The following is a 144,179-nucleotide window of genomic DNA, read 5'->3' on the forward strand; positions in this document are numbered from 1 at the left end:
GACGTAGTAGCCCTCCATTTTTATTTACTCTACATATTATATTTGACTGAAGTCAAACTTTGTAAAGTTTGACCAAGTTTAGGCCAAACACAATAAATCATAATTATTGAGAGAGGGCAAACTATACATACTCTCAAACCTTTCCGATAATTCAAATTAAATTTTTTATTTGTACACACTCTCATACGTTTCCGATAATTTTGCGCATGTGTGGTTGTTCACTTGACGGAGGGTAGTGTACCGCACGTGAAGGACAGGAAGTGCGACCAGGACGCGTGGATCGTTAGTTCATCGTAAGTAGTTTTCTTCACTGGTACGTTAAATAAAGAGTTTCGTTTCGTACTTACACAATTTAAAATGATTGTTATGGAGAGAAAAAGAAAACCACTCCACTATATATTAGTAGCATACACGAGTACTATATAAGTACTATATAAGCTAGAGCCTCTGCGCTTGTTCGCTCGGGTTTGCACTCTCCACACTCTCGCCGCACTACAGTTATATATACACGCTGGCAGCTCAGCGTTCCTTTGCTAGGGTTTGCTATATTAACAGTCTCTCACCCTCTTCACCAGATCTAACAAGACTGCATTGGCCTCTGTCTCTCTCTCCTCCCTCACAGCTGGTGAAGGAGCCGTCCGGATCCCGTCGCACCGGGAACGGGAGGAGGTGCAGCGTTCACTCTACCGCCTTCGGCGAGGGAGGCAATCCCCTGCTGGCTGCGTTGTTCTCTTTCACCCAGCGCCTGTGAGGGAGGGCCACCGACCCCTTCTTCCTCAATGCCTTACGTAGTGTGGGCAGATCCGGCCTCCCGCCACACGCCTAGCCACATCCCGATGACCCTAAGGTATAACTTTCTTTGAAACTGTCATTGCTCTAGCTGCATGCGGACCTGTTTCGATTCTGTAGTCGAATCTAGGTCTTGGTTCAAAGAGGAAAGAATGGTGCGGTGGTGTGGAGCATGAATCTAGGACATGGTTCAATGAGGAAAGGAGGGAGGGAAAGTAGTATAGACCGGCTATCCAGCCGCTTTGTTGGTCGAAAAGGGAAAAGGGGGTAACCCAGTACACACATCTATAAGGAACCGATATCTTTGTTGAAAAAGGAAAGAAACTGGGGGGGTCGGGTAGTTTGTGCAGGACTAGATTTGCTGCCCTCACATAGCAAAAAGGTTCAAAGAGAACAAATATGGGACCAACGCAGATATGCTGCTTGGCAACATACTCTGCATCACCCATTTAACGTGTGGACGCACATGGTGCTGGCATGTCCCATGTCCCATACAACTATTTTGCTGTTATTAATCTAAGAATGCCGCTGGAAAATTGAAGCAATGCCACTATTAAAAGTAAATTACATTTTCAACGAATGTTGTTTTAAGAGAATGTCTCTGTTAATATGAGTCAATGCAACCATTTTAGAAATGCTATTGTCCTACTTTGTTTTCCATCAAGATAAGTTAGATGCTTATTTTTGTCGCCGTATGTTTCATCCTCCTTTATTGGCCAGTAATTGTTTCCTTTTTTGCCTCAGTTAAAACAGGGATATCTATTCAACTTTTTGCTATAGCGAACTTAAATGTCACACCGACGACTTTGCTTGATTGCAGTGCAACTGCACAAAATGAGATTGGATTTTCTATTCGTGTTGGTAGATTCGTACGTGATCTTGTCTGCGTCATGAAAAGTTGGTACCTTCCTTCATCCACATGATCGTGCGGTGTGCTTTGAGATGTTGTGCTACTTGTATTGGTACTGTTTTAAATAAATGTTGAATTGAAGCTATTGAATTGCTATCTTTTCCCATTAAGTAGTGAACAAAAATTGGACCAACCCAGACATGATGCTTGTTGCTTTGTTACAACAAACTCTGCATCACCCCCTTTATAAGTAGATGGAAGCACATGGTGTTGTTGCACCCACTCTCCCCTGGAACTGTTTATGCTTTTTGTTAATCTAATGCCGCTGGTAAGATTAAGCAATGTCACTCTCAGAATTAACTACTGAATCTTAGTTCAAAACTGCAACACTTGTTATAGGGATCAGCGGGAGTACCATTTCTGTTAGGGATCGGCCGGAGTACATGTTTAAGAAATGTATTGTTGAGATAATGTCTCTGTTATTATATATCAGTTACAGTGTTTTACAAATGGTACTATACTGCTTTGTAGTTCTTTCTACATGTTTAACCAAGGTATTGGTAAGATAATGTCTCTGTTAATATGAATCAGTCGCGTTGTCTTAGGAATGGTACTTTTCTACTTTGTCGTTCCTTATACATGTTGAAACAAGGCATTGTTAAGATAATGTCTGAGTTAATATGAATGAATCACACTGATTGAGAATTGCTACTCTCCTGCTTTGTTTCCCATTAAGATAAGGTAGATCAGTAGATGTTTTTCTTCTCGGAGTATAAGTCATCAACCGTTATTTCTTAGTAATTGTTTCCCTTATACCTATTGTCGCATAGGAAAAAAGGTTTAAAGAGAACAAATATGGGACCAACACAGATATGATGCTTGGCAACATACTCTGCATCACCCATTTATACGTGTGGAGGCACATGGTGCTGGCATGTCCCATGTTCCATACAACTATTTTGCTGTTGTAAATCTAAGAATGCCGCTGGAAAATTGAAGCAACGCCACTGTTAAAAGTAAATTAAATTTTAACAAATTTTATTTTAAGAGAATTTCTCTGTTAATATGAATCAATGCAACCGTTTTAGAAATGCTACTGTCCTATACTTTGTTTTCCATCAAGATAAGGTAGATGCTTCTTTTTGTGGCTGCATGTTTCATCCTCCTTTATTGGCCAGTAATTAATTCCTTTTTTGCCTCTGTTAAAACAGGGATATCTATTCAACTTGTTGCTATTGCGACATTTTGCCTCGCTACGCGAAACACTTTTGTTTTAAGAGTGTTTTCTGCAGTTCAACTTGAATGTCACACCGGCGACTTTGCTTAATTTTGGTGGAACTGCACAAAAGGAGATCAGATTTCCATATATGTGTTGAGATTTCTTTCAAGTCCTCCTCGCAGATTGTTTCAAATCTTGGTCAAGAAAGGTCAGTACCGACTTTCATCCACATGATGCTATATTGTGCTTTGAGATGTTGTGCTACTTGTATTGGTACTGTTTTGGATAAATGTTCAATTGAAGCTATTGAACTGTTGTCTTTTACCATTAAGTGAGCAAAAATTGATCCAACCCAGACATGATGCTTGTTTCTTTGTTACAACAAAACTCTGCATCACCCCCTTTATAATTAGATGGAAGCACATGGTGTTGTTGCGCCCACTCTCCCCTGGAACTGTTTATGCTTTTTGTTAATCTAATGCCGCTGGTAAAATTATGCAATGCCACTCTCGGAATTAACTACTGAATCTTAGTTCAAAACTGCAACACTTGTTAGGGATTGGCCGGAGTACCATTTCTGTTAGGGATCGGCCGGAGTACATGTTTAAGAAATGTATTGTTGAGATAATGTCTCTGTTATTATATATCAGTTACAGTGTTTTACAACTGGTACTATCCTGCTCTGTAGTTCTTTCTACATGTTTAACCAAGGTATTGTTAAGATAATGTCTCTGTTAATATGAATCAGTCGCATTGTTTTAGGAATGGTACTTTTCTGCTTTGTCGTTGTTTATACATGTTGAAACAAGGCATTGTTAAGATAATGTCTCAGTTAATATGAATGAATCACACTGATTGAGAATTGCTACTCTCCTGCTTTGTTTCCCATTAAGATAAGGTAGATCAGTAGATGTTTTTCTTCTGGGAGTATAAGTCATCAACCGTTATTTCTTAGTAATTGTTTCCCTTATACCTATTGTTGCATACAGGGATATCAAAAAAATTGCTCGGTTTTATTTTGACTTTGATTTTAGTTGAACTGCACAAAAGGAGCCAATGTGTCTAAGGCAAACTGCTGCATTAGTGGGTCCATTTGGTCTTACCACTTTGCAGAAAGAAGTAGTCAATGTTGCGCTACATTACAAAAGGAATGATCGAGAAGCTTTACAAAGTATTAGTACTCGCTTTTGACATGACTAGTCTGCAGAGAGCATGGGCAACTCAACAACACGTGGAGTGAAAAATTCACTCCACAAGGAAAGGTATGAACAAGTCAGTTGCCGACGCATCTGTAACAAACGAGGTCAGTATCGGCCTTCATCCACATGATTGTGCTTTGTTATGTTGTGCTACTTATATTGTTGTATTGTTTTGAATAAATGTTTAATTCAAGCTATTGTATTGCTATCTTTTCCTGTTAAGATATGAAGATGATTATAGTTGTAAGCATATGTTTAATCAACTAGTACTACTATTATATTCATCACGCTTTTTCTGTATTTATGCAGACAGGGATGCTCAGCTTGATTGTAGTGGAACTGCACAAAAAGATACGCTGGTTAATCCGGCTCCATGTGCCATTTCAATGTGCAAACTGATGACAAACCATGCCCGTCTGAATGGAGCTACCAACGTCTTCAAGGCAGAATAGTACCTTTAAGAAGGGTAAGAAGAAAGACAAAAAGAGAGATGGCTGCTTTACTTGTGGTTCGGAGGAACACTAGGCAAACAAGTGCCCAAACAAGTACAAGAAGCCAGGACAGGACTCCAAGTTTGTCGATGTCACTCTAAGCAACAATGATGGGGCATCTGGGTATGGTAATCTGTTTACCGTACTTTCAGTTTGTTAGTCCACCGATTGGTGGGTTGACACCGGGGCCAATATTCATGTGTGTGCTGATGTGTCTTTGTTTTCTTGCAGCATATAAATACATAATGCACAGGGATGCTCAGCTTGATTTTAGTGGAACTGCACAAAATGTTCAGATGGTTCGTGTCCTCCATAATACTTCATCATGCACAACACATCGAATGGTTCTCTATTTCATTCGTCGTCACCTTGAGCCACCGGACTATCAGATGACAAACCCTGCCCGTTCCACAATCATAGGCATTACATATTTTGAATGGGAAAATCTTGTCAAAGTTTAATCATTGATGTTAGCAAGAAGACATTAGTTTAATATATTGGAATTGGAAAACCTTATCAAATTTTGCTCATTGATGTTAGACAGAAGGCATGCATTTGATATTTTTGAGTGGGACGCCCTTTGTTGTGAGCAACATCGATCGTTTTTTCCCATTCCTGTCTTCAGTTCAGAAGTAAATATTTACTCTGCTGAGATGCATAGTCACATGAATGTTGACTTGCGTAAGGTATTTTAAGAGTTTGTTCTGAATGTTGTCTATGTAATGCCAGGCCTTGTGAGTTTGATTGCAAAGTTGAGCTTGGAATGTTGTGGCATGCGGCATCACGAGCTGTTCACTATGCCTCCTGAGAATAATGCTTCATATTGTTTTGCATGTCGATCTAATGCTTGTGATTTGCATCTTAAGAAGATCATCCTCTTCTGTTGTTTTTGTGCTTAAGAAGTTCAGTGTCTTATGTTTCATTCATAGCCTATACGACAACTCGGGTAGGTTAGAGGTGAAACCATATGATCTTCCGACCAACTCATCATCTTAGGCCGTGATTGGATTGTTGTTTTCCAACCAAAACCGCTTGTAAAACTGACGCTTATAAATAAAAGCAGATGGTCTTGGGCGAAGCGCTTGGTTGGTCGATTTTGACTAGTAAAATATACACTGGTCTCTCAAATTACAGGCGTAACTCGCCGGTTTTTGTTACAGACCTCGGGACCTCGGTTTCATTACGCCTGTATTTTACGCGTTGTTTCCGATGACGAGTAAATTACACTTGTATCTTAATACAGGTGTGAAACAATCCAGAGGGCCCGTGATGTCCGATGATCCTGGCTTCCTGAATGAGCAGCAGGCGCTGTATAACACCATCCGTAGGGCCTGCGAGGCCGTCTCCATCGTCCTTCGAGTTGTTGCACTCGCCATGGCGCCGAGCATTGTCAACATGGTCAATGAACATGAGGAATCAGGAGATGACTTTATTTGGATAGGATGATAGTAGGGGCCCACTAGGGCCATAGCCGTACATACGCAGGTTCCTCCTTATTATATACAACAATAATTTTTTGGCTTCCTCCTGGTTTCCTGACATCACAGTCCCACACCATCGTCAACCTATATAGTCAATAAACGAGAGAATTGCACAAGGAGCGGCCGACAGTTGGGACACAGCAGCTCGAGCAGTATTTGTTTTTTTAGGTGTAAGCGGAGTTTTTCTTGAGCGATGTTTTTGTTGTTGTTCAGAGGAGCAGAGTATCAACTGGGCGGGCTGTGGCCCATCTAGCCCAGGCTATTATTTTATGTCGACCAAATATCCAGTCCAGATATCATATTTTCAAGGTGAAAATGGCTAGCCCAGCTATACTTTTTTTGCGGAATACCCAACCCAGGTCAACTTGTTATTCTCCGCCCCGCTGGGCTGTAAATCTTTCCTATGAAGACATTAGGCCTAACAAGAAAATGGGCTTTAAGACATAATAATAAACGGGATGTAATTATAAAAACTGGGCTGTAAATATACAAAAATGCACCAAACAGGTAATTAGTTTCAAAAATATTATTGTTTGAATTTGAAAATTTTAATTTCATTACTTATTGTGCGAGGGTATTTTTACCTAATACAAATTCATTTTGAAATTATATTTAATCTGACTCGAAATTTCAGGATAAATTTTTTTTGGATCCCAACCAAATGTGGTATTTTTGGTTGAATTCTATTTTGAGAGGTTTGTTGAAATTATTAATCGTTGTCCTGGCTAGAAAATGGGTTGTGATTTTAACAGACTGTAAATGGGTTGTAGTAAATTCCATTAGAATTCAAAAATGGGTTGTACACTATTACAAATCGCAAATGGGCTATATGTTCTCTACCATAGATGTGATGCCCACTTGTGGGCCTACTATTTTTTGAGAATTATAGTCAGTGACGCGTACGGAAGGCTTGTGGGCCTACTAAGGCGTACGGAAGGCTTTGTAAATTTATAGTCAAGACATGATTCTAGTAGCAATGGTCGTTGGATGTCCATCCAATGGCTGTAGTGCTTCTTCAATCTCGGATATTCTTGCTTCAGCCGCCCAAACCACCGCCGGCGGTACCGCCTGTTACCGCCTCTCGTGGTCGGCTGTGCTGCCGCGCAGGCTTCACCGGCCCACTCTACTCCCAAACACCGTCCAGGCCATTCCTCTTCTCACCAACACCTCCTGTTCTTCACCGGCGATGGCAGCTTCACACCACAGCCGAACCAATGAACCCTCGTACTCCCCTCAGCGTGGGCATCCACTGTTCTGTCTTCGCCGGCTCCGGGTCGTTCCCTTCGTAATACTCGCCATCGTTCACTGTGTTGCTTCTCTCGGTGCAGCGTGGTCAACTTTGTCAACAAACGGCAGCCATCGGATGAAGCATGTACGTGGATTGGCTGACAGTAGGGACCCACATGGCCCATGGCCGCACGCAGCAAGTGCCCCCGTATTATGCGAAAACAAATAATTTCTCCCCCTGACAGGTTTGACCCACTAGCTACATCTTCGCACGCAAGGAGGTGCTTCCTTCATTACGCGGAAATAAAAAGTTTCCTCTCCCTGACAGTTGGGACCCACCAGCTTTATTATGATCCTTTTCACGAAAATATAGATTGTACCGAAGATGCTAAATTGTTTTCTTTTTATTCTAACTCGAAAAAGAAGAAATTAAAAAACCAGAAAACATCTTCGCACGCAAGGAAGTGCCACCTTATTACGTGAAAAAAATTGATTCCCTCTGCTAGCTGGGACCCACCAGATTTGGAGGCTGACTTGTGGGCCTACTAAGTTAACGCGTACGCAGGGCTTTGTCAACTTAGTCAATAAATAATTCTAGCTGCACTCACCATTGGATGTTAATCCAACGGCCAAGCTGCATCTTCAACCTCTGGTCTTGTTGCTCTAGTCGCCCAAACCTGCGCCCGCCGTACCGCCTGCTCCAGCCTCCCGTGGTCGGCTGTGCTGCCGTGCAGGCCTCACCACCTGACCATACTACTACTGGTCAGGCCTTCCCTCTACTCACCCACACCCCCTATTATTCTCCGGAGATGGCAGCCTCAAACCGCAGCCGAAGCAGTCAACCCTCGTACTCCCCTCCGCGTGGGCATCCACTGCTGCGTATTCCCTGGCTCCGAGTCGTTCCCTTCCTAGGTCGCGCCGTCATCCACCACCTTGGTGCTCTCGGGCGGTACGGCATCGTCAACGCGGTCAACGAACGATAGCCATCAGAAGAGGACTGTAAGTGGAGAGGCTGACAGTTGGGTCTATGGCCACGTGCAAGAAAGTGCCTCCTTATTACGCACAAAATAATGATTCCTCCACCTGACACCTCGAACCCATCGGAAGGGCCACTGCATTTCGTGAAAAAAACATTCCCCCTGATAGCTGGGACCCACTGGCTTTATCTTCACACGGAAGGAACTGCCTTCTTACCCCCTGACAGCTGGGACCCACCAGCTTGAAGCGAAGGTAGCGTTATTTGTCCGGCCGTGAACGTGTACGTACATAGCAGTCGATCGGTGTCTCTACAGTGATGTCCGTGGCCGAGTAAGGAGCGGCACGTGTTGAAGTAGAGGAGCCAACGTAGCACGTCACGCAGTCCCGTCTATATCGTGTACACGTACGTGGCCACGCTGCAAGATAGTAAATACGGCTACGTACGTACATACGGGCAGGATGTCTAGCGCGTACAACGACTAATCCCGTTCATCGGAAGCCAAACGGCTGGGTCGGAACGGAGAAACTGCGTCATGTTCATGGGGAGGCAACGGAATGCGCGGTGTTCATCGGGAGGCAACTGGATACGTCGTGTTCATCGGGAGCCAACCAGCTTGGAGGGAAGAGCCGAAACAAGGTCTGGCGTACCGCAAGACTGAGGAAACGGCCCTTCTGTTCGACCGTGTACGGTCGAAACAGGGTCTTGTTCATCGGGAAGGGTCTGGCATACCGCAAAACGGAGGAAACGTACTTGTGTTCGACCGCGTACGGTCGAAACGGGGACCTGTTGATCGGGAGGGGTGTGGCTTACCACAAAACGGAGGAAATGGACTAGTGTTGGAGCGCCTATAGTCGAAACGGGGTCTTGTTGATCGGTAGGGGTGTGGCGTACCGCAAAACGGGACTCCACGGGCAACTGTTCATCCACCATCAACTTCCTCCAGCATCCACCTGCTACTGTTCATCCACCGTCGACTTCCTCCAGCCTCCACCATCTACTGTTCATCCATGGGGTTTGATACGTCTCCAACGTATCTATAATTTATGAAGTATTCATGCCATGTTTACAATAGTTTTATATGATTTTGGGTATGATTTGATTAGAACTAACCCGGACTGACGCTGTTTTCAGCAGAACTACCGTGGTGTTGTTTTTGTGCAGAAATAAAGTTCTCGGAATGCGCTAAAAATCAACGGAGATTTTTTCTGGAAAATATGAAAAATACTGGAACAAAAATCTACCGAAGGGGAGTCCCGTGGGCCCCACGAGGGTGGGGGCGCGCCCCTGTGCCTCGTGGACTTCCCATGGGGCCCCCTGACTTGTTCTCGATGCCAACCTCTCCTATAAATGCCCAAACCTCCAGAAAATAACCTAGATCGGAAGTTCCGCCGTCGCAAGCCTCTGTAGCCACGAGAAATCAATCTAGGCCCTCTCTGGCACCCTGCCGGAGGGGGCCATCATCGCCAGAGTGCCATCGGGAGGGGAATCATTGCCACGGTGATCGTCTTCATCAACATCACCATCATCATCACCATCCTCGTCTCTTTTACGCGGTCCACTCTCCCGCACCCTGCTGTAATTCCTAATTGAACATGGTGCTTTATGCCACATATTATGATCCAATGATGTGTTGCCATCCTATGATGTTTTGAGTAGATATTCTTTGTCTTTGGGTTGATTGATGATCTAGATTGGTATGAGTTGTATGTTTTATTTTGGTGCTGTCCTATTGTGCCCTCCATGTCACGCAAGCGTGAGGGATTCCCGCTATAGGGTGTTGCAATACGTTCATGATTCGCTTATAGTGGGTTGCTTGAGTGACAGAAGCATAAACCCGAGTAAGGGGTTGTTGCGTATGGGATAAAGGGGACTTGATGCTTTAAATGCTATGGTTGGGTTTTACCTTAATGATCTTTAGTTGTTTCGGATGCTTGCTAGAGTTCCAATCATAAGTGCATATGATCCAAGAAGATAAAGTATGTTAGCTTATGCCTCTCCCTCATATGAAATTGCAATGACGACTACCGGTCTTGTTAACAATTGCCTAGGATAATTCCGCACACCGACCCATCATTATTCCACACTCGCTATTTATAATATTTAGTAATATATTCTAACTTTATGATAACAGCACCTACTTTTATATTTTATCTCTCTGATACCATGGAAAGTTATCCTCTTCATACCCACAACGTAGTTTTATTTCTCGTTTCTAGTTCGAAGCAAACGTTCGGTGTACGTAGAGTCGTATCAGTGGCAGATATGACATGAGAGAATATTGATCTTACCTTTAGCTCCTTGTGGGTTCGACACTACATACTTATCACTTCCACCATTGGGAATTGCTACGATGATTCCTTGCACTTGGGGATTATCAAGCTCTTTTCTGGCGCCGTTGCCGGGGAGCAATAGCGTGGGCTTTGTATTTTCGTGTAGGCTTGTTTGCTTTCTCACTAAGTAGATTTTGTTTTTACTTTTTGTTTCTGTTTAGTTGTGGGTGAAACATACAAAAAAATAAAAGAATGAAAATACAAAAAAAATTACTTGCCTCTCATGTCTAAAAAGTTTTTCAATAAGAGAAGTGATTGGAAGGTTATGCATTGGAGAAGTGAGGGTCGACCTTGAACACTTGTGTTCATGCTCATCGAAACAATGTAAAACATTTCATGGAATATTCTCTAGAAATAATTATCCCCTTGTATATATCCATTGTATTATAAAAATAATGTGCCAAGCTTCGGTTTTAAGATGATTAGATTGCTTGTTTACTATGTGCAGTACAAAAACAGAAACTTTGGCTATAGCGCGTGAATTTACATTTTTTACTGGAAAGTCAAATTGGTCTGAAACTTTTTGCAGATTAATTCTGTACAAATTTTTTAAATTATCATATTTTTTACAATTTTTTGGAGTTACATAAGTTTACTAAACTTCCAGATTACTACAGACTGTCCTGTTTTTGACAGATTCTGTTTTCTATGTGTTGTTCGCTTATTTTGATGAATCTATGGGTAGTATCGGGGGGTATTAAACATGGTGAAGTTGGAATACGGTAGATATAGTTCTAATATGAAATTTTAATAAGTTTTCAATAGTACTTAAAGGTAGTGATTTGCTTTATTATACTAACGGATCTCACAAAGTTTTTGTTAAAGTCTTGTGTGGATGAAGTGTTCGAAGATCGAGGGGCTATCAATATGAGAAGAATAAAGAGAGGCAAGAGTTCAAGCTTGGGGATGCCCAAGGCACCCCAAGTAAATATTTCAAGGATACTCAAGCATCTAAGCTTGGGGATGCCCCGGTTGGCATCCCATCTTTCCTCTTCAACAATTATCGGTATACCTTGGTTTTTGTTTTGTTCACATGATTTGTGTCCTTTGTGTTTTTGTTTTTCCTTTAAGAACCATGCTAGTATGAGATAGCCCTTCATTGTTTTATAGAATACTTCATGTGCTTCACTTATATCTTTTAAGTATGATCTTATAGAATTTCTCTTTGTGCTTCACTTAAATCTTTTGAGTATGGTTTTATAGAATGCTTCGTGTGCTTCACTTATATATTTTGAGCTTGGATATTGGTTAGTCTATATTAATTGTAGAATGCTCCATGAACTTCACTTGTATCTTTTGGAGTATGAATAATACTATAATCTAAAGTGGGGTTGGAAGAGTGTCAACTTTAGGAATTGGTGATCCCACTATTTTGGAGGGTGTTGAATCTTAGTGTGATATTTATGAAAGTGGATTTGGAAGAGTGTCAACTTTAGTTAGTAATAATTCCACTATTTCGGAAGAGGTTCCAATTGATTATGAGAACAAAATTCTATCTATGATGATTATTGTGATGGCATGTATGCTATAAAGAATAATGTTAACCATGAAACTTGTCATCATGATTTTAATTTTCAATTGGATTATGCCTCACATGACCGTTATTCTGTTGAGTTTGCTCCCATTATTCCGAATGAGAAGAATTTTGCATATGTAGAGAGTAGAAAATTTTCTATGCTTATAAATCATGAAAAGAATGCTTTATGTGATGGTTATATTGTTGAATTCATTCATGATGCTACTGAAAATTATTACGAGGGAGGAATATAATACCAAGTTTCCTCTCTATGTGCTTAAAGTTTTTGTAGCGACCAGACCTCAAACAGTCTGATCTCTGTGCATAAGTGTCATCCCTGGATCGGTAATGCTGACACACACAGTACTTGAAGGATTTATAACAGAGTAGCAATCACACACTTATTACATCGAATGTCTCAAAAGAGAACTTATTACAATAAATATGGCTTAAGGCCATCTAAAACGATAACAGCGGAAGGCTTGGAAGATAAAGTGAGTCCATCAACTCCAACGGCATCACTGAGTGAAAGACCACGACCTAAGGCTCCTTACTCGTCGTCTGAAAAGTCTGCAACATGATACGTTGCAGCCCGAAAACGGCTCAGCACATGGAATATGCTGGCAAAGTAACACAAGAGAGTAATGAACAGAATAATGCTATCACTACATGCATATATGGCTGGTGGAGGTTGTATGGTTAATATGTTTTGCGAAAAGCCAATTTTTCCCTACTGCAAAGGAATATACTTTATTTAACTACAAAGTTTGTTGAAAACATTGAGAAGGTAAACCCCCTCTCAATCCCAATTAAAAGTAATCATTAACAACCCATCAAATTAATTAAGTAGTGATGAGATCAACATGATAATCCAAGAACCAGATACTCAAGATGTCCATAACCGGGGACACGGCTAACCATGATTAGTTTGTACACTCTGTAGAGGTTTGCGCACTTTTCCCACAAGACTCGATCTCCTCCATTGGATTTCTCGCACTACATGGTGTTTGAGAAACGGATGACCAAGACACAGTCTTTCAGAAGCGTTAGCACCTTACGATGGGTAGAAAGTACCACCTACATCCCCTACATCTGCTAGTCTACCACTATAAGAGTTCACACGACTTAATCAACTATGCTAGAGCCCATAATAGCTTGTGGCTGCACACGGAAGTTTCTAGTATGAATAATCTCATGATCCCTTTGAGCCTGGGTGGCGGTCCATAGGAGAATCACACGGTACCCCGGGATTTCCAAAAATACAGGCAATCACTGGATACCCAGGTGCCTCAATCCACCCAGATGTGTATTTAAGTTGCCACCTTAGGTTTAACCATTAATTAACAATCTCACATCTGTCATGAATACACTCAAACCCAATCCACGTCTACGAGCATAGCATAGCAATATAAGCATAACGTAGAAGTAACTCCCAGGGTTTGATAATAAACAGGTGAATAGGTACTACCTCAACTACTTCCCAACCCACAATTTAATTCAGATCCTAACCATGCAATTGTTTGAGGATTGATCTAATGCAATAAAACTGGGTATTAAAGAGATATGATCAAAGTTTTACTTGCCTTGCTAATGATCCGCGAAACCTAGAGACTCGTAGTAGCACGCTTCGCACTCCGGGTACTCTATCGCAAACAAACAAGCATACAATAAGCAATCAAGCAAGAGCATGGGTAAAACTCAAATAAGAGATCTAACCAGAAAGTTCAACTTAAGAACTCCGGTTTGCAAAAAGAATCAAATCAAACGAAGCAACAAAACTCAAACGGCGAAAGAAACAAGCTTCGTTTACTAATCTGGACTAAAGTCAAATTTTACAGTAGCAAAAACTTGTTTAAGTTGGCTAAACAGAAAGAGGGTTTCGAGACGAAACTCTAGGCGCTTGAATCGCCTGATTCTGATAAACGAGCGAAAACTTATACTAGAACGAAAATCGGATCAGAAATCGCGATCGAAAATAATCGCGGAAAATCTGAGAAAAAGAAAAACTGACGAACAGGCTAACGAACGAAAACCAACACTGGTGATGTAACCAAGCGTCTCTTCAACTCCTGAAAACTGGCCTCACATTCCTCAGTCCAATTGAACTTGGTGTCCTTCTTCAACAACTCCGTCATGGGCTTTGCAATCTTTGAGAAATTCTCAATGAACCTCCGGTAATATCCTGTGAGTCCAAGAAAACTCTGAATCTCTCCAACTGACGTGGGTGACTCCCAATTTGTCACAGTGACAACTCTGGTGGGGTCCACTGCTATTCCTTCTCCGGATATAACATGTCCAAGGAATCCAACTTCCTTCAACCAAAACTCGCACTTGTTGAACTTGGCGTATAACTGATGTTCTCTGAGCTTACCAAGTACCAAACGCAAATGCTCTTTATGTTCCTCTTTGTTCTTAGAGTAGACCAGAATGTCATCAATGAACACCACAACGAACTTATCCAAAAACTCCATAAACACTTTGTTCATCATGTTCATAAAATAGGCAGGTGCGTTAGTCGGACCAAATGACATAACGGTATACTCATACAGCCCGTACCTCGTTGTAAAAGCTGTCTTCGGTATGTCCTACTCTCGAATCTTCAGCTGGTGATATCCTGATCGCAAATCAATCTTGGAAAACACCTTTGCTCCTTGCAGCTGGTCAAACAAATCATTGATCATCGGCAGTGGGTACTTGTTCTTGATCGTCACTTCATTCAATCCACGATAATCAACAACCATCCTTAATGATCCATCCTTCTTCTCCACTAGAAGTACTGGTGATCCCCAAGGTGACAAACTTGGGCGAATATAGCCCTTATCCAGTAACTCCTTAATCTGCTTCTTAATTTCCTCCAAATCTTTTGCGGGCATTCTGTACGGTCTCTTAGATATTGGCCCTGTTCCTGGCAAAAGCTCAATTAAAAATTCAATGTCTCTATCCGGTGGCATGCCTGGCAATTCTTCTGGAAATACATCCGGAAAATCCTTCACCACTGTTACTTCCTCCTGTACAAATCCTGATAAGGAATTTACTTGAGTCCTATTCGGCACATGCCGGGATACATACTTGATCCTTCTTCCTTCTGGGGTGGTAAGCAAAATTGACTTACTGGCGCAGTCAATGTTCCCTCCATACTTCGATAACCAATCCATGCCTAATATCACATCCAATCCTTGTGACTCCAATACTATTAGGTCTGAGGGGAACAAGTAGTTACCAATCCTTAATGGTAACCGATCACACCATAGGCTAGCCATATACTCTGCTCCTGGCGAGGTAACTAACATGGATGACCTAAGGGCTTGGGTTAGCAGTTTAAACTTATCCACGGATCCCCTTGATATGTATGAATGTGATGCACCAGTATCAAAAAGTACGACTGCAGTAAATGACTTAACCAAAAACTTACCAATTACTGCATCTGGCTGGGCTTCAACCTCCTCCACGTTAACGTGGTTCACTTGTCCCCTGGTGAAAGGGTTGGGATTCTTCCCAGAGCTTCCATTGCCGTTTCCATTCTTAGCTTCAGGACACTCATTGGCATAATGTACGGTCTTCTGGCATTTGTAGCAAGTCACGTGTCTTAGATCCTTCTTCGCGGGTGTTGCCGGGTTGGAACGGTTCTGTCCGCTACTTCCTCCATTACCGTTACCATTCTTGGGGCCACTATGATTGTGCGAACTTCCTCCATTATGAGTGTGGCCTCCATGGTTATGAACAAGTCCTCCTGAATTCGAGGTGTAACGGGGTCTCTGCTGGGCTCCAGAATTGTACTTCCCTTGTACATACTTCCTTTTGCGGCTGTCAATCTGCCGCTGCTTCCCTTCAAGCATGAGAGCTCTATCTACCAACTCCTGATAATTATTGAAATTTGCCACCATCAACTGCATGCTCAGCTCATCATTCAGTCCTTCCAAAAACTTCTCCTTCTTAGCTGCATCCGTAGCGACGTCATCTGGGGCATAACGTGCCAACTTACTAAACTCATCCACATATTGGCCAACAGTGCACCCTCCTTGGCGTAAGTTGCGAAACTCACGCTTCTTCATGGCCATAGCTCCTACTGAAACATGGGCAGTGCGAAAAGCCTGCTGGAACTGGTCCCATGTCACAGTGTCAATAGGGTAAGTGACTATGAAATTCTCCCACCAAGATGTTGCAGGTCCATCAAGCTGATGTGCGGAAAAATGCACTCTCTCCGCATCTGTGCATCCTGTAGTGGTCAACTCCCTTTCAATCTTGCGAAGCCAATCATCTGCAACAATCGGCTCAGTGCTACTGGAGAACACCGGCGGATTCAGCCTAAGAAAGCGGGCTAAGTGGTCAACTGGTGGGGGTGGTGGGTTGTTGTTGTTGTTGTTGTTCCCCTGGTTCTGATTCTGAACTAGTATCTGCATCAATGCATTCTGCTGCTGGATCAACTGAGTGAGCTCCGGTGGGAAAGCAAATCCATTGTCCCGTCTCGGAGGCATCTGTTGGGTTTAGAAAAGATGAGAAAACAGAATAGAATGAGGTCTAGAGGGAAAACACTACCCATATGCACATGAGACAAACACAAACATATCACTCAATCAAATCAAACAAGGGCATACAATCGGTCTAGAACTATCGTTACAAAAGTGTTTGGACTATGCTATATACATGGTGGAATACTACTACTGATTTGGTGGTCTACTAGAAAAATTGCTCGGTCGAAGACTCCATGATATCTGCTCTAGCTTCATCAACATAATCATCATCGCTATCGTCGGGGTCCGAGTCAGTGTCGTCAATGATGATGTAGTTCTCCAAGCAAGTGGAGCTGTCATCTTCTCCTCCTGGCGCAGGGTCTCCCATGAAAACTCCTAGCTTCTTTGTCAGGTCGCCATTCTTCTCCACTAGTTCGACGATTTCCTCCATATAATCCTCGCGTGTAGCCTTGAGTTCTTCCTCCAGTTCTATGATCCTTGTCATTGCTTTCTTCAAATCCGCCATGCCTGCGCACATCTGGTTCTCCTGGCATCGAATGTGCTGGTTTAACTCCTGGATGAAAGAGGCAATCGATCTATCCTTCCTGGTGCTGATCATCTCCCATTGCTCATCTCGGCGCCCACAAATCTGGTAGATTGTATCCTTGAGATCATTGTGGTAAACTTCTCCAATGCGTCCCATGGTGATGTGAGCTGCCATACTCTTTCCTAGACTCCAGGTTGGGGCATCGAAGGAAAACTCCATGGGCTCAGTGACTGGCGTGAATGTTCTTCCTGGAACTTGAACTTGAATCATCCAGCGCTCCTCCTCTGCTAAAGTGGCGTTGTAAGTCCCGGTGAAGCTTGGTATTCCGATGTTCAAGTACCTAGTGACTTCCTTCAAGTGGCGTCCAAATGGGGTGTCTTCATCCGGTTGCATGAACTTGATCCTTGCATCCGCCATCCTAAAGAGTAGAAAATGGAGAGGAGTTAGAAATGAGAAGAGAGTAGTGATCTAGGGCTTTAGCTTAGTGGTCGTGTCCTACAGTCAGCGTGTGCTCTGATACCATCTTTGGAGCGACCAGACCTCAAACAGGCTGATCTCTGTGCATAAGTGTCATCCCTGGATCGGTAATGCTGACACACACAGTACTTGAAGGATTTATAACAGAGTAGCAATCACACACTTATTACATCGAATGTCTCAAAAGAGAACTTATTGCAATAAATATGGCTTAAGGCCATCTAAAACGATAACAGCGGAAGGCTTGGAAGATAAAGTGAGTCCATCAACTCCAACGGCATCACTGAGTGAAAGACCACGACCTAAGGCTCCTTACTCGTCGTCTGAAAAGTCTGCAACATGATATGTTGCAGCCCGAAATGGGTCAACACATGGAATATGCTGGCAAAGTAACACAAGGGAGTAATGAACAGAATAATGCTATCACTACATCCATACATGGCTGGTGGAGGCTGTATGGTTAATATGTTTTGCAAAAAGCCAATTTTTCCCTACTGCAAAGGAATATACTTTATTTAACTACAAAGTTTGTTGAAAACATTGAGAAGGTAAAACCCCTCTCAATCCCAAATAAAATTAATCATTAACAACCCATCAAATAATTAAGTAGTGATGAGATCAACATGATAATCCAAGAACCAGATACTCAAGATGTCCATAACCGGGGACACGGCTAACCATGATTAGTTTGTACACTCTGCAGAGGTTTGCGCACTTATCCCACAAGACTCGATCTCCTCCGTTGGATTTCTCGCACTACATGGTGTTTGAGAAATGGATGACCGAGACACAGTCTTTCAGAAGTGTTAGCACCTTACGATGGGTAGACAGTACCACCTACATCCCCTACATCTGCTAGTCTACCACTATAAGAGTTCACACGACTTAATCAACTATGCTAGAGCCCATAATAGCTTGTGGCTGCACACGGAAGTTTCTAGTATGAATAATCTCATGATCCCTTTGAGCCTGGGTGGCGGTCCATAGGAGAATCACACGGTACCTCGGGATTTCCAAAAATACAGGCAACCACTGGATACCCAGGTGCCTCAATCCACCCAGATGTGTATTTAAGTTGCCACCTTAGGTTTAACCATTAATTGACAATCTCACATCTGTCATGAATACACTCAAACCCAATCCACGTCTACGAGCATAGCATAGCAATATAAGCATAACGTAGAAGTAACTCCCAGGGTTTGATAATAAACAGGTGAATAGGTACTACCTCAGCTACTTCCCAACCCACAATTTAATTCAGATCCTAATCATGCAATTGTTTGAGGATTGATCTAATGCAATAAAACTGGGTAGTAAAGAGGTATGATCAAAGTGTTACTTGCCTTGCTGATGATCCGCGAAACCTAGAGACTCGTAGTAGCACGCTTCGCACTCCGGGTACTCTATCGCAAACAAACAAGCATACAATAAACAATCAAGCAAGAGCACGGGTAAAACTCAAATAAGAGATCTAACCAGAAAGTTCAACTTAAGAACTCGGGTTTGCAAAAAGAATCAAATCAAACGAAGCAACAAAACTCAAACGGCGAAAGAAACAAGCTTCGTTTACTAATATGGACTAAAGTCAAATTTTACAGTATCAAAAACTTGGTTACGTTGGCTAAACAGAAAGAGGGTTTCGAGATGAAACTCTAGGCGCTTGAATCGCCTGATTCCGATAAACGAGCGAAAACTTATACTAGAACGAAAATCGGATCAGAAATCGCGATCGAAAATAATCGCGGAAAATCCGAGAAAAAGAAAAACTGACGAACAGGCTAACAAACGAACGTTCGTTATCTGCGACTAAACGGTGAAAACCGTTCGTTAAAACGAACGTACGGATGAACGTTCGCTAAATAACTAAACCAATAAAAATAAACCGAACCGATCTAAAAAATGAAAACTAGGGTTTACGAAATAAAACCGATCGGTTTTTAAAAAAACCGGCGGCTACCTCGAACTCCGGCGGGCAGCGACGCGGCGGCTCCGGCGGCGGTGGTCGACGGCGACGGGCGGGCTAGGCTTTGGGGCGGCAGCGTGGCTGGGTGGGCTGCGGGGTGCGGGCGGCGGCTTATAAAGGGCCCGGCCCGAGGTCTCCTGGCCGGGTACGGCCCGAAGTCGGTTTGACTTTTTTTTAAATAATCCCGACGTGCAGAAAAAGAAAGAAAATAAATACTAAACGAACTCGAAAAATCCCGAAATAAATTTTCCCCGTCCTCTGAAAATAGGCCGGACAAGGTGAACATTTATTTGGTCCTAAAATGCAATTTTCAAAAACGCATATTTTTCCTAATTCAAATAAAATAGCGACAAAACTCCGAATAAAAATCTTATTTGATTTTAATATTAAATCTCTGATATTTCTTTATTTTGAGGAAGTCATTTTATCCTCTCTCTTTTATTTTTAATAAAATAAATATTTTAGAGAAAAATAAATAAAATCAAAGATCCTCTTTTCAAAATTCGAGAAAAACTCGAATATGAAAATAACGAAATCCCCAACTCTCTCCGTGGGTCCTTGAGTTGCGTAGAATTTCTAGGATCAACCAAAATGCAATAAAATATTATATGCAATGATGATCTAATGTATAACATTCCAAATTGAAAATTTGGGATGTTACAAGTTTTGAAGTTATACTTGGTTTGCCTTCCTATGCTAGTTGATCCTTATTCCCAGAAGTTGTGTGCTCACAAAATGCCTAGGCATAGGAAGTGTGTTAGATTTAAATGTGCTAGTCATATTCTTCATGATGCTCTCTTTATGTTTCAATTCTTATCTTTTATGTGAGCATCATTGAAATCATCATGCCTAGCTAAAAGACATTAAAGAAAAGCGCTTGTTGGGAGACAACCCAATATTTACCCTTACTATTTTTGTGTGTTCACATGATTAAGATACTGTAGTAATCATGTTTTATACCTTTTGTTTCAATAAAGTGCCAAGTAAGACCTTTGGGAAGACTTGGGTGAAAGTTAATGTGATCTTGCTGTAAAAAACAGAAACTTTGCGCTCACGAGATTAGCTTTCATTTTTCACAGAAGAGTTATTTTGAGTTGACCAAATTCAGAGAAACCCTGGAATTAAAAAAGGCAATCCTGAGCCAAATCCGTGTTTTGAGAAAACAAGGGGATTCTTTTTTCATAAGATTAATAGACAAATTCCTCACGACCACCAATTTATTTCATAATTTTTGGAGTAGCAGAAGTATGGTTTCTGTTCAGATCATTACAGACTGTTCTATTTCTGACTGATTCTGTTTTCATTGCATAGTTTGCTTGTTTTCTAGTTTCTATGGCTTATATTTCTCAATATAATTTGTAAAAATGATATGGTACAGTAGGCATTGTGTGAGAACAATTATGAACCTTGTCTTTGACAGTACCAAAGTGAATGGTTTACTCTTTATCATACTAACCCATCTCACGAAGTTCCATTAAGTTTTGTGTGATTGAAGTTTTCAAGTTTTGAGTGAGATATCGATATGAGGAGAATGAGTGGAAAGACCCTAAGCTTGGGGATGCCCAAGGCACCCAAGGTAATATTAAAAGAAGACTCAAGCGCGTAAGCTTGGGGATGCCCCGGAAGGCATCCCCTCTTTCGTCTTAAAAACTATCGGTATACCTTACTCGGAGCTATATTTTTATTCGTCACATGGTATGTGTTTTGCTTGGAGCGTATTTTCAATTTTACTTGATGTTTGAATAAAATCATTGGATCTTAAATCTTGAATGAAAAACAATCCTTCCATGGCTAGTTAATTATTTGACTACTCAGTGTTCTTCACTTATATCTTTTTGGAGTAGTTTCTTGTTTACTCACGTGCTTCACGTATATCCAATGAGTAAATGGTTGAATGAATTGAATATCATAAATTTGAATTTATATATGTTTCATATGCTTATACCATGGGGAGTAATGACTTCACACATAATAAGTATAGGTGGTAAATTTATTGAAAGTTAGCAAACACAGAATTGGTCACTTGAACAATTCATGAAAGAATATTAAAGGAAAAGATATTTCATATATAAATACACTATCTTGGACATCTTTTGTAATTGTGAGCACACATTAAAATATGACATGCTAAAAGGTTGATGTTGGACAAGGAAGACAACTTGATGGGTTATGTTTTCCTATATCCGAAGCGTTATATTGTCTTGGATCATCCAACATGTTGAGCTTGCCTTTCCCTCTCATGCTAGCCATATTCTTTGCACCAAGTAGAAATACTACTTGTGCTTCCAAACATCCCTTAAACTAGTTTTGCCATGAGGGTCCACCATACCTACCTATGGATTGAGTAAGATCCTTCAAGTAAGTTGTCATCGGTGCATGCAATAAAAATTGCTCTCTAAATATGTATGATCTATTAGTGCGAAGAAAATAAGCTTTATACGAACTTGTGATAGGGAAGAAATAAAAGCGATGGACTGCATAATAAAGGTCTTTATCACAAGCGGCAATATAAAGTGACGTTCTTTTGCATTAACATTTTGTGCATCCAACCATAAAATCGCACGACAACCTCTGCTTCCCTCTGCGAAGGGCCTATCTTTTACTTTTATGTTCTACCCTTATACAAGAGTCATGGTGATCATCACCCTCCCTTTTTACACTTTTTCCTTTGGCAAGCACTTTGTGTTGGAGCGATCCAGACATATATATCCACTTGGATGTAGGTTCTCATAAATTATTATTGTTGACATTACCCTTGAGGTAAAAGGTTGGGAGGCGAAACTATAAGCCCCTATCTTTCTCTGTGTCCGATTAAAACTTTGAACCCATAAATATCACATGAGTGTCAGCAATTGTGAAAGATTAAATGATAGTTGAGTATGTGGAGTTTGCTGAATCAAAGCTCTTACATAGACCCTTCCCGAAAATAAGATGAATTGCAATTGTTTGATGACTAAGAGCACAGTTTGTTAGTTTTCAAGAAAGTTTATGATCTATACTTTAACATGCACTACAAAAAAAAGACACATCCGTGACATTTTGGGCCGAACGGAAATCTTTTCTGTCATACTTATGACACTTCTATGACGATAATTGTGACAAAACCCGGTATCATCATAGATGTGGTGGGGTCCTACTTCTATGACAAAAAATCATGACAAAAAATGGGCTTTTCGTCCTGGGAGGGCCGGAGATGCAGCTGCATGACATTCTTTGGGCCGTCCATGACGGAAAAAACCGTGGTAGAAGCGAGGGTGCGGAAAATATCGGGGAGTCCCCGGTTACGGTGGGTGGTCGGGGGCTGAGCGATGCGTGTTTCTCTCGTATGTACGCGCGTGTGTGCGAGGCGTTGGGCTCTAACTGAACCCGAGCGAGGCGTTGGGCTCTAACTGAACCCGAGCGATTGCACTACAGGCTACGCGTTACTGAACCCGAGCGATTGATCGATGGCTGTTAACTGAACCCAATCGAGCGATTCCTTCGCTACTGCTGCTAACTGAAGCCGATCGATGCTGCCTCTGGATGAACAGTGAGCGTTGCTGGGGGGGTTTGGATTAACAGTTCCCAGTGGGGGTGGATGAATAGGACCCCGTGGCGTTGCCTCTGGATGAACAGTGAGCGTTGCTGGGGGGTTTGGATGAACAGTTCCCGGTGGGGGTGGATGAACAGGACCCCGATCGTTCGAGCCGGTTGGGGCTGGATGAACAGGACCACCCCGTGGAGGGCAGGATGAACAGTAGACGATGGAGGGCTCGATGAACAGTAGCCCGTGGAGGGGTGTTGAACAGGAGCCCGTGGAGGGGGCTGGTTGAATAGTAGCCGGTGGAGTAGCGCGCGGTGGAGGCTGGATGAACAGGAGCCCGTGAATGAACAGTCGCAGGTGGAGGCTGGAGGAGGTCGACGGTGGATGAACAGTAGCCCGTGGAGGCTGGAGGGGGTCGACGGTGGAGATGAACAGTATCCCGTGGAGTCCCGTTTTGTGGTACGCCACACCCCTCCCGATGAACAGGACCCCCGTTTCGACCGTAGCGCTCCAACACAAGTCTGTTTCCTCCGTTTTGCGGTACGCCACACCCCTCCCGATGAACACAACCCCCGTTTCGACCGTAGGGGGTCCGTTTCCTCCATTTTGCGGTACGCCAGACCCCTCCCGATGAACAGGATCCCGTTTCGAACATGGTCAGTCGAACACAAGGCCGTTTCCTCCGTTCTGTGGTACGCCAGGCCTCGTTTCCATCGGCTGTTCCGTCCAAGCCCTCCCGATGAACACGGCGACGCATTCCGTTCTGACCCAGCCGGTTGGCTCCCTATGAACACGACGACAATGTTGTTTCTCCGTTCCGACCCAGCCATGTACACGAGCCATGGCCGTACGTATGCGCGAGTAGGCGTTCGAGACCCTGCCCGTATGTACGTACATGGCTGTATTTTCTTTCTTGCACACTGGCCGTTGTACGTACGTGTACATGCTACGTGCGCCTCTACTACGACACGTGCGCGCCTCTACATCGACCAGTATGTACGTACATGTTCGCGACCAGAATGACAACGCTACACACGCTTCGACCAGGTGGGTCCCGACTGTCAGGCACTTCCTTGTGTGCGAAGATGTAGCTAGTGGGTCCCAGCAGTCAGGGGGGCGATTTTTTTTGCCCGGACGCACTTCCTTGCATGCGAAGATGTAGCTGGTAGGTCCCAGCAGTCAGGGGGAAACGTTTTTTTTCGTGAAATACAGTTGCCCGTCCGGTGGGTCCCTGCTGTTAGGTGGAGGAATAATTATTTTCCACGTAATAAGGAGGCACTTCCTTGCGGCTGCCGTGGACCCAGCTGTCAGCCTCTCCACGACAGTACTCTTCCGATGGAAGTCGTTCCTTGACCATGTTGACCTCGCCATGCCGAGAGCACCAGGGCGGTGGACGACGGTGAGGCCTAGGAAGGGGACGACGTGGAGCCGAGGAAGACGCGGCAGTGAATGCCCACGCGGAGAGGAGTACGAGGGTTCACTGGTTCGGCTGCGGTGTGAGGCTGCCATCGCCGCAGAATAACAGGGAGTGTGGGTGAGTAGAGGGATGCCCTGGCCAGCGGTGGGAGTAGTAGGGGGCGGTGAGGCCTGCACGGGATGCGGGAGCAGGCGGTCCCGCCGGCGCTGGATTTGGCGACTCTAGCAAGAAGATCAGAGATTGAAGAAACACGACGGCCGTTGGTTTGACATCCAATGGTTACGTCTGCTAGAATCGTTTGTTGACGTATATAATAACTAAAAAAATCTTGCATACGCGTCAACTTAATAGGCCCATAAGTCAGACCATTCCCTCTTTTTTTTAATAATTTATATATAGCTCATTGCGACTTCTTATGCAATTTATTGCAGTCCATTTTTTTGGTTGGCCAGGGCCAATTTCGCATATTTCTGTGGGTTCCAAACTATTTTTAATACCAAAATGTCGAGCCAAATTTAAAGTACTTTGAAGATATATTTAAATTAGGTTAATGCCCAGTGAAATAGGAATCTGAAAATGTGAAAAAATTCAGAAATTATAAAGTAATTGCCAATTTGTCATCTGTTTTTATATTTACAACCCATTTCATATTACTTTCAAGATTTGCAGGCGTCTTGAAAGAGTTGCAGCCCATCCGGGCGTAAAAAAATAAGTAGGCATGGATTGGGTATTCTTCAGAAAAAATAAACTGGGCTCATTTTCACAAAGAAAAAATAGATGGGCTGGTCACATGGTGAACATAAAATATAAACCTGGGCTAGACGGGCCACAGCCCAGTTCAAACCCTGCTCCGTCTCAACAATAACAAAAAAATACTGCTCGAGCTGCTACGTCCCAGGTGTCAGCCGATCTTGTGCTGTTCTCTTGTCTATTGACTATATACGCTCACAATGTTGTGGGTCCCAGATGTCAGGAGAACACTAGGAGGAAGCATTTTATTTTTCCATACGCTGACATGGTGGGCCCTAATGTCATCCTCTCCATGTACTTCTGCCGATTCCTGTTGTTTGTTGACCATGTTGACAACACGAGAGGGCGGCGCCGCGGCGAGCGCACCAAAGCGCGCGGAGGACGACGGCGAGGCCTCAGACATCGGCGTTAACGATTTAGGAGACGGTGGGGCGGCGATGCGTGCGCTGAGGCGCAGCCAGCCATGGGAGGCGAAAGCAGGCGGCCCCGCCGGCGCTGGTTTGGTTTTGGTGGCTGGAGGAAGACAGGACTGAAGAAACACGACAGACTGTAAAAGCAGCAGGAGTACTTAACAACCTTAACTGAAACCAGCAGGGGCATTTAACAACCATAGCTGAAAGAAGTATGAGTACTTATACAGGTTCAACCATACAAAGCACGCCTCGAACAGTGCTACTTTGCCTACAGTTAACCAAGGGTGAGGCCGCCAAGCCCCAGGACAAGGCCCAGGCGCCACCCCGCGCATCCACAACCTTTTGAAAGCGGCTTCATCTCGCAGTGTGGTCAATAAACAGGATATTCGCTTTAGATCCATGGAAAAGCAGGAACATAATCTTCTGTCCTATTCTCCAAGATGGACGGGCCTTCATTATTTGAGACCACCCATGAATAAGTATCTTTTCACCTCCAAGGGGAATGGAGTAGGTCAACATAAACATCATGTTGTGACCAAGCGCAAGTCTGACCCGACCATGGTCAGGCATCTGTATAGGAACAATAGAACTGGGCAGTTTCTGTTTCAAGAAGATCACAGCTGTAAAACTGTGTATAAGCAATAGTTTATGAACAACATATATAACAGAAAATAGCTCGTACCATAAGTTTCTCGACACAGTTGGACCTGTTCAACGAGTGCAGCAGTGGCACACATATCCCACGTGGCCTTCCACCATTGAAACACCCCAGAAGGACCTCAAGACGATCAATAAAGTGTAGGAACTTGTGGATGTCATCCCAGTCAACTTCAGTGCCATCAGTAACAGCCGAGTTGTTACAGAATAACAAACGAGCAGCCTGCTTAACTCTGAAAAAACCTACACGTGCCACCAATTATAAGAAAATATTAGTTCTAAGTAGCATCTTCGTGAGAGATTCATTGCTACTTCTAAAGTTAAATTGTGATCAGTTAGACAGAATAGGTGGATTAAGAAGTAATCGAGGCAACAAGCAAGAACCAAATACAAAACTAACATGGATGAACAATTGGAACGACGTCGGGATGGAAGATCGTAGTGAAGATGAGACCAAGTTCTGCTATTTCCATCAACATTCATGCGCCAACTTTCAGTCTGTAACACTTGAGGAAGTTTATCCAAGTTCGGCCATAAAAAAAGCAGCGATCTTCTTGATTCATGAACCCAACTCGAAACTTATATCCATGGCTTGTCTTCACTGTTACCATTAAACTGGTGTATTCAGTTATGGCAAGGCCGAGCATCTTGAGTACATGTGTTCTGGCAGAGCAAGGAATGCACTGCAGGAAAAATAATATGAGAACACAATGTATTCCCTATATCCAAATCTAGAAATACTTTCCTCCTTCATGTCAGTGTTGACCATGGTACTAGTACCTTTTATACAAATATAGCAATCCAAATTTCCAAATTAGTCGACATCATGTTCAAAAAACCCCACCCTCCCGGATAGAAAAGAGGATTCTAGGAACATACTGTGCGCGTTTTAAAATCTTGTGTTAGGATGAGAAGGAACAAGTGTGGCGTCTCGCCGAGGGCGCAGAAACCTGTAGGGTCCTCGCACTTTGGGCACTGCAAATGAAACACACTAGATTCATTAGGAAGAAAAATGCATCAATGGCGGCGGCGGCTGCCATCCTAGGAGTACCCGCGACCATGGGACTTGGATTTATCGGGGATGGATGAAGAATTCGTACCAGGTTCTCCATGAGAAAACTCTATGCAGTCGCCGAGCGGGGGTTTTCTCTGAACAAGCAGACAAGGGAGAAGGGATTCAGGCCGAGTGAAATATTGCCGCTTCGTCCGTCCAGCTTACTGCTAAAGCTGGAAAGGTGGGGGTTTTGTGATTTGACAGCTCATTGGGCATTAATGTGGCGCTACGACCGGGGTGTGTCTACCATGCAGTTGTGCACTCTAATTTGGTGCATATGGCATGTGGACCCCGTTGTCGGATGCCCCACATATCAGCGCAAGGAAGTAGAAAGACAGGAGTAACTAGTTATTACACATAAATATATTTTTGATAGAGAGATATTCCCTCTGTAAAGAATATAAAGATCTTTTATATCACAACTTTATACATAAGAAAAATCAAGGGGAATATATATAACATATATAATTATAAAAAACAGAGTTTTTTTAACACGGTATAGACGAGTTGGTGATGATGGTGTGCCTGTCATCCTGCAATATAGGCCGTCCGATTTATATCTGACGGATAGGAAGGAAACTATGGCAATTTTGCAAAAAGGTACCCACACACCTCTCCACATTTGCAAATAAGGCCTTCCCTCGTTCATCCTTTTCTCTCACAAGATAAAATACTCATACAAATGCATCTTGATGTTACGTGCAACGCACGGGCATTATGGGGGTTCAGCTGAGAAATACTCAGACAGGCTCACGGTTCCGGACTTTGGGCCATAGGCCGGTGGGCCTGCATGTTTGGGGGGCCATGTGTTCTACCTCAGCACTTTTCATATTGCAAGCGGTCGGTACGGCGCTGGTTTTAGATGTTGTCGCAAGGCGAATACACAAAATTGAATAAAGCACAGCAGCTGTTGGAATGAAATCAAACGACAGGTCCTAACCAGCAATCAGAGTTGCAATTCTATCAATGATACTGTCGTACTACTTATACACACAAGGCACTTGTTTCACCATGCCAGAGTATTACATCAAAATCTCTCGGCGGATAGATCAGTTCGGCAGTACTGAAGAATTTCAAAGTTGATTTGGACCAGCTCTCCTTGCCGAGAAAGTTCGATTTTGACATCATCCCCTACCGCAAGATATGATTTAGATTTGAACCTTGATCATCCTTTAGCATCAATCATCATGCGACCATCCTTTGTACTTATGGTATATTGAGCAGGTTCATTCACACCAAGGCTGCGCATGGTAAGAGAAACTTGGCCGCTGTCGCCCGGATTGTTGAACGACTCCCTCGTTGCTCTAGGAATTCTCTGTTTGCAAACAAGAAGACATACCCAAATAGTTAGATCAACACAGTGAATCATGCGAAACAACATGGAAATAAAAAAAGAATGAAACACTTGGGCGGCCAATGCTTACCAAGAAGGTGGACATGTCAGTTTTTGTAAGGACTTTAGTATATGAAGTGCGAACTGCAGCCCAGTCTGTTGCCGGTGCAACTACTCGTTCGGTTGCCGCTGCACGGGCCGGAGCAGATGCAAGTGCAAGTGTTGGTGCAGGTGCCGAAGCCGCTGCTGCTGCTGGAGATGGTGCTCCTTGTAGAGCTGGTGCCGGTGTCGGAGCAGGTGCCGGTGTCGATGCCCGATCCTCCGGTAGATCAGCCTGATCCGCTGACGCGGTCGGTGCCCAATCCTCAGCTGGATCAGACTGAGTTGCTGCCGCTGTCAGTGCTAGAGCAACTGCCGGTGCTCGATACGTTGCTGAAGGTGGTACCGATGTGCGAGATAGCGGCGATCGTGTCTGGTCTGGTATGATCAGCTTTCTAACTTGACTAGGCTTCGTGACCGTGATCCAGTTTTTTCTTCATTTCTTTTAAACGCGAGAAGGACTAATTGTGGCGTTTTTGTTAAACCAAACTGCAGTTCATCATAGGGATTCAGCTTGTACTCAGACAACAGACTGATCCAATTTTTTCCAGTAATATAAGTGATGGACAGTGCCTTCGTTACTAACACGACATAAGAAGTGAAACCTGCAAAAATAGCCATCGTAGAGCAAACCAAATGGTTTATTCTGTGATGAATGTCACATGGCAAAACCTGCATCGTAAAATTGCAGGAAAAGAAAGAAAACATGACATTAAATCAATAAGATTTAGACAGTAAATCAATAAGATTTACTTAATGTGACACGAGTGAATCCTTACCAAGAAATCACTATGTTGAAGTACTAAACAGAAGATTGATCGTCCAACTACGGGTGGCATGCAGGGGCCCCGCCTACTCCCACAAGCAGGACAGTCCAAAGGTCGTGACAAATCGTATGGACCGAACATCCATGGGACTGGAAATCCTGGTGGGTGCGATAAACCCTGCAATGCATACAGATATTGGAGTGTAACCATAATTGATAAACCGTCCTCACAAAAAAGATGATCTGGATACTTCAAAATATACAGACTGAATTGAGTGGACAGACATTAACATAGACCGTTCTTAGGACTGACCACACACCAAAAGCGGCAGTACTAATAAACAATACAGGGTTCACAAACACAAATCAAGTACTGAACAATAGTACTTACTACAGACAAGCAAAGTTGCAATAATTAAACTCTGCAGACTATTCTTGCCACCGTTCTACGGGATGAACCCCGCATAACTGACTAGGCCATGGACTTCGTGAGAGATGTCTGCATGCACCATCACCATCTTGTCAACCTTGGAGAACCTAACAGAGTGGTCTTTCCACTCATAAACATGATCATGAAGACAGGCCGCATCAGATTTGTTGGGAAGCTTTACAAGAACCACACCCTTCGTAATCGAAGGCACAACCAGGAAATTGTTGTGGTCAAGTACAGACTCGAGAACACGCCTGACAACAATGCTACAGGAAAACACTAGTTCAGGGCACGTGGCGACAAGGACACAGCAGCTGGATAGTTTAGCAGTAGAACTCATCCTCAGGTCTTCCAGTTCACACGGCATGACTTTGAGAACTTCATCTCCACCGCGGACCTGGTTCTAATTCAAACAGAAACCATATTTTATTACTACCTCCGTTCAGAAATATAAGATGATTTTCGATATTATACTCCATATATGACTACATATACGCACATAAATGAGTGAACAAAGACACTAGAACATTCAAAGGCATGAGAGCAGAGGGATTACTTGCAATATCCATAACACAAGTTACTGTGGCAAATATACCCTCTTCAAAGGTAGCATTGATGTTCATAAAGTACTCCCTCCATGCCAAAATTCTTGTCTTAGATTTGTCTAGATACGAATGTATCAAGTCACATTTTAGTATTAGATACATCCATATCTAGACAAATCTAAGACAAGAAATTTGGGACAGAGGGAGTAGTTGAAAGTAATCTATAAGAAATCAGTGTCAACCTCTCGCATGTTTTGGTCAAAAGAGGAATTTAGAACCGTCATTTGGCACACAAAAATCACATGCAAGATCACCCGGAAAGTTATACTACTAGTACTAGTATTGCGTGTCAGATGAAAAAACACGATCAAGATCGAGAAAAAGATCGTCAAGAAGAGGTATTACCTGGACTTGCTTAATGAGGGATCCCGGAGAGGGGGGCTTGGACAGGGCGATGGCTTTGAGCTTTTCTGCGGTAGTCTCGGCGGGGTGCTTGCGCTTCTTCGTACCATGAGCCTCGATGGTTTTGGCCAGAGCCATAGACATCACTTCGGCCGGTGCTCCAGCGTCCATCAAGAAACTGTCAAATAGAAATAAAAGAAAAGAAACCATAATCACAAACCCAAAAGAAGAAAAGAGAGGGAGTTATAGGATCAGTCTCGGGGTTGCAAGATCGGGCCTTGGCCAGAATCAACACCATTGATGCGCTCACCTTTCCTTCTTTGGGAGAGAAGAACAATGGCAGAAGCAGGTCGGGATTTTCTTGAAGAAATGAGGAACAAGATGAGGGAGAAGCGAGGGTTGGGTAGAGAGGAAGCTGAGAGAGAAGAGTGAAATGATGGTTGCTTCGTCCGTCTAACTTACTGCTGGAAAGGAGGGGGTTTTGTGATTTGACGGCTCATTGGGCATTACCGCGGCGCTTCAATCGGGGTAGTCTACCGTCACTCTACTACGGAGTAATTTAGTGCATGGCTGGTGGACCCCGATGTTGGCTGTCCCACACGTCGGCGAAAGTGAGTAATTTAGTGCATGGCTGGAGGAGGATCCGCACGGTAGAGCGTGTCCACTGTTTTTCTGAAGAATAAAAAATGATTACAGCAAGCGTTTCCACTCTTACGACGGAGGAGTGCGAAAGACGGCAGCCACTTGAACATACACAGTGCTCCTACTACTAGGCATGTGCAGTGGTTCATACGTCAGTACTACATAATCTTGTTGCTAGTGTAGTAAGATATGACGACGACAAATGATGTTGTGCGCATGTCAACTATATGAACAGTAATGTAGTAACATAGTACCGCTTTCTCGACTGTCCGGTCGAGAATGAACGGTGAGATCAATGTTAACAGAACTAGGTCTACAGCGCACGGAGAGTACGGTGCTACAGTACTCCATGAAACATGAACCATATGAAGCACGAATAGTGTTAGGCAGGGTGTATGAAGGGTGCACGGGATGGGAGCAAAAGTTCCCTTCTCGACCCACTTTTGGGTGTTTGGCAGAGTGCATGAAGGGTGCATGAGTCCACACTAGTAGGTTAACACAAATACACGAAGAGGAAACAACTACTCCGTCTAGGTGTGTAAGTCATCTTACGTTGTGCACTGCGACCAAGGCAGAGAGGAAAACGAGAAAACTTAATGTCTTTTTGCTAATTAATAGCATTGCATGCAATGAACTAACCACTGCATGTCATGTTTATTAGTCTCAAGTCATTGAAAGCATGCATGGCCCACGTCTCTTATTGGTTGATATGTCACAAAACAAGAAACGGGGAGGGAGTTAATGTACCGTGCCTAAGTGTTTTGGGATTATTTGGTTTTTGTAAGGTGACTTACACACTATATTGAGATGAGAATGCAACCAAACACACCCACACGCTTTGTGCTACAGTGATTGATCTGCACCGTCTGAGTTTGATCCAACGGTCATGTTGCACCGAGACATGGACATGCCCATGCAGAGGGCGCCTAAACACCACCGAAGTCCCTCTGCTTCTTGAGGCGCACGACGTTGGTGATGTAGGGGGCGAAACGGCTGAAAGGCAATGCAATCTATGGGAAGGTGGAGGGAGCCAGCCGAGGAGCGGGGAATCTTTTGGTTTTCACCATGGTAAAACACCAGTCGATGACTTCTCACATCAGGGAGCAGTGGGTTTTACAGGCGGAGTCATCGTGACTAATTGCTGCCGCGCCTGCTCCCGTCAATCAAAAAATTAAAAATCCTGCCACGCCTGCTCCCGTCAATCAAAAAATTAAAAATCCTGCCGCACTTAAACACCAGAGCAATGACGTGGTGGATGTTTAAATTTACTTGCCGGCAAGTAGATAAAAAAGGGGTGAAAAAACAAATGTGGCGGCGGCCTAGCTAATCGGTCGAACTAGCCCAACTAGCTAGCCACCGTGCTTCACTGATGTAGTCGGCAGGAAAAGTGGTCTTTCGTGATTTGACGACTCATTTATTTACTTGCTTCGGCGAAAACGCGCGGTAGGGCGTCCCACGTCAGGAAGAATATATGCGTGCACCACCCGGGAGGACCCCGAAACCGCGCGGTAGGGTGTGCCATGTCTCGGCACGGAGGAAAAATGTGCGTGTATAAATTTACTGTATCAAACGTAGTACCTATGGTTCGACCTCGGGACCCAGCTAGTCGGTCGAAAACACCCCACTAGCCACACAGCTTCATCATGCTAACATGGCACAGAGGATAGGTGTGGTTAGCTCCGTCTCGACCAGCCACAACGTCTCTTGTTCTAGGCGATTCTTCTATTTTCCAAGCTTTTTTTTGTTGTAATAACACCACGGCAAGCTAGCGCCGCTCTTCGTGTGTGGCCATGCAAAGGTTAGACGATGGAGAGAAGAGAGAGATCGCAGACCTGGGACCCACCAGTAAGTAAGTCAACGGGCACGTGTAGACGAGGCACTCCCTCTACTCTACTCAACGTAATACTGTATAAAATCAAGTTATGGGACAAAGCCAACAACCGTTGTTGTTTCAGGCTATCGACTTACGCTTTGTAGTCCAGGTTGCCAGTTCGAATCTCGTCTTTCAGATTTGTTAGTTTTAGGTCCAAATTTGATTAATGACAAGTGGGACCCCCGTGTGTTGTTCCGATATTTCAGTGTAGGATGGTTTTTTTAACAAACACTTTGTGCGGTTAGACAAGTAACGGCACAAGTTACACGTATTTTGCAAGTTTACGAACAAAAATGACAGCGGCATAGAATATCACATCCACCCCGCAGCTTAGATGCTATGGTGATACGAGTTTTTACACCGTTGGAAGTGAGATCCAATGGCTTGGGAGTAGTCTTTGTAATTATGCGCAATTTCCAAACTCTCCAAAGGTGTTTTTGCAAATAAAACATTCAGGCCTCGTGTGTGCCGCTGCATCTTGGATCCAACGGCTCCCCGTTGCTCATATTAGGTGCTCCCCGTAGCTTAATTACCCGCTACGGTGATATGAGCATCTAGGTCGCATGATCAGTGATCAGATGGTACATGCATCGTACTTGTACTTTCTGCGCAATTCCCAAACTCTCTCAGCCGTATATTGCAAAAACATTCAAACCTCCTGCTATGGGTCGTTAGATCTCCGTGAACTCGTATCACCATAGAATCTACGGTGCGGGAGCACCTCATATTCTCCCGTGCGAGAAACATAAGGTGCTCTGACAGCTTGGATGCTACGGTGATACGAGCTTCGAGGTCGTTTGATCTAAGATCCAATGGCATCTGAGTAGTCTTTGTGCTTGTAAGCAGTGGTCGAACTCTTTGGGGGCTTTTCTGCAAAAAACCATTCGAACCATCGAGGAGGCGTTGGGTCACAAATCCAACGGCTCCGAAGAGCTTGTATCACCAAAGCATCTAAGGTGTGGTAGCACATGATATTCTTACATACAGGAGAATATGATGTCCTCCTTCATCTTAGATGCTACGGTGATACGAGCTTCGAGGTCGTTTGATCTGAGATCCAATGGCATCTGAGCAGTCTTTGTGCTTGTAAGCAGTGGTCGAACTCTTTGGGGGCTTTTCTGCAAAAAACCATTCGAACCACCGAGGAGGCGTTGGGTCACAAATCCAACGGCTCCGGAGAGCTTGTATCACCAAAGCATCTAAGGTGTGGTAGCACATGATATTCTTACATACAGGAGAATATGATGTCCTCCTTCATCTTAGATGCTACGGTGATACGAGCTTCGAGGTCGTTGGATATGGGATCCAAGGGCATCTGAGTAGTTTTTGTACAAATTGTGTGCAATTCTCAAACTCATCAAGGTTTCCTGTAAAAATATTAAGACATCATGTGAGCTGCTATATCTCAGATCTACAAGCTCCAAGCAACTCGTATCGGCATATAGCATCTAAGGTATGGGGACACATGATATTCTCCCGGGGAGGAGGGGTGGGGGTGCACAACCAATCGGTGGTTGGGAGGGTGGGGACAAATATAATCTAAACAACCCTAAACAGAGCTTCACAATTTTATCTAAGGTCGAGGGGGTGACCCCCGACAATCATAGCTCCGCCTAATTAAACACAACATTTGCATGTACTGTAGTACTAGACTTAATATTCATGTTTCAGTTTCATGTTCGTTTTAAATATTGAATTGAGGACCATGCATGTCTTACATTTTACTCCCTTCGTTCCTAAATATTAGTCTTTTTAGAGATTTCAAGTGGACTGGCACATACGGATGTATATAGACATATTTTAGAGTGTAGATTCACTCATTTTGCTCCGTATGTAGTCGCTTGTTGAAATCTCTAAAAGACTAATATTTAGGAACAGAAGGAGTATTTTTGAATTCATGTCATACATGCATGGTTTGGAAAAATAGATGCACTATACTTATTGGATTGTTGTTGTGTTCGTGTGTGGGTGTCATTTGCATTGAAAAACTTAGCAGGGATACCATGAAATGTGAAATCCACGTTGAGATCACTATATCACAAACTCACGCTAATTCAACAACTCGTCATAAATCAATTACCACGTTGAGATTAGTATTTGCAAGGAAAATACGGGCATTGTAATACACATAGATTCGTTCGGAAACTTAAAAGGTTCCTTTCATATTCTCGAATGGTAGGACCCAATGGCATACCAGCCAGACCTTGGCTCGTGTTGATCCTAAAAAACATCGGGCTCGTGTCCTTCTGGTGGCGTACGTGGCACGCACATTAGGCAACCCCAACCAGTCGAGCCTCCGCGTTTCGAGTCGAAATATCTGGCGGCCAGAATTCCAGCCCTAGGAAATTCCCCTCATGTCCCCGGTCCATAATGACTACCAATGAACAACGGAGGGATCCTTTAGTAACTAGACAACGTTGTGTTCAAAAAAAAAGTAACTAGACAACGTAACCTACCGTGCCGAGCACGGTTCAATTCCCCGGTCGCCGCTCACCAAGGTCACCCGTCAACTGCATTGCCTAGTAGTAGTACTACTACTACACTAGGATGAGCACAGAATTGAGCCCGTTTGTTCGTGCCTAGTACTTGAGTTAATATATCAGGCAATGCACTGGTACGGAGGGATTATCCTTTTGCTCTGCATATATAACTTGTCTGAAGTCTAACTAAGCAAAATGTTTGACCAAATCCTTTCTTAAGAAATACAACAGGACGGATGTATGGCTTGAAAATTTATTGCATGATGCAGGTTATGATATTGTTTCGAATCCTGGATCTTAAATTTCAGAAAATCCAAAAGTGACCATAAATTCTTGAAACTGAGCATGGTCACGTGATATGGCACAAATATTACTTCGTAATTTTTTTCTTCAATTTGAGACAAGCTGCTTATGACAAGTTGCACAAATGAAGAGCCAAGGTATTTTGGAACAAAGACGTGTCACGTTAAGGCGAACGCTTTCACTATTGAAACCGTGGGCGTTTACGTGCCGCCACAAGTCTCGCTTCTCATCGGCAGGTGCCGTCCGAGCAAGCGTGTGAGTCGACGGGAGGCGTGCGAGCAGACCGCTATGCAGGCTCACCGGGAGGCGAGCCCTTTGACCAGGCTCCGCCGCCCACCTTCGTCCCAACTGCTCCCACTTTTAATGTCGCCCACGCCGCAGTTTAAAATCAACCCCGCACTACCCGGTATCGCTACAATCTTCTCTCTTCCTCTCCGATTCTCCTATCGTCTACCTCCAACCAGCCTGACCTAAACGTACGCCATGTCGCATCACGATGGTCTGCCCTTAGTCTTCCAGTTTCCTGAGGAAGACACCCAGCCGGAGTCTCAAGAACATAAGGCGCTTTGGAACGAGCTTGAACTGGCCTTGTGGGAAGGCGCCGCGCCTGTCCCCGCTCCCGTTCTGGCTCCCGTCGCCCCGACTGCGCCAGCGCCCATCCCCGTGGCATTGATGGGCTGGGAGCTGCACATTGTCGCCGAGCTTGATGCCATGGGGTTCCACGAGGTTCCCGCCGACTTTCACGCGCCCGTGCACCTGCCAGCGCCTGCGCGTGCACTGACGCGCACGCCCGTGCCAGTGCCCGTGCACCTGCCAGCGCATGCGCCTGCGCGTGCACTGACGTGCGTGCCCGTGCCGGTGCCCGTGCACACGAATGTCTCTGCCACGCCGTTGACAGCGCCTGTCCCCGCGCGAGTGCCAGTGCCCCCCTCAGCGGCATGGATGGCCGTCGTCGACTGCTTCCTTGCACCAACGCCAGTCGCCTCCTCCCGCCATTTGACTCGCTCCTGGAGACCGAAGCCCAGAACATTGTGGCCTTCCTTGAAGCTAGGTCCAACGTCCACGAGTACGCCAACAACGGCGCAAGACGCCGCCGTCGCCGTCAGTCAGTGGCCCGACGACACACAGAGCACGGCAAAGGAGCCGCTTCCCACCGCAAGACGCCCCCGCCGCCGCCGCGTAATCTAAATTTGCCATGAAAAACGTTCGGATTGACATGCTTAAAATCCGAACGTTTATCATTTCCGTTTATTTTAGATCGATCGTCGTATAATTTAAAGTTGAAGTCAGACTGAACGAAATCTATGGTTTGATCTATTGAATGTTCTGCTAGAGCCGTATCAAATTAAATATAAAACGTCATCAAGCCACATGTATTCCTTGTCATCCAACGACCTAGACTGCTTCAATGTCGAGCGCTCAACACGTTTAGTGTGCAATTAATTTCATGCCAAAAATAGTGCTAATCACATAATAACACGCAAATAATATCCAACTTAATATCCGCATGCACTTAATATACTTCCAAATTAACGTGCATTGCACATACACACTAACTAATGCTGCTAGCACGTGAAACTGGTGCCATAACTTATGAATGCGTCCAGATATGGTCAACGGCAACATCGCCCGTGAGTTCTTCGTGTATGCCCGTGCGTCTAAACACAGAAGGGGAGGAGAGAGAGCACACATGGAACCCACCAGTAAGTGAAGGCAAATAGTACTAAAAATAATATTACATGTTATCAATTAAATAGGTTGTGGTAATATAAAAACATTATGTGAACAAAGGGAGGTACAACAAACATTGTTGTTCTACGTATGTTGCCTATTGACGTGCGGCTTGAAGGCCCTAGTCGCATGTTCGATCCTCGTCCTTTATTTTTTAATTTGTATATGGGTCCAAATTTGTTTCATGACATGTGGGCCCCTCGGTGTGTAGTTTGTAGCACTTTAATTTGTGGGTCCAAATTTGTTCCATTCCAAGTGGACTATCGGTGTGTAGTTTTGTAGCTTATTTATAATAATTAAAGAGAACAACAAAGTTTTTTGCAATAATACCATGGTGCGACGTTGAAGCCGAGAAAGGACGTGCGAGAGAGCGATGACCGAGCCAGAGGGAAATCAACTAGGGGAGTTGCGGGGGTTGCAACGGTGTTTCGAGTAGTTGTGGGCCGAATGCTACGAAAATATAATCTAAACCGACCGGAATAAATGCCTACACAAATTAATCCAAGGTTGGAGTGCCCCTCGCAATGTAAATTGCTCCGGCTTTGCGAGGGATGGAGAGGTAGCTTCAATGTGTGGAAGATACGGCGTGAGAAAGTGAGGTCAATCGAGAGACATATATATAGAGAGACAAAGTGAGTGTGGTCCGACATTCATGGAACAAATATATGCTCTGGAGAGATATTGTCCGATTGAGCTTTTGGCAAGGGTGAGGGCTGTAAGATAGAGCTTGAGAGATGATCCAGACACAGACGTGTAGATATATTTTGTGCGTGGGAGGAAGCAGGTCGATCAATCACATAGGGTCGTCGTGCGATCGAAAGAGTGAGACGGGTTGGAGAGAGTGACCTAGATAGACAATGTGCGTGAGAGAGTATACAATGTGAATAAGTCGAATTGGGCTCAAACATGGTGATATATCATTTTTGTCCGAGAAAGAGCAAGGTCAATCGAGACATACAAAGAGAGAGAGAGGGAGAGAGAGGGAGAGGGAGAGAGGGAGAGAGAGAGAGAGAGAGAGAGAGAGAGAGAGAGAGCGAGCGTGGCCCGCCATGAGGTCGAAAGAGTGGGGGCGGCTTTGATGGACTGACCTAGATAGACAATCTGTGTGAGAGAGTATAGAGTGTGTCAATCGAGGCCCGAACAGGGAGATATATCATTTGTGTGTGAAAGAAAACGAGGTTAAACGAGACTCAGATAAAGAGAGCGAGATTGAGCGAGTGTGGCCCGCCATGTGGAAGAAAGAGTGAGACAGTCTCGAGGGAGTGACCTAGATAGACAACGTGCGTGTGTGCGCACGAGAGGTTGGGGGGCTAGATAGACAATGCATGTATTTAGCGCGAGAGGGTGAGAGGGAGAGGGAGAGAGAGAGAGAGAGAGAGAGAGAGAGAGAGCTTGGCATGGGGTGCAATGGCGGGTGTGTGAGGTTAATACATTTCGTAACAGAGTGGAAAAAGGGGGTTGTGTAGTTGAGAGAGTTAGAGATCGAAACATGGAGAGAAAGAATGGATGTGTGTTGGAAACCGATAGCTTCCTAAGGTGGTTAGGAGAGGAAGATTGACCGATACAGGAAGTATGTAGCGTGTGTGCGGGGGGGGGGGGGGGGGGCTAAAAACAACATTTGAATGTAGATAGTACGAGACTTAATATCGATGTTTCAATTAGGTGTACATTGTAAGATTTGAACTGAGGACCATGCATATGGGTAATTATTTCGAATTCGTGCCATACTAGGTTTCAAAAAGTTGACATTGACTTGATTTGTTGTGCTATTTTGTAGGTCATATGTTTGAATCCATCCAAAAGTTTTCTCACTACCATTGTGTTCATCATATACATATGAATTTGTATTAAAAAGGTAGCGTGGATACAATGAAATTCGAAATCCATGTTAGAATTGGAGATCGCTATGTGACACACACTCTAATTCAAATAACTAATTATGTGACACACACTCTAATCCACGTTAGCATGGATACCATTTCGATTTTTTTTCAAATAACTCCTCATTAATTAATTTATAGTATCTCGTTTCGAATGACTAATTATTGCAAGGAAAACACGGGCATGGTAATACATACAGATTCGTTCGCAAATGAAAGAAGATTTGTTTGCATTCTCAAATGTAGGCGCACCAGGGTCGTGTCGTGGTGGTCGCGTGTGTCGGACGGACGCGTAGCACCCAGCCACCCACCCAAAAAAAGGACGACGACAAAATAAGTTCACGCTTCCATGTTTTGGATTGAAATATCTGGCGGCCCCAATTCCAGCCCTGCAAAATCTCCCTTCTCCACCGTCCCCTTCCGCGCCCAGATTGCTCAAATCCCTAATTCGCCGCCAACCCAAGCAAAGTTCGAAACGCCCCTCATCTCGTCTCTTTCCCCACCTCTGTGCCGGACGACGACGATGAAGACGACGGTCGCGCTTCACCACCGCACCGGAGCTACCTCATCTAGGCCCTCGTCCACCGCACCGGGTGGTCCACCGACAACGTCGGCCGCCGCAACCGACGTGCCTCACAAACACCGACTTCCACCGCATCAGGTGCGCTTCACCGACGCCGTCTCCCAGCTCACCGGGCCTACTTCACCGAGCACATCATCACGCCTCTGCCCCCCGAGGCCGCTGGGGCTTCACCAACGGTCTCATCCACCGCATCGTACCGCTCCGCTGCCACTCAAGATCTGCATCCGTGCGCGGCCAGCCAGCGCATCACCCTCAACGGCTCTGAAGTGACCCGCACTCTAGCTAGGAGAGCATGCCCAAACGCTGGCCCAAACTAGGTATCCACACATCACTCCCTTCACTGTTCCGACGATGTTTGGATATCCTTTCACTGCTCTCTTAGCTTAAACACCTATCCAACTCTGACTTTAACTCTTATTTCTTCTGGAGATATCATCTGAAACAAGCAAATCCATTTTTTAACGAAGCATGACGGCGCTACGGGATCTGGTACACATCCTGCACACCCGTATAACCTTGTAAGTATTGTCCTCCGGTACAACAGCAAGATCGATTCCTCTTATTTGATCAGCCATTCGCCATGTCAAAAATGCAGAGGGGGATGCAAGGAGCACAAGGCCTGCACATCCAAGCAAGTGGTAACATGTACTTGTACATGGAACATCCCAAGCGCAAGCAGAGCTGCAGTGAGCCTGCATTTCATTTAATTCGTACTGGCATTTGTGTATGATTTGTGTGAAGTGGCGGATCCACGAATTCAAGTTACCAGGGACGAATATTTAACTTAAAAAATACGAAGGCACTTGCACTCCGGAAATCAGCATAACTTGAGAAATGTGAAGCTACATGCACTTTGAAAACCAGCTAATGATCCAAAGTAGTTCAGATTATAAACACTAAATGATGCAAGCACCAAAAAACACAAAATGCAACATGGTGTAGAAGTACTACAAACATGGTCTGTACCTGCTTGAATTATTCGTTCTCTGGCTGAAAATATCGAAGTGTAATTGCACCTATAACCAGTGCGCAAACTGCATATCAATATATCTATCCTGCACAAGTATGCCAATAGTTTCAAACAACATATTAGAAAAGTATTTATGCTACGTTGTCATGATACGGGGACTTTCTGGTAGATGTCCTCGACGTTTCCTCAAGCCATGAAAATGCACTATAATTTGCTTGTCATCAATGCCTGCAAATCTCTATGTCTCTCTCAACATAGCAGATCATCATTAGACACTAAATCCTTCAATGGGATCTTGCAAAATGCTTGCATTAGATGCCTCATTAGACACTATATGTTCATCACCAGGAGCATGTAAAATGTTTGCATCAAATCCTTCATTAGCAGTCTGTTCATTGACACTTCAGGCTCAAGAACAACATGAGCTTGGATGTTTGCACCGGAAACTTGATTAGATACATCAGATTTAGTCAATTCAGTATTGATTGGGGGAGTTATAAAATAAGTAGAAATTGGTTTCATTTTCTCATAGATTCCCTACATACAAGCAGTTTTACAACACCGTCAGGTTTAACTATTGGCCAGAAATTGAAGAGTTGAATTAGATATAATCAGGGTTGTGATGTACCTGCTCGTTGCGCATGCTACTCTTGCAAGCTGCGACTGTCCGTCTGCGCAAGCTCGATGCCATGCCCGTGTTGCCGCCGCTGCCTCCCACGCAGGCTACACCCAGGGTTGGAACTTCATCTTCTTGTCCTTCCATTCACTTGAAGCCCGGCGACCGCCCTCCAACGAGGGCGCGAGGAAGTGTTGTGTCGGTCTATCCAGCAGCGGCTAGGTTAGGAGCAAACTAGACTGGAGGCTGGAGCGGGTGAATTGGGATTTTTCCTGCTGTCGATCGATATGGGAGGCGCTCGTTTGGGCCGCGAGCCTGCTATAGGGCCTGCCTTGCACTTATGTTATTGGCCTATCCAAATTGAAACATTTTTCTTCATTTTTTACATTGCCTGCTCGTGCGTTGGGACGAACAAAACTAGCCTGGGCCAACCTGGACGACTGAAACTAGGTGCACACTTTCGAGCCACCCGAGGAGGCCGCCCATACCAGCCCCTATGGTGGCGTCGCCCCTTTTTGCGTGTATGATAGGGGTAGTGAAAAATATTCCAGTGGCGCTTTTGATTTACCCACAGAATGGTTGAATTGCTTGTTTCTATGAACTGAGTTCGCCAATAATGTGAAGGATGCCAGTCTTTTCATCCTATTGTAGATTTCTTAGATCTCGATATGCCAAAAGTAATCGCATGAAATATACAGTAAAAGCCATTGTGATGTGTGTGGCTACAACTAGTCTAACTACACGTCCTCATATAACATATCAAGGACGCACCATCTTACCAGATTAACCATTCGACTTACCAATGCAGTGTGGGAAGAAAGAAGTATTGGGACTGCGTATCCAAGCAATTGATGCCATGGACTCCTTCGTACAACCTTGTAAGCGAAAAAGAAGTTGCAGTGTGCCTGTACAAAGAACTAGCGTAAGTTCAGTTACCTGCTTCTCGGAATTTTAGTTAGCCACTTATTGCAAAATTGTTCAATTACGTTGATTGGCTTAATTTAGTTTGCTACTGATTACATAATGCCACAACCTGTTAATCCTATTATAGACTGCACCTATCTATGTGTTTGATACTTACTGTTAAGAATTACCTGTTTGCCTGAACTTAAATAGCTACTTGTTTGTTTAACTGCTTTGCTGCTGCAACAACGGGTTACAATGATGTTAATAACTACTTTTCAGCATCGAATTGAAACTCTTTAATTCCTTGTTTGTTTAACTGGTTTGCTGTTATAACTCCCAGTTGAGATGTTTTGCTAACTTCAACTTTTCTGAATCCAATCGGAACTTTAATGGCAAAACAGGTTAGCCCAAGATCAAAGAGCGAGGTCCCCATGGACGTTGTATCATCCCACAGCAGTGGCACCGGCCCAATCGTGCATTATGAATTGCCAACTGCTGATGCTCTAGAGGCTAAACTAGTGGTAGAAAGAGATTCTGCTTCTGCACTTAGAGATGAAGTTGACATGTTGAGGAAGCAAACAGCACAATCAGTAGCAGTACTCAAGACAAACATTAAATATTTGGTGGATTTCAAAACGAAGCAAGCTGAGACTGACCACATTGTTACGGTCCTGAAGGAAAAAAGGAAATTAAATTCCCACTTGGTAAATCATAGGTGAAATGTTCTTTCCATCGTTGAATAACCTTTGTGTTGTTTGTTCATGTAATCAATCAAACCATTTGTTTTAGAGATCATGTAATAATTGTTTTTTGTTTTTTGGTTTGTAATTTTATTTGAGCACAAGTCTGTATTAATTGATAAGACTCGGAGACATTTCATTTTGATTGTTGTGCCAGACCTACAAATATGCCAATCAGGCTGAATGTGCATTCAGCAATAATAGTAGTATAGATGGACCATAAGTGGCACGCATTGGAAAGGGCCAAGATGATGTAGTAGCTTGGCTAAAAAAAGGATGCTGTTGTAGCAAAGAAAAGTACAGCGGCCTGGCTTATGTATGTTAGTTGATATTATTGATCCATATACTCTATAAGTGTTTATATGTCTGTTAGTTCTGTACATTCTTGGTTGATTCACTCGGTATTTGAATCTTGATACATCGCTTGTGTACATATCTAAACGGGAGTACACATTATGCTGTGTGTGACATTTGAGTTGGACATGAAGTGTTCCAAATATTCGAATTCACCTTAAACTGGATTCTAGCTTCTGAATTTGAGTATCGGCATTTGTAAACCATATTCATATATGACAGTGGAATACATCTTTGTCGTCCTTTTGAAGATATATAAAAACATATAGAATGATTTATAAAGATTCGTATAGGAGTACAAAATGGATTCGAATTTAGTTGCCAGGGTAAACGTGGATGCTTATTGTCCCAAAATTCGAAAGAAGCGGAAAAATGTCCACTCCCACGTCGGCTGCCCGAAGCCAAGTGTTTGGGAGATGGAAATTACTGTCTACCCATTACACGGACAATCCATCGGCCTGATTTCCACTGCTCTAAATAGGGGTAGGATAGTAACTTCAATAAGACGTGACACGACCGCCTCTGAGCCCATTCCGACACGGTGGGCGCCAAACATGGGCGGAAAAACACATTTGATTCAAGCCCGTCCGAAAGACCTCTGTTTCTCCCTCCATTTCCCCATTCATACACGGTGGGCGGCAAAACAAACTCGACTCGGCCGAAATCAATGTAGGCAAATATTTTCAATAGGGGCAGGTTTGTAACTTCACTCAGACGTGACACAACCGCCCTACCTGTCAGCCCCGTTCATACACCACTACTGGGATTAGCTTATTTGTCGTCTGCCAGTTCTTTGCCGTCTGCTGGCTGACGGCAAAGAAGGTCTTTGCCGTCCGCTTCAGGAAAACGGACGGCAATGAACTGGCTGATGGCAAAGAAGGTCTTTGCCATCAGCCAATTCTTTGCCGTCAGCTGGCAGACGGCAAAGAGAGAGGTGGCCCCCGCTAACGAGCTGATCATAAAAAACTTAACGGGCCCCCATTTTACCTAAGTTGGCTCTAATATGCTAGGTTATCTCTAATATGCTTAGTTTCCTATAGGTTAACTCCAAAATTACTTATGTTAGCACAAAATGACCAAGTTTACATAATAAGCTTAATTATAGTCTTCTTCTTCTTCTAGTATTCTTCTAGTCTTCTTCTTCTTCTTCATTTTCTTCTAGGTTAGCTCCATTTTACTTAAGTATGCTTACTTCTTATAGTCTTCTTCTTCTTCTTCTTTTTCTTCTTCTTTTTCTAACATCTTGTTTATCATTTTGCAGATTTGATTTAATTCACGGAAGCTTGCATGGATGGAGTGCTTCTTTTCCATTTGTGCTTTTATAGATGGAGTGCTTGTTTGGATGAACTATGTTTCTTTTGTATCGATGAACTATGCATGTATGGTAGGATGACACTATCGTAATATGTATGGTTGGATGCATGTATGTGGAACTTGCTATGTATGGTTGATGGAACTATGCATGTATGATGAAATTATATGTGTTGGATATCTCATATATTTGCTGTGAACTTGCCATGTGAAAAATATATATGTATCATCCATTTGCTGTGAAAATGGTTGGGTATAAGAAAAAACAGAAAAAAGAGGCAATGCAGGCTCTTTGCCGTCTGCCGTCCGCCGCGGACGGCAAAGAAACCACGTGGCAACCACCTGTGCTTCCTGGCAGCTGACCCATTTGGTCAATTTGCCTACAGTGGCAGACGGTAAAGGCTTGATGCTCTTTGCCGTCAGCGGCGGACGGCAAAGGCTGCCGTTAGACGCCTACGGACTAACAGCGAATTTATTGCCGTCGGCTTTCTTTGCTGTCCGCCGCTGATGGCAAAGGCCCCTTTGCCATCCGCTTCAGAAAGCAAACGTCAAAGAAGCTCTTTACCGTAGCCTACTTTGCCGGAGCCTTTTGCCGTCCGCGGCAGACGGCAAAGGCCTTTGCCGTCCGCGGCAGACGGTAAAGGCCTTTGCCGTCCGCCATCCTTGCCTTTGCCGTCTGCCATGGCAGACGGGAAAGTAGCTGATTCCTGTAGTGCACCGTGGGCGCCAACCACCCTCTCCTCGCCCGAAATCGCTCTGGGCAAATATTGGCGAGATGCGAGATTATCGTCGTATCCCCAACCGACGAGACGTCCAAATTTTAAATAGGGGTTAAGTTCGTAACTTTCCCATATTTCAGACAGGCGCGTCCCAAAAACATGGTTCCCCGTACCTCTCCCTCCATTTTCCCATTCATACACCATCCGCGCTAGAACACCATCCCCACACCAGCCTCCGTCCGCCACCCCATCCATCGCCGTCGTCCTCCACCACATCCATCGCCGTCGTCCTCCACCACATCCATCGCCACCGTCCTCCACCATGCCGGAGCGCCTACCAAGACCGCATCATCCACTGCTAGAGATGGACGTTTCTTATCCACGGCGACGGACCAAGAGCCTTGCATCACGTCCTCTCGCTTCATCGGCGCCGTCGTCCTCTTTGCACGGGCCGCTCACATGACCTTCTCTTCCACCGCAATGGGACTTATCCCCCGATGCACCCGTTTACCATAGCAGATCTACTTCAACGCCACCGACAGCCATCGCACCCCCGATGCCTACACGGCACCGCAAGAGAGGTGGTACTTCATATCTCCTCAACTTTTTGATCTCAACCAGAAAATAGATCTTAACTTGGTTACTCTACTTTCTTTTCAGCTCTTAGAATTTAGTTCTTAGTTTGAAGCAAACAATGGCTGCTAAATATCATTTCTCTGGTTTCCCCCTTTTATGATCACTATACAATCATAATACGTGCTTCGTGTCATAATAGCACTGCTCGACCCATCAAGCTAAACATGCTTAGTTGTTCAAATACAAATCTGATATTATTAAAACAGATTCGTTTAATTGGTCAGCTAAATGTTCATAAATTAGTTTCTAAAATGCATGTTCGCCGCTCGGGTGTGTATCTCTACAGGGTGCCCATGGTGGGCCGGCCCACCCTGGGATTTTGGGTCGTCCCAGGCCCCGATTCCCCTCTGTTCTGTTGTGCGCTTCCGATCTCTACTCGCCCCCAGCCGCCCGCCTTGCCGGCGACTTGCCGTCCCCGGACGGCATGACTCTAGGAGGAGATGCCGGACTAACAGGAGGTCAGGAGCCGCTCCCCCAACAGCGTCACCGCTGCCCGGGCGCGCCGCCGTGCCTACCTTCCCAGTCCGTTCAGGGCTCAGGCGTGCAGCACCCACTAAGCCAACCCGATTTATCCTGAGATAAGTCCTCAACACTCAGCAGCCACTCCTCATCACCCATTTTCTAATTGATTCATTACTCATTAGGCAGGACTGTCATTAGGGTTTGTTGTGTGCTCAGTGCTACCTACACTTAATGGTTTAGATGTATTTCGGTAATCTTTAGTACCTGTAAAGTTCACAGGGTTTTCAAAATTCCGGCCCTAGGAACAGACACTAGTCATTTTGGATTGTTGGTCGTAGTGACATTGACCCAGATTACTACTGCAAGCCAGGTTTGTTGAAAATTTTACTTGTCTTTCTTACTCATTCGATATAATATCCAATTATTCACGTCGATTAGTTGCAAACAATAAGTGCTAGACAAACTTCTTGATTCAGATTTTGGACGGTCTCTTACTGCAGTTACAATTCTGCATACTTGTCCTAGTGAGCTCACAAGTAAATGATTGATTCACTACATCTATGCTTGCCTTGTCATATTTGTTGTCAATATTCTTTTAGGGTGGACCACCCTGTTTCTAAATACTGCAACCGTAGACATGAGTGAATAGTATTTCTCTATGTGATCTCTTCCATCATGTGTGGGCAACGAACACTACATTGTATAGAAAGAAAGTGTCATTTCCATCTTTTACATAGGCTTCGATCTTTTACAGGGAATACAATCTGCCTACTTGCTTTGTGTCGCACTACCAACACTCCACCCTTGAAGCTAAACATTATGCCACTCATAATTCCTTAGTTTATTTGTTCAAATACGAATTTCATATAATTCTAATGTTCCTACTTCAGTTTTGAAATGTGTGTCTGCCTGTTATAGAGACATAAGGGGTTTGTATTTCTGTGTGTGGTCTGGTCAGCACGGTTGGGGGTGAACTTTGCATATGCAGGGGTTTATAGGGAGACACTCTTCGAGTTGAATCCGCAATGCATTCCATAGATAATCTGACTACTTTTTATGTTTTCATGAATCTCAGATTCTGAACAGCATCATAATGATTATGAGCTTGCGCGCATGAAAAGAATAAAGCAGACAATGCCATGGCTGTCAAATTTGGCATTAAGGGACTGAAATCAAGTCTGGATGCAATGCAATGCAAACGCTCTCCACCTACAGATTCATGCTCAGAATATGATCCTAACAGTGATTCTGAGCTAGAGGGAGACCTAAGTCAATGTAGCTCCCTAGTGGAGGAGTCAGAGGAAGATGCCCTATCTTATTCACCCATCAAGGTGCTTACTCTAACTTTCCGAGGTTATATTTGTCGCACATATCTTGCAACTGATGCTTTGCATTGCTTCTACTTTGTTGAACTGCCATTAGCTCAGTTTACACATCGTGTATGTGAATACGGCCTGCCTATCCATTTTCAGTACATATTCCATCTGTCATCATACCATATTTATCCATTCAAATGCTGTTCTTGTGTATCAGACGTTCAAAAGGAAGAGGGCGATTGCTGATCGTGGAGGAGTGCAAGCAAAGTATTTGGAAAAGGTAGTGGCACCTGATAAATCAAATAGCCCATTAGGTGTAGTTGCAATATCACCTGACCCACAAAACATCCCAACTTTAGCAGACTCTAGCCCTTCTACACTGGTCATTTCTGATGCCCCAACTCAGCAGACCCCAACTGCAGCAAACATTATGATTATGCCATTTGACATAGCACCAGCTCTACGACGCAAAACCCCCATTCCAGCAAAGAGTACACCAAATCCAGTTTCCAAATCCCTTTTCCAACCAGAGAGAGCCCCAATTGCAGCAAATAGGACCCCTGTTCCATTTCTTCCCAGTTTAGAAGACAAAGCTTATATTGTTGTCAGGAACTTTGTGCGCATCTTTCCTTCATGGAAAGATTATACCGCAGACACAGAACAATTTCCAGTCTTCCTCCGCAACTTACACGTAAGTAATGTACTAATGTTATTCATGGTCATTACTGCATATGTTTCTGCTGACAGAAGACACAAGATTTCATTCTTTTAAATAGGCGAGGACCAAACTGGATTGTGAAGACGAGCAAGGGTTGGTTGCGCTTTTCAAGCACTCATTGATGAAGTATCGTTCCTACCTGAGGCAAGCGCACTTCGATGGCAAGCCTCTAAATGAAATTTCTGTAAAGTCTCCGGTGCTACATTTATCCGACGGTGACTGGAATAATCTTGTTACACATTGGTCTCGGCTGCAGCGTAAGGTACTATCTATGATATCACATCACAATTTGAACTACATTTATGCATTTGCCTTAATATCTCACTTGTACGAAAACTGTTAGCAGGAGAACATTCGTTCTCAAGGGACCACAGAATCTCGCAACTATACTGCACACTGCATTGCTCTTGTGAGTACCTCTTGCCCTGTATGACCATACTTACTTTCATAGTTGTTTGATTATGTAGCATCACTGCACATGTTAGTCTCGTTATCGTCCATTTGGTGGACATTATAAGATCCGTATGGACTCTTACATAAATTTAGAATCAACCCAATGCTTTTGAAGAAGTTTAGCTCTGCAGTCCTCTTGTAAGGACTGAACGTCGTCTATGACTGTACTTACATTAACAGCTACTCCCTCCGTCCCATAATATAAGAACGTTTTGTACAGTACACCAGTGTTCAAAACACTCTTGTATTATGGGAAGAGGGATTGGTTCATTGTGTAGCATTCTGCATCTTATCTCCCTCGCCCACCATTTACTAAAAAAGATCATATCTATATTTAATCTTACCAAAAAGTAGAATACACAGACAATGCCAGTGCAGAAGTGTAGCCCATTGCTCTTGTCAGTACATTTTGTCCTGTAATGCTTGTACTTCCAGGGATTGGTAGTTGATTATGTAGCATCAATTTGCATCTTATCTTCATTATCCTCTATCCCTTCCAGTATTATCATATCTATAATTACTCTCTACAAAATGTAGAGTACAGGCAATGCTTATGAAGAAGATTCTGTGCTGAAATTCTTGAGTTATCCTTCCCTTGACATGGAGAAGGGCATTATAAAGCCGGTGTTAACTGTTAATGTAAGTCAGTCCTTCTAAAGCCTTTATCCTCAACTGCTGTTTAATTTGCTCATACTCCCTATCGTTTACTACTGTTTAGTTTGTTGTTTCTACCAAAATGCATGTTCGCAAGAACCGTAAGTTCTAAGTTTTACTTGTCAAACCAAATTCCTTATTCATACCATGCACATTACTCAATACTCCCTATATGTATGCTTGTTTTTGTGGATCTATAATCCAGTGTGTGGTGAAGCAGCCCACGTTTGCACCTTGTCATCTCCTGTTTTATCTTACTGATGTGGCTGATGATATGAACAACATGCCATGCACATTAACCAAAATAGATACAATGATTTTCTTTGCCCTTCATCTATGCTTGTTATGTTGACATGGTAATCCAATAGTGTGGTGAAGCTCCCCGCATTATGAACAATGCCAAATTATGCTATTGATATTTTGAACTTACTTTTTATTTTCTAATTTGAAATTGGATGGAATTGACAACACAGTTATCATCTTTGTTTATACACGTGCAAAACCTGTCATCTCTCTGCTTTGTTTCAGGGTGATATGCCTGATGGCATGCACAAGTCTGCTGAAGGCTGTGCGACAAACCCAACATATATTGCAGCAAAGAAGGCAAAACATCTTGAAGATAGCGAGACAACCCCAAAGTCTTGTCTTGATGCAATGTTCAAGTTACTTGAGACTAGCAGTCAGACAAGCTCATAGAATTCGTTGTCTGAATCAGTTCGACTTCTTCAGTCCCAAGTTCTAGCAGAAAGGCATTCTGCAACTCAACTTCGACTTGAAGTCCTATCTCTAAGAAAGATTGCGGAGAACACCAATGAGAACCTCATCGCTAAACAGCTACACCCGGAAGCTATGACCGACATGCTAGCCCGGACTCACAGCCTTGCTCAGCAGCTTGCGCAGCAGTTCCCGTGCAAGGTTAACCTTTCTTGAACTGTCTTGGAAGTGGTCTCAGTTCAGTATTATTTTGTTACGCTGCAATGGTGCCCAGTTTTTGTAATCTGCTTCTTAGTTGCGCTTTATGATCACTGGTGGCGAACTTCGATGCCCAGTGGATGTAATATACCATAAATCCTTTATTGTAGAGTGTAGGTTTATTCTTAGTTACTATGTCGTAATTTCTTTAATGTATAGAGTAGGTTTGTTCTTAATTCCTACTAGTTACTGCCATCATTCACTATCTGAAAAAAAAATCAGATGTAGTCGACCGGGCCGAAACATTCGCCTCTAACGGGCCTGGTGTTTAGCGGGCCCCAATTGGGTCGGCCTGCATCATTCTTGGGCCCGAATGATTGGGGCCTTCACACTTTGCGCGAGGCCCACAACTTACACCGGCCTATATTTTAGTTGGGCCTTTTGTGGACCCAGCGCTTAGTTTGTCCCAGGTAGCATTGGGCCATTAATAGGCTGAATATTGTACTGGACTGTTATGGCCTAGATGAAACCATGGGCCTTTAGCAGGCCGAAATGCATATTGGGCCTCAATTTTCACTAGTCGTCGGCGGGCCTTCAGCAGGCTGAAATGTAAACCGGGCCTTTTTGGGCCCCATTATATCACGGGCAGTTACCAGGCCGAAACATATCTCGGGCCTTAGTTGGCCCACTGATATCATGGGCCTTTAAGAGGCCGAAAGCTTAGTACAGACATCAACGGGCCGAATTATGCGACAGGCCTTTAACAGGCCCAAAGTCACGTTGGGCTTAACTGTTGCCACCTTTATCACGGGCTGTTAGTGGGCCCGATGTCCCGTCGGACCATATATGGCCCATGGGCAGCACGAGCCATTCCCAGGCCGAAAGTCACACCGGGCTAAAATGGGCCCATGTCTACATCGGGCCTCTAACAGGCCGAAAGTCACTAGGCTGTAATTGGGCCCAAATATTCGGCGAACAATTAATGGGCCAGATCTGGCTTCGGGCAATAAATGGGCCCAAATATTCGGCGAACAATTAACGGGCCAGATCTGGCTTCGGGCCGTAAATGGGCCTTTATTAAGCAGGCCGTTATTGGGCTGGCCCACTAGTACCTGAGTAAGTACTACGGGCCTTTGACTGGGCCGGCCTTTTTAACCTATATGAGCCTCTGTTGGGCCGTGCCACGTGTCGACGTATCGGCGCTTTGGGTCCAATGAGTGGATGACATCTGTCCCAACGGTGAGCCGACACGTGTTTCCTCCAGCCAATGATGATTTTACACGTGGAAAATCCCCATTGGTCGGGGCTGTTAACGGGTTATCGGATCCAAAACCGGACCCGATAGCTTAACGGCGTTCCGTTACGGTGGATGCCACGTGTCGGTCACCCTTGACGAAAGCACTTCTGTGACGCTCGATTTATCGTCATGGAAGTGGACACTTCCGTGATGATAATTTTGGTAATGTCATGGAACACTTCTACGACAGCACAGGTATGACTATCTTGATTCTGTCATAAATTTGTCATGGATGTACATGCATGACAGAAAACGTGACATACTGTGACAAAGACGTATCATCACGGAAGTGTATTTTTTTGTAGTGATGTGAATAGCTTGTTACTTGATCATGAGAAGTTTTATGAGTTGAGCTACTGTTATGATATATAATGATGCTAGAAAAAGTGATTGGAACTATATTGATCAAACTTATGCACTTGCTAGCATTCACACTTCATAAATTATTTCTTTTATCATTTACCTACTCGAGGACGAGCATGAATTAAGCTTGGGGATGTTGATACGTCTCCAACGTATCTATAATTTATGAAGTATTCATGTCATGTTTACAATAGTTTTATATCATTTTGGGTATGATTTGATTAGAACTAACCCGGACTGATGCTGTTTTCAGCAGAACTACCGTGGTGTTGTTTTTGTGCAGAAATAAAAGTTCTCGGAATGCGCTGAAAATCAAGAGAGATTTTTTCTGGAAAATATGAAAAATATTGTAACAAAAATCTACCGCAGGGGAGTCCCGTGGGCCCCATGAGGGTGGGGGGCGCGCCCCTGTGCCTCGTGGACTTCCTGTGGGGCCTGTGACTTGTTCTCGACGCCAACCTCTCCTATAAATGCCCAAACCTCCAGAAAATAACCTAGATCAGAAGTTCTGCCGCCGCAAGCCTCTGTAGCCACGAGAAATCAATCTAGGCCCTCTCTGGCACCCTGCCGGAGGGGGCCATCATCGCCGGAGTGCCATCGGGAGGGGAATCATCGCCACGGTGATCGTCTTCATCAACATCACTGTCATCATCACCATCCTCATCTCTTTTACGCGGTCCACTCTCCCGCACCCCGCTGTAATCCCTACTTGAACATGGTGCTTTATGCCATATATTATGATCCAATGATGTGTTGCCATCCTATGATGTTTTGAGTAGATATTCTTTGTCTTTGGGTTGATTGATGATCTAGATTGGTATGAGTTGTATGTTTTATTTTGGCGTTGTCCTATTGTGCCCTCCGTGTCGCGCAATCGTGAGGGATTCCCGCTGTAGGGTGTTGCAATACGTTTATGATTCGCTTATAGTGGGTTGCTTGAGTGACAGAAGCATAAACCCGAGTAAGGGGGTTGTTGCGTATGGGATAAAGGGGACTTGATGCTTTAAATGCTATGGTTGGGTTTTACCTTAATGATCTTTAGTAGTTGCGGATGCTTGCTAGAGTTCCAATCATAAGTGCATATGATCCAAGAAGAGAAAGTATGTTAGCTTATGCCTCTCCCTCATATGAAATTCCAATGATGACTACCGGTCTTGTTAACAATTGCCTAGGATAATTCCGCACACCGACCCATCATTATTCCACACTCGCTATTTATAATATTTAGTAATATATTCTAACTTTATGATAACAGCACCTACTTTTATATTTTAGCTCTCCGATACCATGCAAAGTTATCCTCTTCATACCCACAATGTAGTTTTATTTCTCGTTTCTAGTTGGAAGCAAATATTCGGTGTACGTAGAGTCGTATCAGTGGCAGATAGGACTTGAGAGAATATTGATCTTACCTTTAGCTCCTTGTGGGTTCGACACTCCATACTTATCACTTCCACCATTGGGAATTGCTACGATGATTCCCTGCACTTGGGGATTATTAGGGTCCTGTTCATCCAGCCTCCCCGGCTACTGTTCATCCAGCCCTCCACGGGGTCCTGTTCATCCAGCCTCCACCGGCTACTGTTCAACCAGCCCTCCACGGGGTCCTGTTCAACCAGCCCCTCCACGGGGTCCTGTTCAACCAGCCCTCCATGTAAGGGGTCCCTCACCAGGTACTGTTCATCCACCCCCACGCCTCCTCGATCGGGGTCCTGTTCATCCAGCGGCAACGACCTCTACTACCACGGGATCATGTTCATCCAAACCCCATTGGGAATTGTTCATCCAACCCCCACCGGGAACTGTTCATCAAGAGGCAGCTTCGATCGGCTTCAGTTAGCAGTAGTAGCGAAGGAATCACTCGCGTTCAGTTAACAGCAAGGGATCGATTGGGGTTCAGTAACGTAGCTAGTGCAATCCCTCGGGTTCAGTTAGAGGCCAACGCCTTGCTCGGGTTCAGTTAGAGTGCAATGCCCCGCACACTCGCGCATACGTGTACGAGAGAAACGCGCAAACCTCCATGCATCGCTTGGCCCCGACCACCCACCATAACCGGGAACTCCCCGATATTTTCCTCGCCCTCGCTTCTACCACGATTTTTTCCGTCATGGACGGCCCAAATAATGTCATGCAGCTGCGTCTCCGGCCCGCCCAGGATGAAAAACCCATTTTATGTCATGATTTTTTGTCATAGAAGTAGGATCCCACCACATCTATGATGATACCGGGTTTTGTCACAATTATCATCATAAAAGTGTCATAAGCATGATAGATTTTTTTTTCGTTCGGCCCTAAATGTCACGGATGTGTCTTTTTTTTGTAATGATGAATATATGTTTTCTAGATTCCTAATCGCTTCCTTGCAGGCCCTCTACTAAATTTTATACCAACGTCGCAAGCTGGAGGTGGAAGCATGCAAATTCTGCACGAGCATCAATTTTCTTGATTTCCACTGATTATGTAATCAACGCATGGCTTGGTGATGAGGTAATCCTTGATGAATTTGTTTGAGGAATAGAACAACATTTAGTTAATTACTGCAAGGAGCAATCATCAGTTATGAAAGACACCAAGTGTTTCATCTAAAAAGGACAAAAGTATATATCAAGAAATATATACCTGACATTGACATCATGAATGTCAGGTATGCACCACTCTGTTTGGCACGATAAGATATATTGACTATTGATGCTGCTGAAATTGGATTTTGGTTGCTATGTGAACATGGTTAACAGTTCGTAATGATTCCAATTTGTATGATGCTTGTAGATTTCATTGTCTATTCTTGACCTTGACATTGACATTGAGATTTTTGCTCTGCACTCTGCTATGTGATCGAGTTGGTATTGAATCTACAATGCTAACATGTTTAAACCACTGTTCAGACTTTGGATAACTTCCTATCATTCCTTCGCCCCATAAGCTAGAGTACATTTTGTCTGTAAATAACATTGTTCCTTTTTGTAGTGGAGGATCAAAAGCTAATGTTCGGCAATTCAACCTGGAAATGAGGTACTACTTTGATACCTAAAAAGACTCGAGAGAAGTAGCCTAATTTAGGCAGGCACTCTCACACACTAAGGGAACTGAATGTGGTTTTTATTGTATGGTTTGTGTTGCTGCAATTCATTTAGATTAATTTTGGACATTGATTATTCTTTTACCTTATTACTATTTGTTTAGTTTTGAGCATCAATACCAACATCCTAGGGCTGCATTAGTCTACTAAAATTAACTCACTTCATCTCATATTGTTTGTGTAGATCTTTTTTTGTCATGTCGACAAGGTATTAGATGAAAACCCAAACATGCTAGTGGGGTGAGCTAATGTAATTTTTATAATGTAGTCAAAGGATAATCCATCTCCCTCATGTTGTTTCTACATTGTTTGTTTTGGCATTTACTTTTGAGTCTCTTGTTTAAATACTATTTTTAATCATGTAAGAAAGCTAAATATTTATTTTGGTAGCACGATTTCTGTAACCATACATGTTACTTGATATAATGTTAGAGATTTCCTTCTTTCTCATTGTCAGGTTGTTTTATATATCTGAAGTTAGTAGGATATGTAGCCTTCAAAGGAGGCTTTAGGAATTTTAGGCCATGTGAGACTCTTTCAGTTTTCATGCTTGAGCCCTAAGATTGTTTTGTTCTTTGAGCTTTTGGACATAGGTATGCACAAGACAATATAATAATAATTGGCTTCCAAACCAAGCGGTACTTGGAAACATCATGAATTCATTCATATTATGTCCTATGTTCTGGATTATACTTGCATTTTAAGCATCCTTTATCATCAATGTCAACTTACTCATTTCATCTCTTATCATCCTTATTGAATACAATGTTCAATCGTTAACTACTTATCATAATAGTAACTGAATTTTTCCATCCCTGTTGTTGGTTGGCCTTATAACATTGAGAAGTCAGGTCAAGGGTTAGACACCATGTATCTATGTCATTGTTAAGACTGCAAAATGTCTCAAGATTGCACAAAACAAGAAACAAAGCCGGTCTAGGCAACATCAAAGGAGCAAACTACTAACACAAGTTCAAGTAATCAGTTGGCAAGAGGCCTTACATATGTTTGCGTTTCTCATGTAACAAGCAAAATTATGAGTATATATAAATTTCTATTGTCTATCTTATGGTTTTATTGGCTTGAGTTCCCGCAGCAACGAGCGGGGTATCATTTAGTAGCTAGTATATGTAGAGGCACACGATATTTGAATCATGATGATCTAATAAATAATAAATTTGATGACGTTGGATGTGAGAGCTAGTGCATGCAATATGTTCAACCAGTGACCCACGCTGCACTCGGTTGCATGCTAGTCGTATGAACTGCGGGGCATCTCTTTAAATGAGACCCTCAAAGCTACTTACTACCTCCGTCCTGGTTTATTGGCCCCTTAGTATGTTGTGCCAAACTTTGACCATCGATTTAACTAACAAAATAATAATGCATGTCATCAATAATATTATTTGAACATAGTTTTCAATAATATTATTTTTTGTTACATGCATTAACATTTTGTTAGTTAAATCTAAGGTCAAATTTAGCATAAAATACGAAGGGGGCTAATAAACCAGGTCGGGGGTAGTATATATGTTTGGATTATGGTGTCCAAGACCATATTTGCGAACTTCTGTTATTCAACAAGGATCCTTATGTGGCTGCGGAGCGGTTTGAACGTTAATCTTTTCGCAAACTAGAAGCAACTTGGGGAAACTATGCAAGAGTCCATTTGACCAACAAAAAGCAAGCATGTGGTCCTCCTCCCGGAAAATGCATAGGAGCACCTAGCGACGCAACTCACTGAAATCTCACCATTAAACACGCATAGGGATTTGCGTCACTATATTGCGTCACTATATTGGCCGGTTTGTATTATGACTTTTGATTAGAATTATGTTCAGGTATAGCGTGGTACTGTCTTGTGTTCTTTCCATGGCCTGGCCCACTCCAGCCCCACCATGCATCTATTACTAGTACGAGCTCTACTGCCAACCATAAATAGTCTTACACTCTATTTACTACTCACGTTTTTCTCCACCATAGCGTTTCTTTCTAAGCACACTAAACTCTTGTCCTCCATCATCCATCAGCAGTTTATCGTTAAATCTTTCTACTAATGATGAATTAACACTGAACAACCTATATGCCCCATAAGAGATTATATACGTAGTAATCTAACAGAACAATACTTGGTTCGATGTGCCTTACAAATAGATAACTGGGTTCAATATAAGAAGAACAATACTTAGATCGATATGCCTTAGAAATAGATAACATGGTTAGTGTTTGGTTTATCTGGGAGACAAAACAGTTCAAAGGAACCTAACTCATGTTTGTGATAGCATCAACTAGTACTAGTACCGGCTTCTCACCAAACGTGTTCTTTGGAAAGAAAATTGAAATGAGTCATCTCCATTCAACACTGGTGTGATATTAATTGCAACATTTATAACTGACACATGCACTTTTCGGCATGCAAAGGCAGATGACATTAATTGAGAATGTTGACTCTGTGTGCCCAGACCAGTAGACCACTGTGTATCATCGTGTATTGGATATGTATCTGTAACCGGAAAATTCATTAAGCTTTTAATGCAGCCATCTTGATGTAGGAACTCACTGCGCAGATATCAGGGTGCTGCGCCTCCGAGAGCCATCCGTCCGCCTCCTCCTCCTCCCTTCTCTCTCTTTCCAACCGCACGACACATATATCCATCAAAACAACCATATGCATGCCCTCTCTCTCTCTTCTCTCTTCTCACAACTGGACAAATGAAGATTTTTTTTATGATTAAGCCTTGGCTCTCTCCCTCATCAAAGTCCACGGATTGGTTCCCACCGGTCCACGAACGGATATGGTGTCCGATTTAAAAGTCATAGTTGAAGATGCCCATATAACCTTTTCGGTGTTGTATACGTACGATTATAATTCATGCTGTAACATGCATGTACTTGAACTACATTTGAAATGTAGTTACCCTTGAGCGCATCTCCTTTTTAAGAAAGGAAAAAGAATAAGTACAAGCTAGTAGTACCTATGTGTGAAAATCCATCTGATGGGAAGATGTGGTGATACGGGAAGTCACATGCTCCCATGCTCCAGGGCTATCAGGGCCATTGGATTTGTAATCGAATGGTTAGCATGGGCGGATGTGGACCAAAGTGTAATTTGAAGAATCCTTGGGATTTTTGTAAAAGCATGCAGCCTTTCCCACTGACCATTGGATCAGCGATCCAACGGTCCGGAAGCTCTGGAGCACGGGAGCACGTTAGCCCCCGTATCGCGTGATACTCCAGTCTGGTGGATAGACGTGTATTTACATCGACATGACTACTGGCCGCCATCAACTCGGCGTGCTGCGTTCACCAAGGGCTAGGCAAGCTAGCTGCATGCAAAGGCTGCTGCGCACCCTTATGTTGACTTCTGGTGCTGCAAGGTTAATACTTCCTTCGGCCTTTGTGCTGTCAATCAACCGCTATGATCGACGAAACCTACTCACATAAAATAATACTAGCTAACTTCTGAATTGTCAGGTGTATTTTCTGGTGTATTCTTTCTCTCCTGATTTGGAAGGATCATCATCGATTCATCAGTAATTACTCGTCTAATCAGTGTTGTAGCAAGGCGAATCTCAATCCTAAATTATCATCAAATAAATGTCTTGTTCGCTATGCACCGAAAAAACACACCTAATAAAAAAGAACGAATAGAATAAAAAAACTACATTTTACCCTTTCTTCACTAATACTCCCTCCGTAGATTAGTCTAGATACGGATTTATCTAATACTAAAACGTGACTTGATACATCCGTATTTAGACAAATCTAAGACAAAATTTTTGAGACGGAGGGAGTATTATTTGATGGTAGCTCCTTCCCACCATCTTCTCACGTGCATATGGGAGCATATTTTTTGGAACTTAACATGTGGGAACGTTTTTGTTTGAAAAACATATACCTTTTGGGTTTTATTAAACAAGATGGAGAATTTCTCATGAAAGTTTGAGATGAAGGCATGTGGACCGGATCTAATAATTATTTTCAATAATATCTCTCTCGTCAAATGGCGTTACCCCTCCAATTACTGCACATACATTTTCACGCATTGTTATAAAAAAAATCCATGGGCACTAGCACCCAGGACATATTTTTATAGGAGAAGCCCACCTGAGTGAGATCGCGGAAAATTCGACCCTGACAGGAGTCGAACTACGGTAGGTGCGCCACAGCGACCTTCACGCATTGTTATCACATCAGGCTTAATTGGCGTCATGTATATCTCCTTGCTCTTTATCTCTTTCCTAGATTGTAACAGGCAGGCACACAAAGCTCCCCGTTACCTTGAGGCCCAAAACTTCTTAGTTATTGTAGTTCTCATGATATATACAAGTCAAAATTTCAACTCCGCTAAAGTAGTGGTCCTTGTAAAATTTTAGTCTCAGACATGAGATAGACATGAGAATTTTACCATGAGGGCTGAGACTAAAATCTCACCATAACTCCCTCCTCTTAACTCATACTACACATGCAATGCGGTTATTATACAAAATCTCATGGGCAGATTTTGGTGTTCATTGATTATTTGCAGGATCTAGGTCAGGCGGTCAAGGAAAACAGGGAGAAGACTTCACAAGGTCAAAGTTCATCTCAGGTACTAGTGTATTATAATATTATAATTGTAGTTAAAAAGGCGTCCAAAGACCAAAGTCAACATACCATAGTTTTGCGAGTTTTGCTTCGGTACACCTCCTTAGAAGTTTGCATGAATCTTAAAGTTACTTGAAAAGCCATCGTCATATCAGCCCGTGGATCAAACGTATTGAATAGATTGATTTGGAGTCAAAAGACTATACTCCCTCCGTTAGAATATAAGGTGCATCATTTTTGTGCAAGTCAAATTTATGTATGTTCGACCAAGGTTATAAAATAAACTATCAACATCCACATGACAAAATAAGTAAAATATGAAAAACTTTTCGTGCTGGATTTAATGATACATTTGGTATTGTAGATATTGATGTTTTTTCCAAAAACTTGGTCAAAGTTGCACATGATTGACTTTTGAAAAAACTAATACACCTTATATTTTGGAGCGGAGGAAGTATTATGTTTTTTATTGAAGGGGTACCTTCTAATCTCCACCTTTAATATGCATCAAAATCCGTAAACTTGCATCTTTTGCCTTTCCTTTATTGCTGTTGCTTGTCTGCGGGGATTGTCAAATAGTTCTATTTTTTCCAAAAAAAGGAAAAAGGTTAGTTCTATTCTAAACTCTTTTCGTGTACCAATTTTATCCAACGTGGCACACGCTCCCTCTATCTCTCACCCCAGCACTACATCTATACAGCTATCATTTCACCTATGTTTGTTCTCCAGGATACAAACTTTCTGAACCATGCTCAAAGAGGTAGTTTTGCAGACGAAGATATAAAAATTCTTCTTAAATGTGCAAGGCAGTTCAATCCGATGGTAAGCCATATATGTTCTTTTTGCATATACAGTATAATAATTCCGTACTGGAGTTCCTTACAATCGCAGGGCAACACAACTATTCATATTACGCTAGAATCCAAACCTTCGTGAAATTTGATTGTCTATGACTATAATTGTGATATTGATATCTAGTCTGTTTGATTTTGACATCTTCCACTTCTATCTTCTGCCGGATAACAAGCTTGATTATGTTGATACTTCGTGCTGTTCTCGTAATCTTATCTGTGGAGAGAGCTATTACCGTGTGGTAAGCTAGCCTTGTGCCACATTTTCACGCATTGCTATATTTGTTCCCTCTTACGTAATAAATCAAGTATGATGGATGTTTTTGTATTACTGGTTTGCCTGGCTCTCGTAGGGTGCTGCGTTAAGTAATCCTGAGGGGTGGACATGTTTCGTTAATTGCATTCTCCAGTGTGTGGTTCACACTGTTCCTCTGGTGTTGAAGCTTCAAAAAGATGATCACACAGATGCATGTCCCGGTAAGGCATTTAGTCCAGTTCTCTTCTGTTCTTTAACTGTCTTCCTGTTGAGCATCTATTCTATCGACTGCCGTGTTTCAACTAAAATTTTAATATTTTGCTAGGTGCCTCTGGCAAATTCTGCTGTTACTGCTCCCTAAAAGTCCATGCTGATGAAGTTATCAGTCTCTCTGGGGCTGTTCTTTACCCAAAGAAGTTTGTCGAACACCTGAAATGTAGGTGCTTATATTATCAGAAATTTCTTTTGTTGTAGTGCTCGTCTTGTTTAACTATGTTCTATGCATTTACACCTTCAGTGTTTTAGCTGTCATATTCTCGTTATTAGAGAACTGCGACATTTGGAAGTACATCATTGCAATTATGCGCTGAACTTTGTTGTTCAAAAAACTGTTGCAGTATTTTCAGAAAATTTCCGGCGGGGAAGGCACCAAGATGCCCATGAATTCCTCCGCTGCTTGCTTGATAAATTAGATGAGGCCTCTGTCCCTCCCAGGTCCCCATCATCTGAGAGACCCTCTTCAATTGTCACACAGGTTTTTGGAGGACAGCTAAAAAGCCAGGTGTACCTGTTGATCCTCACTACAACTTGATCAATATCATTCAGACTTACTCGTGATACTTAGTATTATTATTTTTTTGCTTGTGCAGTTGCATTGCCCAGAGTGCAACTATTGCTCAGACAGATTGGAGCCTTTCCTTGACCTTAACTTGGAGGTTATCCCGATGGCCACTGTCATGGATGCACTAAAATCTTTTACCAAGATTGAGGTGTTTGAAAATTACGGTTGTGATGGGTGCAAATCTCGTGTGAACATGGAAAAGCAATTAAAGGTGGAGCAGGCTCCAGAAGTTCTTGTAATCCAGCTCAAGCGGTTTCAAAATTTTGGAAGTCATATAACTAAGATTGAAGACTGCATGATGTATCAGGAAGAGCTGGACTTAAACCCATTCATGAGCTCCCCGGATAATGTGAGTTCATTTTCTTCTCATTTGAACAAATTCCGCATGCACCCAAGTATATGGCTGATGCACACTATGTGGCTGCAGAAACCTCAGAAATATGATTTGTATGGAGTTGTAGAACACGAGGGTGCTCCATCAAATGGTCACTATGTTTGTTATATCCGTTCGTCACGAACTAATTGGTTTCACTTCAATGATTCTAAGGTAATATGTTTACAGTTAGTACTCCCTCCCATCCAAAATAAGTGAAGTGGTTTTAGTTCAAATTGTATCCTCTCGTTCAGTTGCATGGTTCTAAACTTCTACAGTGCAGGTTATGAAAATCAACGATGCCATGGCTTTGGAGAGTGAAGCATACCTTCTATTCTATGCGAAGCAAGGTTCATCCCCGTGGTTCTCTACCTTACTTAAGAGAAAAAACTACGTTTCCGGTGACACTGAGGAGGGTGGTTACAGTACCAGTAGCAGTGAAGATGACTATTATCCTGAAGGCCTGTCTTGGCATAGTAAGTGTGATATTTTCTTTTTATTAAAATAAAAAAAAACTGAATTTACTATCTATGACAGCTGGTAGTGGTAACATGATATCTATTGACAGACACTTTTGTTATTATCTGTACTCGGTTTATATTTTTACCTGTACTGTCAGTCAGTCAGACGTGAGATGTTTTTGTCCCGTTGCAGATGATGGCGACAAAACCAGATCGGCGACGAAAGAAGAAACAGATCTGCAGCTTAGACAAATAATATCTATGCAAAAAGAGAAGTGCCGCGAGAGAGAGATTGAAGAAAAAGCGAAGGCAGAAGGAGACAGCAGCATCCAAACTACTTGTCCTGAAAGCTTGTCTTGGCGTAGTAAGTGTTATCCTTTTAAATTTTAATGAAAAATCAGAGGCTTCGAAGAGAGTGCATGTTGTGGAAATGCATAATGGTAAGTTAACTTTATGGATCGTTGCAGAATTTACTTGAAACTTAGTATGCGAGTTAAGTGGTAAGTATGAAGGTAGGTGATGCTAGCTGCATGCAGGTAGGTGATGCTAGCTGCATGTTCACCTGTAGAAGAGTTGTATAGAACTTCACTTTTGTTGTAGGGTTCGTTGTAAACATCGTGCTAGAGAATATCATCAAGATGGACTAGAGTAGGATCAGTGGTGTAGTTGGTAATCACGTCAGATCGACAATCTGCAAGGTAGGATGTATTGACACTCGGAGCCACCGGTTGCTTGAACCAAGCAGATCACGTAACTACGCAGCCCCCCGCCTAATACAGTCTATTCTCACTAGATCACTGTACACGGTACCTGATTCTAACCAAGCGCCTTGTTTGTTCATTCAAGGACAATTGGCATGATTCATCCCAGTATAGCGCAACCACTGTTAGGACTTCTTTGCTTGTACCGTCAGTCAGTCAGTCATGTGATTTTTTTGTCCCGTTTGCAGATGATGACGACAAAACCCGATCAGCGAGGAAGCGCACGTGGGAGTGGGACAACAACCTCGAAGCGGTGGAAGAGGAAGAGGAAGAGGAGGAAGAAGAAGATGATGATGATGATGTTGAAGAAGACCATACTACTATGTCTGCTCGGACTAATTATCTTGGGTGAAAACCTAGATTCTGGCCATGTGCTTGGATCCGGTGACGGCGGCGCTTGAGTGTCGCTCCTTTTCTAAAGACGTTTCTGTTGAACAACCTCGTCATTCATGTGGTGTCATGACATGGTTGGTGCGGATATGGTCGTTGTTGTAGTTTGCCAATCGCATATCACCTTTTCCTCGCCTACACATATCTTTGGTCTTATATGACTTTGCTAATTGTTGGTGTGTTTTCGCGTGTGTGAGTTGGTGTTGACTGTGTGCATCCTAGCTATGCAGAGGCCGAGTGTGTGCTCATCGTGTTGTGTCTTCTTGATGCTCCATTTTGAGCAAATAAAATCCACTTCTGAAAATACCACAAAAATCAACACTTTGTCAAAACTATCATGATACAATGTGATAGAATGGTATCTCGCTAGCCCTTTTGGAGACCATGAATGCAAAGCACCTTTGAAGTTCAAGCAACGACTAAACATTAAAAATCGGCGTAGAAAACATCCAGTCATGCTCCATCCAACATTAATTAGACCAAATGCATATTAAGACCTCCTTTGGTTTAGAGGAATCTTGTAGGAATTTCATAGGATAGGATTTCTATAGGAAAAATTCCTTCAGAGCCCTTTGGTTTGTAGGAATGGAATCCTATTCCTATGGAGGAATTCTTCATATCCTTCACATTTCATAGGAAAATAAACATCAACCTAGACTCAATGAAAAAAAATCCTATGATGTGAATCAAAGGGCATATCCTTTCCTATTCCTACTCATAGGATTTGAGATACATGTCATCTCATTTCCTATGACTTTCCTATTCCTACGATTTTCCTACCCTATGAACCAAAGGAGGCCTAAACTAAGAATGTCAACAGCGCTCTTTATGTTGGTGCTTGAATGAGAAGGTGATGACTCAACAATAAAAGAAAGAAGGGCCCTTCACAGAGGAAAGCATGGATTTGCTTATGTACCAGAGCTCATTGTTTAAAACAAAGAAGATTTTATTTTTAGAGGTATACTTTCAGTCGACTGTTTGACAATAGAGAATCTCGTCATCTTATATGATAAACAAGCAAGAGTGTTTTCCAGAGTCAATTGCAAGAAACCGCCACATTTGTGGCTAGGTTTGCAGGAAACTACCAAGTCGTTAATCTGTTGCAAAAAACACCGTAAAATCTCTTAACCCGTTGCAAAAAGCACTGAACAGCCGTTTAGCCTCGTTTGACCTCTTTTCCGACAGGTGGGCCCCGAAAACGCTGACGTGGCATGACGGACAGGCAAACAGCGCCGTTAGGAACAAAACGCTCAAGACGCCGCGCCTGTCGGTCTTTGTCAGACAGTCCCCCCCCCCCCCCCCCCCCCCCGCGCGCGCGCCCCTGTCCCCTCTCTCACCCCGCTCCCCTCTCCTCTCTCGCCCCTGCTCGCCGCCGGTGATGGCCACCTCGCGTGGCGGTGATGATGGCGGTGGCGGTGGTGCTGGCGATGCATCTGGTGGCAGTGGTGCTCCTGCAGATCCAACAGAGGTTTGCGGCCCATCTCAGGCTCCGCCTCTTCCACAGCCGCCGTCGCCGTCTTACTGTGTTGAGTACGCGGCGGCGAGGGCATTCGCCAAGGCCGTGAAGGAAGATCCAGAGGGGAGCCATCACTACGCATCCTCCTTCGGTGGTGTCTCGTAAGTTTTCTCTTTCCGTACCCCGATTTGGTTTCTAGGGTTAGGGTTCTAAGTGTTTGTGATTCTAGTGTTATAGGATTATTGTTGTAGGTTGTTTATGTGGTCAGGCATGTAAGTGAAGTGTTTATGTAGTTCTAGGGTTCTAAGTGTATGTAGTAGGCACCTAAACATTAACTGAAATTACTGAATGTTAAACTCAATTTGAACCTACTCAATTACATGAAATTACTGAATGTTAAACTCAATTTCAACCTACTCAATTACTGAATTTACAACTGAATATTTAAATGAAAATGTTACTGAATTTATAACTGAATCCTGTACTGAATTGTTAAGTGAACAAATTACTTTAACTCTATTTTGGAGTGAAACTTTAACTGAAACTTTAACCGAAACTTTAACTGAATAGTTTACTCTAACTGTATTTTTAACTTAAACTGTATTTTTAACTGAAACTTTAGTTAAATCTTTAAGTGAAACATTAACTGAATTGTTTGTACTAACTGAATATATAACTGAATATTTAACTTTTAACTGAATTTTGAAATGAAACTGTAATTTTAACTTAAACACTATTTTTAACTGAAACTTTAGTTAAGTCTTTAAGTGCAACATTAACTGAATTGTTTCTACTAACTGAATATTTAACTTTTAACTGAATTTTTAACTGAAACTGTATTTTTAACTGAATCTTTAGCTTTTAACTGAATTGTTTACTTGAACTCAATTGCTTTACTTGAACTGTAGATTGAATGATGAAGTGTGGGAAGTCAGATTCCATTTCCATGACAGAGATAATCTTGAAAGAAGCCTAAATGTGGATGACATCACATTTTACAATCTGATTGCACTAATAGAGCTTGAAGGATATGGGATGACAGACTTTATGTATTATGTCAGAGATCCAGGTGTTGGGGTTTCAGGTATGGAAGAACTGACAGATGATGATAAGGTGGAGGAAATGTTGGATGACCTAGTTATCAAAGGTCAGAAGGTGGTGAACATAACAGTCATCAGAAGTGATGCTCCAAGACCTAGTGATTTGAACATTGGACCAGTTTGTGAGGAGCAGGTTCCATTATCTGAAATAGGTGTGCCAGTGGTGTATGAGATAGATACAGCAGGAGTACTGTTTCCTAGCCCAACAAAGCCACAACCAGTGCCAGTGCAGGTCATTAACACACAGGAGAGTTCATTTTTGAAGCAGAAGTGTGCACCAGTACCAGAATTTGCAATGGAGAGGCATGAGTATTTCATGGAGCAAGACCAAGATCAAGAGCAAATTGAGCAACTGATGGAGCAGAAGAGGAATGAAGAGATTGAGAAGTTCAGGAAAAAGGGGAAAGAAAAAGAGAAATACAAGGCAGCTAAAAGAAAACTTCCAGAGCTAATGGCTGAAGATTTCACTGATAGTGACAGTGACACAGATTTACTAGCAGATGAGGATATAATTGCTAGGCTTGAGGCAATGAAGAAGCATAGAGATGATCCACTTCATCATATTGAAGGGGACACTGATGTGGATGAGCCATATGAAGCAGATGAGGAGGAGGAGGAGGAGGAGAAGAAGGCACCAGAGGAGGAGGAGGAGGAGGAAGGGAGCAGCATAGGAGGAAGTAGCAGAGGAAGTAAAAGAAAGGGGCCAACTATAAGATCTCATGCTAGTTTGGATGAGATTATTGAGGAAGATTGGTTTCCTTCATCTGATGAGGAGAGCAACCCTGGTGACCTAAGTCAGGAGGACAATGATGGGGCTCAACTACCATGTGTGAAGCTTCCAGCTGATAGGAAGAGCAGGGCTAAAAAGAGGAAGCCTAGAGTTTGGTATGATGAGCAAAGGGAGAACCCAGAAGAGCAATTTATGAAGAATCTTTGTTTCCTAGATGTGACCCAGTTCAGGAGGGCACTTCCTAATTTTCACATCTCACAAAATAGGAACCATGCCTTCCACAGGAACTGTCCAGACAGGATTATAGCTGTCTGCAAATTTGAGAATTGTCCATTTTTCATTGCAGCTTCTCAGATAGCACATGAGAAGACATTCTGTATAAAGAAACTGAACTTGCACCACAGCTGCCCAGTAGTAGGAGAGAGCACAAAAGTTACTGCTAAGTGGTTGGCACATGAATGTGAGCAACAGTTGAGGACAGACCCCAACACACCTGTCTAGACTATAATTTCAAACTTGAAGCAAAAGCATGGAATAGAGGTATCTATACATATGGCCTATAGGGCAAGAAAGCTAGCTAAAAATGTAGTCCTAGGAGGTCAGAAGGCACAATATCATAGGATAAGGGATTACCTAGAAGGTGTGCTAGAAACCAATCCAGGAAGTAGATGCATTGTCACAACAAAGCATCTGAAACTACATCCAAGCAAAAACCCAAGATTCCATGGCTTGTTCATCTGCCTCAATGCTTGCAAAGAGGGTTTCCTTAATGGTTGCAGACCATTCATAGGTATGTGCACACCTACTAATTAACTAGTGACTCTACATTTATATGTGCACACCCACTAATTTGTTGGTAATCTACTTGTGATCTTGTATGATAGGTGTTGATGGTTGCTTCATAAAGTTGACAACAGGGCAGCAAATCTTGGCTGCCACTGGAAGAGATGGAAACAATAACATATTTCCCATTGCTTTTGCAATAGTGGACAAGGAAAACACAGCAAGCTGGTCTTGGTTTCTTACTCAATTAAAATATGCCATTGGTGGTGAGTCAGGCAAGTTTGGCTACTACACTATTATATCTGACAGGCAAAAGGTACTACTATCTCTACTCTAATCATTGCTTGCATTGCTTATTAATTGTCTATGTTTATTAATTTCATACATGGCATTGTTGTAGTATTCTCAAACTGTAGTTCATTCAAACAGGGCCTTCTTACAGCCATAAACAATGTATTCCCCAATTGCAAACAAAGATTCTGCCTTAGACATATTTATCAGAACTTTCAAACTGCTGGTTTTAGAGGGGAAGAGTTGAAGAAATACATGTATCAGGCAAGTTATTCCTATACTGAGCATGGTTATGTAACAGCAATGGAAGGCATGAAAAAGGAGTGTGAGCCAGTTTGGAAATGGCTATCTAGGATACCAAAACATACATGGGCTAGGCATGCCATGGACAACAATTGCAAAACTGACTTGGTAGTGAACAATATAAGTGAAGTTTTTAACAAGATGATACTTGATGTCAGAGCCAAACCCAATAGAACTATGGTAGATGGGATCAGGACAAAGCTGTTAGTGAAGTTCAATGCAAATAGGACAAAGACTGAGACTGCTAAGTGGAAGATATGCCCAACATATGCTGAGAAGCTAGAGGAAGCAAAACATCATTCTAGGTTTTGTCAGTCTATCAAAGCTGGACCAGATCTCTTCCAGGTGACAAGTGGAGAAAGCACATATGCAGTTAACTTGTTGCTACATACATGTGGTTGTAGGAAGTGGGACATGTGTGGAGTACCTTGCAATCATGGTGTTTCTGCAATCAACAAGGCAAAACTACAGCCAAAAGATTTTGTTCATGATTTCTTCAAGAAACCAATGTATAAGGCAGCTTATAGTCCAATAGTTTTCCCTGTGCCTGGGCCTGATTTGTGGCCAAAGACTAGAACCCCTGACATTGAATCACCAGTGTTCAAAGAAAAGCCAGGAAACAAAGAGACAAAGAGGAGAAAGAGCAAGTTTGAAAAGCCAGCTCCAAAGGATACATCTAGGATGGCAACTATCACTTGTAGCAATTGCAATAGGACTGGGCATAGATACACTAGTTGCAAGCAGGCTCTTAAACCAGCCCTAGCTATGAGAATGAACCAGCACCAGGTAACTATTGTTGTAGGTTTTTGTAAAATTTCACATACCAGTTTCTAACATTTGTATGCTGTAATTTCAGGATGATACACCCAGAACTGTATCTGCTCCTGCTCCCATGCCACCAAGGAGAAGTGCTCCTGCTGCTGCTCAAACTGCAGCTCCAGCTCCACCAGCTCCAAGGGCTCCAAGGGTATCAAGGAGAGCTCCTTCTGCTCCTGCTTCAGCTCCAAGTGCACCAAGGAGAGCTCCTTCTGCTCCTGCTGCAGCTGCTGCTCCTCCTGCTACAAGGGAAACAAAGAAAGCTAAAACTACAAGGACTGCAACTTCTACTGCTGGTGCTGGTCCAAGTTCTTCTACTGCTGGTGCTGGTCCAAGTTCCTCTACTGCTGCTGGGCCAAGAGGAAGAAACAAGTTCATCCCCCCAAGAGTTGCAGGTAGTGGAAGAGTGAGGAAGCCATCCTTTAAGATGTCTGAGTGGTTCAACTGTTCTCAAGGGAGCAGGTGAAGTTGTGTTAATTTGTGGTGAGCTGATGATGTTCAAAACATCTGCATTTTGGTTGTGATGACACCTTTCATGTAAGGTACCTAGTGGACTTGTTGGGCTGTGATGAAAACTTGTGTTGCTTCTGGTTAGCTGTTGATGTTCTAAACATCTTTATTCTGGCTATCATGAGTACTTTCATGTAAGGTACCTAGTGGACTTGTTGGGCTGTGATGAAAACTTGGTGTTGCTTCTGGTTAGCTGTTCATGTTCAAAACATCTTTATTTTGGTTGAGTACTTTCTGGTTAGTTGTGGCTCCTAATTTTCTTATTGTTTGCTAATAAGTGTGATGAATGTGGCTACTACTGTGATCCAAGATTACCTAATTTGATCATCTAGGGTGCCTCGGCGTTCACGACATCCAAGATAACCTAATTTGATCATCTAGGGTGCCTCGGCGTCGACGGCATCCAAGATAACCTAATTTGATCATCTAGGGTGCCTCGGCGTCGACGGCATCCAAGATAACCTAATTTGATCATCTAGGGTGCCTCGGCGTCGACGACATCCAAGATAAACTAATTTGATCAACTAGGGTGCCTCGGCGTCGACGGCATCCAAGATAACCTAATTTGATCATCTAGGGTGCCTCGGCATCGACGGCGTCCAAGATAACCTAATTTGATCATCTAGGGTGCCTCGGCGTCGACGGCATCCAAGATAACCTAATTTGATCATCTAGGGTGCCTCGGCGTCGACGACATCCAAGATAACCTAATTTGATCATCTAGGGTGCCTCGGCGTCGACGGCATCCAAGATAACCTAATTTGATCATCTAGGGTGCCTCGGCGTTCACGACATCCAAGATAACCTAATTTGATCATCTAGGGCGCCTCGGCGTCGACGGCATCCAAGATAACCTAATTTGATCATCCAGGGTGCCTCGGCGTCGACGGCATCCAAGATAACCTAATTTGATCATCTAGGGTGCCTCGACGTCGACGGTATCCAAGATAACCTAATTTGATCATCTAGGGTGCCTCGGCGTCGACGATATCCAACATATCCTCATTCCATCATTTAGGGTGCCATAGTTAACATTAATGACATAGTTAACATCATACTTAACAACTCTAGTCACTAACATAGTTAACATCATACTTAACAACTCTAGTCACTAACATAGTTAACATCATGACACCATAGTTAACATCATACTTAACAACTCTAGTCAACAACATAGTTAACATCATGACACCATAGTTAACATCATACTTAACAACATAGTTAACATCATGACACCATAGTTCAAAGCTTACAAGACATAGTTCAAGGCTACACCCTACTTCAAATACTGCAAACTGCCACTAGTTCACACATTACGAGCCATAGTTCAATGCTTGAAACTTAAGATAATGACCCACATGGTCAGATTACAAATCACTCTTCATCACAAATATCCTTGATGTCCTTCAGCTTTCTCTTGTTCTTGTCACTAGCTTTGACAAGATCAGCAATGTGAAACTCCAAATTCCTCCTCTCAGTGCTCAACTTTTCCTTCTCCTTCAAATGAGCAAACTTCAGATTCCTAATCACATTACCTTGGGCAACCTGAATGCTCTTCAACTGGTCAACCTTTTGCTTCAGTTCTTTGTTCTCAGCATCCATTGCACCCAGCTGTTCCTTCAAAGCTGAAATATTGTTGTTCAAAGGAGGAGTGATCTCCTCACGTTCACCTTGTTGGACTTCATTTTCCTTGGGAATATTGTCCTGGGTATCAAGTAGGTTGTTCACATCCTCAACAAGCTTCTCATAAGTCTCATGTAGCTTGTTCTTCTGTGATGTGAGATTGTGGACAAGTGATGAATGTTCCAGACATGCCATCCTATTAGCACGCTGGCAATCCTCATACAAAAGCCATAGTTTGTGAAGAGCATTCTGCAGATGCTCTGGCCACTCCTCATCTACCCACTGAACAACACCACAACTGCTTGCTTCCTGCAAAACAACAAGTACAAATGCATTTACTTCCTTTTTCACTTCACTTCTATTCAGTCCAATTCAAAACAACTATAGTATACCTTAATTTTAAACATCACAATACAATTCAGTTCAATTCATTTACTTCATTTATATCTATGAACAATGCACTATGATACTTTTTAACAACACAATTTACTTCACTCAGTCACTATGGATACCTTAATTTTATATCTATGTACTTAATTTTTAACAGCACAATTTAATTCATTTACTTCATTTATATCACTGTGGTGTTGTTCATTTATATGTATGAACAATTCATTTACTTCACTCAGTCACTATGGTATGGTACATGACAGTACCTTTAACTAAACTATTAGGTGAACAGTGAACATGAACAATGAACAGTGAACATGAACAATGAACAGTGCATATGAACAATTTATAGTTTCTTCACAAAATGAGCAAACTACAGATTTTTGCTAGCACTCACATCAAGTCCGCAGGCAATGAACCTCCTCCCAGTGCTAATCCCTTCGAAGCAAACATGCCTCTTCGCCGGCTGGCCATGCTCACACATCACCATCACCTCATCGTCAACACCAGAGTAGTTCGGGTCCTCGATTGTAGCCGGGATCTACATCAACAAAAGAAACGCACAAAATCCATCTCACGGGTTCAAATCGAGCAGGAAAAACAAAATCCCCAAACCGAAACCCTAGCTCAAAGAACCCTAGCTACGAGTACACATCACTGACCTTGATAGGGGAGCCGCCTGAAGAGTACTCGTAGCCCGATTCCTCGCTGTCGTCGCTCCACGAAACCATGGTGGACGGCGGTGATCTGGCTTCTCACCGACGGCGACAGAGAGGAGACAGAGGAGAGGGGCGAGAGAGAGAGAGAGAGAGGGCGCGGGGGATCTGTCTGGCGAGCACCGACAGGACCGACCGGCGCAGCGTCTTGAGCGTTTTGTTCCTAACGGCGCCGTTTGCCTGTTCGTCACGCCACGTCAGCATTTTCGGGGCCCACCTGTTGGAAAAGAGATCAAACGAGGCTAAACGGCTGTTCAGTGCTTTTTGCAACGGGTTAAGAGATTTTACGGTGTTTTTTGCAACAAATTAACAACTTGGTAGTTTCCTGCAAACCTAGCCACAAATGTGGTGGTTTCTTGCAATTGACTCGTGTTTTCCATGATTAACACTTCCTCTCCACCATTATCTTTCCAAAAACCATGGCTAACCTAATTCACGGGTGCTTGTCAATATTCCTCGGAGAGTAGTACTTTTTATTTGTTTAATTAATTCAGGACTAGGCATCTCATTTACTAGCTTTTTTGCAATATTAAAACAAATAGATGCCATACTTGTCAGAGAGGAACACACCATTTATCATAGAAGATGACGCTCTCTCCCACCGCTCCATGAGCTTTACGGGCACACAAAGCAGGTATTCGTTTGAAGATTTAGAGATGACACGTGCAAAACAGGTATTTATAGCATAACTTTATTTTAGTTTTTGGATGCACAAACAGTATTTCTGCTTAGTACATGCAACAATAGACTCGGAAGCGACTAACTAAAGAGACACAACGGTCATAATCATGCATTCTGAATAACCAACATTGAATGGTAGCATGGTGAGGATATAAACATGCTGAACATAAATATCATACAAGCAAGATTGGATTTGCATCAATTACATGCGTGAACATGTATCAAGTCAACCAACTTAAATTCTTCAGAGGAGGATACCATCCTAACTGTTGGAAATATGCCCTAGAGGCAATAATAAATTGGTTATTATTATATTTCCTTGTTCACGATAATCGTTTATTATCCATGCTAGAATTGTATTGATAGGAAACTCAGATACATGTGTGGATACATAGACAACACCATGTCCCTAGTAAGCCTCTAGTTGACTAGCTCGTTGATCAATAGATGGTTACGGTTTCCTGACCATGGACATTGGATGTCGTTGATAACGGGATCACATCATTAGGAGAATGATGTGATGGACAAGACCCAATCCTAAGCCTAGCACAAGATCGTGTAGTTCGTTTGCTCAGAGCTTTTCTAATGTCAAGTATCAGTTCCTTAGACCATGAGATTGTGCAACTCCCGGATACCGTAGGAATGCTTTGGGTGTACCAAACGTCACAACGTAACTGGGTGGCTATAAAGGTGCACTACAGGTATCTCCGAAAGTGTCTGTTGGGTTGGCACGAATCGAGACTGGGATTTGTCACTCCGTGTAAACGGAGAGGTATCTCTGGGCCCACTCGGTAGGACATCATCATAATGTGCACAATGTGACCAAGGAGTTGATCACGGGATGATGTGAGTTACGGAACGAGTAAAGAGACTTGCCGGTAACGAGATTGAACAAGGTATCGGGATACCGACGATCGAATCTCGGGCAAGTAACATACCGATAGACAAAGGGAATTGTATACGGGATTGATTGAATCCTCGACATCGTGGTTCATCCGATGAGATCATCGTGGAACATGTGGGAGCCAACATGGGTATCCAGATCCCGCTGTTGGTTATTGACCGGAGAGTCGTCTCGGTCATGTCTGCGTGTCTCCCGAACCCGTAGGGTCTACACACTTAAGGTTCGGTGACGCTAGGGTTGTAGAGATATTAGTATGCGGTAACCCGAAAGTTGTTCGGAGTCCCGGATGAGATCCCGGACGTCACGAGGAGTTCCGGAATGGTCCGGAGGTAAAGATTTATATATGGGAAGTCTTATTTTGGTCGCCGGAAAAGTTTCGCACTTTATCGGTATTGTACCGGGAGTGCCGAAAGGGGTCCGGGGGTCCACCAAGGGGTCCACCAGCCCCCGGGGGGCCACATGGGCTGTGGGGGGTGCGCCTTGGCCTATATGGGCCAAGGGAACCAGCCCCAAGAGGCCCATGCGCCAGAGATAGGATAAAGGGAGAGTCCTAAAGGGGGAAGGCACCTCCGAGGTGCCTTGGGGAGGATGGACTCCTCCCTGGCCGCACCCTTCCTTGGAGGAAGGGCCAAGGCTGCGCCCCCCCCCCTCTCCCTTGGCCCTATATATAGTGGGGGGAGGGAGGGCAGCAGCAATCCAAGCCCTGGCGCCTCCCTCTCCCTCCCGTGACACCTCTTCCTCCCCGCTTGCGCTTGGCGAAGCCCTGCCGGGATCCCACTACTTCCACCACCACGCCGTCGTGCTGCTGGATCTCCATCAACCTCTCCTCCCCCTTGCTGGATCAAGAAGGAGGAGACGTCGCTGCTCCATATGTGTGTTGAACGCGGAGGTGCCGTCCGTTCGGCGCTAGGATCATCGGTGATTTGGATCACGACGAGTACGACTCCATCAACCCCGTTCTCTTGAACGCTTCCGCTCGCGATCTACAAGGGTATGTAGATGCACTCCCCTTCCCTCGTTGCTATATTACTCCATAGATTGATCTTGGTGATGCGTAGAAAATTTTGAATTTCTGCCACGTTCCCCAACAGTGGCATCATGAGCTAGGTCTATGCGTAGTTTCTATGCACGAGTAGAACACAAAGTAGTTGTGGGCGTCGATGTTGCCAATTCTTCTTGCCGCTACTAGTCTTATCTTGTTTCGGCGGCATTGTGGGATGAAGCGGCCCGGACCGACCTTACACGTACGCTTACGTGAGACAGGTTCCACCGACTGACATGCACTAGTTGCATAAGGTGGCTAGCGGGTGTCTGTCTCTCCCACTTTAGTCGGAACGGATTCGATGAAAAGGGTCCTTATGAAGGGTAAATAGAAATTGGCATATCACGTTGTGGTTTTACGTAGGTAAGAAACGTTCTTGCTAGAAACCTATACAAGCCACGTAAAAACTTGCAAACAACAATTAGAGGACATCTAACTTGTTTTTGCAGCATGTGCTATGTGATGTGATATGGCCAGAAGATGTGATGAATCATATATGTGATGTATGAGATTGATCATATTCTTGTAATAGGAATCACGACTTGCATGTCGATGAGTATGACAACCGGCAGGAGCCATAGGAGTTGTCTTTATTTTTTCTATGACTTGCGTGTTATTGAATAACGCCATGTAAATTACTTTACTTTATTGCTAAGCGCGTTAGCCATAGAAGTAGAAGTAATCGTTGGCGTGACAACTTCATGAAGACACAATGATGGAGATCATGATGATGGAGATCATGGTGTCATGCCGGTGACAAAGATGATCATGGTGCCCCGAAGATGGAGATCAAAGGAGCAAAATGATATTGGCCATATCATGTCACTATTTGATTGCATGTGATGTTTATCATGTTATGCATCTTATTTGCTTAGAACGACGGTAGCTTAAATAAGATGATCCCTCACTAAAATTTCAAGAGACGTGTTCCCCCTAACTGTGCACCGTTGCGAAGGTCTGTTGTTTCGAAGCACCACGTGATGATCGGGTGTGATAGATTCTAACGTTTGAATACAACGGGTGTTGACGAGCCTAGCATGTACAGACATGGCCTCGGAACACATGCGAAACACTTAGGTTGACTTGACGAGCCTAGCATGTACAGACATGGCCTCGGAACACAAGAGACCGAAAGGTCGAACATGAGTCGTATAGTAGATACGATCAACATGGAGATGTTCACCGATGATGACTAGTCCGTCTCACGTGATGATCGGACACGGCCTAGTTTGACTCGGATCATGTATCACTTAGATGACTAGAGGGATGTCTATCTGAGTGGGAGTTCATTAATCAGATGAACTCAATTATCATGAACATAGTCAAAAGGTCTTTGCAATTTATGTCATACGCTTTAGTTCTACTGTTTAAGATATGTTCCTAGAGAAAAAAATTAGTTAAAAGTTGGTAGTAGCAATTATGCGGACTGGGTCCGTAAACTGAGGATTGTCCTCATTGCTGCACGGAAGGCTTATGTCCTTAATGCACCGCTCGGTGTGCTGAACCTCAGCGTCGTCTGTAGATGTTGCGGAACATCTGGCATACACGTTATGATGACTACGTGATAGTTCAGTGCGTAATGCTAACGGTTTAGAATTGTGGCACCAAAGACGTTTTTGGAACGTCGCAGAACATATGAGATGTTCCGAAGACTGAAATTGGGATTTCAGACTAGTGCCCACGTCAAGAGGTATGAGACCTCTGACAAGTTTCTTAAGCCTGCAGACTAAGGGAGAAAAGCTCAATCGTTGAGCATGTGCTCAGATTGTCTGAGTGCCACAATCGCTTGAATCGAGTGGGAGTTAATCTTCCAGATGAGATAGTGATGGTTCTCCATAGTCACTGCCACCAAGCTATTAGAGCTTCGTGATGAACTATAACATATCAAGGATAGATGATGATCCTTGAGCAACTCGCGATGTTTGACACCGCAAAAGTAGAAATCAAGAAGGAGCATCAATTGTTGATGGTTAGTAAAACCACTAGTTTCTAGAAGGGCAAGGGCAAAAGGGATACTTCATGAAACAGCAAGTCGTTTGCTGCTCTAGTGAAGAATCCCAAGGTTGAATCCAAACCCGAAACTAAGTGCTTCTGTAATGAGGGAACGGTCACTAAAGCGGAACTACCCTAGATACTTGGTAGATGAGAAGGCAGGCAAGGTCGACAGAAGCATATTGGATATACATTGTATGAATGTGTACTTTACTAGTACTCCTAGCAGCACCAGGGTATTAGATACCGGTTCGATTGCTAAGTGTTAGTAACTCGAAATAAAAGCTGCGGAATAAACGGAGACTAGCTAAAGGTGAGATGACGATATGTGTTGGAAGTGTTTCCAAGGTTGATGTGATCAAGCATCGCATGCTCCCTCTACCATCGAGATTTGGTGTTTGCGCTGAGCATGATTGGATTATGTTTATCACAATACGGTTATTCATTTAAGGAGAATAATGGTTACTTTGTTTATTTGAATAATACCTTCAATGGTCTTGCACCTAAAATTAATCTCGATCGTAGTGATACACATGTTCATGCCAAAAGATATAAGATAGTAATGATAGTTCCACATACTTGTGGCACTGCCATTTGAGTCATATTGGTATAGAACGCATGAAGAAGCTCCATGTAGATGGATCTTTGGACTCAGTCGTTTTTGAAAAGATTGAGACATGCGAACCATGTCTATTGGTATATATATGCATGAAGAAACTCCATGCAGATGGATCGTTTGGACTCACTTGATTTTGAATCACTTGAGACATGCAAATCATACCACATGGGCAAGATGACTGAAAGGCCTCGTTTTCAGTAAGATGGAACAAGAGAGCAACTTATTGGAAGTAATACATTTTGATGTATGCAGTCCAATGAGTGCTGAGGCATGCAGTGGATATCGTTATGTTCTTACTTCACAGATGGTTTGAGTAGATGCTGAGTGTATTTGCTTGATGAAACACAAGTCTAAATTATTGAAAGGTTCAAGTAATTTCAGAGTGAAGTTGAAGATCGTCGTGACAAGAGGATAAAATGTCTGTGATATGATCATAGAGATGAGTATCTGAGTTACGAGTTTGGCACACAGTTAAGACATTGTGGAAAGTGTTTCACAATTAATACCGCCTGGAGCACCATAGTGTGATGGTGTGTCCGAACATCATAACTGCACCCTATTGGATATGGTGCATACCATGATGTCTCTTATCGAATTACCACTGTCGTTTATGGGTTAGGCATTAGAGATAACCGCATTCACTTTAAAAGGGGCACCACGCAATTCCGTTGAGACGACACCGTTTAGAGAAACCTAAGTTGTCGTTTCTTGAAAGTTTGGGGCTGCGATGCTTATGTGAAAAAGTTTCAAGCTGATAAGCTCGAACCCAAAGCGGATAAATGCATCTTCATAGAAAACCCAAAACAGTTGGGTATACCTCCTATTTCAGATCTGGAAGCAAAAGTAATTGCTTCTAGAAACTAGTCCTTTCTCGAGGAAAAGTTTCTCTCGAAAGAATTGAGTGGGAGGATGGTGGAGACTTGATGAGGTTATTGAACCATGACTTCAACTAGTGTGTAGCAGGGCACAGGAAGTTGTTCCTATGGCACCTACACCAATTGAAGTGGAAGCTTATGATAGTGATCATGAAACTTCGGATCAAGTCACTACCAAACCTCGTAGGACGACGAGTGTGCGTGCTACTTCAGAGTGGTACGTGATCCTGTCTGAGAAGTCATGTTGTTGGACAACGATGAACCTATGAGCTGTGGAGAAGCGATGGTGGGCCCGGATTCTGACGAATGGCTCGAGGCCATGAAATCCGAGATAGAATCCATGTATCAGAACAAAGCATGGACTTTGGTGAACTTGCCCGATGATCGGCAAGCCATTGAGATAAATGGATCTTTAAGAAGAAGACGGACATGGACGGTAATGTTACCGTCTATGAAGCTCGACTTGTGGCAAAGAGTATTTTCACAAGTTCAAGGAGTTGACTACGATGAGATTTTCTCATCCGTAGCGATGCTTAAGTCCGTCGGAATCATGTTAGCATTAGCTGCATTTATGAAATCTGGCAGATGGATGTCAAAACAAGTTTCCTTACCAGTTTTAGTAAGGAAAGGTTGTATGTGATACAATCAGAAAGGTTTTGTCGATCCTAAGGATGCTAAAAGGTATGCTAGCTCCAGCGATCCTTCCATGGACAGAGCAAGCATCTCGGAGTCAGAATATACGCTTGGATGGAGTGATCAAAGTTTTTGGGTTTATACAAAGTTTGTTAGAAACTTGTATTTACAATAAAGTGAGTGGGAGCGCTACAACATTTCTGATAAGTATATGTGAATGACATATTGTTGATCCGAAATGATGTAGAATTTCTAGAAAGCATAAAGGGTTGTTTGAAAGGAGTTTTTTCAAAGGAAGACCTGGATAAAGCTGCTTACATATTGGGCATCAAGATCTATAGAGATAGATCAAGACGCCTGATGATACTTTCAAAGAACGCACATCTTGACATGATTTTGAAAGAGTTCAAAATAGATCAGCAAAGAAGGAGTTCTTGGCTGTGTTACAAGGTGTTAGTATTGAGTAAGACTCAAGACCTGACCATAGCAGAAGAGAGAGAAAGGACGAAGGTCGTCTCCTATGCTTCAGACGTAGGCTCTACAGTATGCTATGCTGTGTACCGCACATGAAGTGTGCCTTGCCATGAGTTGGTCAAGGGGTACAATAGTGATCCGGGAATGGATCACATGACAGCGGTCGAACTTATCCTTAGTATCCAGTGGACTAAGGATTTTCTCGATTATGGAGGTGAAAAGGAGTTCGTCGTAAAGGGTTACATCGATGCGAACTTTGACACTAATCCGGATGACTCTGAGTAGTAAACCGGATTCGTATAGTAGAGCAATTATTTGAAATGGCTCCAAGTAGCGCGTGGTAGCATCCACAAGATGACATAGATATTCGTAAAGCACACGGATCTGAAAGGTTCAGACCCGTTGACTAATAACCTCTCTCACAAGCATAACATGATCAAACCAGAACTCATTGAGTGTTAATCACATAGAGATGTGAACTAGATTGTTGACTCTAGTAAACTCTTTGGATGTTGGTCACATGGTGATGTGACCTATGAGTGTTAATCACATGGTGATGTGGACTAGATTATTGACTCTAGTGCAAGTGGGAGACTGTTGGAAATATGCCCTAGAGGCAATAATAAATTGGTTATTATTATATTTCCTTGTTCACGATAATCGTTTATTATCCATGCTAGAATTGTATTGATAGGAAACTCAGATACATGTGTGGATACATAGACAACACCATGTCCCTAGTAAGCCTCTAGTTGACTAGCTCGTTGATCAATAGATGGTTACGGTTTCCTGACCATGGACATTGGATGTCGTTGATAACGGGATCACATCATTAGGAGAATGATGTGATGGACAAGACCCAATCCTAAGCCTAGCACAAGATCGTGTAGTTCATTTGCTCAGAGCTTTTCTAATGTCAAGTATCAGTTCCTTAGACCATGAGATTGTGCAACTCCCGGATACCGTAGGATTGCTTTGGGTGTACCAAACGTCACAACGTAACTGGGTGGCTATAAAGGTGCACTACAGGTATCTTCGAAAGTGTCTGTTGGGTTGGCACGAATCGAGACTGGGATTTGTCACTCCGTGTAAACGGAGAGGTATCTCTGGGCCCACTTGGTAGGACATCATCATAATGTGCACAATGTGACCAAGGAGTTGATCACGGGATGATGTGAGTTACAGAACGAGTAAAGAGACTTGCCGGTAATGAGATTGAACAAGGTATCGGGATACCGACGATCGAATCTCGGGCAAGTAACATACCGATAGACAAAGGGAATTGTATACGGGATTGATTGAATCCTCGACATCGTGGTTCATCCGATGAGATCATCGTGGAACATGTGGGAGCCAACATGGGTATCCAGATCCCGCTGTTGGTTATTGACCGGAGAGTCGTCTCGGTCATGTCTGCGTGTCTCCCGAACCCGTAGGGTCTACACACTTAAGGTTCGGTGACGCTAGGGTTGTAGAGATATTAGTATGCGGTAACCCGAAAGTTGTTTGGAGTCCCGGATGAGATCCCGGACGTCACGAGGAGTTCCGGAATGGCCCGGAGGTAAAGATTTATATATGGGAAGTCTTATTTTGGTCGCCGGAAAAGTTTCGCACTTTTTCGGTATTGTACCGGGAGTGCCGAAAGGGGTCCGGGGGGCCACATGGGCTGTGGGGGGTGCGCCTTGGCCTATATGGGCCAAGGGAACCAGCCCCAAGAGGCCCATGCGCCAAGAGATAGGATAAAGGGAGAGTCCTAAAGGGGGAAGGCACCTCCGAGGTGCCTTGGGGAAGATGGACTCCTCCCTGGCCGCACCCTTCCTTGGAGGAAGGGCCAAGGCTGCGTCCCCCCCTCTCCCTTGGCCCTATATATAGTGGGGGGAGGGAGGGCAGCAGCAATCCAAGCCCTGGCGCCTCCCTCTCCCTCCCGTGACACCTCTTCCTCCCCGCTTGCGCTTGGCGAAGCCCTGCCGGGATCCCGCTACTTCCACCACGACGCCGTCGTGCTGCTGGATCTCCATCAACCTCTCCTCCCCCCTTGCTGGATCAAGAAGGAGGAGACGTCGCTGCTTCGTATGTGTGTTGAACGCGGAGGTGCCGTCCGTTCGGCGCTAGGATCATCGGTGATTTGGATCACGACGAGTACGACTCCATCAACCCCGTTCTCTTGAACGCTTCCGCTCGCGATCTACAAGGGTATGTAGATGCACTCCCCTTCCCTCGTTGCTAGATTACTCCATAGATTGATCTTGGTGATGCGTAGAAAATTTTAAATTTCTGCCACGTTCCCCAACACTAACATACCGTGCATCATAATCAATTGAATACGTGTTGACATCAAAGATAACATAATATCCACTCCAAACTAATTAAGTATTGCATAAGAAAACATGAACTCTAATCATCACACACATCACCCCATCCCACCCCCCTCCCCACCCCCGCTCGCGCCCCGCGAGCAGATGTGGGAACCCTAGCCCGTCGGCTCCTCCCCGTCCCCTCCGCCCCTCCCTCGCTGTCGCCTAAAGGCGCCGCCGGGCAAAGCCTGGCCAGTGTAGGCGACGGCGGGGCCACTTCTTCCCCTCTGCATGGATCCCCTGCTGGTGCGGGCCGGCCGGCAACCGGAGGCGCCGGGCTATGGCGGGGCTCGATGACGCGGCTTCAGGTGCGCTCGGTGGCGGCGGCGTCGTTAGGTGGCGGCTCAACGCTCCCTTGGCGCCTAGAGGTGGCGCGATGTTTGCGGGTGCTCTGCTTCGATGGATATGAGGTGGCCAGATCTGGCGTGGGGGCTGGTGGCCGCGGTGTGTGCGCATTGCGACCTGGTTGGCGGCGGGCGACACGGGAAGGCGTCTCCGAGGCTCCTCGGTTGCTGTGGTGGCAGCTCCGGCTCTCCACTCGGCGGGTGGTGCTGCGGTTCATGGTCCGGCGGTAGTCCGAGATGACGACCATGGTGGGGAGACACATGAGGTGTCTGGTGGGGGGCTGGTCAGGAGGGATGGGGGGCTAGTGGTGGCCCTCCGTCGCCGGCAGGGGTGCCGCCTGTGGATTCGTTCTGCTCCTCTCCTCCCCCTCTCCCCGGCCTAGTGCTGCGTAGTCTCTGGTCTGACGTTCTTCGGGTCTGGACGGTCACTGGCGGCTCCGTTGGTGGTTGGGGTTCGGTAAGACCAAAGTCGGTGCCTTGCTTGGTCGTGGAGTTGTAGGATTGTAGGGCGGCGGCCTGGACGATGGGAGGCGTGGCGTTTGTGGGAGGAGCGTGCGACTCAGGTGCGCACGGGCAATCATGGTTAAGCGGGTGGCATGGTTACGGGTGGTCGACGGTGCTAGGGCTACAAATGAGTCCAGTTCGAGGGAGTTGGATTATGCTTAGCTCAACGTATACTAAAATTCGAGCAAGCTCAAACCAAGCGAAGCTCGAGGTTGAGCGGTAGAAAGTGGCTCGTGCCCAGCTTGTAATGATATCGACTCGATCTCGAACTAGTTTCGAGCTAAATAAAATAATACTTTAATAATGCAGCACAAAATTTCAAAAGGTACACCAGAACATAACATAAGAAACCATTACATATTTCAAATTGTTATCTCTCTGGTACTTAATAGCAAGAGATCATGGATGTGGCAAAAGAAAAGCAAAGGTGCATTTGCTCTCGAACTTGGGCTAAAATAACATGATATTTAACACATGTTTGACCACATATCACAATGGGGATAAATTTTCTCCGCACTTAATTAAGCTTCAATATTTGGTAGTAGGTAAAATGAAGAAAAATCGTACACAACATACATCGTATTTTTCACTATATAAGTATACATGTGGTAAAAACTGCCTCATTTCTTTTTATAGATCAAAATTATTTAATATAATTATACGATATCGAGCTATTGAGCTAAAATCAAGCGAGCCGGTATTGGCTCAAGATCAGCTCGTTTTTCAATCAAACTACATAAAGTTTTTATACTCACCTTATTTCTTCTCGAATCGAGCCAAAATACGAGTCGGTCTCAAGCGGCTCACGAGTCTCGAGCTTTTCTTATAGCCCTAACCGCCAGCACCCCGACTCTTCTGCTCCCTTTGCCACCATCACCTCATGCCGCCGGGCAAAGCCAGCAAACGGCCAGCGGCGGCAGGATTTGTTGGGTAGAGGCATGCTTAGTTGGTTGCCCATGCCAAATATCCATTGGTAGGTTATATCTTGCCGGCCTCTACAGAAATTGTTAAGTTAAGTTTTGATATTGTCATATTGGCAAATATTATGTTCGATACAGCAATTTTTCCGTGGCTCTTCTGTTAGCCAACCGTGGCTTGGCACGTTACTAAAAGCTCTTGCATCTCGCAACAAAAGAGGAACCTGTAGCATTCCCTGAAAAAAAAAGATGGAGGAAGCTGTAGCTTGTAGCGACCCAAAGGTCCCAAACGGGAGAGATAAGGACGAAGAGGACGCGACGAGAACGAGACCCGAATGACCCGGCCAGGTCACGGGAGGGGAGGACTCCGACCGCGCCATATAAAGTCTCTCGCCGCCTCCACCCACGCAGCGTCGCGCCCGTTCCGATTTCCTCCGCGACGACGCGCCACCCCGCCCACCCCCCACCCCCCACTCACCGCGCGCGCCACCCCCCCCCCCCCCCCCCCCCCCCCCCCCCAAACCCCCGCAAAACCCTAGCCAGCTCCCATGGCTGCGGACGACGGCGACGCCACCACCGTCGTCGCGCCAATGCCGCGCCCGGAGGAGGAGCGCGAGCAGCCTCCCCATGCCGCGGACGCCCCCGTCGACCCAATGACGGCGCCGCCGCCGCCGCCGCCGCTGGAGGAGGAGGAGGAGGAGGAGCAGCAGCAGCTGGGGAAGCGGCCTACCACCGCCGCGGACGCGGTCGTCGCTCCAATGCCGCCGCCGCTGCCGCCGTCGCAGCCGGAGGAGAAGCAGGAGGAGCAGCCGGTGCCCGCCGCGGCGCTGCCCCAGCCTCTCGAATCGGTAGCCGCCTTGCTGTGTGTTTAGTCTAGTCCATGCTTGCCTCGCGCCCGATCTTCTTCTATTTTGTCTCTTTAGTCCTGTTCTATCGGTCGATCATCGGGCAGTTCCGATCGTGTTTAATTACCTGCGGCGGGCTTAATCGAGCGCTAATTAATCCGCTGGAATATCTTGTACTATTTTGCTTCCCTGTGCTCGCCGCTTTAGTTCCACCCTAGATATTTTACCCGTGGCCTCCGCGCGCTTGATCGGGATGGCGTCGCGGCTATCTAGATAGATTTGGAGTTCCTCACGCGTGTTTGCGTTAGCTGTGCCTGTGCGCCCCTTTGATTACCCCTAGATAGGTAGCTACTTTTTGCGATTCCAACGTTTTAATTTCCCCAAATTAATTTCGAGGGCTACCCCCTTGATTTGGCACTAGTCTATATGGTAGCTTGATTTCAAGTGTCCATCTTCGTTGTGGTTTGGTGCGTATTTGATTGGTCCAGATTTGAATTTGGTGGTTAGTTTGGTTTGCTGCTAGCTCCGCATCTCAAATTGCAATGCTGCGTATTTCCTGACATTAACATCACTAATCTGGCGCCTGGGTTCTGGATGATCGGTTATTGCAGGGTCCGGCTTCAGCTGAGGAAGGACATGAGGAGACGTCTCAAGATAAAAATCCCTTCAAGGTTCCAGGTCCAGCCGCCGAGGGACAAGAGGAGACATCGCAAGACAAAAATCCCTTCAAGGTTCCAGATCCAGCCGACGAGGTAGAGAAGGAGACATCGCAAGACAAAAATCCCATCAAGGTTCCAGGTCCAGCCGATGAGGAAGACAAGGAGACACGGGGAGACAAAAGTCCCTTCAAGGTTCCAGGTCTGGCAGATGAGGGTGACTGGCAGACCTGTCGCGACCGGAAGCTCTTGCGGATTATGGGTCGAGCAGATGAGAGATACAAGGGGATCGGGCAAGGCCGACGTCCTGAGGATGATGTATGCATTTGCTAATTTCTGTCAATTCTTGTTTGAAGCTGCCATTTTGTTTGCTACTGGTACTGTGCAGTTATCACTAAATGCCACTTTGGTGTACCAATTTTATCTAGTGTGTCACATGCACTCTCCCTCTATCTCACACAAACTGGAAGCTCATGCACTCCAATATTTACATAGTACTGTAGCTAACATTTCAGTTTTGTTTGTTCTCCAGGATTCGGAGGATTCTTGTGGTTGTTCCCACTATAGGAGGTCGCACTTTTGGTACCCTCATGAACAAAGAGATCCTAGATATTATGATCATGAATTGCATTGTGGCGGATTTCGTCAGAACTGTTGTCCGAATTGGCATCATAGTGCACTACATCTTGGAAATGGTTATCCCGATAGGTATGGTTACCCAGGTCATCCACATCGTGGCTATGGCTACCCAGTTGGACGATTTGATCAAGATTGTATGGATCTGTACAATTCGAGGCTGATGGTAGGCACAACCTATTGTTTCTTTTGTATATATTATTGACTGTGTACTAATATTCCTGATAATGACAAGATATTGAAGTAATTCATTTTACGCTATCATCCAAACATTCATGACATTTCATTGTTTGCACTTGTGATATTTTGATATCTTAGTCTGTTTGACTTGGGCATCTTCCACTTTTGTTTTCTGCCCTAGGATTCTTGGGATGACAAGCTTGTAGATACTCAATGCTGTTCTCGGTACAAACTAACTCGTGGAAAGAACGATTTCCCTGTGGTAAGCTAGACACGTGCAACATCATGCTTGCGATGCTTCGTTTCCTCTCAGATCAAGTAAATGTGTTTGTTTTACTGTTTGCGCTGCTTTCATAGGCTGCATCGCTAAGTAATCCTGAGAAGTGGATATGCTTCCTTAATTGTATTCTCCAGTGTGTAGTGCACACAGTTCCCTTAGTGTCGAAGCTTCTGAAAGATCGTCACCTAGGTCCATGTCCTAGTAAGTCATCTAGTTCAATCTACTGTCACTCTTCTAGTTTACCTACTGTCGAGCACCTCTTCATATCAACCGTTGTGTTTTCAATTGGGTTTTTTGATGATTTTTCTGTAGGTGGTTCTGACGAATTCTGTTGTTACTGCTCCCTACGACACCATGCTTCTGAAGTTATCAGGCTCTCAGGAGACGTGCTCTACCCCAGAAAGTTTGTCAAACGCCTCAAGTGTATGTTTGTTCAACCGAGCCTTTAAAATTCCTTCCCATATGCTCATAAACTGCTTAAATCAGTGGTTCCTTTGCCTGTGGTGTTGGTCGCGTGTGTAGCTGAGTTTTAGTCTGTTTAACTGAACTTTCAATTTTCTTCTGTGTATATTATCAGAGAAATTCAAGTCTTGTTTAGCTATATTGTGTCCGTTTAACCCATTTCAGTTATTATATTCATATTATTATTACATTACTTGAGTCATCCACTCATCCCTGTGATTATGTACTGAACTTAGTTTTCCATAAAATGGTTTGCAGCGATATTTCGAGATTTCGAGCAGGGACAACACCAAGATGCACATGAATTCCTCCGCTGCTTGCTTGATAAATTAGATGAGGTAACTGTCGCTCCCAGGTCTGAATCTGAGGAGCCCTCTTCTATTGTCAAAGAACTTTTTGGAGGCCAACTGAAAAGCCAGGTGTGTGTCTGTTGATCCTCACTACCAGTTACTCCCTCAGTTCCTAAATATTTGTCTTTTTAGAGATTTCAAATGGACTACCACACACGGATGTATATAGACATATTTTAGAGTGTATATAGACATATTTTAGAGTGTAGATTCACTCATTTTGCTCCGTATGTAGTCACTTATTGAAATCTCGAGAAAGACAAATATTTAGGAACGGAGGGAGTACATCAGTATCGTTCTGACTTGGTCTATGATTGATAATTCACTCAAATGTTTTTGATTTGCTCAGTTGAATTGTCCAAAGTGCAAGCATTGCTCGGACAGATTGGAGTCTTTCCTTGACCTTAACCTGGAGGTTAACCAAATGGACACTATCATGGATTCACTGTCATCTTATACCAAAATTGAGGTTGTGGAAGATTTCATTTGTGATGGATGCAAATCTCGTGTGAACATGGAAAAGCACCTCAAGGTGGAGCAGGCTCCAGAAGTTCTTGTAATCCAGCTCAAACGGTTTCAAAATTTGGGGAGTGATATATCTAAGATTCATGACATGGTGAAGTATCAGTTAGAGCTGGATTTAAACCCCTTCATGAGCTCCCCTGATGACGTGAGTCCACTTTCTTCTAATTTGATCATACTTGTATTTCCCAACCACCCAAGTATATATGGCTGATGCACATTGTTGTTGCAGAAACCTCAATGCTATGATTTGTATGGAGTTGTAGAACACTGGGGTAACACAGCCAAGGGTCACTACGTTTGTTATATCCGTTCATCAGAAACTGATTGGTTTCTCTTTGACGATGATAAGGTAATCTATCTACTGCTTGTATATTTTTTTTAACCTTTTGCCAAGTTTACCTGGCTCTAAACTTCCATGGTGCAGATTGTGAAAATGACTGAGGACAGACTTTTGGAGAAAAAAGCATATGTTCTGTTCTATGTCAAGAAAGGTTCATCCCCGTGGTTCTCTACATTACTTGAGAAGAAGGAAATGTTTCTGTCGGATTATTTTGAAGAATTGGCGGGCAAAGGATTAGATGAGGATGGTGCTTCCAAAGCGGGCAGCTACAGTAGCAGTGGTAGTGACAGTGACAATGGCAGTGTTGAACAAGATGTCACGGAGCATTTTTTTGGACCAGCAGAGAAAAATGAAGCTGGCCCCAGTTCGGCCGGCTTGTCACAAGGAGTCCAAGGAATTGAAAACGGCAGTACCCTTTGCAGTGTACCTGACAAAAACGAAGTGGGTTGCAGCCTAGGTGGAGTACCATCTGGAGGAACACAGAAACCCACCTCCCTTACCCTATCAAGTGTGGAAAATGGAGACGCTAGTGGGTTGCCGTTGCTATTGGAGAACAAAGAGAAGTCCAGCCATGGCACCAGGGAAGCGAACCATAATGGGCCATCATCAGAGGTGCTTGATGCAGACTCCCATATAGGGTCATCACAAGAGAATGGGAGAAGCTGCAACCTACTCCAGTCTTCATCACATAAACATGAAGACTACTGTCCTGAAAACTTGACATTGCACAGTAAGTGTGTTCTTTCTCTGTTAAAAGAAAACAACCTGAAATTTACTCACATAAGTTTCCCACAATGGTCTCTCTGAGCCTGCTCCTTCTATATCAATGAAATGCGAAAAAGAAACAGCACAGTAATAGTCTCTGTGTTTGTACGTTGTGCTGGTGGCTGGTGCTTTATGAGGCTTGTCTCTTTTTGTAGAAGAAGAAGAAGAAGAAGAAGAAGAAGAAGATGGGATGGTAGGCTCTTGTGATTCTCCTGCTGGATCGCTGCACGCACGTGGGAGTGCTGGCACTTCAAGGCTCAGAACAGTAGGCTCCAACTCCGACCGCACTACTAATGGCGAGTGCAATACTAAGTTCATTTAGATTCATCAGATACAAAACTGGCATGGTTTCATTGGCTTCTGTTTTTGTCACGCACTTGTGAGCTCATGTGAGCAAAGCAAACCATAAGTCATTCAGTCCCCTTTTATATATTAACTAGAAATCCACTCTTGTTTTAAGCTTTTTAGCATTTTGAAAGGAAAAGACTGATGAAACGTGTAATGTCCCTTAAAGCTTTGAGAGCAAAAAAAAAGGGGGTAACACTGCAATTTTGTGTGCGTCTTTATTTTGTTATACAATTGTAATCTATGTTAGTTTACTCTCAATCAGCTGTGTTCCGTGTGCAGATGTCGGAGTCCAGGCCAGAGCAGGGAAGCGGATGAGAGCGCAGGCTGCAGCAGCTGCACTGACGGCGAAGAAGCAGAAGACGAATGGCGGTGTAAAGAACTATCTACAGAAGACGAGGGTAACAAGAGGGAGGGGCAGGAGAAAGCGGAGGTAGAAGGGGACATCGCCTCATATATATAAGCTGCATAAGTGCGCGTAGCTAATTACCGTTAGCACAAGGGTTTCGCAGTGAGAAAGCAGAACAGTGACACAGCAATTTTTGGACACTTGTAACAGATGGCCACCTGACCTTTTGCTGAACTATACTCTAGTTATCATCCCTGTTGCATGGTTTTGTTTGATGTATGCATCAACTGGCTGGTGACTACCAGCTTTCCATAGGCAAGCGCCTGTACTGATAACCAACCATATATGGTATGAAATGGTCATTACAAAGCAAAGGCATTTCTTTGGTAGCACAACGCCCATCTGGTTACCACGAAACTCCAAATGCTATTACGACTTTAGCCAGAAAGCATTCGCCATAAAATCCTCATTCTTTCTCTACCGAGTTTAAGTTTTAAGATTCCTATGGACTCTTATACAGAGCCACCACCAATCTGTTGTCACGCAGTAACAATCAGGATCGGCGGACCGCCGAAGACCTGTGATAGTCTTGACTGTAAATTCAGCTCAGAGGATCCGGTCAAGATCAGATATGATGTTGGAAGCCATAGATGTCAGCTTCTTCCCAGTCTGTCCAGCCATGCTCTTGAGCGAGGTCAAGTCCTGAGTGGCCTGCACCAGTCAACAGAGCATTAACGCAAGTCCGTCAAGGAAACCAGCCATGCTAGTATGCTGATGCCTCTCCAGTGTTACCTGGAAGGAGATTCTGTTGATCAAATCCGAAGCACTCAGATCCGCATTAGAATTGTTCGCTTGTTGGCCAAACAGATCAGCACTTGAAATGGCAGAGGACCCCTACAGCAACGTATTACACATAGTACCAATCAATCTGGAGCTATCAAAAAAGGTAAACTAGCAAAGCCATGCAGTACTGAAAACAGATTATTCACTTGAGGAGTTAGGGTTATTAAGCTGATCAGCTGTGATGGAAAGTTGGAAGGAAATCAACGGAAGGAAAAAACTGTGATGGAAATGCATACAAACTACTATACTTATAAAAATCAAAATGATAAGTAGGAGTATAAAAAGGTCAAAAGAACATCCTGGGATTAAAAAAACAAGGGTGTATAGGCCAGATCCATGGCATTGGGGTTTGTTCTAAACAAAAATCAGGAATAAGTTTATTATCATCCCAGATTGTCAGCAAAGACGCAGTGATATACTTACAGAGAATTTTTGGAGGGAGATTTGGCCCTCTTTTTCTAAATTGGCTTGATCACCGAAAAACTGAGAAGATGAAATAGACTTTGCATTTGAGAACTTCTGTCTTGCTTCACTACTTTCCTCGACCTGGAGATCATTATTACAATCGATTATTCACAGGCCACTTGAAAGCTGGACCTCAAGACAAGAATATGTAAAACAAGTCTACACTTCACTATCTGTAAACAATTTTCTCATTTCCAGAGCTACACACTCAAATGCTTCATTATGCACAGGTGGAATAAAGAAACCATCACGATCAGTAAGAATTTTCAGACAAGCCATTTCAGAACTAAAGCACAATTACAGCAGAATTAAAATTGTAGCCAGGGATAAGTTAGACAAGTCATTCAGCTTCAAAACTGCAAATTTTCTCAAAATGATGAAACACAGTGAATATTCTACCACCTCAACATGCATTTTTAGCCTTGTAATGCTGTTAACCCATTATCAGACATCAACATGAACCAAGTCAATTGTGCTTCTGGAAAGCAAGCTAGCTAATTCAAAGCATACCGCCACATAGAACTGGGTTACCTAAGACTAGAACTGAACTAGAGACACATTATATGTATCAAAAGTAATGCTTCCCCAAAGAGTCAAAGTTGGTTTAATGGTAAATCTTCCCCTTTGGAGTCCTGAATTGACAGAGGCTACCAATTTATGCAAAATTAAGATAGTAAATGACCAATATTACATAACTGACATATCATATACATGATTCATCATCATATAAATGATACAACTACTGGATAACTAAACATTACCTGCATTTTGGATGCACCAGAAGTAGATTTCTTGTGATATCCACTGTCCATCCCGTATTCACCAAAAAAGTTTGAAGACTTTGGGGGCGCAACATGCCCAAACGCCTGGTTTTCCGGAGAGCTGCTCCCAGCAGAAGGTACATTTTCCACATATTCAAATCGGGAAGTATGAGATTTGCTCCTAGCTGTAGTGCTTTCAGCCACCGATGGCAGGGCAGGAGCTGGCTCTTCAGGTTTCTGCTCATAGAGGCTTTCACTTGGCTGAAGCAAATGACAAAAGTTATTAGTACAGAATTTCACAAACCTAAACGAAACCAAATAAATACATTTGGTAACTGGCAAGTTCAGTGGAAATCTACAAAAATGAGTGTCATATCAGCATGGAGCTACTCTTCTATTTCTTATTCCTAACACAAACTGGGCAAATCTACTGGCTCGTCATTGTATGAAAAGTAAAATGTCTGCTGTCTCCTCAGTTTACTCAAGTGTAAGCTGCAGACTGCGTACCTTTGTCGTAAGCTTGCGCGCACCAAGTCCACCAGTCTTACTTCCAGGCTTCTTTCCACCGATTGGCTTCTTGAATGAATGGGTAGGAGCTTTAGGTGAACGAATAGTTTCAGACTCAGGCTCATTCTTCTCATTCACAACTTCTTTCGGCACCTCTACCAGTTTGAAATCAGGAAATGCAGCTGCTTGGCTTGAAGTCTGAGAAGCTGCGACTGGGGAGGGCGGCCCACTATTATTGCCATCTTCTGTGGAACTTTTAGAAACCTCTTTGAGGAGCAACTGTCTGTATAAGTCAGCAGCTCTTGAAGTGTACTTTGCCTCGATCTTTCCACCATCAGTCCAACCATGCTGCTTAAAGAAAGCTTGTGCACGGTTGTTTCCCCCATAAACCATCATTTTCAACTGTTCTGGGGTCCATGAATCCAAATTTGTTGACCTGCAGCTTATTGTCAAAATAGTGATAAATTTTATACAATGTCACCAGTAATAAATCCAGTCAATGTGCTTTCAGGAAGTACAGAAGTTCAAGAAATGCAGTAAATTTCCGTAGTGACAATATGCTAGGTGTTAGGCGAAGAAGGAAATAACTTGTTTTTTGTATTAAACATATATAGCAAGATCTATCTGATAAACATTCCATTCACACAGGCTAAACCGACTTGGACAGAGCATACAACAACTTCAGAAGTGTCATGTTGCATCAAAAGGTGATTTACAAAGTTCAGTATGCAGAAAGAAAAACACACTACCATGTTTCTTACAGGTTATGCTTAAGCTTTTGAACAATTGGTAATGGCATTCAACATTATGCATCTCCACTTACACAATCTATGCCAGAATAAACTGCAATCCCCCCATGTAAAAAATGTCCAGCGTCAAAATTACAGCTGGCCTCATCCACATTCTTCAGTAAGCCTGCACATTCTCTCACAGAGTTCGGTGGTACTACTTCACATGGCATGACAGGCACTTAGGAATACACAATGGACGAATTTTCAAACCCTAACCAGGCGGGCCCAAAATCGTATAAAAAAATCCAGAATTTACACGTGCATGGCTGATTATATATTCTGGAAGCAGGGCGCATCACAAAGGCAAGCGTGGTCGGGAAATTGGACCTGACGAAGGAGACGTGGACGCCGAGGCTGCGGTGGACGGCGGAGCAGTCGATGCAGAGGAAGACGCCGTAGGTGACGGAGGCCCAGGTGGGGTTCTTGGCGTTGCAGTCGAAGCACATCTGCAGGCACACAACACAGACAGACACATAAGGTGGGAGGGGCACGGGAGAGGGATGAAACGAGGCGGAATCGGCGGCCGGAGGAGGGAGGGAAACAAAGCCCTTCCTTGGCAATCACATCACATCGGAGCAAACGGAGGCGGGAACCGATCACGCGCGCGCGCGCGTTACCTTATTGTCGGATTTGGCGCGGAGCTTGCGGAAGGCGGAGCTCCTGTCGGCGGCGCCGGCGTCGGTCGCCATCGCGGCGAGCCACCAACCCGATCGGGCGCGAGCCCTCGCTTCCTCCGAATTGAGGAGGAGGAGGAGGAGGAGAGATGGGGATGGGAGGAGGAAGTAAGAGAGAGGAGGAGACGCCACGCACACGCACACGCGCCCCGACCGAGGCGAGGCGAGGAAATGGTGCAGTGCCTTTCTGCTTCGCACTCCACCTCCACCTCCACCTCCACCTCCACCTCCACGTGTGCCGCCTTCAGCACCTGCCCTCTATCTGGGCCGCGTCGCTCTACGGGAGCTCAGCCCAGCAAGAAAATTTTGGCCCGCAATGATCAAGTAGCGGGGATAGTGAGCCCAGAGTGGCCGCCGTCCGGCCCGTGCTTGCTTCACTGTTGCAGCTTCATGTAGGATTCAGACGCTTTTCCTATTTGACGCACTCCGCCTCAAGTAGTCGACCATTCGCACAGACTCGATCAAGCTAGCGGCCCATTCTAGAAACTAACGAGTACACGCATCCGTCTTGAGGAACATCCTTGAAAGCTCCAACCTGGTTTTTCCGGTTTGGGGAACATTCTAGAAGGCTCCTGAACCGTTTCTACTACCTTCGTCTCGGTGTATAAGTCATTCGCGTAGTTTTAGATCAATAATTTAACTCTAAATATCTATTATATGAGACAAAAAAAATATATTTAAAAACTACATCCGTGTAGAAATCTAGTGATATACTTTTCATGACATAAAACACATATTTAATGCATCAAATCGATGGCCTAAAACTACGCAAATGACTTATACACCGGGACGGAGGGAGTACGGTTTTTTGCTTTCTCATGTTTTTCTTTACTAATTGTTTTTCTTTTTTCTGTTTCTACTTCCTTTCTTTTTTTGTTAAGTTTCTTTACTTTATGTTTTTGTTGACAACTTTCACAACGTCTTCAGAAAAAATTGGGGATTTCAATAAATAATTCCATTTCAAAACTTGTTTGCTACTTTCAAGTAATATTCATGTTTCCAAAAAAAATCGGTCGATTCAAAAAATGTTATATTTTTAAAAATTGTTCACAAAATTCCAAACTTGCCCATATTTTATTTTTCGTGAGTTTAAAAAGAGTTCAATTTCGATAATTGTGTGCATTTTTCTAAAACAAAATAGTGTTTTCAAAAAAGATTCCCGATGTTTCAGAAAAAGTTCTAGTTTAAAAAAATGTAGTCCTAGTTTTCGGAAAATGTCCGTGTTCTGAATTCTGTTTTGGAAATTTAAAAAATGTTCCCATTTTGAAAAAATGTTTGTGTTTTCAAATTTTGTTCCAGAGTTTCATAAAATGTTTGTGTTTTCCATTTTTTTTAAATTTAAAAAAACGTTCCAGTTTTAAAATAATGTTCTCGTGTTCATTATTTTCAAAAATAAATGCCGTTTCTGAAAATGTTTGATTTTTTTCAAAAATAATAAAATAAAATGTGTTCGCGGTTCATAAAACATTCTCCTTTTTTGAAACAAATGTTTTGCGTTCGAAATTTTTAAAATTGTTGGATCTACGATGGTTTGGGTTCTTAACTGATTCGCGCATTACAATTTTCAGATACGGTGGTTAGTTCAACTGGTAGTAGCAGGTCTTGTGAAATAGGAGCTCCTATGTTCGATATCTACAGAACGCTCCTTTTTTTATGTCTCCAGAATTGCGCTACAGTATCCATTCGCTGCTGGTCACTAGCTTGAGCCGGCCCAGTAGGAGATCCACGGTCGACAATTTGCCGCAAAGAGTGGCAGATAGGAGCTCCCGGATTCAGAGCCAGTTACTAAAAAAAGTAGGATTCAGAGCCCACAACACATTTCGGCGGCACACTCCACGGCCACGGCTAGCGAGTTGGCCACACAGCCTACGCCGACGAGCACCGCCATCGCCCCCTCCTCGCTCGTTTCCGCCTGCATCCTCCGTCGCTCTCAGCCTCCGCGCACCCGTCTCCGCCTGGTCGATATCGCTCTTACCATCTCCGGTTCCAACCCTTAGCCGATCTGACGCCGGCTGCCTGTTCGACAGAATGGCCGCGAGTGTGGTCCGGCGGGGAGGACCGCATCGACACCCTCCCGGATGATTGCTACCTCTTGAGCTTGCGTTGGTTTTTCCCCTGAAGAAGAAAGGGTGATGCAGCAAAGTAGAGTAAGTACTTTCCTCAGTTTTGAGAACCAAGGTATCAATCCTGTAGGAGACAACGCGCAAGCCACTGAATACCTGCACAAACAAACACCAACTTGCACCCAACGCGATAAAGTATCCGTTCGCTGCTGGTCACTAGCTTGAGCCGGCCCAGTAGGAGATCCACGGTCGACAATTTGCCGCAAAGAGTGGCAGATAGGAGCTCCCGGATTCAGAGCCAGTTACTAAAAAAAGTAGGATTCAGAGCCCACAACACATTTCGGCGGCACACTCCACGGCCACGGCTAGCGAGTTGGCCACACAGCCTACGCCGACGAGCACCGCCATCGCCCCCTCCTCGCTCGTTTCCGCCTGCATCCTCCGTCGCTCTCAGCCTCCGCGCACCCGTCTCCGCCTGGTCGATATCGCTCTTACCATCTCCGGTTCCAACCCTTAGCCGATCTGACGCCGGCTGCCTGTTCGACAGAATGGCCGCGAGTGTGGTCCGGCGGGGAGGACCGCATCGACACCCTCCCGGATGATTGCTACCTCTTGAGCTTGCGTTGGTTTTTCCCCTGAAGAAGAAAGGGTGATGCAGCAAAGTAGAGTAAGTACTTTCCTCAGTTTTGAGAACCAAGGTATCAATCCTGTAGGAGACAACGCGCAAGCCACTGAATACCTGCACAAACAAACACCAACTTGCACCCAACGCGATAAAGTATCCGTTCGCTGCTGGTCACTAGCTTGAGCCGGCCCAGTAGGAGATCCACGGTCGACAATTTGCCGCAAAGAGTGGCAGATAGGAGCTCCCGGATTCAGAGCCAGTTACTAAAAAAAGTAGGATTCAGAGCCCACAACACATTTCGGCGGCACACTCCACGGCCACGGCTAGCGAGTTGGCCACACAGCCTACGCCGACGAGCACCGCCATCGCCCCCTCCTCGCTCGTTTCCGCCTGCATCCTCCGTCGCTCTCAGCCTCCGCGCACCCGTCTCCGCCTGGTCGATATCGCTCTTACCATCTCCGGTTCCAACCCTTAGCCGATCTGACGCCGGCTGCCTGTTCGACAGAATGGCCGCGAGTGTGGTCCGGCGGGGAGGACCGCATCGACACCCTCCCGGATGATTGCTACCTCTTGAGCTTGCGTTGGTTTTTCCCCTGAAGAAGAAAGGGTGATGCAGCAAAGTAGAGTAAGTACTTTCCTCAGTTTTGAGAACCAAGGTATCAATCCTGTAGGAGACAACGCGCAAGCCACTGAATACCTGCACAAACAAACACCAACTTGCACCCAACGCGATAAAGTATCCGTTCGCTGCTGGTCACTAGCTTGAGCCGGCCCAGTAGGAGATCCACGGTCGACAATTTGCCGCAAAGAGTGGCAGATAGGAGCTCCCGGATTCAGAGCCAGTTACTAAAAAAAGTAGGATTCAGAGCCCACAACACATTTCGGCGGCACACTCCACGGCCACGGCTAGCGAGTTGGCCACACAGCCTACGCCGACGAGCACCGCCATCGCCCCCTCCTCGCTCGTTTCCGCCTGCATCCTCCGTCGCTCTCAGCCTCCGCGCACCCGTCTCCGCCTGGTCGATATCGCTCTTACCATCTCCGGTTCCAACCCTTAGCCGATCTGACGCCGGCTGCCTGTTCGACAGAATGGCCGCGAGTGTGGTCCGGCGGGGAGGACCGCATCGACACCCTCCCGGATGATTGCTACCTCTTGAGCTTGCGTTGGTTTTTCCCCTGAAGAAGAAAGGGTGATGCAGCAAAGTAGAGTAAGTACTTTCCTCAGTTTTGAGAACCAAGGTATCAATCCTGTAGGAGACAACGCGCAAGCCACTGAATACCTGCACAAACAAACACCAACTTGCACCCAACGCGATAAAGGGGTTGTCAATCCCTTCGCGGTTATTTGCAACGTGAGATCTGATAGAGATAGATAAACGACAAAGTAATATTTTTGGTATTTTTGGTTTATGGAACGGAAAGTAAAAGATTGCAAAGAAAGCAAATAGGAAACTATTATTGTAGATCGGAAACTTATATGACGAGCACCGCCATCGCCCCCTCCTCGCTCGTTTCCGCATGCATCCTCCGTCGCTCTCAGCCTCCGCGCACCCGTCTCCGCCTGGTCGATATCGCTCTTACCATCTCCGGTTCCAACCCTTAGCCGATCTGACGCCGGCTGCCTGTTCGACAGAATGGCCGCGAGTGTGGTCCGGCGGGGAGGACCGCATCGACACCCTCCCGGATGATTGCTACCTCTTGAGCTTGCGTTGGTTTTTCCCCTGAAGAAGAAAGGGTGATGCAGCAAAGTAGAGTAAGTACTTTCCTCAGTTTTGAGAACCAAGGTATCAATCCTGTAGGAGACAACGCGCAAGCCACTGAATACCTGCACAAACAAACACCAACTTGCACCCAACGCGATAAAGGGGTTGTCAATCCCTTCGCGGTTATTTGCAACGTGAGATCTGATAGAGATAGATAAACGACAAAGTAATATTTTTGGTATTTTTGGTTTATGGAACGGAAAGTAAAAGATTGCAAAGAAAGCAAATAGGAAACTATTATTGTAGATCGGAAACTTATATGATGGAAAATAGACCCGGGGGCCATAAGTTTTACTAGAGGCTTCTCTCAAGATAGAAATTATTACGGTGGGTGGACAAAATTACTGCCGAGCAATTGATAAAAAAGCGCAAAGTTATGACGATATCTAAGGCAATGATCATGAACATAGGCATCACGTCCGTGTCAAGTAGACCGAAATGATTCTGCATCTACTACTATTACTCCACACATCGACCGCTATCCAGCATGCATCTAGAGTATTAAGTTCATAAGAACAGAGTAACGCCTTAAGCAAGATGACATGATGTAGAGGAATTAACTCAAGCAATATGATGAAAATCCCATCTTCTTATCCTCGATGGCAACAATACAATACGTGTCGGTTCCCCTTCTGTCACTAGGATCGAGCACCGCAAGATTGAACCCAAAGCTAAGCACTTCTCACATTACAAGAAAAACCAATCTAGTTGGCCAAACCAAATCGATAGTTCGAAGAGACTTGCAAAGATATCAAATCATGCATATAAGAATTCAGAGAAGATTCAAATAATATTCATAGATAAGCTGATCATAAATCCACAATTCATCGGATCTCGGCAAACACACCGCAAAAGAGTATTACATCGAATAGATCTCCAAGAACATCGAGGAGAACTTTGTATTGAGAATCAAAGAGAGAGAAGAAGCCATCTAGCTACTAGCTATGGACCCGTAGGTCTGTGGTAAACTACTCACGCTTCATCGAAGAGGCAATGGTGTTGATGTAGAAGCCCTCCGTGATCGAACCCCCCTCCGCCAGGATGCCGGAAAAGGCCCAAGATGGGATCTCACGGGTACAGAAGGTTGCGGCGGTGGAAAAGTGGTTTCGTAGCTCCCATGGAAGTTTTTGGGGTATATGGGAATATATAGGAGGAAGATCTAGGTCAAGGGGTCACCGAGGGGCCCACAAGGTTGGGGCGCGCACTACCCCCTGGGCGCGCCCTCTACCCTTGTGGCCGCCTCGTGGCTCTTCTGACTTGCACTCCAAGTCTCCTGGGTGTCTTCTGGTCCAAGAAAATTCATCGCGGAAGTTTTATTCCGCTTGGACTCCATTTGGTATTCCTTTTCTGCGAAACTCTAAAACAAGGAAAAACGGGAACTGACACTGGGCTCTAGGTTAATAGGTTAGTCCCAAAAATCATATAAAATAGCATATTAATGCATATAAAACATCCAAAACAGATAATATAATAGCATGGAACAATATAAAATTATAGATACGTTGGAGACGTATCAAGCATCCCCAAGCTTAATTCCTGCTCGTCCTCGAGTAGGTAAATGATAAAAATAGAATTTTTTATATGGAATGCTACCTAACGTATTTATCCATGTAATTCTCTTTATTGTGGCATGAATGTTCAGATCCGTAAAATTCAAAACAAACGTTTAATATTGACATAAAACAATAATACTTCAAGCATATTAACAAAATAATCATGTCTTCTAAAAATAACATGGCCAAAGAAAGCTTATCCCTATAAAATCATATAGTCTGGCTATGCTCCATCTTCACCACACAAAATATTCAAATCATGCACAACCCCGATGACAAGCCAAGCAATTGTTTCATACTTTTGACGTTCTGAAACCTTTTCAACTTTCACGCAATACATAAGCGTGAGCCATGGACATAGCACTATAGGTGGAATAGACGGTGGTTGTGGAGAAGACAAAAAGAAGGAGATAGTCTCACATCAACTAGGCGTATCAACGGGCTATGGAGATGCCCATTAATAGATATCAGTGTGAGTGAGTAGGGATTGCCATACAACGAATGCACTAGAGATATAAGTTTATGAAAGCTCAAAAAGAAAACGAAGTGGGTGTGCATCCAACTTGCTTGCTCATGAAGACTTAGGGCGTTTTGAGGAAGTCCATCGTTGGAATATATGAGCCAAGTTCTATAATGAAAAATTCCCACTAGTATATGAAAGTGATAACATAGGATACTCTCTATCATGAAGATCATGGTGCTGCTTTGAAGCACAAGTGTGGCAAAAAGGATAGTAACATTGTCCCTTCTCTCTTTTTCTCTCTTTTCTTTTCTTTTTTTATCTCTCTTTTTTTGGCCTTCTCTTTTTTTATTTGGCCTTTCTCTTTTTTTCCTCACATGGGACAATGCTCTAATAATGAAGATCATCACACTTCTATTTACTTACAACTCAAAAATTACAACTCGGTACTAGAACAAAAATATGAATCTATGTGAATGCCTCCGGCGGTGTATGGGGATGTGCAATGAATCAAGAGCGACATGTATAAAAAATGATGAAAGGTGGCTTTGCCACAAATACGATGTCAACTGCATGATCATGCAAAGCAATATGACAATGATGGAGCGTGTCATAATAAACGGAACGGTGGAAAGTTGCATGGCAATATATCTCGGAATGGCTATGGAAATGCCATAATAGATAGGTATGGTGGCTGTTTTGAGGAAGAATATGTGGTGGGTTTATGGTACCGGGGAGAGTTGCGCGGTACTAGAGAGGCTAGCAATGGCGGAAAGGTGAGAGTGCGTATAATTCATGGAATCAACATTAGTCATAAAGAACTCACATACTTATTGCAAAAATCTATTAGTCATTGAAACAAAGTACTACGCGCATGCTCCTTGGGGGGTCGATTGGTAGGTGATACGTCTGCAACGTATCTATAATTTTTGATTGTTCCGTGTTATTATATTATCAATCTTGGATGTTTTATAATCATTTTATATCTTTTTTGGTACTAACCTATTGATATAGTGCCAAGTACCAGTTGCTATTTTCTGCATGTTTTTTACATCGCAGGAAATCAATACCAAACGGAGTCCAAATGCAACGAAACTTTACGGAGATTTTTTTGGACTAGAAGACACCTAATGGGCCAAGGCTGCGCCTGGGGGGTGCTCCGAGGAGAGCACAAGGCCCAGGCGCGCCCTGGTGGGTTGTGCCCACCTCGGGTGCCCCCCGGACCGCCTCTTTGCTCTATAAATACCCCAATATTCCAGAAACCCTAGGGGAGTTGACGAAAATCAATTCCAGCCGCTGCAAAGTCCAGAACCACCAGATCCAATCTAGACACCATCTCAGATGGGGTTCACCACCTCCATTGGTGCCTCTCGGATGATGCGTGAGTAGTTCTTTGTAGACCTTCGGGTCCGTAGTTAGTAGCTAGATGGCTTCCTCTCTCGCGCTGAATTCTCAATACAATGGTCTCTTGGACATCCATATGATGTAACTCTTTTTGCGGTGTGTTTGTTGGGATCGATGAACTTTGAGTTTATGATCAGATCTATCTTTTTATATCCATGAAATCCCACTAGTATATGAAAGTGATAACATAGGATACTCTCTATCATGAAGATCATGGTGCTGCTTTGAAGCACAAGTGTGGCAAAAAGGATAGTAACATTGTCCCTTCTCTCTTTTTCTCTCTTTTCTTTTCTTTTTTTTATCTCTCTTTTTTTTGGCCTTCTCTTTTTTTATTTGGCCTTTCTCTTTTTTTCCTCACATGGGACAATGCTCTAATAATGAAGATCATCACACTTCTATTTACTTACAAATCAAAAATTACAACTCGGTACTAGAACAAAAATATGAATCTATGTGAATGCCTCCGGCGGTGTATGGGGATGTGCAATGAATCAAGAGCGACATGTATAAAAAATGATGAAAGGTGGCTTTGCCACAAATACGATGTCAACTGCATGATCATGCAAAGCAATATGACAATGATGGAGCGTGTCATAATAAACGGAACGGTGGAAAGTTGCATGGCAATATATCTCGGAATGGCTATGGAAATGCCATAATAGGTAGGTATGGTGGCTGTTTTGAGGAAGAATATGTGGTGGGTTTATGGTACCGGGGAGAGTTGCGCGGTACTAGAGAGGCTAGCAATGGAGGAAAGGTGAGAGTGCGTATAATTCATGGAATCAACATTAGTCATAAAGAACTCACATACTTATTGCAAAAATCTATTAGTCATTGAAACAAAGTACTACGCGCATGCTCCTTGGGGGGTAGATTGGTAGGTGATACGTCTCCAACGTATCTATAATTTTTGATTGTTCCGTGTTGTTATATTATCAATCTTGGATGTTTTATAATCATTTTATATCTTTTTTGGTACTAACCTATTGATATAGTGCCAAGTACCAGTTGCTATTTTCTGCATGTTTTTTACATCGTAGGAAATCAATACCAAACGGAGTCCAAATGCAACGAAACTTTACGGAGATTTTTTTGGACCAGAAGACACCTAATGGGCCAAGGCTGCGCCTGGGGGGGTGCTCCGAGGAGAGCACAAGGCCCAGGCGTGCCCTGGTGGGTTGTGCCCACCTCGGGTGCCCCCCGGACCGCCTCTTTGCTCTATAAATACCCCAATATTCCAGAAACCCTAGGGGAGTCGACAAAAATCAATTCCAGCCGCTGCAAAGTCCAGAACCACTAGATCCAATCTAGACACCATCTCAGATGGGGTTCACCACCTCCATTGGTGCCTCTCGGATGATGCGTGAGTAGTTCTTTGTAGACCTTCGGGTCCGTAGTTAGTAGCTAGATGGCTTCCTCTCTCGCGCTGAATTCTCAATACAATGGTCTCTTGGACATCCATATGATGTAACTCTTTTTGCGGTGTGTTTGTTGGGATCGATGAACTTTGAGTTTATGATCAGATCTATCTTTTTATATCCATGAAAGTATTTGAGTTTCTTTGATCTCTTTTATGCATGATTGCTTATAGCCTCGTATTTCTTCTCCGATATTTGGGTTTTGTTTGGCCAACTTGATCTATGTCGGGGTTTTGGTGCGACATATGCCAACGGGTGGCTTATCATGGTGGGGGATAGTAAGACGTCGCCGGTGCCAGGAAGCGGGATGAGGCGTAGACACGTACGCCGGCGAACTTTACCCAGGGTCGGGGCTCTCCTAGGAGATAACACCCCTAGTCCTGCTCTGCGGGGTCTCCGCATGATCACTATCTCAACAAGTAGCTACAAGTTGCTCCTTGAGCTGTTTGCTAGAGGAGGAAGAAGGGCAAGGCTAGCTCTCTCCTCTTTCTATGTATGTGGTTGTGTAGTCTAAGGGTCTGAACCCTTTGCATGGGTGCCCTGGGGGGTTTATATAGGCCTACCCCCAGGGTACAATGGTAAACTGGCCGGGTGTAGGCCCAGGCCGTCGGTGTCTCTTGTGGTCGGCTTCTCCGTTGGCTGCTGTGTCCCGTCGACTGGTGGGCCCCGCCGGCTGTCTTGTACTTGGCCGACAGGCCGCGCCCGCCGCTTGCGGGTCCTGTCGGCTGCTTGTTACTGTAGCCATGCTTCTAATGACACTTGCTTTGTCGGGGAAGGCGTGGCTACAGTCCCGCCGCCTGGCGGGCGTTCACTATAGCCATTCCTCGTCTCTTCTGATTAATGGCGCACAAACTCCTAGGAAGGGGGAGGGCCGCCTTCTGGGTGACGGCTTCCCCCTCGGCCGACTGGCCAGGCTTGCCGCCTTCTAGCTTCTCGCTGGTAGGTAGGGCCCGCCGCCTGCGGGCCGTACCGACAGCCCGTCGTGGGGGCATGGCCCTTCTGACTTGGGTGATGTCACGGGCGGAGGGGCCACAGTGCCGCGCCGCGCAGGAGATCTCCGGCCTGTACGGCGCACTGTGGCCATGACCCGTCCTGGATTCGGGGGTGGCAGGCTTCCCTGTAGCCACGCCCCGTCTCGTCGTGCCTAAGAGGGCACAGACTTTGAGGGCACTTGGGGCCACCTGCTAGGAGCCAGCCTCTCGGGAGGCCGCCTACTAGGAGGCGGCCCGCTTCGTGGCCGTCTTCTGGGGTCCACCGCCTTCTAGCAGCCGGCCGTTTGGACCAGCCGGCCTCAAGAAGGCGGCGGTCATGCATGGAGGTTTGAGGGGCGCAGTTGGCCCCGATGTCTTGAAATGCCATGGGGGGCAGATGAGGCTACCCATGGCCAATAATTTCAACAGTAGTCCCCAAAGCTGGTGGGTCACTGCGGCTGACGAGGCGGGGTGCCCCAGCAGCTTCCAACTCTGTGTAGCCTTGTTGCTCGTCTCGTTCATCTTCTGGTATGCTGACTGCTAGGAGCCGGATGCGGCAGACGGCCGCCTGATGGATTTTGAACTGTCACGGCGGGAACCAGGTGGCGTGCTAGCTAGGCATCTGGGCTTGCCGCCCGCCGCTCGCGCGCCACGCGGCGTCAGCCCGCCAGGCCGGCCTGCCAGCCCACGAGCATGACGGGACATGCTGCAGGCCGGGCCCGCCACTACCAGGCCTCGGCGCGCGCGCGGATCCGCTGCGGCCGAGGCGGGGCAGTTGGGATCCCACGCGCCTTTACCGCGCGGTAAATGCGGGGTCGTGGGGACGTGGGTGCAGTTAATCCCACGACCCCACGCCCCGCCCCCTCGGCTTCGCAGCCAGGGGCTATAAATCGGGGGAGGAGGGGAGCGGCAAAGGCACGCACGCTCTCCTCTCCCTTGCCTCCTCTCGCTTTTACCTCTTCTTTGCCGCCGCCACACTCGTGCTCCATCGAAGTGCTGTCGCGGCTCGCCGTCGCCTTCGAGCTTCTCCTCCTCAAGCCCTCTCACTGCTTCACGGAGAGTTCGCGCGCTCGTCGCCGCCATTCGTCCTCGTCGAGATCGGGCCGTCATGGAGCGCTCCGGCGACTGGGATGGCTCCAACGTCCATGAGGACCATCTCACCTTCCTCCGCGACACGCGGCGGCTGCCCGGCGCGGGCTACATCAAGACGCGCGTGCCGCCCGCCGACGAGATCTCGCCGACGCCGGAGGAAGGCGAGCGCGTCATCTTCCGTTCGCACTTCCTCTGCGGCTTCGGCCTGCCGGCGAGCGGCTTCCTCCGCTCGTTCCTCGCCTTCTATCGACTTCAGCCGCACCACCTCACACCGAACACGGTGGTGCTACTGTCGGCCTTCGTCACCCTTTGCGAGGGGTACCTCGGCATCCTCCCCACCATCGAGCTTTGGGGGGCTTTTTTCTACACCAAGCTTGGCACCTCCACGAGGGAGGAGGTGGCTCAGTGTGGTTCTTTCATCGTTGTGCGGCGTCCGGGTGCTAGAAACGCCTTCCCGGCCATCAAGCTGATATAGTCGGTGAAGCTGTGGCAGAAGTCGTACTTCTACGTGAAGAACGTCAACCCGGCGATCGACTTCATCATCTTGCCGGAATACGTGGCCGGGCCGCCTGCTGAGCCCCGCACCAATTGGGGCTTCAAGCCAAAGCCGCTGTCGCCCGACGCCTCCGCCGCCATCGCCTGCCTCAAGGTGATGAAGGAGTCGGAGGGCCTCAAGGCGCCCGACTTGCTGCTCGCCTTTGTGGTGCGCCGAGTCCTCCCGCTCCAAGGCCGGCCTCACATCATCAGCTAGATGAGTGGGCATCGCAACCCATGTCGGATGTGCACCAAGGAGATGCCGACTGCTGTGGTGGCCTATCTGGTGAATGAGATTGCCAACCTCAAGCTCGAGCCAGAGAAGTGGCGGTTCGGCAAGCGGCCGTATTCCCGCGCAGATCCGCCGCCTCTGGTAAGCTCTTGATTCTTTTCTTTTCCTCTTGCCGGGTTCTCTCTTGTTGGGTTCTCTATTGCCAGGTTCTCTCTTGCCAGCTTCTCTCTTGCCGAGTTCTCTCTTGTCGGCTTCTCTCTTGCCAGCTGACCAGCTCGACCATGACGCAGGTTCTCCCCCTCCAGCTCGAGGCCAACGTCGACTTCATGCCGGACCGGGACGCGAGCGACGTGGCGAACCCCAACTTGGGGGCGGCCGCCCTGGAAGACAACGCCATAGGCGGTGGTGGTGGAGCAGGCGGCTCCGGAGGAGGAGGAGGCTGGAAGACTGGTCGGATGATGACGAGGAGGAGGAAGAGGAGGAGGAGGCGCCACGTCGTGCCGCCCGCCGCCTTCCGACGGGGCGGGTACAAGCTCCTCAGCCGTACCAAGCGCACCAGGCGGTGGGCCGAAGCGCCGAGGCGAGCTGCTATTCGGCAGCCACCCCAAGAAGGCCAAGCACTCGGCCGCCGCGGCCAAGAACACGACCGCTACGACCAAGCGGCGCGAAGCTGCCGCGAAGGTGGCCAAGTTCCAGAAGGCCCCCAAGAAGCCTCCGATGGTGTCGGCGTAAGTCCTCAGCCTTTCTTGTGTCTTCTTTTATTCTTTTACCTTGCCGAATCCTTCTGAGTCTCCTTCCCACCCTTCTCTTGAGCAGGGCCCCGCTTTCTCTTGAGCGATCGACCTCGGCCTCCGTCGTCAGGACGGCGGAGGGCTCCACCAACAACCGCCGTATAGACCCGGTCGCCGATCTCCGGGAGGCACAGGAGAGGAACGCACGGGAGGTGCGGGAGGAGAAGGAAGCCGCCGCCAAGAAGGCAGAGGCCGACAAGGCGGCCGCAGCCAAGGCGGCGCAAGCGGACGCGGACGCGGCGGCCAAGGCCCAAGCCGACGCCGCGGCCAAGGGAGGGGCGGAGGATGCCGCACGCCAGCAGATCCCGCAACTCATCACCCCCCTGTGCTCCGCACCACCGGTGCCAGAGTTCTTGGTGCCAGCTGGGGAGCCGACGATGAGCACCCGGTCATGGAGAGGGAAGGTGGCGACATCGTCTTGCCAGAGGTGGCAGTGCCTCCGCAACCGCCGACTGCGGATGCGCAGGGCAGCCAGCCGGCCGCCCCATTGGTGACGCCAGCCGGAGGCAAGATGGTGGTGGGCTCTGCTCCTATGGCCCGCACTCCAATGCGCTGTCGGATGGAGAAAGCGGCATCGGCGCCGATGCCGATGGAGGTCGGGAGCGCCAGCTCGTCGGCCCCTGAAGCCGATACTACCAGCGCCGCGCCGGCAGAATGGGTGCACGGGGGCGGGACGAACGCCTTGATCAAGGCGGCATAGGATGTTCAGGCCGACTTCAAGGCCGAAGCCGCCGCCCTCTCGCAATGCATGAAGGCGTTCGTGAAGACGCGGGCTATCGTCCGGGTACGTGACTTGCTTTTTGCTTTTGATTCCTGTAATCTTTGGTGGGGGCGCGCCAGCGCACCCACTGGGTGTAGTCCCCGAGTTCCGGGCCAGCTGCTGAGCAGGCGGCTTGGAACTTCATAGTGGGTTCTGAGCTCTGGCTCACTTCTCTTTCTGTTGCTACGTTGCAGGATTACCACAACGTCCACGCGGCCACCTTCAACGCCAACATCCAGGAGCTGGACTGTCGGACCGCCGATTTGACGGAAAGCCGGAGTAAGCACTCCATCTTCTTTTCTCCGCGAGGGCGCGTCAGCGCACCCGCGGGCTCTAGTCCCCGAGATGCGAGCCGACTGCTGAGCAGTCGGGTCGGATCTCCCGGTAATCACTTCTCTTTCTTCTTGATTCGTTGATATCTTCTCTTTCTTGCTCTTGTAGAGACCAACACCGTCTTGCAGCAGCAACTGGGCGAAGCCAACACCGCACTGCGTGCCAAGGAGGACGAGTGCAACAAGGTGGCCCAGGAGCGCGACCACCTGGCCAAGGAACTGAAGGACCAGGCGGAGCTTCACAAGACGGCCCTGAAGCAGGCGGATGACAACAAAGCCAAGCTCCTGGCTGAGTTTGAGACCGAGCGCTCCGGCTGGGCTAAGACGAAGGCGGCACTGACTGCCGGCTATGGCGAGATTGAAGACATAGTTGACGGTGAGCTTCCTTCTCTTCTCTCTACTGACGGCTGTCTAGCGAGCCGGCCTCTAGCTTCTGACTCATTGTTCGCTTGCGCAGATTTCTTCCCCGGCCATTCCCTCGTTGCCAACCAGGCCATTGAGGCTCGCCGTGAGGAGCGAAGGTTGGAAGGCGCGCAGATTGCCGCTGACGCCCCTCGGACCCTTAGCGAGCAACTCCTTAGCATTCGAGCTCGTCTCCAGTCGGCCCACCAGATGCTCCGCTGGCTGCAGCGCGCTGGGGCTCAGGCAATCTCCGCTCTCTGGCCAGACAGGCAGGCCCCACGCACGCCCAGTCGGACCGCCGACTGGTTGGAGGTGGCCGCTGGCTGTCTTGAGGCGTGGAAGGGCTCCCTGGCCCGAGCAGGAGTGCGGCGGGCCTTGGAGTTCGCCAAGGCGTGGTATCATGGGCTAGATCTAGCCCAGTTGGCCACGTTTCGGCAGGAAGCCGGTGCCAAGCTGGCGGCGGTGGAGCACAACCTCACTATTCGCGCGGCAGCGATCGCCCAGTACACCAACACCGGCGACTTCACCCCTGAGCTGAACGAGAATGGCGCTGAGGCGCCGCCGGAATGGTTCAGACTGAACCCAGATGATGGCGAAGACTCGGCAGAGGAGATCGCCTCCAGTGACGAAGGGGAAGACGAGGAAGACGAGGATGATGAAGACGGTGCGCCGGAGGTCGGAGCGGACGGCCAGCCTCAACTCGACCGTGCCTCCAGTACCGAGCCACGTGCAAGCTCGCCGACTGTTGCTGAAGGCGGCCAAGCCGAGACTCGCCAGCCGGCCACTCCACCAGCCGGCGCCCCCGACTCCACCAACCTGCCGGACTCGTGTGCCGCCCCTTTGGTCTAGGCCGCCGATTTATCGTAGCTTTTCCTGCTTAATAGTTTTCTCAACAAACTTTTGTTAAATTTGCACAATTCCACCCGCGGGGTGTACTCAACTATGTTGAATATTGGCCGATGGCCTTTTGGTATGTAAATTATTTCCTGCACAAGCTGTGCTTTTGCCGAGTTCCGACTCTTCTTGCTTTTTATTCCTTGCCTTTTTCCTTTGCCGCCTTCCCACGATTTCCTACTTGCCAGCCGGACAGCCGCTCTGCAGACTGCAGCCTGGTCAAGTATTTCACCATTGTGGGAAGACAAGTACTTCGGCCGATTGGAACGTTGCAAGCTAAGTAGGAAGCCGGCCAGCCGGCTGCTCAGCAGCCGGTCGGTGAGGCAAAGGGGCCGGCTTGTCCTATGTCAAAATGTTCTGGTCCTTAGCCATTTTTCATGTGAGCCCTGTTTCTTGCCTTTGACTCTTGCCAAGCGAACAGCCGCTCTACGAGCTGTGGCTTGTGGCAAGAGAGGGCTTAGGTGCTTGCACATTACTTGTCCGACTGCAGGAAACATTGACATAGTACAAGGCGGCAAGCCCCCGGGCCGACTAATCGAACCCGGTTTCAGGCGGAGGAATGAAATAACACATTCATAGGCATAATACTTATGATATAGATAAAAAGGGGGCAGTCCCCGAGTGCTCCTCGAGGGACCCAAAGTCTTCGTATTTAATACAAAAGGTAGCGTGGTACATACTGCATCAACTGTAAAATCTTCGAAGGAGATTCGCATTCCATGGGCGCTCTATTTCCTTGCCGGAGTCGTCCCTCTTGCGCGCCCTGGGCTTCTGGGCATCGATGAGGTAGTAGGAGTCGTTGCCTAAGGCTTTGCTGATGATGAAAGGGCCTTCCCAAGGGGTCGAGAGCTTGTGCTAGCCGGCTGTTCGCTGGATCAGTCGGAGCACAAGGTCTCCCTCTTGGAAGGATCTTGGTTTGACCTTCCGGCTGTGGTAGCGGCGTAGACTCTACTGGTAGATGGCGGACCGACTGAGGGCCAACAGTCGGCCCTCTTCCAGCATATCGACACCATTTTCTCGTGCTTCCTTCGCCTCCGCCTCCGTGTACATGGTGACGCGAGGTGCGTCGAATTCGATGTCAGTTGGGATGACAGCCTCGACGCCATATAAAAGGAAGAAGGGTGTGAAGCCGGTTGACTTGTTGGGAGTGGTGCGCAGACTCCAGAGGACAGCCGGTAGCTCGTCAAGCCAGCAGCCGGCCGAACGCTCCAGAGGCTCGACCAGTCGGGGCTTGATTCCGGACAAAATGAGGCCATTTGCTCGCTCAACTTGGCCGTTTGACTGTGGATGGGCAATGGACGCTAAGTCCAGTCGGATGCCCTGCGTCGCACAGAAATGGGCCAAGGCGCCCTTGGCAAAATCTGTGCCATTGTCGGTGATGATGCTGTGAGGTACGCCGTACCGAGTGGTGATGTCTGCGATGAAAGTCACAGCAGTCGGGCCGTTCAGCTTCTTGATTGGCTTTGCTTCTATCCACTTAGTGAATTTGTCCACGGCAACGAGCAGATGAGTCATGCCGCCACGTGCTGTCTTGAATGGTCCCACCATGTCCAGTCCCCAGACGGCAAAAGGCTAGGCAAGGGGAATGGTCTTGAGTGCAGAAGCCGGCAGATGTTGCTTGGAACTGAACTTCTGGCACCCTTTGCATTTCTTGACCAAGTCTTTGGCGTCTACTAGAGCAGTCGGCCAGAAGAAACCGTAGCGAAAAGCTTTGGCCACAAGTGATCTTAAGGCCGCGTGGTGGCCACACTCGCCTTGGTGGATATCCCTGAGGATTGCTTGGCTCTTCTCTGGCTCTACGCAGCGCTGGTACACACTAGTGACACTGCGCCTCACAAGTTCCCTGTTGACGATGGTGTATGCTGCTGCCCGACGTTGCACCTGTCGGGCTGAGATCTCGTCGGTTGGCAACTCTTTGTTCACCAGAAACTTGAGGATGGGCTCCGCCCATGATGGTGCTTGAATTTCTTCTACCGCCACTATGGCCACTTGTATGAGGGCGGTTGGGTTGGGAGGTGGCGGGTTGGAGTCGGCCGCCGCTTGCTGTGTTGTTGAAGTCCCTGAGCCGACTGCTGAAGTCCCCGATCCGACTGCCGCAGTCCCTGGGCCGGGTGCAACTGATGCAGTCCCCGAGCCGCCTACCGAAGTCCCCGAGCTGACTGCTGCAGTCCCCGGGCCGGGTGCGACTGCTGCAGTCCCCGAGCCGCCTGCCGAAGTCCCCGAGCCGACTGCTGCAGCCTTTGAGTCGGATCCGACTGTTTTAGGAGCAGCCGACATGAAGATAGAGTCTGATTCTGGAGAAGGCTTGATCAATGGCTTGCGGAGGCACTGGAGGGAGACGCCGGCTGGTATTGCTTGACGGGTGGAGCCGATCCGTGCCAGGGTGCCGGCTGGCTCGTTATCGTTTCGTGGCACATGAAGGTACTCGCACCCTTCAAAATATCCGCTGAGTTGCTGGACGAGGAAGCGGTAGCTTGCCATGTTTGCATCCTTGGCGTCCCAGTCGCCAGACGACTGCTAGACCACCAAGTCGGAGTCACGGTATCACAGAATCCAGCGAATGCCAAGCTCTTTGGCAAGCCGGAGTCCGTGTACTAGTGCCTCGTACTCAGCCACATTGTTGGAGGCGGCAAATGGATTTGCAGTGTGTATCTGAGCTTGTCGCCTTTGGGAGAGGTGAGGACGATGCCGGCTCCCAAACCGGTGCGCATCTTCGAACCATCAAAGTGCATCCGCCAATGGGTGGAGTCCGGCGCTGGCGACAGGTACTGGGTCTCGGCCCAGTCCACGAGGAAGTCGGCCAGTGCTTGGGACTTGATGGTGGTGCGAGGCTGGTAGAAGATGGTGTGGGGAGCCAACTCAATGGCCCATTTGGCCACTCGGCCTGAAGCATCTCGGCTGCCTATGATCTCAGCAAGCGGGGCGGTGCAAACAACTGTGATGGGGTGTTCTTGAAAATACGGCTTTAACTTCTTGGCGGTAAAGTGCACGCCATAGCACATCTTCTGGTAGTGGGGGTAGTTTTGCTTGGAAGCTGATAGGACTTCACTCAGATAATAGACCGGTCTCTGGACCGGCAGAACCTTGATGTCTTCCTTGCGCTCAACTACTATGACTGTGCTGACCACCCGGCTGGTGGCGGCGATGTAGAGGAGCATGGGATCCTTAGCAGCCGGCGCGGCCAGGACAGGCGGCGTGGTCAACATCTTCTTGAGCTGGAGAAAAGCTTCATCCGCCTTATCATTCCACTCGAAGTGAGTGGTTTTCTTCAGGAGCTGGTACAGGGGAAGGGCCTTCTCGCCTAGCCGACTGATGAAGCGGCTAATGGATGCCAAGCAGCTCGTGAAATTCTGGACGTCTCTCAGTCGGGTAGGCTTCTCCATCCTCTCGATGGCCTTGATCTTCATAGGGTTGCACTCGATGCCGTGTTCAGAGACCAGGAAGCCGAGGAGCTGGCCGGCTGGTACTCCAAACACGCACTTCTCTGGGTTGAGCTTGATCTGAAATCGGCGCAGATTTTCAAAAGTTTCTTTGAGATCTTCTAGGAGGGTCCCACGCTTCCCCGTCTTTACCACAACATCGTCCACATAGACGTGGGCGTTTCTGCCGAGCTGCTTGAGGAGGCACTTCTGCATGCAATGCTGAAATGTGGCGCCGACATTCCTCAAGCCGAACGTCATCATCAGGTAGCAGAAGGCTCCAAATGGTGTGATGAAAGAGGTCTTCAGCCTATCAGCCGGGAATACGCATCCAATAAAACTCAATAGCTCGCATCCGGCTGTGGAGTCTATCACTTGGTCAATCCTTGGCAAGGCAAATGGATCTTTAGGGCAAGCTTTGTTGAGGTTGGTATAATAAATACACATGCGCCACTTGTTGTTCTTCTTCAATACAAGGACCGGGTTGGCCAGCCAATCCGGATAGAATACTTCCATAATGAAGCCGGCTGCTAGGAGCCGGGCTATCTCTTCACCAACAATTCTTCTCTTCTCTTCTGACAGGCGGCGGAGGGGCTACTTAACTGGCTTGGCGTCAGGTCGGACGTGTAGCTTGTGCTCGGCGAGATCCGTCGGAACACCTGGCATGTCCTTAGGAGACCATGCAAAGATTGTTGGGGAACGTAGCAGAAATTCAAAATTTTCTACGCATCACCAAGATCAATCTATGGAGTAATCTAGCAACGAGGGGAAGGGGAGTGCATCTACATACCCTTGTAGATCGCGATGCGGAAGCGTTGCAAGAACGCGGATGAAGGAGTCGTACTCGTAGCGATTCAGATCGCGGTTGATTCCGATCTAAGCATCGAAGAACGGTGCCTCCGCGTTCAACACACGTGCAGCCCGGTGACGTCTCCCACGCCTTGATCCAGCAAGGAGAGAGGGAGAGGTTGGGGAAGACTCCATCCAGCAGCAGCACGACGGCGTGGTGGTGATGGAGGAGCGTGGCAATCCCGCAGGGCTTCGCCAAGCACCGCGGGAGAGGAGGAGGAGGGAGAGGGGTAGGGCTGCGCCGAAAGAGAGACATTCTCATGTCTCTTGGGCAGCCCAAACCTCAACTATATATAGGGGGGGAGGGGGCTGCGCCCCCTCTAGGGTTCCCACCCCAAGAGGAGGCGGCCAGCCCTAGATCCCATCCAAGGGGGGCGGCCAATGGGAGGAGAAGGGGGGGCGCCACTAGGGTGGGCCTCAAGGCCCATCTGGACCTAGGGTTTGCCCCCTCCCACTCTCCCATGCGCTTGGGCCTTGGTGGGGGGGCGCACCAGCCCACCTGGGGCTGGTCCCCTCCCACACTTGGCCCACGCAGCCTTCTGGGGCTGGTGGCCCCACTTGGTGGACCCCCGGGACCCTCCCGGTGGTCCCGGTACATTACCGATATCACCCGAAACTTTTCCGGTGACCAAAACAGGACTTCCCATATATAAATCTTTACCTCCGGACCATTCCGGAACTCCTCGTGATGTCCGGGATCTCATCCGGGACTCCGAACAACATTCGGTAACCACGTACATACTTTCCCTATAACCCTAGCGTCATCGAACCTTAAGTGTGTAGACCCTACGGGTTCGGGAACCATGCAGACATGACCGAGACGTTCTCCGGTCAATAACCAACAGCGGGATCTGGATACCCATGTTGGCTCCCACATGTTCCACGATGATCTCATCGGATGAACCACGATGTCGGGGATTCAATCAATCCCGTATTCAATTCCCTTTGTCTATCGATATGTTACTTGCCCGAGATTCGATCGTCGGTATCCCGATACCTTGTTCAATCTCGTTACCGGCAAGTCTCTTTACTCGTTCCGTAACTCACATCATCCCGTGATCAACTCCTTGGTCACATTGTGCACATTATGATGATGTCCTACCGAGTGGGCCCAGAGATACCTCTCCGTTTACACGGAGTGACAAATCCCAGTCTCAATTCGTGCCAACCCAACAGACACTTTCGGAGATACCTGTAGTGCACCTTTATAGCCACCCAGTTACGTTGTGACGTTTGGTACACCCAAAGCATTCCTACGGTATCCGGGAGTTGCACAATCTCATGGTCTAAGGAAATGATACTTGACATTAGAAAAGCTCTGAGCAAACGAACTACACGATCTTGTGCTAGGCTTAGGATTGGGTCTTGTCCATCACATCATTCTCCTAATGATGTGATCCCGTTATCAACGAAATCCAATGTCCATGGTCAGGAAACCATAACCATCTATTGATCAACGAGCTAGTCAACTAGAGGCTTACTAGGGACATGGTGTTGTCTATGTATCCACACATGTATCTGAGTTTCCTATCAATACAATTCTAGCATGGATAATAAACGATTATCATGAACAAGGAAATATAATAATAACCAATTTATTATTGCCTCTAGGGCATATTTCCAACAGTCTCCCACTTGCACTAGAGTCAATAATCTAGTCCACATCACCATGTGATTAACACTGACAGGTCACATCACCATGTGACCAACATCCAAAGAGTTTACTAGAGTCAACAATCTAGTTCACATCACTATGTGATTAACACTCAATGAGTTCTGGTTTGATCATGTTATGCTTGTGAGAGAGATTATTAATCAACGGGTCTGAACCTTTCAGATCCGTGTGTGCTTTACGAATATCTATGTCATCTTGTGGATGCTACCACACGCTATTTGGAGCCATTTCAAATAATTGCTCTACTATACGAATCCGGTTTACTACTCAGAGCCATCCGGATTAGTGTCAAAGTTCGCATTGACGTAACCCTTTTCGACGAACTCCTTTTCACCTCCATAATCGAGAAAATTCCTTAGTCCACTAGATACTAAGGATAAGTTCGACCGCTGTCACGTGATCCATTCCTGGATCACTATTGTACCCCTTGACTAACTCATGGCAAGGCACACTTCATGTGCGGTACACAGCATAGCATACTGTAGAGCCTACGTCTAAAGCATAGGGGGCGACCTTCGTCCTTTCTCTCTCTTCTGCCGTGGTCAGGTCTTGAGTCTTACTCAATACTCACACCTTGTAACACAGCCAAGAACTCCTTCTTTGCTGATCTATTTTGAATTCTTTCAAAATCATGTCAAGGTGTGCGTTCTTTGAAAGTATCATCAGGTGTCTTGATCTATCTCTATAGATCTTGATGCCCAATACGTAAGCAGCTTTATCCAGGTCTTCCTTTGAAAAACTCCTTTCAAACAACCCTTTATGCTTTCCAAAAATTTCACATCATTTCGGATCAACAATATGTCATTCACATATACTTATCAGAAATGTTGTAGCGCTCCCACTCACTTTATTGTAAATACAAGTTTCTAACAAACTTTGTATAAACCCAAAAACTTTGATCACTTCATCAAAGCGTATATTCTGACTCCGAGATGCTTGCTCTAGTCCATGGAAGGATCGCTGGAGCTAGCATACCTTTTAGCATCCTTAGGATCGACAAAACCTTTCTGATTGTATCACATACAACCTTTCCTTACGAAAACTGGTAAGGAAACTTGTTTTGACATCCATCTGCCAGATTTCACAAATGCAGCTAATGCTAACATGATTCTGACGGACTTAAGCATCGCTACGGATGAGAAAATCTCATCGTAGTCAACTCCTTGAACTTGTGGAAATACTCTTTGCCACAAGTCGAGCTTCATAGACGGTAACATTACCGTCCACGTCTGTCTTCTTCTCAAAGATCCATTTATCTCGGATTTCATGGCTTCTAACCATTTGTCGGAATATGGGCCCACCATCGCTTCTCCATAGCTCGTAGGTTCAGTATTGTCCAACAACATGATATCTCAGACAGGATCACGTACCACTCCGAAGTAGCACGCATCCTCGTCGTCCTACGAGGTTTGGTAGTGACTTGATCCGAAGTTTCATGATCACTATCATAAGCTTCCACTTCAATTGGTGTAGGTGCCACAGGAACAACTTCCTGTGCCCTGCTACACACTAGTTGAAGTGACGGTTCAATAACCTTATCAAGTCTCCACCATCCTCCCACTCAATTCTTTCGAGAGAAACTTTTCCTCGAGAAAGGACTTGTTTCTAGAAGCAATTACTTTTGCTTCCAGATCTGAAATAGGAGGTATACCCAACTGTTTTGGGTATTCTATGAAGATGCATTTATCCGCTTTGGGTTCGAGCTTATCAGCCTGAAACTTTTCACATAAGCATCGCAGCCCCAAACTTTTAAGAAACGACAACTTAGGTTTCTCTAAACGGTGTCGTCTCAACGGAATTGCGTGGTGCCCCTTTTAAAGTGAATGCGGTTGTCTCTAATGCCTAACCCATAAACGATAGTGGTAATTCGATAAGAGACATCATGGTATGCACCATATCCAATAGGGTGCAGTTATGATGTCCGGACACACCATCACACTATGGTGTTCCAGGCGGTATTAATTGTGAAACACTTTCCACAATGTCTTAGTTGTGTGCCAAACTCGTAACTCAGATACTCATCTCTATATCACAGACATTTTATCCTCTTGTCACGACGATCTTCAACTTCACTCTGAAATTACTTGAACCTTTCAATAATTTAGACTTGTGTTTCATCAAGCAAATACACACAGCATCTACTCAAACCATCTGTGAAGTAAGAACATAACGATATCCACAGCATGCCTCAGCATTCATTGGACTGCATACATCAAAATGTATTACTTCCAATAAATTGCTCTCTTGTTCCATCTTACTGAAAACGAGGCCTTTCAGTCATCTTGCCCATGTGGTATGATTTGCATGTCTCAAGTGATTCAAAATCAAGTGAGTCCAAACGATCCATTTGCATGGAGTTTCTTCATGCATATATACCAATAGACATGGTTCGCATGTCTCAATCTTTTCAAAAAACGAGTGAGTCCAAAGATCCGTCTACATGGAGCTTCTACATGCGTTCTATACCAATATGACTCAAATGGCAGTGCCACAAGAATGTGGTACTATCATTACTATTTTATACCTTTGGCACGAACATGTGTATCACTGCGATCGAGATTCATTTTAGGTGCAAGACCATTGAAGGTATTATTCAAATAAACAGAGTAACCATTATTCTCCCTAAATGAATAATATTATTGCGATAAACATAATCCAATCATGTTTATGCTCAACGCAAACACCAATCTCGATGGTAGAGGGAGCATGCGATGCTTGATTACATCAACCTTGGAAACACTTCCAACACACATCGTCATCTCACCTTTAGCTAGTCTCCATTTATTCCGCAACTTTTATTTCGAGTTACTAACACTTAGCAACCGAACCGGTATCTAATACCCTGTTGCTGCTAGGAGTACTAGTAAAGTACACATTCATATAATGTATATCCAATATACTTCTGTCGACCTTGCCTGCCTTCTCATCTACCAAGTATCTAGGGTAGTTCCGCTTCAGTCATCGTTCCCCTCATTACAGAGGCACTTAGTCTCGGGTTTGGGTTCAACCTTTGGTTTCTTCACTAGAGCAGCAACTGATTTGCCGTTTCATGAAGTATCCCTTCTTGCCCTTGCCCTTCTAGAAACTAGTGGTTTTACTAACCATCAACAATTGATGCTCCTTCTTGATTTCTACTTTCGGGGTGTCAAACATCACGAATAGCTCAAGGATCATCGTGTCTATCCCTGATATATTATAGTTCATCACGAAGCTCTAATAGCTTGGTGGCAGTGACTATGGAGAACCATCACTATCTCATCTGGAAGATTAACTCCCACTCGATTCAAGTGATTGTAGTACTCAGACAATCTGAGCACATGCTCAACTATTGAGCTTTTCTCCCTTAGTTTGCAGGCTTAAGAAACTTGTCAGAGGTCTCATACCTCTTGACGTGGGCACTAGTCTGAAATCCCAATTTCAGTCTTCGGAACATCTCATATGTTCTGCGACATTTCAAAAACCGTCTTTGGTGCCACAATTCTAAACCGTTAGCATTACGCACTGAACTATCACGTAGTTATCAAAACGTGTATGTCAGATGTTCCGCAACATCTACAGACGACGCTAAGGTTCAGCACACCGAGCGGTGCATTAAGGACATAAGCCTTCTGTGCAGCAATGAGGACAATCCTCAGTTTACGGACCTAGTCCGCATAATTGCTACTACCAACTTTCAACTAAATTTTCTCTAGGAACATATCTTAACCAGTAGAACTAAAGCGTATGACATAATTTGCAAAGACCTTTTGACTATGTTCATGATAATGAAGTTCATCTGATTATTGAACTCCCACTCAGATAGACATCCCTCTAGTCATCTAAGTGATACATGATCCGAGTCAAACTAGGCCGTGTCCGATCATCACGTGAGACGGACTAGTCATCATCGGTGAACATCTCCATGTTGATCGTATCTGCTATACGACTCATGTTTGACCTTTCGGTCTCTTGTGTTCCGAGGCCATGTCTGTACATGCTAGGCTCGTCAAGTCAACCTAAGTGTTTCGCATGTGTTCCGAGGCCATGTCTGTACATGCTAGGCTTGTCAACACCCGTTGTATTCGAACGTTAGAATCTATCACACCCGATCATCACGTGGTGCTTCGAAACAATGAACCTTCGCAATGGTGCACAGTTAGGGGGAACACGTCTCTTGAAATTTTAGTGAGGGATCATCTTACTTACTACCGTCGTTCTAAGCAAATAAGATGCATAACATGATAAACATCACATGCAATCAAATAGTGACATGATATGGCCAATATCATTTTGCTCCTTTGATCTCCATCTTCGGGGCACCATGATCATCTTTGTCACCGGCATGACACCATGATCTCCATCATCATGATCTCCATCATTGTGTCTTCATGAAGTTGTCACGCCAACGATTACTTCTACTTCTATGGCTAACGCGCTTAGCAATAAAGTAAAGTAATTTACATGGCGTTATTCAATGACACGCAGGTCATACAAAAAAGTAAAGACAACTCCTATGGCTCCTGCCGGTTGTCATACTCATCGACATGCAAGTCGCGATTCCTATTACAAGAATATGATCAATCTCATACATCACATATATCATTCATCACATCTTCTGGCCATATCACATCACATAGCACATGCTGCAAAAACAAATTAGACGTCCTCTAATTGTTGTTGTAAGTTTTTTTCGTGGCTTGTATAGGTTTCTAGCAAGAACATTTCTTACCTACGTAAAACTACAACGTGATATGCCAATTTCTATTTACCCTTCATAAGGACCCTTTTCATCGAATCCGTTCCGACTAAAGTGGGAGAGACAGACACCCGCTAGCCACCTTATGCAACTAGTGCATGTCAGTCGGTGGAACCTGTCTCACGTAAGCGTACGTGTAAGGTCGGTCCGGGCCGCTTCATCCCACAATGCCGCTGAAACAAGATAAGACTAGTAGCGGCAAGAAGAATTGGCAACATCTACGCCCACAACTACTTTGTGTTCTACTCGTGCATAGAAACTACGCATAGACCTAGCTCTAATACCACTGTTGGGGAACGTAGCAGAAATTCAAAATTTTCTACGCATCACCAAGATCAATCTATGGAGTAATCTAGCAACGAGGGGAAGGGGAGTGCATCTACATACCCTTGTAGATCGCGATGCGGAAGCATTGCAAGAACGCGGATGAAGGAGTCGTACTCGTAGCGATTCAGATCGCGGTTGATTCTGATCTAAGCACCGAAGAACGGTGCCTCCGCGTTCAACACACGTGCAGCCCGGTGACGTCTCCCACGCCTTGATCCAGCAAGGAGAGAGGGAGAGGTTGGGGAAGACTCCATCCAGCAGCAGCACGATGGCATGGTGGTGATGGAGGAGCGTGGCAATCCCGCAGGGCTTCGCCAAGCACCGCGGGAGAGGAGGAGGAGGGTGAGGGGTAGGGCTGCGCCGAAAGAGAGACGTTCTCATGTCTCTTGGGCAGCCCAAACCTCAACTATATATAGGGGGGAGGGGGCTGCGCCCCCTCTAGGGTTCCCACCCCAAGAGGAGGCGGCCAGCCCTAGATCCCATCCAAGGGGGGCGGCCAAGGGGAGGAGAAGGGGGGCGCCACTAGGATGGGCCTCAAGGCCCATCTGGACCTAGGGTTTGCCCCCTCCCACTCTCCCATGCGCTTGGGCCTTGGTGGGGGGGCGCACCAGCCCACCTGGGGCTGGTCCCCTCCCACACTTGGCCCACGCAGCCTTCTGGGGCTGGTGGCCCCACTTGGTGGACCCCCGGGACCCTCCCGGTGGTCCCGGTACATTACCGATATCACCCGAAACTTTTCCGGTGACCAAAACAGGACTTCCCATATATAAATCTTTACCTCCGGACCATTCCGGAACTCCTCGTGACGTCCGGGATCTCATCCGGGACTCCGAATAACATTCGGTAACCACGTACATACTTTCCCTATAACCCTAGCGTCATCGAACCTTAAGTGTGTAGACCCTACGGGTTCGGGAACCATGTAGACATGACCGAGACGTTCTCCGGTCAATAACCAACAGCGGGATCTGGATACCCATGTTGGATCCCACATGTTCCACGATGATCTCATCGGATGAACCACGATGTCGGGGATTCAATCAATCCCGTATTCAATTCCCTTTGTCTATCGATATGTTACTTGCCCGAGATTTGATCGTCGGTATCCCGATACCTTGTTCAATCTCGTTACCGGCAAGTCTCTTTACTCGTTCCATAACTCACATCATCCCGTGATCAACTCCTTGGTCACATTGTGCACATTATGATGATGTCCTACCGAGTGGGCCCAGAGACACCTCTCCGTTTACACGGAGTGACAAATCCCAGTCTCAATTCGTGCCAACCCAACAGACACTTTCGGAGATACCTGTAGTGCACCTTTATAGCCACCCAGTTACGTTGTGACGTTTGGTACACCCAAAGCATTCCTACGGTATCCGGGAGTTGCACAATCTCATGGTCTAAGGAAATGATACTTGACATTAGAAAAGCTCTGAGCAAACGAACTACACGATCTTGTGCTAGGCTTAGGATTGGGTCTTGTCCATCACATCATTCTCCTAATGATGTGATCCCGTTATCAACAACATCCAATGTCCATGGTCAGGAAACCGTAACCATCTATTGATCAACGAGCTAGTTAACTAGAGGCTTACTAGGGACATGGTGTTGTCTATGTATCCACACATGTATCTGAGTTTCCTATCAATACAATTCTAGCATGGATAATAAACGATTATCATGAACAAGGAAATATAATAATAACCAATTTATTATTGCCTCTAGGGCATATTTCCAACAAAGATGTCCCGATTCTCACGGAGGAAATCGATGAGCTCGCTTTCCTATTTGCTGTCAAGGTTTGCACCTATGACAGCATACCTCTCCGGGTGCTCTGGGTCCAACGGTATCTTCTTTGTCTCCTTGGCCGGCTTGAAGGAACCTTCAGCTTCTGACTCCTTGGGATCAGGGGACATGTCCGGCTGCTTGCCGGCCATGGCCACAACCCGGTCAAGGACCCGCTTCTCGGCAGCGATCACAAGGGACTCGGCCAGCCGACTGCTAGCGGCCGCACAGGCGGACGACTTCTGGTAATCTCCGGAGATGGTAATAACCCCTTTGGTGCTTGGCATCTTCATCTTGAGGTAAGCATAGTGCGGTACCGCCATGAATTTGGCCAATGCAGGTCGGCCAAGCAGTGCATGGTAAGGGCTCTCAAGGTCAACCACTTCAAACCAGATGGGCTCTCGGCGGAAATGATCTTTGTCTCCAAAGAGGACATCTATCTTGATCTTTCCGATTGGTGAGTGAGAAAGGTCGGGAACTATGCCATGGAAGACAGTCCGACTGGGCAGGAGATGCTTCGGTTTGATGTTCAATTTCTCCATGGTGTCGCGGTACAAGATGTTGATGCTGCTACCGCCATCTATCAGGACTCGGGAGAAGCGAGCAGCTCACCTCTCTATAGCAAAGGTGGCTTCCAACACCAGAGCGTAAGAACCCGGAGAAGGCATTACTTCCGGGTGACCAGCTCGGCTCCAACTGATTGGCTTTTCTGACCAGTGCATGAACTCTAGGGCTTCAGTAGCTACGGCATTCACCTCTCGAGACTACTGGCGACGGCTGCACCTGTCGTCAGCCACACTGGTGAAGACGACGTAGGCTCCTTGCTCTTTTGGGTACTCATCTTGGATGGCTGCAACTGGCCAGGCCGCCGGCTATGGAGGAGGAGGCGGCGACGGCTGGGCTGCAGGCGGAGGAGGCAGCAACCCTTCTCCCTTGGAGATTCGGGTGAGCCAGTGACACTTCCGAGTGATGTGGTTGGACGGCTTCGCGCCGCTGTGGAACTTGTAGGGTGCATCAAGGGTCTGCTCATAGGAGAAAGCAGGTAGCCAATTTGGCTTGCCGCCTCTGTGACGCTTGGGAGCAGGCTGTCCCTTCGGCTACTGGTCTTCGACTGTCGCCACCTGCCGGCAGGTGGAAGCCGGCTGTGGCGCCTTGCGCTTGTTGTTGTTTTGTTGCTGACGCCGACTGGTGTCGCCAGCCGGAGTCCGAGGGGCCTGAGGAGCCACTTTGCCGGATGCATCAACTTGAATCTCCGTCTTCATGGAGGAGTCGGCCGTGGCGTACTTGTCCGCTATGATCAGCAGCTCGTCGAGAGTTGTCGGCTCGTCGCAGAGGAGTTTGTGCTTGAGCAGGGTGCCTTCTCTGCACCCGGCGGTGAAGTACTCGATAGCCTACACCTCGTGCATGCCTTCGCAAGAGTTGCGTAGCTCGGCCCAACGCGTGAGGTAGTCGCGAGTCAATTCGGTGGGGCCTTGGACGCACAAAGAGAGCTGGCGGGGCTTGGGCGGCCGCTTGTACATGCTGGTGAAGTTGCGGATGAAGGCCTCAGTGAAATCTACCCAGCTGTTGATGCTGCAGGGCTTCAGGCTGTTCAGCCATGTCCGGGCGGTGCCTTGGAGCATGAGCGGGACATATTTCATGGCAACACGCTTGTTGCCGTTTGCTATGTTGATGGCCGTGGAGTAGTCGACCAGCCAGTCTTCCGGCTTCACTGCGCTGGTGTACTTGGGCGTATCTCTTGGGAGCGTGAACCCTTTGGGGAAGGGATCGTCGCGGATGCGGGGGCCGAAACATGGCGGGCCCAGCGCGTCTTCTTCTTCTAGTGCCAGGGATCGATTAAGACGGCCGATCCGGTGGCGGTCATCTTTTTCTCCGATTCCTTCTCGGGGGCCAAGCCGGCCACCGAGACTCGGATGATCAACAGGCAGCGGGGAGACGCGCCTTTCTCTGCGTAGGGGAGGCTGATAGTCGCCTGGTCGTTCCACCGCTCGCGGGCGGCCGTCTTGGTCGCGCTCGATGGTGATGTGCGTCCGGCTGCGGCTTGCAGACGGCTACTCGTATCGTCGTCCACGGGCGCCGCCAGTCGGCGTCCGGGATGTCACACCATGCTCTCGGCGAGGAGGCGGGCCGTCATTCCGCCGGTTGGGTTCCTCGAGGCGGCAGCCGGCTGCTTGCTGCTCGGCAGCCGCGTCAATGAGCCGCTGGACGCGCTCCGTCATGTGACGACGCTCGTCGCCCTCGAGGTTGTCCAGCTCGTCTGCTGCTGCCTGGGCAGCTCGTATGTTTTCCCTGGGCGTGGCGTAGATGGGGCGGTCTGCCCCGAACATGCTGGCAATGGCCGCGCCGTGCTGCCGGACCATGCCGATGCGGCTGGGCCCGCTAGGAGCTGGCGTGCCGCCAAGAACGCGGTCTATCTCGCGCTGGTAAGCTTTTGAGAGGCATCTCATGCTGGCCAGCTTCTTGGCGCTATCGAGGAGCACCTGGCGATTGATACGTCTCCAACGTATCTATAATTTTTGATTGTTTCCATGCTATTATATTATCTGTTTTGGATGTTTATGGGCTTTATTATACACTTTTATATTATTTTTTGGACTAACCTATTAACCGGAGGCCCAGCCCAAATTGCTGTTTTCTTGCCTATTTCAGTGTTTCAAAGAAAAGAAATATCAAACGGAGTCCAAACGGAATGAAACCTTCGGGAGAGTTATTTTTGGAATGGAAGCAATCCAGGAGACTTGGAGTAGACGTCAGGGAAGCTTCGAGGTGGCCACGAGGCAGGTAGGCGCGCCCCCCACCCTCGTGGCTCCCCTGACCGACTTCTTTCGCCTATATATGTCCATATACCGTAAAAACATCGAGGAACACAATAGATCGGGAGTTCCGCCGCCGCAAGCCTCTGTAGCCACCAAAAACCAATCGGGGCCCTGTTCCGGCACCCTGCCGGAGGGGGGAACCCTCACCGGTGGCCATCTTCATCATCCCGACGCTCTCCATGATGAGGAGGGAGTAGTTCACCCTCGGGGCTGATGGTATGTACCAGTAGCTATGTGTTTGATCTCTCTCTCTCTCTCTCTCTCTCTCTCTCTCTCTCTCGTGTTCTTGATTTGGCACGATCTTGTTGTATCGTGAGCTTTGCTATTATAGTTGGATCTTATGATGTTTCTCCCCCTCTACTCTCTTGTAATGGATTGAGTTTTCCCTTTGAAGTTATCTTATCGGATTGAGTCTTTAAGGATTTGAGAACACTTGATGTATGTATTGCATGTGCTTATCTGTGGTGACAATGGGATATCACGTGATTCACTTGATGTATGTTTTGGTGATCAACTTGCGGGTTCCGTAACATTGTGAACTTATGCATAGGGGTTGGCACACGTTTTCGTCTTGACTCTCCGGTAGAAACTTTGGGGCACTCTTTGAAGTTCTTTGTGTTGGTTGAATAGATGAATCTGAGATTGTGTGATGCATATCGTATAATCATACCCATGGATACTTGAGGTGACATTGGAGTATCTAGGTGACATTAGGGTTTTGGTTGATTTGTGTCTTAAGCTGTTATTCTAGTACGGACTCTATGATAGATCGAATGGAAAGAATAGCTTCGTGTTATTTTACTACGGACTCTTGAATAGATCGATCAGAAAGGATAACTTTGAGGTGGTTTCGTACCCTACAATAATCCTTCGTTTGTTCTCCGCTATTAGTGACTTTGGAGTGACTCTTTGTTGCATGTTGAGGGATAGTTATATGATCCAATTATGTTATTATTGTTGAGAGAACTTGCACTAGTGAAAGTATGAACCCTAGGCCTTGTTTCCTAGCATTGCAATACCATTTACGCTCACTTTTATTACTTGTTACCTTGCTGTTTTTATATTTTCAGATTACAAAAACCTATATCTACCATCCATATTGCACTTGTATCACCATCTCTTCGCGAACTAGTGCACCTATACAATTTACCATTGTATTGGGTGTGTTGGGGACACAAGAGACTTTTTGTTATTTGGTTGCAGGGTTGTTTGAGAGAGACCATCTTCATCCTACGCCTCCCACGGATTGATAAACCTTAGGTCATCCACTTGAGGGAAATTTGCTACTGTCCTACAAACCTCTGCACTTGGAGGACCAACAACGTCTACAAGAAGAAGGTTGAGTAGTAGACATCAGCGATGCACTTCCAGCGCCTCGCCATCAGCATCTTCGGGAATGGGTGCGGCCAAGTCCCACAATGCCGCTTGCAGCGGATCCTGGCCGTCACCACCAGAGTGCTCGCCATGGCTAATGACCAGCACCTCAGTGACGGTGCTACCGCCGCTATCGGCGCGAGGGAGAGGGTCATCAATGACCACCACGTTGGTGGGGAACGCGTTGAGCGACGCCGTGTCGGAGTCGATGAGCATTGGGTCGGTGGAGCCGACCGACTCCAAGTCGACGGCCGGCTCGTTGGCGACGTGGAGCTGGTCGAGGAGGCTCACGAGGCGGCTCTCGGGGCCGCCCGTGCCTGCGTCGGACGTAGGCTTGTCGGAGAGGCGGATCTTGCCAACGAGGTCGGCGAGGCAGCTTGCCGCGCAGGCGACCTCCGTGCCATGCAGCTCTTCGGCGCAAACGCCATCTGGCGTGCCTGGCTAGCTGCGCTCGCCAGGGAGGAAAAGGGTTCCCGTCCAGAACAGATCTCCGGACGATGGTGCGCCTAGCCCCATGGTGGGCACCAAATGTCGGGGTTTTGGTGCGACATATGCCAATGGGTGGCTTATCGTGGTGGGGGATAGTAAGACGTCGCCGGTGCCAGGAAGCGGGATGAGGCGTAGACACGTACGCCGGTGAACTTTACCCAGGTTCGGGGCTCTCCTAGGAGATAACACCCCTAGTCCTGCTCTGGGGGGTCTCCGCATGATCACTATCTCAGCAAGTAGCTACAAGTTGCTCCTTGAGCTGTTTGCTAGAGGAGGAAGAAGGGCAAGGCTAGCTCTCTCCTCTTTCTATGTATGTGGTTGTGTAGTCTAAGGGTCTGAACCCTTTGCATGGGTGCCCTGGGGGGTTTATATAGGCCTACCCCCAGGGGTACAATGGTAAACTAGCCGGGTGTAGGCCCAGGTCGTCAGTGTCTCTTGTGGCCGGCTTCTCCGCTGGCTGCTAGGGCCTGCTGACTGGTGGGCCCCGCCGGCTATCTTATACTTGGCCGACAGGCCGCGCCCGCCGCTTGCGGGTCCTGCCGGCTGCTTGTTACTGTAGCCGTGCTTCTAATGACGCTTGCTTTACGGGGAAGGCGTGGCTACAGTCCCGCCACCTGGCGGGCGTTCACTATAGCCATTCCTCGTCTCTTCTGATTAATGGCGCACAAACTCCTAGGAAGGGGGAGGGCCGCCTTCTGGGTGCCGGCTTCCCCCTCGGCTGGCTGGCCAGGCTTGCCGCCTTCTAGCTTCTCGCTGGCAGGTAGGGCCCGCCGCCTGCGGGCCGTACCGACAGCCCATCGTGGGGGCATGGCCCTTCTGACTTGGGTGATGTCACGGGTGGAGGGGCCACAGTGCCGCGCCGCGCAGGAGATCCCCGGCATGTACGGCGCACCGTGGCCACGACCCGTCCTGGATTCGGGGGTGGTAGGATTCGCTTTAGCCAAGCCCCGTCTCGTCGTGCCTAAGAGGGCACAGACTTTGAGGGCGCTTGGGGCCGCCTGCTAGGAGCCAACCTCTCGGGAGGCCGCCTGCTAGGAGGCGGCCCTCTTCGTGGCCGTCTTCTAGGGTCCGCCGCCTTCTGGCAGCCGGCCGTTTGGACCAGCTGGCCTCAAGAAGGTGGCGGTCACGCATGGAGGTTTGAGGGGCGCAGTTGGCCCCAATGTCTTGAAATGCCATGGGGGGCAGATGAGGGTACCCATGGCCAATAACTCCGACAATGTATTTATCTTGCAATGGGAAGAGGTGCTTTGTAGTGGGTTCGATCTTACGGTGCTTGATCTCAGTGACAGAAGGGGAACTGACATGTATGTATCGTTTCTACTAAGGATAAAACGATGGGTTCTATCTCTACATAGATAGATCTTGTCTACATCATGTCATTGTTCTTATTGCATTACTCCGTTTCTCCATGAACTTAATACACTAGATGCATGCTGGATAGCGGTCGATGTGTGGAGTAATAGTAGTAGATGCAGGCAGGAGTCAGTCTACTAATCTTGGACGTGATGCCTATGTAATGATCATTACCCGGATATCGTCATGATTATTTGAAGTTCTATCAATTGCCCAATAGTAATTTGTTCACCTACCGTTTGCTATTTTTCTCGAGAGAAGCCAATAGTGAAACCTACGGCCCCCGGGTCTCTTTCTCATATTATTTGCCTTTGCGATCTATTTTTCTTTGCTTTCATTTTCAGATATATTAAACCAAAATACAAAAATACCTTGCTGCAATTTATTCTTATTTATTTTATTTGGCGTTTGATCTATCAATCTATGACAATTTTATTCACGTCCGTTTGCCCATCTTGGGGCGCCGCTACCCGAAAGGGATTGACAACCCCTTTTACATGTAGCGTTGCGAGAGTTGTTATTTGTGCGCAGGTGTTGTTTACATTGTGTTGCTTGGTTCTCCTACTGGTTCGATAACCTTGGTTTCACATCTAAGGGAAATACCTACCGCCGCTATGCTGCATCATCCCTTCCTCTTTGGGGAAATACCGACTTAGCTTCAAGACGCATCAGAAGGAATTTCTGGCGCCGTTGCTGGGGAGGATCTTCAACATATACCAGATCCTAATCACAAGTCTCATCTCCTCGCAATTTACAGTGTTTGCCATTTGCCTCTCGTTTTCCTCTCCCCACTTCACAAAAATTTGCCGTTTTATTCGCCCTCTTTTTCGTTCGCCGTTTTCTCGTCAGATCTCTTGTTTGCTATGTTTGCTTATGTTACCATGTGCCTTTATTTGCTTGCATCTTCTCTTGCTAAAAATATGTTGATATGGATCCTCATCCACTTGCTAATTTTTTCAAAAGATCCAATTATGACGAACCAATTGCTAGTGAATTGGGTTCACTAGATTACCTTTATAAAGTTTTGCTAGAGGTTTATGAATCTAAAAATTGTGATTAAGTATTAAATGAAGAAATTTATAAAGTGATTCATGATAGCTCTTTTAATGAAAAACATGATTGCAATGATGTTATTATAAATTATATTGATGTCAATTGTGTTAGTGATATGCAAAACCCCAAGCTTGGGGATGCTTGTTTTGTTATGCCCACTGCCTATTGCAATGATCATGATTGGGGTGATAATGATTCTTATGATCTTGAAAATTTATTTAAGCCTCATGATGAATATGCTTATGATAATATTAAAAGTGGGTTTGGAAGAGAGTCAAATTTAGGTAAAAATAATCCCACATATTTGGAGAGTGTTCAATCTTATGAATTTTTTGATAAAAGTGGGCTTGGAGAGGTCATGACTTTATTTGATGATAATCCCACTATTTTGGAAGAGTGTCAACATTGCATGCATGTGGATCATATAGAGATTATGTTATGTGATGGCTATATTGTTGAATTTGAATATGATCCCACATATAACTATTATGAGAGAGGGAAATATGGTTGTAGAAATTTCCATGCTACTAAATTACCTCTCTTCATGTTGAGATTGTCTATGTTTTATTCTTCTTCCTTGCATATGCTAGTCTTTGCTTGTTTTGATAATTTGTTTGCTTATAAAATGCATATGCATAGGAAGTATGCTAGACTTAAATATGTTTTCACATGCTACATTATGCTCTCTTCGTATTTCAATTACTATCTTTCATGTGAGCATCATCGAAATATTATGCCTAGCTAGGGGCGTGAAACAATAGCGCTTGTTGGGAGGCAACCCAATGAATAAAATTTATTTTTGCTTTTTGCTTTCTGTTCTTGAGTGTTTGCACAATTATTCTACTGTTATGATTGTGTTTTTTGTGTTTTAATTAGTGTTTGTGCCAACTGAAGCCTTTAGGATCTTCTTGGGTGATAGTTGTTTGATCTTGCTGAAAAACAGAAACTTTTGCTCTCCCGAAAACAATTCTCATTTTTACCAGAGCGTGCTAAAATGCCAATTCTTTTTGCAGAAGATTAACATACAAATTGCTCAGGTCGTCTTAATTTGGAGTTCCAGAAGTTTTCGAAATAGTCAGATTGCTACAGACTGTTCTGTTTTGACAGATTCTGTTTTCTTTGCGTTATGTGCTTGTTTTGATGGCTCTGTGGTTTTCTTTGATGAGTTTTTCCATAGAAAAGTTGGAATACAGTATATATAATGCAAGAAAAAAAATATGAATTGGTTTGGTACAGTACTTATAGTAGTGATTTGCTTTCTTGTACTAACGGATCTCACGAAGGTTTTGTTGAGTTTTGTGTGATTGAAGTTTTCAAGTTTTGGGTTATCTTACGATGGATGAAGGAATAAGGAGTAAGAAGAGCCTAAGCTTGGGGATGCCCCGGCATCCCAAGCTATTATCCAAAAGAAAGCAAGCAACTAAGCTTGGGGATGCCCCGAGTGGCATCCCCTCTTTCTTCTAACGACCATCGGTATTTTACTCGAAGCTATAATTTTATTCGTCACATACTATGTGTTTTGCTTGGAGCGTCTTGTATGATATGAGTCTTTGCTTGTTTTATTTTGTGTTTTAAGTCTTGATTCCTTGCTGGACACACCTATTTGAGAGAGCCAAAATTATGTCATGACTTGTTAGAATTGCTCTCTATGCTTCACTTAAATTTTTATGAGCTATGGACTTGCGCTAGTGCTTCACTTATATCTTTTTGAGCATGGTGTGCTTTAGTATTTTTGAAGAAATGATCTCTTGCTTCACTTATATTTATTTGGGAGTTAGTAAAATTTTCTAGAAATTCTCTCTTGCTTCACTTAAATTAATTTGAGAGAAAGAAATATTATGCTCATGTTCTTCACTTATATTTGTTGGAGTTTACCAAAAGCAACATATAAAAATTAGTTCCAAAGTGATAGATATCTAAGAAGGATATAATAAAAACTTTCATGAAGATCATTGGACAAAATAAACTTGATTCTTAGTAATAGTTTTGAGATATGATGATGTGATATGTGAGTTATGTTGATGAGTAATTATGCTTTAGTAAGAATATTGGTGTTAAGGTTTGTGATTCCCTATGAAAGCACGAAAGTCAATAATTATGCAATGAAATTATATCCTACTTGTGGTGCATTATTCAGTGTTAATTATGCTTAATGCTCGCTTACGAGATTATTCGCTTCTTGGTTGGTCGCTTCTCAATCTTTTGCTAGCCTTCATTTTGCACTAAGTATGATCACTACTTGTGCATCCAAAAACATTTAACCCAGTTTTGCCACATGAGTCCACTATATCTACCTATATGCGGTATTCTTTTGCCGTTCTAAGCAAATTTGTATGTGCCATCTCTAATTTTCAAAAGAAACTTCTCTTTTGTCTGTTCGTTTCGCTTGCGGAGCGGTGAGGGGTGGCTAATATTTTCCATGCTAGATGTGTTATTCTCACGATGAGTGTTTATTCACTTGTCATTGCACGAGAGTAAGGCAAAGGTATTAGGGATGCCCAGTCCCGAAATGAAAAATGAATTTACTTTATGTTGTCAAATAATAAATTCCTTGGAAAGTGTTGGTATGGAAGGCAACCGTGGATACAACTAGCCATGGAAAGTGAAAGTATGGTTGAAAAAGGAATAAACTTTATTTTCTGTTTGGGAACCGCCTATGATATATCTAGCATGGAAAGTGTTGGGAACTCTAGGTCGTTTTTTTTGGTGGGAAGGATACACCTCCCAAAATGTTTTTACCTCTCAATTTTCGCTTTGAGCTCTCGCACCTCTACAAATCCCTACTTCCCTCCGCGAAGGGCCTTTCTTTTACTTTATGCAATTTTTATTTTTGAATTTGAGTCTCCATCTTCTCTTATAAAAGCACCAACTAGGAGGCAATATGATTGTACTTGAGTATTGGGTGTAGCTAATATGCGAGTGTGTTTCATGAATGGATCAATGATTGAGCATGATGGACAAGGGATAACTTATTTTAGCGTTGATATTTTGAAAGACATGGTTGCTTGTTGATATGCTTGAGTATTTAAGTTATCATGTCAAAACTAGACAATTGCTTTGAACAATATAAAAGTCCAAATGTCCATGCTATAAAGAAAAGAAATATGATATGACATGATAGGCAGCATTCCACATAAAAATTCTGTTTTTATCACTTACCTACTTGAGGACGAGTAGGAGTTAAGCTTGGGGATGCTGATACGTCTCCAATGTATCTATAATTTTTGATTGTTCCATGCTGTTATATTATCAATCTTGGATGTTTTATAATCATTTTATATCATTTTTTGGTACTAACCTATTGACATAGTGCCAAGTGCCAGTTGCTGTTTTCTGCATGTTTTTTACATCGCAGGAAATCAATACCAAACGGAGTCCAAATGCAATGAAACTTTACAGAGATTTTTTTGGACCAGAAGACACTTAATGGGCCAAGGCAGTGCCTAGGGGGTCCTCCGAGGAGAGCACAGCCCACCAGGGCACGCCAGGAGGCCCTGGCGCGCCCTGGTGGGTTGTGCCCACCTCGGGTGCCCCCCAGACCGCCTCTTTGCTCTATAAATACCCCAATATTCCAGAAACCCAAGGGGAGTTGATGGAAATCAATTCCAGTCACCATAGAGTCCAGAACCACCAGATCCAATCTAGACACCATCTCGGATGGGGTTCACCACCTCCATTGGTGCCTCTCTGATGATGCGTGAGTAGTTCTTTGTAGACCTTCGGGTCCGTAGTTAGTAGCTAGATGGCTTCCTCTCTCTCGCTGAATTCTCAATGCAATGGTCTCTTGGAGCGCAATTTACGTCTGTTTGCCCATCTTGGGGCGCCGCTACCCGAAAGGGAGTGACAACCCCTTTTACACGTCGGGTTGCGAGAAGTTGTTATTTGTGCGCAGGTGCTGTTTACGTTGTGTTGCTTGGTTCTCCTACTGGTTCGATAACCTTGGTTTCACATATGAGGGAAATACCTACCGCCACTGTGCTGCATCAGTAGGAAAAGGCCATCGCTCGTCCCCGACTGCCACTCATAAGGAAGACAATCAAAAAACATCTCATGCTCCAACTTCGTTACATAACGGTTCACCATACGTGCATGCTACGGGACTCACAAACCTTAACACAAGTATTTCTCAAATTCTCAACTACTTACTAGCATGACTCTAATATCACCATCTTCATATCTCAAAACAATCATAAGGAATCAAACTTCTCATAGTATTCAATGCACTCTATATGAAAGTTTTTATTATATCCCTCTTGGATGCCTATCATATTAGGACTAATTTTATAACCAAAGCAAATTACCATGCTGTTCTGAAGACTCTCAAAATAATATAAGTGAAGTACGAGAGTTCATCAATTTCTATAAAATAAAACCACCGTCGTGCTCTAAAAAGATATAAGTGAAGCACTAGAGCAAAATTGCCTAGCTCAGAAGATATAAGTGAAGCACATGGAGCATTCTAATAAATCACGATTCATGCGTGTCTCTCCCAAAAGGTGTGTACAGCAAGGATGATTGTGGCAAACTAAAAAGCAAAGACTCAAATCATACAAGACGCTCCAAGCAAAACACATATCATGTGGTGAATAAAAATATAGCCTCAAGTAAAGTTATTGATAGACGAAGACGAAAGAGGGGATGCCTTCCCGGGGCATCCCCAAGCTTAGGCTCTTTGGCCTGCTTGAATATTACCTTGGGGTGCCTTGGGCATCCCCAAGCTTAGGCTCTTGCCACTCCTTGTTCCATAGTCCATCAAATCCTTACCCAAAACTTGAAAACTTCACAACTCAAAACTCAACAAAAAATCTCGCAAGCTCCGTTAGTATAAGAAAATAAATCACCACTTTTGGTACTGTTGTGAACTCATTCTTTGTTTATATTGGTGTAATATCTACTGTATTCCAACTTTTCCATGGTTCATACCCCCCGATACTGTTGGGGAACATAGCATGCAATTTCAAAAAATACCTACGATCACGTAAGATCTATCTAGGAGATGCATAGCAACGAGATGGGGAGAGTGTGTCCACGTACCCTCGTAGACCAAAAGCGGAAGCGTTAGCTTAACGCGGTTGATGTAGTCGAACGTCTTCGCGATCCAACCGATCAAACATCAAACGTACGGCACCTCCGAGTTCTACACACGTTCAGCTCAATGACGTCCCTCGAACTCTTGATCCAGCAAAGTGTCAAGGGAGAGATTCGCCAACACGACGGCGTGGTGACGATGATGTGATCCACGCAGGGCTTCGCCTAAGCACTACGACGATATGACCGGAGGAGTAAATTGTGGAGGAGAACAATTGATGTCCTATGGGGTGCCCCCTGCCCCCGTATATAAAGGAGGAGGGGTGGAGGCCGGCCACAAGGAGCGCGCCATGGGGGGGGGAACCGACTACAACTCCAAGTCCTATTCGCCCTCCCCTTCCTTCTTTCGGAGGGGGAAAGGGGGAAGGAGAGAAGAGGGAGAGGGAACGGACTCCCCTTGGGGGGCGTGTCGGTGTCAAAACCGGCCAATCTGGGTAGGGGGTCCCGAACTGTGCGTCTGAGGATCGAAGGTAACAGGAGGCAGGGGACACGATGTTTACCCAGGTTCGGGCCCTCTTAATGGAGGTAATACCCTACTTCCTGCTCTATTGACTTTGATGAGTATAAGGGTTACAAGAGTTGATCTACCTCGAGATCGTAATGACTAAACCCTAGATGTCTAGCTTGTATGATTATGGTTGCCTATATGGACTAAACCCTCCGGTTTATATAGACACCGGAGGGGGCTAGGGTTGTACAGAGTTGGTTTACAGAGAAAGCAAACTACATGTCTGGCCGTCAAGCTTGCTGTCCACGCCACGGAGAGTCCCATCCGGACACGAGGGAAAGCCTTCTATCTTGCATCTTCATGGCCCATCAGTCCGGCCCATGTGACATAGCCCGAACGCCTGAGGCCCCCTTTATCCAGGACTCCCTCAGTAGCCCCTGAACTTGCCTTCAATGACGATGTATTATCCGGCTTTATGTCTTCGACTTTGCAAGGTGGGTTCTCCAGTATACTGCGGTTTGACGATAATCCGGCTCCACATTAAATATCATACTTTATTGATCCTTTGCTGCCATCGCCTCGGCTTCCATGTGTCAGAGGAATGCGAACAGCTTAGGTGTGTTTTTTACAAGGGACCGCTCGGGCATGTAAGGAAGACGTCTATTTAAGGAGATTAGATCTCATATGCCATTCCACACCACGCGGAAACCCTTAGAACTCGCCACAGGAGACTGTCCAAAACATGGCCGACGCTCCTGGCTCTTCCTCACGCCCCCACGACCTTCAAAAAGGCGATTGGGAAAGTTGCTCAGTATCCCGAGCCCATCTGAGTAAACTCCAGGCGCAGGGATATCTTCCTCCCGCGGATCTAGTCTCCGTTCGGGCTGGATTAACCTCCTACAATGGCGAAGCCCTGGCGGAGAATTACCCCAATCCTTCTAAATAGGAGCGAGTGTGCTTCGTTTCCTTCCTGTTGAGGGGCTTGGGATTTCCTTCCACCCCTTCCTCAGAGGTCTCTTGGAGTCTTACGGCCTCCAACTGCACAATCTTACACCAAGCTCCATCCTGCATATTGCGGGTTTCGTTGCTCTGTGCGATCCTAGGCTGTGAGGCTCATTTCGAGCTATGGCGGAAATTTTTCTGCTTCGTCCCCTGCTCCCAAAAGGGATCTATTTTCAAGGTGGGTCGCGCCGAAGTATGGCGCATAGCCAGGACAGGATACCTGTCCGGCACTCCAAAGAAGGCATCCGAAGAGTAGCCCTCGGAGTGGTTTTATATTGAAGACGTCATTCTGCCGGACCCAATCCGGCGCGGCCTTCCCGAATTCTCCAGCGCTCCCTTAAAGAAGCGCGCCAGCTGGCGTCCCCGAAGCCTCGAGGAAGAAGACAATGCGGAGGTAGAGAGGCTGGCAAGCAAGATCAGAGTACTTGCCAACTCCGGGCTGTCTATAATCGAGGTAATGGCAATTTCAATAACGCGATGCGTTCAGCCGCTCCAATCTAGGGGTATTCCCATGTGGCATTACAACGGGAAGGACGATGCATCCCGTTGTTTACGCAAGGGTCCGGACAATTTTGCCGCCCTAGCGACCATCTTAGCTGATCTTTTCAAAGGGGAGAAGGAAGACTTCACTCGTTTGAAGTGTCGGGAAGGTTTTTCCATGTATAACCCCATCGACTGGGTGAGTTTTCGATGATCGGCCTTACTCGACCTCTTTCCAGAATTATGCTAATCGGATTTAATCTGGCTGCTTTTTAATATGAATGGAGAGAGATCATCGAGGGGATCTACAGCCCCGCTCCGCGGCTAGAGGACCATATTCGGGACCTGGATCCCAGATATGAAGAAGATCCGGACATATTTATAGAGCTTAAGGAGGGAGTTTTTTATCAGGCGAGCTAGGATGGCACGGAAGTGGCCATTATAGCCGATTACCCCGGCCTTCTCCCCTCCTCCCATGTAAGTACCCAGGAGATGTCTCCTCCAAAAGAGTTTTCTTGTTGCTCCTCACCCACTGCACTATCTCATGCTCCGAAGGGGCGGCGCTCGTCTCGCCGAGCTATACCAAGGGCATACCCTAAGAAGGCGATGCCCGAGGGGGGCGAGTCTTTGAAAAGAAGGGCACACGGCGACGCTACCGAGCCCCTGCCCTCGCTAAAGAGGTATAGTTTTTACATGCACCCGGCGAATAGACCGAACTGTAACGCTTGTCGTTGGGCCGTTTTTAGGAAGAGCATACGCTGGACTATATCCGGGGACATTGCCGGCCGTGCATCGACGAATTCGGGCCCGGACCCTGCCATAAGGACTAGGGTTGATACGGGAAAAATGTCGGATTGTCATCTCCAAGAGGATTCAGATAATGTATCCGTCACCAATTCTGAAGTGGAGAGCGTGATGAATCATCGGCGCAGAAAGAGGCCATGCGCGACCCGAGCTTTACCAATGAGGCGTTTAATGCCCTCAGCTCTGCGGATGCATATATCCGAGCTGCTCGAGATGGACTTGCCGGAGCCACTCACCAGCTTGCAAAGGATATGCGGGTAAGAATTTTTGTGTGGATTCCATGATTATATGCCAGTAGCCCCCGAGACTTGAAGCAGTTGGTCCAACTGATTTAAGGGTCGTTGTATTTATTAGGTACTCGCGGGAAAAAACATGCTATCCAAGGAGCTTGAAGAATGCCGGACCAAGCTAACTGCTACCACCGCCAAACTGGAAAGCTTGAAGAAATCCAAGAATGCGCCGGATGGTAAGTGCAACAGTGTCTGGAAACTACTATGCTGCGCCAACAATGATTTTAAATATGCATTGTTTTGTTTACGGCTGCAGGATCAGCAGATCAATTGGAGGAGAAGCCGGAGGCTGCTCAGGCGGACAAACAACATGCCGAAGGGCAAGAAGCCGCTGGTCAACGTGTATTAACAATAACCATTAATGAGAAGAACAAGCTATAGGATGCCAACATCAAGCAAGCCGAAGAGCTAAAGGACATAAGAGCCCACCTGTCGGATGCCTTGAAAGAGAACAAAAAGCTGAAAGGCGGCATATTTAATATGTCCTTGAACTCAACTTTTTATAAGATCTCTTGATGGAATTTTTTTTACAAGATTTTTCCTGTAGGTTTGTTAACTGGGCGGCCCAAAGAAGAAGTGTTCGGATTTCAAGGCAACTTGCTGCAAGAGCTATCCAAAGTGCACGAGCGAGCTCGGAAAGTGATGAGGAACATGGCTAAGGCTTTATGGTCATCCGATTCTCCTCCAGGAATGATGGGGGAGCTCGCGGAGTTATTCAAGGGAGCTCGTCTTCGTTTTGAGCTGTGTAAGGCATCAGCATGTCGAGAAGGTGCACGAGAGGCCTGGGCCATGGTGAAAACGCGGTATACTGGACTTGATCCGAGTCATATGGCCCGGGTCGGACCTCGGGGACCAGACGGACAAGAAATTCCGATTAGCCTGGTGTACGATCAAGTAAAGATAGCCGCCAAATTCTGACAACAGGTCTGTAAACTAGACAGCCTGATAGATGGCATAGATAAAGAGTAGGCATGTGATTTCATGTAACCATACTTTTATCGTTGAATTTATCTCGGGCCGAATTGTAAAAGATTGTCATGGTAGACCTTCTACTTCAACCTCCAAAGCCCAAGGGTTGGAGTGTTTCCGAATACTATACCTGTGAGAAACAACAAGTATGCTCAGAAACCAGGCAATCCGGCCATAGTGCTTGAGCAGACAAACTGTATTTCGAGGAGTTATGTTATATTACTGTTTTAACGTAAGAAACATCTTCCAGAGAGAATAGTTCCGTTAAGGGTTCCTCTCCCTGGGTCAGCATGCGTGATGCACGCATGCCTAAGCCGCGATGCGAAAGAATCATCGGCGCATTTGTATTTTGATAGTTTATGTTGCAACGAAGGCAGTTCGTCGTTTGTCCGCTGACCAATTATTCCCTTAAGAATGCTAGCTTTCGGCTTCACCCATCTGAGGTACATGTCCGGATGACCCGGTTGTAACAATCGCATAGGTGCTCCCTTTATGCCCTAGCCGAACAAGCGGGAACGTAGGGCATAAGCACATGAGCCAGGCAACCCAGCTTAGCAAAAACTTAAGTCATAGAGGTGCATATAATGGCGAATACAGGACGTATGTGAGCAAACAACACATATAGATGGTGAGCTTTATGCTCAGAATAATAATCTTCGATTGGGAGAAGCCCTCGGTTGTGATGGAGAGTGTACATTTAAGGATGCATACCCCACAAGTGTGCGGCTTACCCGAACACACATGCTAGGAATCGTATAAAAACCAAAAGAGAAAAGAAAAAGAAAAGAGAAATTTGGGAACGAAAAGGGACGCACAAAAGTGTATGTCCCGACTTAGGCGTAGAATCTTCGGAGCCGAGCAGCGTTCCATGGGTTCGGCTCTAGGCGATTATCCGATGCATTCCGAAGGCGATAGGCTCCTCCAGTGAGAACTTCATCTATAATGAAGGGACCCTCCCATTTGGGCTTGAGCTTGTCCTTTTTCTTATCTGGTAGGCGTAAAACGAGTTCACCGACATTATACATCCTTGCCCGCACTTCTCTGCTTTGGTATCTTCGAGCTTGTTGTTGGTAGAATGCGGAACGGGCTTTGGCGACATCACGCTCCTCCTCTAGGCCATCTAAGTCATCCTGCCGATCGAGCTCGGCCTCTCTCTCTTTGTACATGCGCACTCAAGGTGAGTCATGGATAATATCGCAGGGCAAGACAGCCTCTGCGCCGTACACCATGAAGAACAGTGTGTATCCAGTCGTGCAATTGGGCGTGGTCCGCAGCCCCCAGAGTACGGAGTCAAGCTCCGCGACCCAGTGTTTGTCCGACTCCTTTAGGGATCGCACTAGTCTGGGTTTAATGCCGCTCATTATCAGGCCATTGGCACGTTCAACTTGACCATTTGTTTGAGCGTGATATACGGAGGCGTAATCGAGCTTAATGCCCAGATTAGCACACCAAGTTTTCACCTCGTCGGCTGATACGTCTCCAACGTATCTATAATTTTTGATTGTTCCATGCTATTATATTATCTGTTTTGGATGTTTAATGGGCTTTGTTATGCACTTCTATATTATTTTTAGGACTAACCTACTAACCAAAGGCCCAGTGCAAATTGCTGTTTTTTTGTGCCTATTTTAGTGTTTCGCAGAAAAGGAATATCAAACGGAGTCCAAATGGAATGAAACCTTTGGGAGAGTTATTTTTGGAACAAACGCAATCTAGGCGCGCCCCCACCCTCGTGGGCCCCTCGTAGCTCCACCGACCTACTTCTTTCGCCTATATATACTCATATACCCTGAAAACATCCAAGAGCACCACGAAACCCTATTTCCACTGCCGCAACCTTCTGCACCCGTGAGATCCCATCTTGGGTCCTTTTCCGGCGCTCCGCCGGAGGGGGAATCGATCACGGAGGGCTTCTACATCAACACCATAGCCTCTCCGATGATGTGTGAGTAGTTTACCACAGACCTTAGGGTCCATAGTTATTAGCTAGATGGCTTCTTCTCTCTCTTTGGATCACAATACAAAGTTCTCCTCGATCTTCTTGGAGATCTATTCGATGTAATTCTTTTTGCGGTGTGTTTGTCGAGATCCGATGAATTGTGGGTTTATGATCAAGATTATCTATGAACAATATTTGATTCTCCTCTGAATTCTTATCTGTATGATTTGTTATCTTTGCAAGTCTCTTCGAATTACCAGTTTGGTTTGGCCTACTAGATTGATCTTTCTTGCAATGGGAGAAGTGCTTAGCTTTGGGTTCAATCTTGCGGTGTCCTTTCCCAGTGACAGCAGGGGCAGCAAGGTGATACGTCTCCAACGTATCTATAATTTTTTATTGTTCCATGCTATTATATTATCTGTTTTGGATGTTTAATGGGCTTTATTATGCACTTTTATATTATTTTTGGGACTAACCTATTAACCGAAGGCCCAGTGCAAATTGATGTTTTTTTGCCTATTTTAGTGTTTCGCAGAAAAGGAATATCAAACGGAGTCCAAACGGAATGAAACCTTCAGGAGAGTTATTTTTGGAACAAACACAATCCAGGAGACTTGGAGTGGACGTCAAGGAAGCAACGAGGAAGCCACGAGGCAGGGAGTGATACGTCTCCAATGTATCTATAATTTATGAAGTATTCATGCCATGTTACAATATTTTTATATGATTTTGGTATGATTTGTTTAGAACTAACCCGGACTATCGCTGTTTTCAGCAGAACTACCGTGGTGTTGTTTTTGTGCAGAAATAAAAGTTCTCGGAATGGGCTAAAAACCAACGGAGATTTTTTTGGAAAATATAAAAAATACTGGAACGAAGAGTTACCAGAGGGGAGTCCCGTGGGCCCCACGAGGGTGGAGGGCGCCCCCCTGCCTCGTGGACTCCCAGTGGGGCCCCCTGACTTGGTCTCGACGCCAACCTCTCCTATAAATCCCCAAACTTCCAGAACTTGACCTGGACCGGAAGTTCGCCGCCGCAAGCCTCTGTAGCCACGAGAAATCAATATAGGCCCTCTCTGGCACCCTGCCGGAGGGGGCCATCATCCCCGGAGGCCATGGAGGAGGATCCTGGAGGGGCCATCATCGCCATGAAGGCCAAGATCCACAGGGAGAACCTCTCCCCATCCAGAGGGGAGGCCGTGGAGGAGGAAGCACAAGGGGGAGAACCTCTCCTCCTCTCTCTCGGTGGTACCGGTGTGCCATCAGGAGGGGAATCATCACCGCGGTGATCGTCTTCATCAACATCACCATCCTCATCTCTTTTACGCGGTCCACTCTCCCGCACCCCACTGTAATCCCTACTTGAACATGGTGCTTTATGCCACATATTATGATCCAATGTTGTGTTGCCATCTTATGATGTTTTGAGTAGATATCTTTTGTCCTTGGGTTGATTGATGATCCAGATTGGTATGAGTTGTATGTTTTATTTTAGTGCTGTCCTATGGTGCCCTCCATGTCGCGCAAGCGTGAGGGATTCCCGCTGTAGGGTGTTGCAATAGGTCCATGGTTTACTTATTGTCTGCGTTGCTTGAGTGACAGAAGCATAAACACGGATAAGTGGGTCACGGCGTATGGGATAAAGGGGACTTGATGCTTTAATGCTATGGTTGGGTTTTTCCTTAATGATCTTTAGTAGTTGCGGATGCTTGCTAGAGTTCCAATCATAAGTGCATATGATCCAAGATGAGAAAGTATGTTAGCTTATGCCTCTCCCTCATATGAAATTGCAATAGTGATTACTGGTCTTGTTAACAATTGCCTAGTACAATTCCGCACACCGACCCATCATTATTCCACACTCGCTATTTATAATATTTAGTAATATATTCTAACTTTATGATAACAACACCTTCTTTTATATTTTATCTCTCCGATACCATGCAAAGTTATCCTCTTCATACCCACAACGTAGTTTTATTTCTCGTTTCTAGTTGGAAGCAAACGTTCGGTGTACGTAGAGTCGTATCAGTGGCAAATAGGACTTGAGAGAATATTGATCTTACCTTTAGCTCCTTGTGGGTTCGACACTCCATACTTATCACTTCCACCTTTGGGAATTACTACGATGATTCTTGCACTTGGGGATTATCAAGCTCTTTTCTGGCGCCGTTGCCGGGGAGCAATAGCGTGGGGTTGATATTCTTGTGTGTGCTTGTTTGCTTTCTTCACTAAGTAGATTTTGTTTTTCCTTTTTGTTTCTGTTTAGTTGTGGGTGAAACATAATTTTTTTTAAAGAATGAAAATACAAAAAAATTACTTGCCTCTCATGCCTAATAAGTTTTTCAAAAAGAGAAGTGATTGGAAAGTTATGCATTGAAGAAGTGAGGGTCGACCTTGAGCACTTGTGTTCATGCTCATGGAAACTGTCGTGGAATTGTCACGTCAGATGTCCTAGTGTGAGGACTTAGTCATGGAGCCATCGCAACGAAATTAGCTTAAAGGGGTTAAATAGGGCAAAGGACACGAGGAGTTTATACTGGTTCGGCCCCTTGCGGTGAAGGTAAAGGCCTAATCCAGTTTGAGGTGGTATTGCTAGGGTTTCGATGACCAGGGATCGAATACGCTAAGGCTGGCTCTCGATCTGTTGTTTCTTGCCCTAAGCCGCCGTCGGGTCATCCCCTTATATACACGGGTTGACGCCCTGCGGTCTACAAGTCCCGGCCGGCTCATATACGTGTCCGGCTCGGAGACTAATTACATACGCTTTACAATACAAATCATAGATACATGGCAGCTTATAACCGTGGACCTTAAGCCGCCTTTGGGCTTGGGACCTCTACCCAGCCTATCTATGAACCGCCATTATGGTCTTAGGCTTCATGGAGATGAATCATCATCAGGATGACCCGGCCCCTCCTGGCGGGTCATGCCTGATAGTCATATCCCCAACATTAGGCCCCGGGTTGATTTGAACTTGTTCATGTCAATCTTCAATATTTAGAAAAATTCTTCCTCATCTTGATTGTGAAAAACTGTAACCCGCCATGACGTCATCTCTCGATTTTTCAGTGACCTGCCGTGACGTCACCTGTCATTAATGCTTCACAAAACCCAAATCTTAATAAATTTCTTATTTTACTGTCTTCCCAGAAATCGAGGCGCCCGTGTCATCACTTATCCATTTTTTGGATCCTCGATTTTCGCGCCTGTCGTTTGTCCTTCCAAGCCTTTATAAATAATGGCTCGGGCTCTCCTCTCATTCCCCCTCTTTCCTTCTCATCTCTTCTTCCTCCTTGCGACGCGCCGACCTGCACGAGCTCCGCCGCCGTCGTCCTCCGCCTTCGTCTTCAACTCCGGCCGCTGCATCACCCTGAACGGAGCAGAGAACCGTGGCACCTCCCTGCCATCTCATCAGCATCAGTAAGCCCTTCTTCCTCCATCGTAGATCTGGCATTAGGGTTTCGATGTTCTTCAGTGTTCGTCGGTGCTCGTCAATGTTCGTTGCCGCCGTCTTTATTCTTTGTCTGTATCCATGGATTAGATCCACAAACCACACAGATCTCGCGTGGTAGCAGTTCAACATCTATTTTTAATACTAGAACATATCCTCATCGCTGCAGATCCCTTTTAGAACACCTATGCACTTGCACTGTCACCTCTGTAGATTTCAGTTTTATTCCCTTTTTTGCCCAGTTTCAGATCCAAATTTCTAATTATAATCTGTGAAA

General features: G+C 45.7%; 4 protein-coding genes across 6 annotated transcripts; 2 read left to right on the forward strand and 2 right to left on the reverse strand.

Annotated features, from left to right (window-relative positions):
* The first annotated feature begins 5,817 nt into the window (after window positions 1-5,817).
* Window positions 5,818-64,564, forward strand: LOC109750788 (uncharacterized). The gene is made up of 12 exons (XM_040397989.1): window positions 5,818-5,907; window positions 60,435-60,497; window positions 61,223-61,315; window positions 61,521-61,586; window positions 61,698-61,821; window positions 61,926-62,036; window positions 62,218-62,381; window positions 62,470-62,790; window positions 62,869-62,988; window positions 63,098-63,290; window positions 63,469-63,639; window positions 64,225-64,564. The coding sequence occupies exons 1-12, from the start codon at window positions 5,818-5,820 to the stop codon at window positions 64,386-64,388; spliced, it is 1,680 nt and encodes a 559-aa protein (XP_040253923.1). The 3' UTR covers window positions 64,389-64,564.
* A 7,043-nt stretch (window positions 64,565-71,607) lies between these two features.
* On the reverse strand, window positions 71,608-73,024 carry LOC109750790 (uncharacterized). The gene is made up of 2 exons (XM_020309741.4): window positions 72,826-73,024; window positions 71,608-72,347 (listed from the first exon to the last, which is right to left on the reverse strand). The coding sequence occupies exons 1-2, from the start codon at window positions 72,916-72,918 to the stop codon at window positions 71,790-71,792; spliced, it is 651 nt and encodes a 216-aa protein (XP_020165330.3). The 5' UTR covers window positions 72,919-73,024; the 3' UTR covers window positions 71,608-71,789.
* Window positions 73,025-85,018: 11,994 nt separating this feature from the next.
* Window positions 85,019-90,495, forward strand: LOC109750791 (uncharacterized). 3 transcript variants are annotated; one of them, XM_040403760.2, is made up of 12 exons: window positions 85,019-85,331; window positions 85,940-86,302; window positions 86,517-86,786; window positions 86,982-87,062; window positions 87,158-87,281; window positions 87,393-87,503; window positions 87,801-87,961; window positions 88,242-88,562; window positions 88,647-88,766; window positions 88,842-89,487; window positions 89,678-89,818; window positions 90,150-90,495. In XM_040403760.2, the coding sequence occupies exons 1-12, from the start codon at window positions 85,032-85,034 to the stop codon at window positions 90,302-90,304; spliced, it is 2,793 nt and encodes a 930-aa protein (XP_040259694.1). In that variant the 5' UTR covers window positions 85,019-85,031; the 3' UTR covers window positions 90,305-90,495. The 3 variants fall into 3 exon arrangements, with proteins under 3 accessions (XP_040259694.1, XP_045090665.1, XP_045090667.1); XM_045234730.1 differs by having other exon boundaries at window positions 89,681-89,818; XM_045234732.1 differs by having other exon boundaries at window positions 89,678-89,787; window positions 90,150-90,304.
* Window positions 90,496-90,542: 47 nt separating this feature from the next.
* Window positions 90,543-94,484, reverse strand: LOC109750794 (probable ADP-ribosylation factor GTPase-activating protein AGD8). The gene is made up of 7 exons (XM_020309745.3): window positions 94,201-94,484; window positions 93,911-94,029; window positions 92,793-93,228; window positions 92,286-92,546; window positions 91,483-91,605; window positions 91,009-91,110; window positions 90,543-90,927 (listed from the first exon to the last, which is right to left on the reverse strand). The coding sequence occupies exons 1-7, from the start codon at window positions 94,270-94,272 to the stop codon at window positions 90,823-90,825; spliced, it is 1,218 nt and encodes a 405-aa protein (XP_020165334.1). The 5' UTR covers window positions 94,273-94,484; the 3' UTR covers window positions 90,543-90,822.
* Between the last annotated feature and the right edge of the window lie 49,695 nt (window positions 94,485-144,179).

This window comes from Aegilops tauschii, chromosome 1, assembly GCF_002575655.3.
Source record: "Aegilops tauschii subsp. strangulata cultivar AL8/78 chromosome 1, Aet v6.0, whole genome shotgun sequence".
In the NCBI taxonomy this organism is placed as follows: domain Eukaryota; kingdom Viridiplantae; phylum Streptophyta; class Magnoliopsida; order Poales; family Poaceae; genus Aegilops; species Aegilops tauschii.

What these genes read in the sequence shown, in the direction of transcription:
- LOC109750791 (XM_040403760.2), top strand. Translation starts at nt 85,032, where the DNA reads ATGGCTGCGGACGACGGCGACGCCACCACCGTCGTCGCGCCAATGCCG. An exon ending in TGCCCCAGCCTCTCGAATCG is followed by an intron (nt 85,332 to 85,939) that starts GTAGCCGCCTTG and finishes CGGTTATTGCAG; the next exon opens with GGTCCGGCTTCAGCTGAGGA. An exon ending in CTCCGACCGCACTACTAATG is followed by an intron (nt 89,819 to 90,149) that starts GCGAGTGCAATA and finishes TTCCGTGTGCAG; the next exon opens with ATGTCGGAGTCCAGGCCAGA.
- LOC109750788 (XM_040397989.1), top strand. Translation starts at nt 5,818, where the DNA reads ATGTCCGATGATCCTGGCTTCCTGAATGAGCAGCAGGCGCTGTATAAC. An exon ending in CCGTCTCCATCGTCCTTCGA is followed by an intron (nt 5,908 to 60,434) that starts GTTGTTGCACTC and finishes GATTATTTGCAG; the next exon opens with GATCTAGGTCAGGCGGTCAA. An exon ending in AAGGTCAAAGTTCATCTCAG is followed by an intron (nt 60,498 to 61,222) that starts GTACTAGTGTAT and finishes TTTGTTCTCCAG; the next exon opens with GATACAAACTTTCTGAACCA.
- LOC109750794 (XM_020309745.3), bottom strand. Translation starts at nt 94,272, where the DNA reads ATGGCGACCGACGCCGGCGCCGCCGACAGGAGCTCCGCCTTCCGCAAG. An exon ending in GTCCACGTCTCCTTCGTCAG is followed by an intron (nt 93,229 to 93,910) that starts GTCCAATTTCCC and finishes AATAAGCTGCAG; the next exon opens with GTCAACAAATTTGGATTCAT. An exon ending in CTGGTGCATCCAAAATGCAG is followed by an intron (nt 91,606 to 92,285) that starts GTAATGTTTAGT and finishes AATGATCTCCAG; the next exon opens with GTCGAGGAAAGTAGTGAAGC.
- LOC109750790 (XM_020309741.4), bottom strand. Translation starts at nt 72,918, where the DNA reads ATGGTGATGTGTGAGCATGGCCAGCCGGCGAAGAGGCATGTTTGCTTC. An exon ending in TCATTGCCTGCGGACTTGAT is followed by an intron (nt 72,348 to 72,825) that starts GTGAGTGCTAGC and finishes GTTGTTTTGCAG; the next exon opens with GAAGCAAGCAGTTGTGGTGT.